Source organism: Eumetopias jubatus, unplaced genomic scaffold, assembly GCF_037043125.1.
Source record: "Eumetopias jubatus isolate StellerSeaLion01/CBP00866 unplaced genomic scaffold, mEumJub1_p1.0 scaffold_9, whole genome shotgun sequence".
Classification (NCBI taxonomy): Eukaryota; Metazoa; Chordata; class Mammalia; order Carnivora; family Otariidae; genus Eumetopias; species Eumetopias jubatus.
The window spans coordinates 73627702-73771880 of NW_028274815.1; the positions used below are offsets into that span (position 1 = coordinate 73627702).

Here is a 144179-nt window from a genome sequence, read left to right on the forward strand (position 1 = left end):
TTGGCCTCATAAATGAGTTCAAAGTGTTCCCTCTTTTTCTACTTGCTAAATGTGTTTGAGAAAGAGTGATTGTCCTCAAACATTTGGGAGAATTAATTAATTTATTTATTTGAAAGATTTTATTTATGTGAGAGAGAGCGAGAGGGAACACTTGAGTGGGGGGAGGGGCAGAGGGAGAAGGAGAAACAGACTCCCCTGCTATGCAGGGAGCCCAAGTGGGAGAATTTAATAATGAAGCAATTCTTCATTAAGAAGAACTTATTCTTCTTAATTTGTTCACTTATTCTTCATAAACTGAAGTTTTCTTAGTGGGAAAGTTTTATTTAAGGATTCATTTTCTTTAATATGGAATTATTCATATTTGCTATTCTTGTGTCAGTCTTAGTTTGGTTTTTCAAGAAGTTAGTCTATTGCATCTAGTTTAATGGCATAAAGTTGTTTCTAATATTATTTTATAATATATTATTGGATATTAGTATTTTGTACACTACCTCCTGATACATTTTGCTAGGTGTTTATCAGTTTTATTCTTTTCAAAGAACTAACTTTAGCTTTGTTGATTTTTCTCTATTTTACATTTGTTTTCTATTTCATTGTTTTCTTATATTCTCTCTGTTTTCTGTTAGGTTTACTTTGCTATTTGTTTTCTAACTTCTTTATAAATACTTATATCACTGGTTTTCATCCTTTATTTTTTTCTAGTATATCCATTTGAGGCTATAAATTTCCCTTTAAGCATGCATTTAACTGAATCGCAGAAGTTTTGATACACTGTTTTCATTAATACTTAATGTATGTTCTAATTTCCAGTGGGATCTTTTGTGAACCATGAACAATTTAGAAGTACTGTATAATCCTTACATTCAAGACTTTGTAATTCTTAAACTTCCATTTGGTTACTGACTTCTAGTTTAATTTCACCGTGGTCAGGGAATATGCTCTGCATCATTTTAAACCCTTGAAATGTATTAATATTTTCTTGGTACTAATACTGTGGCTTAGTACATGGCCAATTTTAGTAAATTCCCCATCTGCACTTAAAAGAACGTCTCTTTTGTAGTTACTGGGCACAAGGCTCTACATATGCCATTAGGTCTGTTTCTTAATTGTGTACTTCAATCTTTTATACCGTTGTCTATTTTTTATTGAGCTATATAATTCACATGCCATAATAGTCACCCTTTGAAGTGTACAATTCAGTAGTTTTTAGTATGTTAACAAAATTGTGCAACCATTGCCACTAATTTCAGGACATTTCATCACCCCAAAAAGAACCCATCCCCATTTCTCCCTTCCTCCATCCCTTGGCAACCACTTAATTTATTTTCTGTATCTATGGATTTAATTATTCAGGACATTTTATATAAGTGGAATCATATAATATGTGGCCTTTTGTGCCTGGCATCTTTTGCTCTGTATAAGGTCTTCATGGTTCACTTATGTTGTAGTATGTATCAGTATTTCATTACATTATATGGCTGAATAACATTCCTTTGTATAGTTATCCCACATCTTGTTCATGCTTTTATCACTTGCTAGACATTTAGGTTGTTTCTCCTTTTTGGCCTTTATGAATATTGCTGCTATAAACATTTGTGTATGAATGTTTGTGTGAACATAGGTTTTCAGTTCCCGTGTGTGTGTGCGCACGCGCGTAGGGATGGAATTTCAGGGTCATATGGTAATTCTATGTTTAACTTTTTGAGGAAATGCTGGACAGCTATCCAAAAAGCTATTCCATTGTACATTCCCACCAGGAATGGATGAGGGTTACAATTTCTCCACATCTTCACCAACACTCCTTATTGTCTATCTTTTAGCTATTAGCCATCCTAGTGGTGTGTAAAGTGGTATCTGATTATGGTTTTCATTTGAATTTCCCTAATGACTAAAGACACTGAGCATCTTTTTATATGATTGTTGGCCAGTTGTCTGTCTTCTTTGGAGAAATGTCTAAAATGTTCTGCCCATTTTAAACTGCATTATTTGCCTTTTAATTGTTGAGTTGTAAGTGTCCTTTATATATTCTGGATATTAGTCCTTATCAACTACAACTTTGTAAATATTTTCTCCCATTTATAAGGTCATCTTTCACTTCCTTGATTCTTGTTTATTATTTTCTGCTTGTTCTATCAGTCACTGAGAGAGGTATGTTAAAATCCCCAGCTAGGAGTATAGATTTTCTATTTTTTTCCTTGGCGTAGTATCTATTTCTAAGACTCATAAGGTGCATACAAACATAGAGTTATCATATCTTTCTGTTGCATTGACACATTTTATTATTATGAGATGTCCCTGTGTTCTAGTAATGCTTCTTCCTTAAAGTCTACCTATCTGATACGAGTATGCTACACCAGCTTTTTTGTGTGTTTGTATATCTTTTTTTGTCCTTTTGAAGTTCTTCTGTCTGTATTCTTATTTAGACATCATATATCCTGTAAGTAGCTTCTATTTATTTTTTAAACCCAGTCTGACATTTTTCATTTAATTGAAATATGTAACCTATTTGTATTTTATGTAATTACTGATAGATTTGGATTTAAAAGTAGCATCTTACTTGTTTTCAGTTTGTCCCACTTGTTTTATGTTCATTTTTCTCCCCTTTTTGGTCTTCTTTTGGAATAATCATCTATTTTTTTTAAAGATTCAATTTCCCTCCTTTATTAGCTTGTTAGCTACACACGATCTTACTATTCTTCTAGTGATTGCCCTCGTGATTACAACATGCATCCTTGACTTAGTAAAGTCTCATCTAAGTTAGTGCACTTGTCACTTCCTAGACCATGCAAAGACTGAAAGTCACTTACTCCATTTACCTCTTCCCACCTGTTATGCTATTGTTTGCATGTACATTAATTTCTGTTATTTAAAACCCCACAATATATTTTCATTATTACTGCGTTAACAGTCACTATTCACTTAGATTTACTCATTTACCTATCCTTTCCTTTGCTCTCCATTTCCGCCTGCATTTCTTTGTTTTTATCTGCCATCCTTTTTTTATTCAATACTTTTTTTTTCCTTTAAAGATAGTTTTGGACTTATGGAAAAATTGCAAAGACAGTACAGAGAATCACTACTTCCCTCGTGGGCACTTTCCCCGATTACTACCTTACATCAGTATGATCTACTTCTTAACAATTAATGAGCCAACTAATACACTTAGTATTAGCTAAAGTATATCCTCTATTCAAATTTCCTTCTTTTTTACCTAATGGTCATTTTTCCCTTCCAAGAAATCACATTATATTTTACTGTCATGTCTCCTTAGGCTCCCCTTGGCTGTGACAATTCCTCAAGCTTACTGATTTCTTGGAGACCATGCAGTATAAATCCGTATAAAGAAGACCATTTTAAAAATTCTAAATTCAAAAAATTTGCACTTTCTTCTGCCCAGACAGGAGATGAACACTTAAGGGGCAGTGAGAGTTTCCCTCTGCTTGTCCTGGGCTCCATGGGACCATCAATGTTCAGGCTGAGATCTGAGGAAAGCTTTGAAATCAGGTTTGTTTGTTTGTTTGTTTGTTTAATCTTGACCTGATATCCTTAGATGGCATCACTCTCTTTGGTGATCAGAGTAGAGACTTAATTTCCTTACTATACTGAGGGGGCAAACACAGACACATTAAGGGAGAAGGGAGGTTTACTCTTGAGTAGATTTGCACTGAGCTGAACTCTATCTGAACCTACAGCCCTGGTTGTATTATGTGGGGCCATCCGGAAAAACTATACACTATGCTTTCTCCAGATATTTGAAGGTGGCCTTTTGGGCTCCCCCAAATCTTATTTCCTCCAGGACAAACTGTCTCAACTTCTCCAGTCAACTGTGGTGATGTGGTTGCGAGCCCTGTCCACATTTTTGTCCTCCTTCTATGAACAAATTCCTGTTTATATCTCTATTAAGGTGTGGTGCTAGAGAGGGACATAATATATTGGCGTTGCTGCCTAGCCTGTAGTTTCGTGGAACTATAAGCTTCCAGGGTAGAGAGTGTTGGTATGTGGGGTGCTGGGCAGAACCGGCCTACATGGCAGAGGCCACCCTGGTCAGCATGTTTTAAGCAGCAGCAGGAGTGGAGGCATATACTCTGCATTTCCCACACCCATCTGGGCCAATTTACCCCAGTCTGAGTCCTCTGTCTCTCATCCAGAGTTGAATCTTTAGTTGGAGCTCTGCCTTGGCTTTTAAGCAAGGCCCCCAAATGATGTCAATGTTCATGCTCAGCTGCCCTCGCCTCAACCAGGCTAACGAGGGCAGGAGAACGTCCCTTTGTTTCAGGCCAATGGGTCCTCCAGCTACAGCTGTCTTCCTCTGTTTCTGCGAGTGCTGGTCCGACGCGCAGAGTGTAAAACCCAGGTCTCAACAGGCAGAGAGGGAGGGGGCGGCCTCCTGGCTACCCTCACACCTGCCTTAGAAGGCAACCACCCCACCTTACGTTCAGTGAGTATACTCCTATCCCTAGCTGCTGTGAGATCTAAGAAGGGCCTAGAAAGCTCTGTAGGCATGGTGGAGAAGCTGGTGTGCCTCCCTGCCATTCCATGCCTCTGCAGGCTGCAGGAAAGGTCAGCTCCCCACCCTTTGGCTTGAACCTCTAAGAGATGCTCAGGATGATACATCATCTCTTCACTCTCTTTGCCTCAGTCACCAGTGGCCCACCAAGGCTTCCAGGTCATCTGTTACCACCTGGCCCCTGGCCCCAGAAGGTTCTGCACATGCATCATTCTCTTCCATCTCCCATCCCTCCCGCCCCTGCTACCCTCTAGATCCTTCCACCACACTCTGGAACTCCATCTGACATCAGCCACTTCCTAGATCCTCTCCTCCTCTCTGAATGTGCCTTCCCCTTCCTCTTGAACTGGAGCCTGGCTCTCTTGCTGAGGGCCCTGCTCCCTGCAGTCATCAGGGAGGGGCTAGGTTCTCTCGTATAGGCAGGTATCAGGCAGGGCCTGAAGGCGGAGGGGGTCCTCCTAGTTTTGCGACACTCCCTTCATGTCCTAGGACTCTTCTTTCTCCTCATGGCTGTCAACCTTGGCCTCTGGTTACTCCCCCTTCAGTGATTGCAGTCCGCAGCTCATACCTCTCCTCCGCCTCTCTACTCAGCATCATCATGACACCCACAGTGTCAACCAGTCTTACTCACTTCCTCACACCTTCTCCATGTTATTTCAGCCACCTCAGAAATCTCACAATTCTTTTTTAAAGTTTTAAATTTACATAAAGTAAATTTTTTTCCAAAGTACAGTTGTATGATTTTGTACATGCAGATTTTCATAACTCCCACCACCGACAGGATATAGAATAATATAGACTAATACTCCAAAGAACTCTCCCATGCAGCCCCTCTATTCAAACTTCTCCCACCCCTGACCCCAGGCAACCAATGATCTGCTGTCTGTTCCTGTATTTTTTGCCTTTTTCAGAAGGTCACATACATAGTATTATATAGACTGTACTGTTTGCTGCTGGCTTCTTTCACTCAGCCTAATACCTTTGCACTTCCTCCATGGTGCTGTGTGAATCGAGTTAGTCAGCTTCAGTTGCTGAGCCGTGTTCCATTGTAGGGATGGATTACAGTTTGTTTTGTTGTTGTTTTTAAAGATTTTATTTATCTGTCAGAGCACAAGCAGGGGGAGCGTCAGGCAGAGGGAGAAGCAGATGCGGGACTCGATCCCAGGACCCTGGGATCATGACCTGAGCAGAAGGCAGGCGCTTAACCTACTGAGCCACCCAGGTGCCCCCAGTTTTGTTTTTTTTTTTAATCCATACCCCTGTTGAACGACATTTGGGTTATTTCTAGTTCTTGATCATTACAACAGCATTATTCATAGATGTTTGGGGGCAGATGTTATGTAAATCTAAAGTTTTCACTTAAGACAAATACCTATTTATTTATGGTGTTGCTGGGTCATATGTGAGTATAAGTGAAATTTCAATTTTCAGTTTCTTCTCCTCTGACGACGACTATCTGCATGGTTCGCTTTCTGCACACCTCTCTCTGCCCCTCCCTGACCTCATTAGGACCTCTCGTTCACTGAACCTACTGATTTTTCACTGGTCATCCTCCTCATTTTTTTTCTTTCCTTCTCACACAACTTAGTTTTCATGGTCCATCGTAATAGTCATTCTCCTGGAAACATTCCTAACTCCTTCTAACATGCTGTGCTGGCTGCCCCCCGCCAACCTGGCAACCTCAACTAACCATCCATTCGGCCTCCCTTAGGGTAGAAGAGTGTGGTCAGAGAAAAACATACAACTGTGCCAGGGGTCGATTTGTGACCAAAATCTCAGGTGAGCCTCTGATACCATCAGCCTGGCCTCCTAAAATGAGGAATCCACACGTCTCTCTCCTTAGAACTCTGACAGCCCCTCCCCTTCTCATCGCTAATGGTCTTGCCGCCTCCATCGCTGTGGAGATGGAAACAATTCGATTGGAGGTTGTTCATCATCTTCCCCTCACCAATTGCATCTGACAGGTTGCAACCTCACTCTACTCTTTGCCTTCCCTCCTTTAAGGTGGTGAACTGCCCACGTTTCTGTCCACGCTGCGGTAGATCCCATCTGTGCCCACCCCACCTCCTCAGTGACATTATCCTGGCAACGATCTCTTCTCTTGCCCGCCTTAATCAATTTCTCCCCCTGCCATCACTGTGCAAACACTCCATATGCTACAGCTCATCTTGAAATATAACTTCCCTGAGAAAAATCTGAAACTTCACGGGGGAGAAACCCAACAAATACCACCTCAGCCAACTGATGAAGGTTAACATCAACGGTGAGAAGTCACACTGATAGTATGTACCCTTGATACGATGGCGTGAGACTGGGTCTTTACGTCCGCTGTCATCCCCACCCCCCCCCCCCCCAAGCCCATGATCTCTAACCATGACAATAACCTGTGACAAATCCAAATTGAAGGATGATGTTATATAAGAATATCTGAACAGCACTCCTCAAGACTGTCAAGGTCATCAACAACGCGGGAAGTCTGAATGACTCCTGTTGATGGACCATGAAGCTATCACAGTCTAGAGAAGCCTGAGGACACATGACAATTACATGAAATGTGGTATCTTGGATAGGATCCTGGAACAGAAAAGGAATCCATTAGACAAAAACTAAGGAAGTTTAAATCAAGTACAAATCTTAGATAATAAGAATGTTATCAATATTGGTTTCTTAGTTTGACATATGTACCACAATAACGTTAGCAATGGAGGGAACTGCGTGTACGGGCTCTCTATAATATTCTCACAACTTGTCTGCCAATCTAAAATTATTCTAAAACAAAAGTTCATTAAATATTAGAAAGCAAAACAGCTGCTTCTTCCAGCTTTACTCCATTTCCCTGCTTCCCTTCGCAGGGAAACTTCCTGAAAGAGTTGTGTGTTGCTGTGGTCTCTATCCACTCTCTGCTCCAGCCAGCTCATTCTTCAACCACTCCCATCAAGCCGCTGTGCTGTGCTCTCTACCCAAAATGCATTGTGCAAGGTCAGTGAGGATCACCATGTTGCCAAACCCCAGAGCCAACTTTGTGTCCTTCTCTTACCTGATCTTTCAGCCGAGCGTGTGGCCCAGTTAACTGTTCCTTCTTCCTGGAACACTCCCTCCTCTTGGCTTTTGGGATGCAACACTCCTGGGTTTTTTCTACTTGCTGCTTCGGCTCAGCCTCTTGGCTGGCTCCTCCTCTGACTTTGACTAGCACTTACATGGCCTGGGGCTCTACCTTAGAACTGGACTGTCTGCCTCTGCTCTTACCTGCTGGGTAATTTAATCCAGTCTCATCGAGTTAAGTACAATTTACCTGCTGTTGATTCCCAAATTTATATCTCCAGCCTTCACCTCTGAGGCAGGGACTCTTAACCATGCCCAGTGCCCAGGGAGGCAGACACAGGCTCGCAGGCATTAAGGGGTTTCCCCAGTTTACGCAGCTAGAAGCCAGAGTGAGGGCCTGAGCCCAGGTCTGTCTGACTCCAGGCCTGTGCTGTGAGTGGCCAGGCTGCCGTCTCCCCAGCCCCAGTGTCCTGCCTGCTCCCCGGCGTCTCCTGCATGTGCTGTTCTGGCCTTATGCCTTTGTCCTGCTCATCTGCCCAGTATTTGAGACAGGGACTACCTAAAAAAATGATGGGCCCTGGGCCTCTATCACGGTATACCACCTCATACAGGAGAATTACTCAGAATTGCTTTTGTTTCTGCTCTTAGCTGGTAAGCTCTTGAAGAGATCATGACTTCACCAAATGAGTATCATTTTAAAAAACCGCGTGTGAGTGTGTGTGTGTGTGGGGGGGGTGGGTAGCATTAAAACTTTAAAAGTCTTGGCAAAGTCACAAGCAATCTGGATCCACCAGCACTTGGGCGTAATGGAAGGATCAGGGGTCTAAGGTGTAGAGAAGGGTCAGCTAGCTTTTTCTAAACATTTTCGGCTTTGGGGGCCCTCTGAGCTCCATCACAGAGCTCTGCTGGTATAGCAGGAAAGCAGCCATGGACAATATGGGAGCACATGGGCCTGGCTGCCTTCCAATACACTTGTGAATCCTGAAATTTGAATTTCATATCATTTTATTGTGCCACAAAAGGTTTTCCTTCTTGTAATTTTGTTCAATTATTAAAACATTTTAAAAGCCATTCTTAGTGTGAAAGTTGTACAAAAATAAGAGACTAGATAACCTGAAAAAAAGTCTTTTCTCCTGATTCTGCCTGGGTGGTCATGGAAGTGAAGGGATTGATTTCGATTTCACAAAGGCCACCGAGAGGCCAAGCAGTTCCCGCTGGGACCATGGAGTTCAAAGGAATATGCTGGAAAGGCTGGTTCTAAGACTGACGGTTGTGAGCAGAGGCTGCTGCTGGCTCTCTCCCCAGCCCCTGCATGACCCTATAGGGACAGCTGCCTGTTCATAAGCAGGGCACGACTTAGAAAAGTAAAATTTGAATTTGGGAACCATCATGCCCTGTCTCTGCCTGAGGCAGTCTTGGCCCTTCCCCTCCCCCCTTTACATTCTCCCTGGTAAGGCCCCACTGGAGCCCTGCCACCTCCACACTGAGGTCCTCCCTGACTGCCGGTACCCATGCTGCCCCTTCAAACCTTCATCTCGAAGTGCAGACTGTTACATGTAGACCAGCACAGCTCTCACGCTGTTTCTTGTAGCCTTCTGAAAGCTGACCGTGACTTCTTTCCTTGGGGAACTCCCCCCCCCCCCCCAGGATACAAGAAAGGGCCCAGTGGCAGGCAGAAAACTAGGCGGAAATATGGCTGATACAACATGGCGCCCAGTCTTGAGCAGGTTCCCAAGTGTTCATGTTGTCATCTCCTTCCTGTCGGCTGGCTCCATTGCCTCACAGAGATCGGGGTCGGCGTGCGTTGTCTGTAAACTATTGACTAGAGGCTTTGCTTTACATCGGTGTAGCCCGTGACAAAGCTCCACAAAACAAGAGCCACCAACAATGGTAGGATCAGAACACTTTAATAAGATATCAGTGTCAAAATACATTTCCTTATAAAGTTAAGCTCCTCTATAATAATGTTGTCAGTAGGAGTTTGACAATACAGTAACGTTCATGAACTCGTTATGTTGACAGGTAAGGTTAATATGAAGCTTGGAATATTTTTCAGAGTGTTTTAGTAAAACTGCAAGGGTAAAATGCCCTTAATGCTGAGGCAACACACACAGGAAATCAAACACCAGCGTTTACACGTCAGTAACCCTTCAAGTTCTGCCGCCGTGCGTGGGGCCAAGCAGTGGTGCTACAGTGTGATTTGGTCAAGGCAGTGACCAGGTCATTTTTTCTCCTAGATTTCTTTTGAACTTCAGTTTTTTGTTGTGTTTTCGGCAATAAGTCCATCCAGCTTTACCAAATTCTTGGCCTGCCGTGCTTTGTGTGTGTTTCTAGAAATTTCCTCATTGTACCCAGGACAGAAGAGCTCCATGTGATTGGTATTTAAAAACCAAAAGGTATTGTCCCTCTTAAACCAGTGGGTTATAAAGTGCTCTGAGAACACTTGATTTTCAGTGCTTCCTACCTGTGTAAGTCACTTCAGGTGACAGACCTTGGGGAAGGCCTGAGGCTAGGGGCCAACCAGGAAGTCTACCTGCTGCTCCTGGCGGGGCCACCTGACAGCAGGCTGAGGAAGGGGTGCGGGCCTGGTCAGGACCAGCTACAGCCCCTTTCCGCACCCTCTCTCAGGCCAGCTCCATGTGCTCCAGGCTGGTAAGCTGGGAGGACCGTGGGCTGGATCACTGCACCATTTCTGAATCCTCACTTTCTTTCCTGAATTCCCACTGAAACCATCTCATGGTAATTCTGGAAATATCCAAATGTGCCACGTGAAAGACCTTTAGAGTCCCATAGCTCAGTGCACTTGAAGGGCTAGCAACAAAATCTGAAGAAAAATTAAAGCACTTCCCCTCCCTTAGATTCGCCCCACCCTCACCCCATAACATGCCATCAGACCCTCTTGGCAGCAATAATAATATACATACATACATACATACATAATACATATAGAACATGAGAAGACAGCTCGCAATGCTCCCAACACTTCATGATTCCATGTCTTGGATTGTTTGTCACGCCCATGGCATATCCCCAGAGCCAAAAGCGAGAGACCTTGAGCAGAGCTAGGGCAGACCCAGGGGAGTGCCGAGCGATTGCAGTGTCGGCAACACCAGGAGAGAGAAAACCAACACCTTATGAAAAATATCTTAAAGTGATTTTGTGAGCAGGATTCCATTTGTTTCTAAGTTTTTAGATATTACAAAGTACCCATATATATGATAAACACATTAACCCAGGTTTAAGTTTTTTTTTTTTAAAAACTCAGTTATGTTTTTGAATAATAATTAACAAACAAATCCACCGAATGCAGGAGAACCCCAAACAGTGAGGGAAAAGCCACACTGCGCAACCTTCACAGACAACCGCATACGCTGGAGTTCACCCTTCACATTTCTTTTTCCCAAAAGTTGTGTCAAGATTAGAGCTAAGGTAGACTTAAGAAGAGAAAAAAGATGGAAATTTACCATAGGGTGATTAGTTTTAAGAAAGAAAGGAGAAGGGCTTTGAGAGGAACAGGCCACGAAAGTCCAGCTTGGATAGCAAAATTACTTTGTTTCTCTTTGGCAACAACAACAACAACAACAACAAAACCTTTTTTTAGTTAAATGAAGCCAAAGCTTTCCCGACAAGAGACCAGACTTAACACAGAACTTGTTAGTATGGATACTGTGTGTGTGAGAGAGCGAGACAAAGGGGCCCATGAATAATATAAATTAGAAGTAATCGAAGTTGGGAAAGAAAAATCTTACAAAATTTAAGAACATGTTCATTGACAGAATAAAACAGCAGGGAAAACGGTGTATTTAAAAATACAGCTACTAAAGTGAGCATCTTTAGAAAAAGGCCACTACTTGGTGACGTGGGCAGGTTTGCCAGGCCAGGTACATCTTGTAAAAAGTGTGTTGGTGTTAGAGATACCTAGTTGCAAAAGTAGACGTAGAGAGTGAAGCTGGCAGGGCGGTGTGGGCCGGCGGGGTGGGGGGGGTAGGGAGCCGCCCAAGGGGGAGCCCTGGCTCAGGTGGCCTGGTCCAGGGCTCTGAGGAGGTCCCCTCCTTGCAGGAGCGTGGAGCTTCCTGGCACCGGAACATTCACCTCACAGTCATATCTGGTCAATTCGGGCAGCAGGTAGGGCTCAAAGGAGGGCCCAAGCAGCCGACTGGCCATGCCTGAAAGAATGGTTGGTACCGTGTGTTTAAAGCTCTCAGTCAAACATTCCAAAAGGGTCTCTTCCATAAGAGGGCTTCTGGGATGTTTCCCCCAAGCCACCGATTATATTCATGTCAAATAGCAACCCTTCTGGGGTGGTATCTAGGATCTGTAAGATGGGAACAGACACAGGCAGTCCAGGGTAGAATGCGGGGTCGGGGGGGGGGTCTGGTGGCTAACCCTCCCAGAATTCTCCAGGCCACCCCGCGGCAGCGCGTTCTCTGTGCATGTCCTCAGCTCAGTCCTTGCCCGAAGGCAGAGCAATGCCCCTGCTGTGAAGGAGGCAGTAGGCAATATGGCACCCTGAAACCCTGAGCAGAAGACATGGGCTCGGGGACTCTTCGGTCCAAAGAGCCCTGGATGTCTCTTCTAGAACTCTGGGGGCAGACGGCATGCAGCCCCTGCTGTACTCCTTCTGGGAAAGGCAGCTGCCCTCCGGGGCGGCAGTCCCCTCCTCGTACTGAGCTGAGCCCCGCCGCCCAGAGGTTCCAGTTCCCGAACGCACTCACCTGACACCTTGTGAGCCGATGGCAGGCTGTAGTCCTGGTACGGAGGGGCGTAACACTGCGGGGGGAGCCCCCTCTTGGCGTTCTCCCCAGGGCTCCCGGCAGAGGGTGGTGGTGGCAGGTGTCTCAGGGGCTGTCCGAGGCCCCTCATGGGATTCTGGGTGAACTCGTCTGAAAGACCAATGCCAGCAAGTGAGGGCAGTGCCAGGCCCAGGCAGGGGAGAGACTGCAAAACCCCTCGCAGCCCCTTCCTTCACAAAAGGTGCTCAGAACGAGAGCCAGCTCCAGTGGCACCAGTGCCCAGCACGTCCTGACTGTATCATCTGAGCCTAGTGCGAAGGGGGAGGGGGTGTGCGCGGGGCGGCACGGGACCCTGGCCTGTTCCGCCAAGGCTCAGAGAGGCAGGTGCTGAGACCGTGGAGGAACGCAGAGGAGCCCCTGCAAATGCTGTCCTCACAGCCCCCCAGGAGGCCTGGGCCTGCCGCTTACCACTGGGGAGGTTTGCGCTCAGCAGTTTGTCGGGCATCAGAGGGCAGCTCACGTTGCCCCTGAGGCTCTTCATCCTTTTCCACACCTGATGCGAAGTGCTGCTGCTCGATGGGTCCCCCTGGATGTAGAGGTGAGAAGGCCAGAGAACCAGGTCCTCAAACTGAGTCGGCGGTACGGTGGGCCTGCACCGGGGCTGGTGTGCTCTCTGAGAGGCCACATCCACACCCCTCCCCGCTGCCCCTGGCAGGCTCTCTGGGCCCTCACAGCCAGTGCAAGAGTTTCCGGCCAGGCTGGACCTCCGCCCTGTCTCCACACACAGCCGCGCGCCCCCCCCCCCCGCCCCCGGGGCTGTGGAGGGAACCCAGAGGGCGCCAGGCAGGTGGCTCACCCCACTCATGTCTTGGAAGGCTTGTTCCTCATATTCTCGCTGTCGCTTCAGCTTCAGCTTGTTGGCCAGGGCTACCATGGCTGGGCTCAGCACATCTGGGCCTTGGGGCCCAAAGCCCTTTGCAGACCTGCCAAGCCCAAGAGAGAGAGCTGTGAAGGAGTTGGGAGCCCTACACCCCTCCTGTTGTCAGTGCCTTCAGAGGGCCCTTCCAGAACTAATACTTGCCCGTGCTGGCTCAGAGTCCCAGAGGAGGGGTTAGTGGGCTTGAGATGCGGATGGTTCAAGTTACCTGGACCTCCCTCCACATCTGCCTGCCGGCCCAGCTGTATCCAGGCAGCCTCATTTGTGGCTGCACAGTGGGTGACACTGGTCTTGAAAACCTCAGTCTTCTGTCCTCTCCCCAGCACTGCTGGGACAGCTCCCCAGTGAGGATGGGCAAGCGCCCCAGGGAGAGAGAAGCGGAGCGAGAAGCCACCGATCAACCACTGTGACTCGGCCCAGTGAGCGCCCCACTGGTTGACATGGGCCTTGCTGGGGAGATGGGAGGAGCCTGGAGAGGCTGCTGCGGTGGAACCAGGTACAGCCAATAGGCAGGGGAGAAGCAAGCGCCTCTTTTATGCTTTTCTCAGCCAGGGTTCCAGCAGAGAACTAAAAGGAGTCATTCAAATACTTGTGTGCATCTGTGCCTCGGCTGATGAGCCCTGGTCTGAAGGGAGAGACACTGGTGTTCAAGGCCCTCAGCAGGCCCCTTCTCTCTGCCTCGGCCCTGACAGAAATGTGTCCTCACATACCTCAGAGTGATTCCCCCAAGGCCTCCATCCTCAGAGCACAGGGAAGGCTGTGGCAAGGGAGGAACAGGGAACCTTTCTGGGACCCCAGAGCTCCACCCCACCCCCTGCCGTGGGAGCCTCTGCAGACGCAGCCAAGGGAAGCTCACCTTTTCTTGAACATGGAGAGATGAGGTGAGGTGATGGGGGCGCCCAACGGTGATGGCCCCAAGGACTCCGTGTGCTGATCTGCAGCAGGCCACTTAGTGGGCCCAAAATGTAATGGTGGGTCAGGGGGCCACTGGGTGTTGGATCTGCCTCCCATGGAGGAGAGAGGGGTGCTGGTTTGGCCACAGCACGGGGGCAGTGACACCTTACTCCCGCCATCAAAGAAGATGGAGGACATAGGCTGGTGCTCAGGCTCTATCTTCTTGCTTCCCAGCTGCTGCTGATATTTGTCCAGGAGGAAGGGCCCATGGGAGGCCATTGGCGCCAGTGGCTGGAAGATGTTCGTCATGGTGCTGAAGCAGTGCTGGGGGGTGGACTGCGGCTTCTCCGGCAGGAGCCTCTCTTCGGGGCAGATGGGACTGAGCTGGAAGTCTTCACCGTCCATGGGGATGTAAGGTGCCAGGGTCTCCAAGTCCAGCTCACTGAAGTCCGTCTGAGGAGAGCGCAGAGGCCAAGGCACGGTGAGGTGGGCATCACCTCGAGAATGCTATTCCAGCCCCTCCGTGCCTCACAGCCCTGCCCGTGTTCTCCCTCTCCTGCACCCCTTCCCCTAGCACAGCCTTTGATCCCTGTGGCCCACCACCAGAAAACTCAGATTTGTCTCCCGGCCTGGGATGCTAGCCTTTCCAGGGGTTTGTGCCCCCAATCTCCACGCTCCACTCGGTGGTCCCTGCACGTTCCCCATGGGTGAACCCTGCCTTACCCCTCCTCTCTCCCGTTTCCCTGTCCAAACCCCACCCTCTCTCCTGTGGCCCCGGTGAGGCTGCCCCTGAGGCCCGTGGTGTACATGTGGCTCGTGGGGAGCCAGAGACAGCTCTGTCCTCCTCTCCTGCACAGGCCTGAGCACAAAGTGCGTGCCCCGGCTTCATCTGTGGCCTGCTTGTAGAGTAAGAACACCCTGCTGGCAGAGAGACTTTCACAAAAGTTCTCGGGCATCGTGCTTAAGCTCCCAGTGTCCTGCCAGGCACCACGGGGTGTACCCAAAAGCCCACGGCAAAAATGATGCCCTTGCTGGTGGGGGGGGGGGGGGGCAGTGGTGTGCAGCTTAGTGATGATGTGCTGCATGGCACCATGGAAGAACAGAAGCAGACAGAATCAAGTCCTGAGTCACAGACCCCTCAGGAGTTCAGAGGAGAGAGCAGGAAGGGTTCAAGTAGGGAAGTTGTGCCGAATTGCGGGAGCTTGCACCAGGCAGGCCGAAGAGACCAGCTGAGCAGCAAGGGGATTCGTTAGAAGAACTGGAACTAAAACAAAAGGGTCCTTAAACATCCACCCACTTCGTCCCTGTTTTTATAATTTTTCAGGAAAACCAGTCCCTTTCAAGGACACTGCCCATGTGCATTCCTGAAAAGTTGTGTGTAAATGAAAATCTCTGTCAGAGGTCCTTCTAAGATGCATTTAAAATAAAAGTTGCTATTTCAGAATCCAAAGATGAATGTGTGTGTGAGGAGAGTAATTGTCCCTTGTGTTTTATAAGCCTCTCACAATTCTGAATCTACTCTTTAAACACAGGGCTTCTTTAAGAAAGGATTCAGGTAGTTTGCTTTCTTGGTGCAACATGAAAACCTGGCCTCAGTAAAGAGTGCACGAGCTGGATGGGGCCTGCAAAGCAGAGGACAGAGGTGGGAGAAGGGGCCTACCCCAGGCTCCCCTTCCCATGTAAGACCAGGGCCGTGGTCTCTGCAACAAAGGGATGCGGCTGCAAGAACGGGTGTGAGCCTTCACCACCCACCAGCGGGCAGGCACGGCCCGTCTACCTGGGTGCCGCCCTGGTCCTTTGCCTCTGTATCCATCGTGAAGAGCTTCTCGATCACTTCAATCTTCAGATCATCATTCAGGGATGTGTAATAGTCTCCGGGGCTGCTGGGCTGGGGGCCAGGAAGGAGAGCGACCAAGTCATGAGGAGGGCACTGCTCTCCCCAGAAGTCCAAGGTGAAAGGAGCAATACATGCCTACACTCCCAGATTCATCCCCAGTCCGCGGCACAAGTATGTGTAGAGGGACCCCTCCTTACAAGAAGGCCATGGCCGGCGGGGCTCTGGGAACTACAGCTCTGTGCCCCCAGCAGGACAGTGACGGCCCTGCCTGGGGCCTGAGCTATGGGCTCAAAGCTATGTGCCCCTCAGCCCCCAGCTTCAAGGAACTTGGCATTTAGATGGGGGTGCACACAGAGCACATGGCTGGAACAGCGGGCAGTAAGTGTCCCCATGCCCCTAGGGGAACTCCGGGCCGTATGCCTAGGTGGGCCATCTACTCGGCCATTCTGCAGCAGCCAAAAGGGGCAGCCCACCCTTTCCATGTCCGCACCCCAAGGCAGGGTGCTCACCGTGGAGCAGCTGCTGCTGCTGCTGCCACTTGGGGTGGCGCTGCCAGAGGCTGCCGCTTGGGGCACGGTGAAGGCGGGCAGGCTCCCCGGCTCGCTCTGGCTCCTCGGCTCTCTGGGCCACGGCTGGCTTGGGGGCAGCAGGGTGCTGCCGTAGGATGAGGCCTCCTCGAAGCTCTGGCTCCCTGTGGAGACATGGGCCCGGCTGGTTACCACCCACAACCCCTGGCCTTACCCCCGGGCACAGAAAGCCCAGGGGGTGCATGGAAGGTCCTCGGAGGGTCAGAAAGCATGTCTGGGGCTTTCAGCCTCCGAGGCCCCACTGCAACTACGGGCCCTGAACCGGGATTGTGAGGCAACGAACTGCCTCCCTTGGAAGGGAGGGCCCTTCGGGAGCGTTTCCTTGTCAGAGACTACAGGTAACTAGGGCCCGCCTCCTTGACAAGGGGTCGGGAATGTCCACGAGGAGGAGGTTGTAAGAGTTCCTCAGTCCTGCCACAACACAGGGCCACTGCGAGACCTCTCATCCCGGGGCCACTACCCTTTACAGTTTCTGAAGTCGCAATCCCTGCGTGGCCTCTCCAGAGCACTTCCAAAGAGGCCAAGCCAGGGTAGGGTGAGCAGGGGGAGGTGCTGCTAGCCCTCGGGCAGGCACGGGAGGCCGGGGAGGGTGATGGGGGTCACAACCTGGGAACAAGGGGCTTCCCAGGTACACATCGAAGGTGTTTCCAGAATGGGAGGGGGACAGGGCCGAAAACTCTGCCTGGGGCCACACATCGGGACATGCCAACATTTTAATTTTTAAGAACGGGTGCACAGGGTCGGGGGAAGGGCAGAGGGAGAGAGACTCTCCAACAGACTCCACGCCCAGCACCGAGCCCAACATGGGGCTTGATCTCACCACCCCTGAGATCATGACCTGAGCCGAAATCAAGAGTTGGATGCTTCACCGACTGAGTCGCCCAGGCGCCCCGTGCACAGGCCAGCATTTTAAAGAAATAGTGCATATAAGGACTTCATCCTGGGCCAGCATCTTTTCTCCCTCCACTTTTCCGGAATTATTTCTCCTACCATTTCAGCCTGGCCCTCTCCCTAAACGAGCAATCTGTCCTTTAAGGCCCAGGAGGAGCCACCCTCTCTGTGAAAACACAGCAGCAGCCTCAGAGCATCTCTCTCGTTGCCCCCTCCCTCATGTCAGACTCCACCCCCCACTTCCCACCCCCAACCCCCCACCCCCCGTGCTGGAGAATCTACTGGCTACTCAGGAGAGAGTCCCCAAAGCCTCCGCCCGTTCGGCACTTTGCAGAGTCCGAAGTAGGACCCTCTTACTCCGCACCAGATGCGCGCATCGGTCTCTGGCACTCAGCAGAGAGTCTGGCCTCCGACAGAGGATTCACAGGGCCAGGGAAGGGGCAGGGGTTGAGGAACCCCTAAGCCAGGGAGGCCTGTTACAGTTAGAACCTCCTCCCCACCCAGAGAGGGTTGAGCAGTCCCCTGTTCAGCTCAGAAGCACCCACCGAAATCCAGAGAAACGATGACATCTCCTGCAGTGGGCGCTAGCTGGGCTAGCTCCTCGGGCTCCTCCTTCAGCTTGGTGAACAGGTAGTTACTCTTGTCAGACACCGCCACCTCCCCACTGCTGTCAAAGATGCTGTTCATGGCCATCAGGTGGGGCTTGAACAGGGATTCCGTCTGGTCCATGGAGAACACCACGTCGTTCTTCTCGATCTCACTGATGGGACCAGAGGTGCTTCAGACCTTCCACATTTTCTAGCAAAATCCTGTTATACCCCCGGACATACGGAAAGCCAGATAGCTAACCCTCTCAGCCGAAAACACGGGTATGGATGCCGTGCCAGCATTTTGTAAAGAACCACACAGTGAAGTTTGGAATCATGGAGGCAGCAACCCTGAGCATGCCCTCCGGATATGGATGTCTCTGGGATGTTCTTTCATTACTGGGCATGCGCTGCACTGTTCACACGGGTGTGAGGGCTCTATTTCTGTTTTACTCTAGCGGTGACCATCTCCACCTTTCTCCCCAGGCACTATGGAGTGAAGCTGTTACATCTTCTCCCAGAAAGCCCAAGCAATATCTCCTTCCTTGCTCCCCATTCAGAAAATACTCATTAAGTGGCAACTATGCTATCTGCCTCCCCACGTGGGTCAGAGGCCTGACATAGATGACAGATGGGGGGAGGAAACACAGAAAAAAAAAAAATCACCGGGAAGGGGCAACCCCAGGTGTCCTACAGTTCCCGAGACAGCCATGAAAATCCTGTAGGTCCTAAGGATTGGCACAAAGAGCTTGCAAGAGGCAGTGCCCAGGTTCCGGCAGGTCTGCGTTCCCTCGGCCTGCTGCCCTCCGTCTGGGGAGCTCAGGCATCCTGCACACCCCGCCCTGCGGCCCTCACATGCTTACCTCAGGACGTAGTTCACGCACATGATGCACTGGGGCTGCAGGTTGCGAGGGTTGTAGATGACTGTCCCCTGGGTCTCCAGCCACACGTAGCCCCCGTGCTTTGCAAGCATCCGGTACTGGCTGCTCACCACCTGCCCTTTGGTGCACACTAGGGGAGGAGAAAAGGAGCCCAAGGTCAGGGAGGCTGGGGAGTGAGACCTCATGGGGAGGGCGGTCTACGGGGAAACAGACAAGACCGGGCACCAGGACACAAGGACCTCCTGACTTCTTTCCTCTTCCAGATTATTCTAAATGCTCATTTAACATTTCTTTTACTGTAAGAAAGCACTGGGAAGGTGTCCCACATTGCCCAGTCCAGAAGGCTTCATCTGCTCCCATTAAAAAGGAATCAATAAATCTCTTTAAATTAAAGTCTACTAATGTCAGAATTTCTGGTAGTTTTCCCAACCGTCCATCTACTTTCATTCCTTGGGCGTTCATTCTTCAGAATCTTAGCTCCGAACTCCTCAAATCACAGAGAACTGGAAGAGGCATGATGGAAGCATTAGGAAATCTTGCTAGCATGGGGACTCTGGGAAAAGCACAGTCCCTCTTAGTTTTGGTTTCCTCCTCTGCAAAATGAGGTGTGGATAAAAACAGTAGTAATGATGATAATGCTCCTTATTAGCTAGCCGGCATACGACAGCTGTTCACACTGAGGACCACATCTGCCTGGCTCGCTGATCAGGTGCAGAAACGCGGATTGAATGTCCTGGACAAATGCTGTATAGGAAAAGCCACCTCTTACCCGGGACTGTAGAGAACGTTGCGAGGGGCCCCACGGGAGACTATCCAGATTCTCGGTAAACGTGGAGAACTGCATTCCGTTCTCCCGGTAGGCTCGGGGGCCACCTCCCCATTCACCAGGCTTGCGAGGCTGAGGAGGGCAGCTTGGTTCCTACTAAGGCCGCTTGTGGTCCTTTACTTTTATGTTCTTCTGGGCACATTTTACCCACTTCAAAAATTGAACAAGCACCTACCTCCAAGGTGCAGGAAGTATTAACTTACTTGTATGCAGTGCTTTGCAGGGTTCAAAACTGCCTCAAGATGAACTCATTGCTGCAAAGCAATTAGAACTGCCTGGCACATAAGTCGTCTGTAAGGATCAGTGTTACCATCAGCTTGTGTAATTCGCAATGACACCATGAGGTGTCTATCACGATTCCATGTTTTACATCTGAAGACACTGAGGCTGAGAACTCCCGGGTAATTTGCTGAAAGGGCCCCTCAGTGGAAACAGTAGACAGGATCACAGTCTAAATGTGAGACTCCCAATCTAAGCTTCCGTGGTTTGGTTTTCATTTTTAAAATCAACTTCAGTGAGGTTTAGTTGACCTTCAATTTAAAAATACAACTACTTTAAGGACACAGTCCAACGAGTTTTGACAAATGTACATGAGACTGTCACCACAAAGGTAAACAACTTTCCCATCAGTCCGCCACCTCTGAATTCCTTAGGCCTCCTGCCAGGTCATCCCCATTGCCACCCCTGGTCCCAGGCTACCCCTGATCTGGTTTCTGTCACTATATGTTGCTCTTCTCTCCATCTGCATATAAGTGGACTCATACAAGAGTATGTACTCTTTTGTGTCTGGCTTCTTTTCACTCAGCATGTTTTCCAGATTCCTCAGGGTGATGCAGGTATTCAGGGTTTGTTCCTTTTTATTGCTGAGTTGTATTCCATTGTATGGAGGTACCATAATTGGTTTATCCATTCACCTGTAGATGGATGTTTAAGTTGTTTTCAGTTTTTTCGGTTATTACGAATAACGCTGCTATAAACATTGGTGTACGCATCTTTGTATGGACACATATCGTGAGTGTAGCTAGGGGGACGGTGGCGAGATCACCGGCTCAGTACATGCTTCCTTTGTAAGAAGCTGCCACGTTCTTTTCCAGAGTGGCGTATCACCCTAGTCTAGTCTTTCTGAACACAATACTGGGCCGCAGAGAGGATAGATGTCACCTGCTTTGGACGTGAAAGAGCTAAGGCCAGGGGGACTGTGACCTGCTTAACACGACGCAGGACAGGAGCGACGCACTCTGCGTGGGACAGTGGCACTCCCAGCCCCGCTGCACATGCACTCTCTGGCTACGACCCCCAGGCTGCCATTCACTGGGAAGCCTCGATTTGCTGTGTCTGTGGTCCTGCATCGTCATGGGCCCCTTGGCCAAAGAAATCACTGCTGTCCTCCCTGGGGGGAGGTGCCCCACTGAGGCCCCCTTGCTGCAGAAAAACCATTCTTGCACAATTTCAAGTGCCTGGAATTAACTTATTTAGACGGATCTTAATGCAGACAAAGTTCAGGGCTCCTATTCTTTTTGATTAAGCAGTACAGTGAGCAAAGGTCTTAACTGCATTTCTAGTGATTGCAGGCGAGGGCCTGCTCTGACAGTACAATATAATTACGTCTGCTTTCTAACCATCTGTTCATTAACGCCAGCCTTGGTGAGGGGCCTGCTCCTTGGTAGATAGGCCGTTTATGGCCTTTAATCTTGTTTTCCTAAGAGCACATAATGTCCTCACACAACAAAGAGAAACCGCCCCCCACCAACTCTCCCCAACCCCTACCCCTGACAGGAACGATGTATAAATTACTAATCCATTTGGAAATGATGGCTTTCAATTATCTAAATCTGGTTTGAGGACAGAGCTTCCCCACTCATTTCGACAGTAAACGTTCACAGGCTAAAACACACCTTCGTGTGGAAACTCAGGATGCTGGTGTATAAACCTGGACCAGCCTCCAAGTTGGGCCTCCAATTATCCCACCGCATTAGTGTGAGTCTGTGGTACAACTTTATTTGCACAAACCCGACACACACACACACACACACACACACACACACACAGGTGGAGAGACAGAAATAGATGCTTCTGTTTTAGCTGGCATTAACCCAATTTCCAACCCACACAGACTTCCCTTTGCTGGATTTGGGTTTGCTGGCTGGGTATGAGGCCGCTGAGCTCAGGGCAGCTTTACTTGGCTCCATCAGGGGAAGAAGAGAGCCTGTGACTTCTCTCCAGGTGTGAATTACCTTTAAGTGTGTCTAATGCTTCAATATATGGATTCAATAAAAAGCACCATATTTCCCCTGGAGTCAGCAGGAAACTGATATGACAAATTTTTATCCCAGCTCTGTTTTAAGGGTCAAAGATTTTTAAGAAGGAGGAGAAAATCCTTTTTCTATGCCCAGTGGGAAGTTATCATTTTTGTTCCTTTTGATAGCAGTTTCCTCAGCTCTTCTACCCCAGAAAACAAAGTATAATACTGTCCTCCAGGAATTCCCAGAAACTTTTACTATTGTCCCCTGCTTTGACTTCACCCTTGGCTGAGGAAAAAAGCTGGACTCTTCCCCAATTTTACATGTAAAGGAGGAAAGGCCCAGAAAGCCAGACCCTGGGAAATCCGTGGGTCAGCTGGGCCAGAGCCCAGGCCCCAGAGTCACAGTGTTGGGATGACTTTGGGAACAAGAACTACCGAGTAACGGAAAAGCATGGGGAATCCCAGCATGAAGGCTGAACCACATCCCACAATTTCAAAGCTGGGGCAGGCTAGGGCTGGGTCACATCCACATGAAGGCACTTCACCTCCCTCCCCCATTCTCTGGGTCCCCGAATGGGGCTGAATCTAGGCTGGTTGGTTGGTTGGCTTTTTGCCAGACAGCATAGTGAAACACTTCTCTGAGATATCATAAGGGGCCCTCTTGTACTGTCAGCTCAAACCCCAAAGCCGCGAGGAAAAAGCAGAGAAATTAGAAAGAGAAGATTCTCATTCCATCAGAGGATATGAACTGCGCTCACATACAGTTTATGGGGTTGCTAATCTGCTGGCTGCTCTGAACTCAGCTGTCCTAACCTTAAGACAGATGATGGATTGGAAACAATGGACAAATGGCAGCATCTCCATTTTCTCCACTGCCACCCCAAGCCACAGCTAATCCTGGGGGCCCAAGACCAGCAGGGCCACCGGCAAGCTTTAGACTTACCTTACCCATTTTTAATCCTCCTACAATCTTCTCGGCACCTCTGTCTGCACCACTGTCAGCACTTATTTTGAAGCATTCTTTCCCAAATTTGTGTGTTGCCTTTGGGTTTATTGCGGACTTAGTGCCTACATTTTATCAAATAGTATGCTAGATACTGAGGCTAAAGAGACGAGCCACCTGCTCCCACAGAGTTCACAACCCTCCTTCTCCTTCCGTTGGGGAGCAATCCTATAGATTTCTATGTCCCCCAGTGGGCCAAGTATAGGGGTATCAACCCAGAGTCCTTGCATGTTGATGGGCGGCATGGACTCAAGGATGTCTTGGATCACCTGCAAACAGGAAGGCTGCTTTGGGAATATGGCCAAGTGAAGGCACTAGAATTGCCCTGTCCTGTGGGGCAGCCACTAGTCAAGTGTGGCAATTTAAATTTAAGTAAAATTAAATTTTTAAAAATTCAATTCCTCAGGTGCACTAGACATTTCATGTGGACTATGCAGATGCAGAACATCTCCCTTGCAGAAAGTTCTATTGGACAGTGCTGTTCCAGGATCCTTTCATAACTCAGGTTTTCTTTCAAAAGTTGCAAAGCACTGGTTTGCCTGGACAGCCTCCGACTGAGTTCTCTAACCCAGCAAGTGAGCTGTTGGAGAACCAAGGCCTACCTCAACACACCTGTGAAGTTGCTGCCCTACTACTTTCACCTGTTGAGCCCCATCCTCCCCCCACCCCATGCTTCAAGGTCCAACTCAAGGGCTCTGTCCTTTCCTCTCCTCAACTCTCCCAGGTCTCCTCTTCTCGGGTGTACCTGCTTCTATAGCCCACAACCCAGGTGATTCTGTGTCCTCTTGTGTTGTTCTCTACAGGGCTGTCCCACAGGGTTGTGCCAACTGCTGGCCGCACAGGGCGCTGGGTGGAGATGGAACGTGGGGACTGAGATTCAGCCCACCTTCTACTCTCTGAGCTGTGGGCCGTGGTATGGGTGTGTCCCCTCAGAGGAAGGGGCCCTTTTCCTAATTTGCGCGAAGTTGTCATCTGGGCTGGTGGCTGCCTCGGATCTCTAACCATCCTGAGGGCACAGGTCTTGTCTGCCACACAAGATGGTGGCTCTGTGAAGGAGGGAAGCAGGTCTTCTCTGGTCTCACTGGTCACACCTCACTCAGGGCCATATTCCACAGATACAAGGGAGCCACAGATACAGCGTACTCCAGGAACTTACGGTTCTGGTGACTTTTGGTCATGTTCTCTGAGTCCAAAGCATGGTAAAACTCATAGGCTGAGCGGCCAAGCAATTCCTCAGGGTGGTAACCAACTAGTTCTGTGATTCTGAATTAAAAAAACAACAAAAAACAAAAAAAAACAACAAATAAACAAGAACAACAACAAAAAACAACCACGTGGGAAGAGAGACTATATGAACGTGGGCAGGGGCTCAAGAAGCTAAATCCAGAAGGTGTCCTCTTGTGCAGGAAGATTTACCAGAAGGTAAATCAAATGCACACATTCAGATGAAAACACTCCAGGCTTCCTGGTCATCCCATTCATCCAGGTTAAAAAAACATGGTGGTCAACCTGCAACTGTGGCTCCACCCCACCCCCACTCTTCCTGCACTTCCTGAAGTCGTGTTTGGAGAGTCAGGGGATTCCCTATCCCCCACCTCCAATATACACATACACCCAGGCTCCCAACAACCCCTGGAAGGGGCTCTCACACCCTCCACCCCCTGGTTTTTGCTGGAGAGAGAGATCCAGGGAGAGCAGACAATCTGCTTGATGTCTACACAAGTGTCCCAGGACGGAACAAGAATGAAAACCAGGCTTCTAGACGACCAGATCAAGCTTATGTTACTACTGGGGGATACAAATGAAAAGTGAAAATGGTGTCGCCTCTGTGGAGAGGACTGTGGAGACGACCTTTGTGTGGTAAGCAGTGAGTGAGGAGGAACCCAGGCAGGAGAGCCCGCCCTGGCTGTTTGATCTTCACTCCTCCGAGTACTTTTCCTCGGGTCCTGCCTGGTGACCTCAGGTACTTCTTGCACATTGGGCTTGCCTTCCATGGTATTTTACCTGCCCCTCCCCATTTCAAGGAAAGGGGGGGTGGGGAGGAAGTGCTGAGAGGAAGAAATATAAAATCAACGTATTAGAAATGTGCCTCCTCATTATACTCCTGAAAATGGGCAGCTCTGAAAATGATAGGGCCCGGCCGTCCCAAATGTCCCTTTCTTCTTCCTGTAACATGTCTAGGTTACATGGGAAGTGGCCAGAAAACAGACAAATGTGGAGAACCATGAAGGATCACTTAACACTTAGGACTCTGCTCTGTACCGAATCATTAAAATAAAGAAACCCCACCCAAGAACCACCAGATTAGCCACTTTCCAACATCACACCTAAATGTCTTGTAAGCTTTGCTGTCCCCTGTAGTTTTTCTAATGGGCTCATTGTCTTGTTTACTTGGCCTACCACAAGTCAGCAGTGTTGCTATACTCTTATGATTATGAGCTCTATTTCAGAATGTATGACTTCTGAGTCCAGCCCTGTCATTTATCCACGATGGAAATTAACAACACAGAAGGGAAAGCAAAAGCAGAGAGCAGAAGCAGGGGCTCCTTGGTTTCCTGTCCCTATTTTCTCTCTGCTCCAAAGGACCTCTGCATATGTCTGCCAGAATAAATCATCCTAAAATAGGATGGAAATCCTATTTCCCTATTGCCCCACCCCATTTAAACATCTACAGCTTTCCCTATTACCAGCTGCTATCGACCACTATCGTTACCATGATCCAGAGTAAATACAGTCCACCTAACTTCCAGGACCCTCCGGAATCTGGTCTCCAATTTCCACACAACATGATTTTGGCTAACCTGCAGCGTGTCTTACATCCCGTGCCCTGGCAGACCGCTCCCCTCGAAGTTTCCCACACCTGGCAAACCCATTCTTGCTGCAGAGCATTGAAATCGTCTCTTCACCCCTCGTCTCCAAGCCCCAATGACTGCCAGGCTAGCTCATGGCCTGACCCTCTCCACGGAGCCCTCTCTCATTCCATCAGCCCTCAGCGATGTCTCCTTCTCATGAAGCCCTAATAATCAAACCCACATCACAGAGAATTACCCACATCCTCAGCTGCCAACCCCTGAACTCAGGGACCACTTTCTTCTTTGGCCTTCCCTACAAGGGGTACTCAGTAAATACCTGAGTGGCTGACTGGTAGATCTATTCTCTCTTAGGACCCAAGGTACAACCAGAGCCCTGCCTCCCCCAGCACTGCTAAGGGATCTGGGCAATAAGACTTTACTCTCTCTCCTAGAACGTGATTAACTGTTAATGCATGTCAGTGCACGTGCACGCGCGCACGCACACACACACACACTCATGCACACAGCTCTCAGCGGGACCCCTCACGATACTCAATCCATCCTTTCTTCATCCTGGAAGTTATGCCTGGTGTTGCGTGGTCAGAGAAGAGAAAAATTCTCTGCCTCAGTGAGACTGAGGGGTGAAAGACTTTGTCAGACAAGGGGCAGCCCAAAGGGGCTGAGCTGCTTAGACCTCAGCTGATTCAGCCTGGCGGAGACTTCCAGCGAGATTCCAATAGTTTGCTTGCTCCAGGGGGCTGGGCTCAGACCAGGAGGATCTGTCCCCTCACCTGGCCTGGAGCAGAGAGGTCTCTGAACTCATGTTCCTTGGCAGCCTGATCCTGAGGCTGGTGCCCAATGGCACCTTAGCGAGGTGGAGACTGGGGCAGAGCAAGGAGATGGCAGAACAGTGCTGGCCCTTCCTTCTCTAAAACCAAATAGCTTTCCTGTGCAGTCCAGTGCCTTTTGAGCTTAAGCCTGGGAAGAGGAATTGTACCGGGGGCCCCGCTGACAGTGAGCTGACCATTAACAGGCTTGACGATTTGCCAGATACATTGCTTCTGTTCCTGGGCAGGGCTAGAATTTTCTAGAGACCCTCCAGAGTGAGGCTATTCTGGAAAAGATATAGTACCACTCCCTGAAGCAATGAACTTTTCTTTCAAGATTAGAATCTTTAAAATGTTCAAAGTAAATGTTTATTATAATCAGCCTCATAATAAAACATTTTTAAAATCTAGTTACTGTACCAAGCATTCAAAGGCACACAATGGGCATGTTTTGGAAGTGCACAAACAAACCTAGATTTCAGAATCGCCAGCTCGCTTCCCAGGAGTGGCCTTCATTTATCTTGTCAACTAAAATAAATATTTAATGTCTCCTTCTTCATTCCTTTAAACAGACTACTATAAAAACTGGGAAATACACATACCCCAAACACAATTGAAGAACGTCCGAGTTGTCAAACTTCACAAAGCCAGGAAACCCTAACTTGAAGCTAATGGTCATTCGCCTCCATCTGCAGGCATGCAGACGCCAGTTGGGAGGCTAATGAACCCGGCTTGTTTATAGGGTCAGCTCTACAGCACACAAGGGCCTTCCCTGCTAATTTCCCCGGGTCCCAGAGAAGCCTGCGGAGCTGGGCTGTGATAACAGTTTCATCTGCTCTTTCCATCAGGGGCAGGGAATTTTTTTCCTTTCTTTTTCTTTTTCTTTCTTTCTTTCTTTCTTTCTTTCTTTCTTTCTTTCTTTCTTTCTTTCTTTCTTTCTTTCTTTCTTTTTCTTTCTTTCTTTCTCTCTCTCTCTCCTTCCTTCCTTCCTTTCTTTCTTTTCTTTCCTTTCTCTTTCTTTCTTTTCTTTCTTTCTTTCTCTTTCTTTCTCTCTCTCTCTCTCTCCCTCCCTCCCCCCCCTAATTAAGAGCCCTGAGTCACTGGAAAAAAAAAAATCAGTCTGGGGTCACCCATAAATTTAAAGTCAACTCAGTCAGGCTGTTCTGTTTTCGAGAAGTGGGAAATGTAAAAGGGCTTCATTTACCAGATTTCAGAAGCAAGAATAGAGGTCACTCTTGAACAGTGAAGTGGAAGAAGAAAGAGATCAAGCACGAGGTGAGGAGAGAGATGTAGCCACCGACGTGCAGCCGTAGGAGGTAGAGAGGGACGAAAGAAGAAGAGAACAGAAGATATAGAGGAAAAGGGTCATTATACTCTGCAGTGTTACGCCGAGTAAATACGCGGGTCAGACCGCCCGGCTTTGGGCTTGAGAATTCGAGACGTCCTCCTAATGTAAAATGATAGTTACTTACCCTCCTGCAACTGTTCTTTACCGTTAGGTGCTCAGAGGCTCTTTTCAGCATGGATTCCCTGTGCCCGAATGCCAGGAAGGAAACGGTTCTCTTGGCTACAGCGTCCACGCCCTTGCCTCAAGCGGCAGAGGGGGTCCAGCAAAGGCCGAGCTAAGACGGCTCGCCGCTCTTCCCGGGAGAGCGCCAGGGCGCAGGTGCGCGCGGGCCCTGGCCACCACGTGCGCGGACTGCCGACACCACTGCCTACAGTAAAGCAAGGCCTGGCCGAGGTTTTTCCCCCTGCTCCCTACACCCGTAAAGGATTTGCTAAGTCAATTCATCACGTCAACAAGATGGCTAGAAGAGTACTTCAAAACTCTTTAAGAAGATACAAGTTTTAAGGACTTTGTAACCACCTCTTTGTTTTCCAAAGAATGCATTTACTAATACACTGTGCTTATATTAAAGTCTGCTTTCTTTCCTTCCACCCTTCTGGTGATGGTCTTTCCTGGGTGACAACCTGATGCACCTCATTTTGGTTTCTATAGGTGCTTATAAGCCTTGGCACAGCATCTCCTTAATCATATCCAGACTACTCACTCACTCAGATTTCAAGGCTTTCTGCTATAATACACTTTTACCCGGATTTTGCTTGCTTTAAACAACCGGACTTAAGCCCTGCGTTTTCTTCACATGTCATGTGGGTATGTGAAGTCTACAAAACCAGCTCTGCAGTTCAGGGGCAATCCATTTTCATCTTGTTGGGGTGATGTGTTACAGGTGTGTTGCAGGTGTCACAGGTACTTTATAACCAGGAAGACTGCCCTGGCTCAATCCGGGACTGACCCTGCTCTGAGTGCCACCAAATGCCACAGCTGCCTTCTATCACCTTGAGACCCACATGCAGGAAGCAGAAGGTTGCCCTGAAATGTAGCAAGAGAGGAGATCACGTAGAAGGCATAATTTTTGAATTATGATGTCGGTTAAACCTTGCAATAAATTGCAAAGAGAATTTGTAGAGCTGCCTCTTCCAGGAGTATTTGGAGCAGACTAGACAGGATATTATATAAGCATTTCTTATATATGTGCTCAAACTCTGGGTTGATTTCGGAACACTGGCATTTGGAGGAGACACAGATGCACAAGGAGAGCACTTAAAGTTTCTTCTAACTCAAGGATCTAGAGAAATTCACTATACCTTCTCATATAAGACGTGTGCAGAAAGGCTAATAACGTGTAGGTCTGCAAAAGTATTTCGAATATACTACATAGGAAACTAAAAAGTACATGTAATGTATTAGTCTGAAATATCACTCTGCATTTTAAAATGCCACCCATCCTCTACAAAAAGGTAAAATAAAAACAATTTATTAAATGTATCTCCTTATGCAATGAAAGTATATAATCTTTTACTATGAATTTGCCTGAAGTTAGCCTATCTTCTTCTCAGATTTCAAAACTCTTGCCTTCCAGGTGTTTTGATGTGTATTTATCCTACAACTCACGGCTCCTTATAATTTCCTTCACTGGACTTCTCTTTATGATCCCCAACTCTTCTCTCACTATTATCTGTCCCGATAATAAATCATAAATTTGAGCCACAGAATTTGAAACGCAAGCATCTTAACTTACCCGATTTATTAAACTTCTGGTATTAGTATGCCCTATGTGGCCTTAATCCAACGGCAAAACAGGGTTGCCTTCAGCTTCTCTAACTGTAAAGATTACATGATCCGCTTTGTTAATCTGAAATTTTCACTGTTAACCGTGATACCGTTTTCTCCCTATTGATACCGGTCCTCTCTACACAATCTGCATGGATATTTTATTTCTCAGAAACAGGGAGACTCCTACAACTGATAAAATCACGGTGGGGTTATGTGAATCACGCAGCCAGCCCCATCCTCCCTGATACCCGGCTGCCTTCACAGTGACTCTCTTTCGCCACTAGGTGGCACCTCCACATGAATTTAAGAACCAGCCCCATTTTAAACTATTGGGAATAACGTCTCTCCCCCTTTTCAGGGAAGGGAATGCTCTATTTTGTACCATTCACTGTGGTTCATTAGGTGGCTGGTGTCTCAATATCTAAACTCTTGGAAATCAGGAAAAAGCTCTTTTACTTCTTTGATAGAATGGTCTCCGGCACAGGATTAACTAGGCACAGAACACGCGCTCAGTAAATACCAGGTTGTTCACTGGTTGCTCAGTACTTTAGGAAAGGGAATAGAACAACTCTGTGTGAGTCATAAATGGAGACAGTTCATCATTGATCACAGTGATAATCAGGACATCCTCTTTTGGCCTTGCCACCACATTGCTCCCCTGGTCAAGAGCAGTCAACCACATACATGTAAATGTGACAGACATGAAGTGTCACAGAATTTACTTTTTAAAATGTTTACTATGTTGGGCGCCTGGGTGGCTCAGTTGGTTAAGCGACTGCCTTCGGCTCAGGTCATGATCCTGGAGTCCCAGGATCGAGTCCCGCATCGGGCTCCCTGCTCAGTGGGGAGTCTGCTTCTCCCTCTGACCCTCTTCCCTCTCATGCTGTCTATCTCTCATTCTCTCTCTCTCTCAAATAAATAAATAAAATCTTAAAAAAAAATGTTTACTATGTTTTAGATAATTATTAAGAGAGCTAATACGGTCCGCTGACCCTTTATTAAGAGGAGTGGGACAAATGCATTCTGAGTCACCTGCGTGCCTTTACTCAACTCCAGATGCTCCAGGGCTGGTTGTTTTAGCCTCCGGCACCTCTGGGAACCTGAGAGTTCAATGCAAGACCACAGCCTGCTTTTCTCTCTTCTGTTTTATTTCTCTCCCCTCTCCATTCTCCCTTCCCTTTTCTCCATGACCCTTTTCTTTTTTTTTAATTATGTCTGTGGTCTTCATACATTGAAGAAAAAGTGCTAAACTGGCTTTAAAAGTGATTTTGTGGATTCCAGTTGCCTTATATTTTCATCAAATTCTTCCAATTTTCCTTATGGGAGAGTAATCCCCTTGTAAGAAATCATCGCCCCTCAGTGTGTGTTAGATGTCATCAAATCTAGTGAATTCCTAGATTTAACAAAAATGGAAAGCACTCCCCTCTGATTAGCTATCGTGTGTAAGTGTTGGTTTTTGAAGCATTGATCTTGGAAGGGTATTAAGGAGACAGAGACAGAGAGAGAGGAAGAGAGGGAAGAGAGAGGGAGGGAGGGAGGGAGGGGGGGAGGGAGGGAGGGAGGGACGGACGGACAGTGGGCACATGTGTGCACACCTTGCCCCATTCTAATGAAAGCGAAAACAAAACAAGCTACCAAAACCAAAAAAAATCCCAGTCTTCATCAAAGCAATAGAGAAATAGCACTTAGGGATTAAGGACTTAAAATAGTCACTTTATAAACTGTCTAAGCCATGTCTGTGCCCTTGTTAACTAATCTGCTAATCGGTTAAACACAGCTTCCGCGAGGCACAGCATTCTGTGTATTTAAGCGCCTCTGCATTCACCCCTCCAGCACCACCGAACTCCGAGTTGGGGCCATGTAATTAGGTTTCTTGAAAGGCAAGATTTTGCTGAAAATGCAGTGTGTCCAGCAGCACTGAGACGCAGTATCGCCCTCCACACTCTGAGTCACAAAGCCCTAAATCACAGGTTCCTCCAAGCCAGTATCGACTGCCGACAAGCCCTGAGCCAGATGAGGCAAGCAGTCCGCGCAGGGGTCTCCCCATTCGGCGGCCGCTTCCTCTTCCCCCACTGTTGGGACAGTTCCTCCTGTCTTTGTCCCCTCTTCTATCCCAAGCAGCATTGCTTTCAGGAAATGACCTGAAACTCACTCAAAACAAGGTAATGAATGGAGGACAACCTCAGATTATGCTTTCCAGAGAATTTTTTTCTTCCTTTTAACAAGAATCAAAGTCTTAAGCTTAAAAAAAAAGAAAAATCCCGGTCTTCTATTAGCTAGAGATGGTAAGTCATTTTCTTGGACTGCAGGGTCTTCCCAGTGCTTGTGGGGCCACATGAGGGGTGAGCTTCACTCAGAGGTGCTCGCTCCATCCCCAGCACCACAGCCACTGCTTCAGGCTGGATGCAGGTGTCCACAGCGCCACCCCATCCTCGAGCCAGACCTGTGGGCTACACAGTGGGATTTCCCGCGGCACCTCGAGAGCCTAGAGAGGGGTGCACATTACAGGAGTGTGTATTCTGCCCACAACGTTCATTTGAACGCAAAGCCTCCATCGGAGGAATGACCTTACACACAGAATGGATTTCCCTAGTGCCTGCCTTTGGGACAATCTCTATCTCCAGTCTTCATCCTGAGCCCAATAACAACACTATTAAGCACTGTAATCCATGCTGTGTCAGTTCTAGGACAAAAGTCTTCATATGTGACATTTTCTCCCTCTGAGGTTAGAGCACTTCTTTCTACTTAGAGAATGACCTGCCGCCTGGGTCCTGGGTCCTGGGTCCTGGGTCCTGGCACCATGGTGGTCAAAACGAGGGGACAGGAATGACCCAAGGATCCTCAAAGTCCTTCGGCTTTGCCTCGAGTGGAAGCCAGTTCTAAGAAGGGGCATGTGCAATCTTAGGTACTCTTTCTACAACTTTATAATAAAGAACAACCTGCAGTAAGAATAACAGCTCACGCCAAACATTTTCTATTGAATTTGAACCTAGGTCATCTCGCCAGAGTTGATACTCTGAACCACATCACTCTCCCACAGGAGAATTTCCAGTGGGGCCGGTTTTGGGGGTTAGAATCTCGCTTAGTTTCCTTTATCAAAAAGCCTTCAAAATTAGGCTGAGCAGTGGCTGGAATGGAGGTGACACAGAAGCAGCAAAGGCTGAGGGAAGAGCTCATTAGTGGAAGAGAACAGTGGAAGTCGTGCAACTGTGGGGCAGTTTCCAGGCCAGACCCCGAAGCTCCCAGCTGGCCTCTGAATTGCGAGTGCTGAGGGAGATCGCTAGACTCCGGTCTCCTGGGAATGGAGACTGGCCTGGAAGTTTCCTCAGGAGCCTGACACATATGTGGAGAACTATGTACACACCACAACAATCAACAATGAGCTACACAGCAGAACCGCTCTGGCGTCAGCCCCTGAAGCTGCCTCAGTGGGGCACCACCATATATGGTACCAGGAGCCCCTCAGCTGCACTGATGGGATGACCGAGAGACACACGTCCACAGACTTGTACGCAGCAATGCCCGAGACCCATACCTTTCCCACAGGGGCATGCACGTGCACACACACACACACACACACACACAGAGGCAGGTGAGACAGTCCAGCCATGGCACACACACTCCCAGGCCCCCACCTGTCGTCACAGTAGGTGAACTTCATGTCCATGCTGTGGCGGCTGAGGAAGGTCTTGCTGTCCAGGGGGATGTCCATGTGTGATGGGTGCTGGATGGGTTCGCACATGATGATGAGGCAGGAGAGCAGGGGCTCCTTGTAGCTGCAGAGGCCACTGTGAGGGGGGCAGTTGTTGTACACCTTCACCTGGCCAGTGCAGTGCAAGACCTGGAGACCAGCCATGGAGGGTCAGACGCGGGGTCAAAGAGCATGGTCTTGGGGGAGGGGGTTGTGGATGTGGGGGGCGGGGAGGGGACTCCAACCCAGGCCTGATGTCATCCTACCTTCCAGGTGGCTGACTTGAGGTTGACAGTCCGGCCTCTGTTGGTGACTGTGCACTTCATCCTCATGAAGAAGTCCCGCTCTGTGGACATGTCTTTGCTTTTCTTCCCGAAACCAGAGCCTGGATGGGGAAGAGCAGAGGGCACCGGTTGACTGTTATGTTTATATTCAGAAGAGGCGCCCTGGTGCTATTTTTCTGGGTAATGCCTTGTTGATACTTCCCACTGATCTGCTCCCTTAGCACCCGTCGCCTGCCATGAATGCTAAGTCTCATCTTGGCCTGGGGACTAATGTTTTCTCATCTCCAGCTTGTCTCCCCAGCTGGAAGTCTGAGCTTCTGAGGGTTGTTACACTGTTTTGCTTCCCCCTGCACCTAGCATGCCGTCAGTGCTCACTTCACAGCGATGAGGCAACAAGGGACTGGGGGCTGTAATTTGGGCACGTCTCTCCTAGGGCAGGCCCATGCCCCCTAGCAGGAAGTCCCAGGGGCAGTCTGGGTGAGACCACCGTCTCCTGAAGGGGATAAACCTCTCCGATTAGAAAGGTCTCTCAGACACCCGTTTTGTCTTCAGCCCTGTCCCTCATGAACGTGAACCCTCCAGTGCCCTATTTTCAACCGGCCCCAGCTATATTCTGCACACTGCGCCATCAGCTTTCTCCCTAAAGTGACGTGTGTCAAGGCTCAAGAGAGACCACTGGCCCAAGCCTCCTGGGTTTGGTGAGCAAGTTCATTTTGAGGATGAACTCAACATGGATCAGATCCTTTCTCAGCCAGAATTAAATAAATCACCAAGATAAATGACACAGTCTCCTTCCTGGTGGTCTCCAAATGCCTGCTCACTCATAGCTCTTCCCACTTTCCATAAAACAGAGTGATGAATGCAGTAAGTGCCAGCTGAGTCCCCCACGTCCAAGCCGAAATTCTGCCTCCACCACCACCATCTCCAGCCTGGACCTGCCCAGGTACACTCAGGCCCCCTGGCCAGCACCACAGAACAAACCAGAGCCTTGTTTTCAAATAGTCACACCCCTCCATAAACCTCTAGAGGGCCAAGATTTATTTGATGGATGTATCCCCGGAAAGCTGTGTCAAATGAATTTTGACATCTCTGAATCTATCTTAAACATCCCTAGAGGAGAGCTTGCTAAATAAGAGCATGAAAGTGAGAAAGTGAATCTTTTTTTTAAAGAAAGAACATTCATCCATCGTGATTATTTATAAAACCATCTCTCCAAAACTTAATGATGTTCCTTCCGATTTTAATTTTCACAGGTGGGGTTTACAAATCCTGAGATATTCTTGTATCCTAGCGTCTGGATCTACCCTGAGGACTAGTTCGGGTGCTGGGAGTAAGTGGGCTGGTGAGACTTGTTTGTGGCTATGGCATGGGTTACTATTGTGGCCTAACTTGCTAACCTCTGGATTCTCCCCCATTCTGCCATTTGATTAGTCTTCCTAAACATAGCTCCAGTCAGATTACCCCACCCCTGCTCAAAACCTTTTCAAAAGCTCCCCTCTGTCTACAGGATAAAGTTCGAGGCCCTCCACCCGGCCTTCAAAGCCTTCCACAATCTGCCTCATGGTTTTATCTTCCTCTCAGTGTTCACACTAACCCTTTGCTTCCAGATCATGAGTCCACTCAGGCCGGCGCCTTCAATGAGAATTGGCTGATTCATAGAGTTTGATCTCGAGTCCTTGACACATGGACCAAGAGACCTAACGTTCTACTCAGATAAATGGAATAGAATCATGCTATGAATCATGGTACTTGAGAGCTGGAAGGTCCTAGACTTTGCCTGGTCCAATACCATTCATCTAAAAGGAGAGCTTCTGAGGAACAGGGCAATGCAGTGACCTTGTTCAGGTCTCACGGTCGGACTGAAACTAGGTCAGTGGCTGAACTCAGACTGAGAACCGAAGGGCCGAAGAGTTTCTGGAGTAGAGAAGAAGAGCCTTTTTGATTTTCGCAGGCTTCAAGCACGTGCTTTAGAAAGAGATTCAGAAAGTCTGACAGCCCCTGCCTCATGGAAGCAGACAAGATTTCTTAGCAGCACAGAGAAGACACTGAACAGCCCAGTGGAGTGCTCTCCAGCCTGTGTGCTCTAGGGGCCAGGTGGCCTGAGGCCTCGAGGTGGGAGAGCAGAGGGCCTGGGTGAGAGTTCCAGGCAGGGAGGGGGTTGTACTGCTGCTCTTTGTGGGCTCAGTCTGTCACAAGGGTGGAAGCAGCCTGCGGAGCACCTGTTTCTGCAGCGTGTGCGCTAACAAAAGCCCAACCTCGCAGGCTTGGTGCCACAGCCTTGGTCAGTCAGGCCGGACAAGCACACACCCCATGGTAGTGACAGGTGAGAGATGTTAAAGGGGAGGGACAGACATGGGCACAATCTGCCCAGAACAGTGCTGGAATTTCTGATTCAGAAGGGACCGTGAAAGTCACTGAGCCCCACTTCCACTTGCTCAAAGCTTCAGTCCTCTTGACAATATCCTCATCTGTGCCTTTGCCTGAAGGTCCCCAGTGGCAAGAGACGGAAGCAGAAGCTCCAACAGTCATTGCAAAGTGCTTTCTGCTTATGTGGGCCCTCCCATCCACGGGCATCTGCTGGATACCCCCACAGGTAGGGTATAGTATATGAGATCTTCTCAGTCTCTTCTCCATCAAAAACTACCTGTTGTGGGTCTTATTACCAGGGGACCAGATTCATTCTTTGGCTCCCAGGGTATCTAGGCTCCAAAGGTGGCCCCAATGAGTCACGCGTGCCTCCAAAGGGGCAGAGTGATGCTGGGCCAGTCTCAGGACTCGGCCTTCAGAAAGTCTGGCAGCTTCTACTTTTGCACTTCGGGAGCCCTGAGTGGATGTGTCAGAGGTCTGGAGAGGGAGGGGCTCTGGGACTCCATGGCGTGAGAGAGAGATCCAGCCCTGCCAGCAGCTGAGTCCCAGCCTCCAGCTACTGGCCGCAAGGTCCCAGAGGTGTGGGGGAGCCGTCCTGGTCATTCCACTTAGTATGGCCCCCAGACAACGGAAGCCCAGCTGATACCACATGGAGCAAAAGAACAGCCCACAGAACCCACAGAATCATGATGGGTAATAAAATGATCATTTAAGCCACCATGTTTTGGGTGGTATGTTACACAATGACAGACAAGAGCAATAGGTTTTGTGAACATGTGGGGACAGAGGAGTGTACTGATTTGGGTGGTGCCATTTGGCAGAGACCTGGCCTCTCAGGCAGTGAGACCTGCTGGAGACAGTGTCCTAACCCAGAGGACTGCCCTCCTAGCGTGGCATCAGGCACCATGAAGGGCCAGCTGGAGACAGTTCTGAGGACAAGTCCCTCCAGTGCCCTCCATCTATGCCACAAGCTCTACTGGATCTTTTATGGATGCCATTTTTTTTTTTTTTTTTCTGGATCATGCTGACCCTGATCCATCAACCCTACATTTGTAGACAAAGGGAATGCAGATCCCCTCCCAGGGGGGTGTAAGAAGGAAGGAAACACACAGCGAAGAATACTTTACCACTTTTGAGACTCAGGTTCTCACGAATCTCCTCATGGTCACAGGGATGAGTGAAGTCAAAGATACTGTGTCCTGTTAGCTCCACCTGTTTAAAAAACAAGGTTGGGCTTAATTATTCGTACTGTTGAAGAAGTCTCCAAGAGGCAGCTGAGCCACCTTGCAGGTCGGGAGACAGAGAGCAGACTGAAGTAGGTCTTTTTGTCCCAATCCAGTGCTGTCCACAGACATGCGGACATAACAAAGGACTGCCATTGATGACAGAGACTTGATTTCCAAGGGTTCATCGGTTAATCTAGTCAGCAGAGCTGTCCACCGGCAATGCCTACCCCAACACCAGGGGCTGGGACTGTGTTCCTGAGGCTTGTAACCTGAGGTGAGAGAGGAGCGGGGTGGGCACAAGCAGGGAGAGGTCAGGAGGAACGCGATCAGAACCCTCCACTCATTTCTACCCCCAAATGGAAACATTTTCCTTTTCTGAAAGAGCCAGCGGAGGATGTCACCTGTGTGAGTCCCATGAACTTGCTGATGTTTTCTGACAGAAAGATCATGTCGCCATCTTGCGTCACCACGGCAATGAAACCCTCCAACGCTTTTAGGTACAAGTTGTCCATCTGTTGGTTAGCCTCAGCTTCAGACTCATTTTCAGAGCAAACTGGAAAGAGAGGGGGGTCGGATGGCTTACATGAATGTGGTACTAAGACAGATGTGACTGGCATGGACAAACATCTGCCAGGGATGCCTCAAAGGCATTATGTGGACTTTTCCAGAAGCGCACACTGCCAACAATCTAAGTGTCTAGCACATGCCCAAGCAGTGGGTATCTGATAAGCACCACTACACAGAGGACACCCTGACAGGGCTTTGTAGGTCGTGAGGCTGTCGTGGCAGCGTATTATTGGGCTTAGGGGTAACGGCGGCAGGTGTCATGGATGTGACAGAAGTCACAGTGGTATAAGGAACCACAGCCTTCCCCACTAATGTACATTGAGCAATGACTGCACATCAGGTACTGCACTGAACATACTATATAATCTCTACAATGCCTGTGGGGTAGGTACTATTCTTTGTCTCGTCTTATAAGACGAGGCTCCGAGAGCGGCAGTCGGTCATTTGTCAGAGGCTGTAAAGACTGGTTAGCAGGCTCAGGCAGCTGAATCCCACAGATACACTCCTAACCATTTATGGACTATGGAGTCAAAGAGACACAGGTTCTATTCCCCTTATTAGGCTACGACTTTGGCTAATGACCTCTCTGAACATCAGTTTCCTCATCAGCCCAATGCAAATAATAATTTCTATCTTTTTGAGTCGTAAGGATTAAATAAGTATTTAAAATGCCCAAAACACCACCAATCACTGTGATTTTTCTTCCCTTCTGTTCCCTCCAGGATACTGTCGCTGCCTTAAAGTTGCTCAAGGCCTAGAGAGGGGATGTGTAGCACACAGAGATGCAAATCTAAGTAAAAACTCAGGGGCAACAGAGCTGGGTGACCAAAGAGGAATGTAGACAGTAAGTGCTCATGGGATCACTTTGAGGTGGTCAAAGACAACTGTTCCACAAAAGGGCATTTGAAGAGGCTCATGAAAAAAAGGCACTCACTCTGTAAAGCCAAAGAACTTTGTGGGCCAGGTTGGGTTGGACAGACACTGGGCAAACATGGAGGTGGTAGAGCCTGGAGCAAGCTCCCTCCCCGGGGACTAAGAAGATACCCATCTGGCCAAAGAGGAGGCTCCATTTCCCAGACTTAGTAACTGGGCTGCCAAGGTGGGTGCAGCATCCTGGAGCAGCGGCATCTTAGAGCACTGCTTTGGGGAGAATCACCTGGCAAAGGCACGTCTCTCTGCAAAGGTTTGCAGAGAGACAATGAAGACCAGAGGGGCAAGAACGGCACGAGGAGGCCATTGCACTCATGGCAGGCTGGAGAAGCAGTTGCTAGGGGCAAACTGGGGAGGCACCCACTCCCCAACCAACCACTGTGAGTAGCCCTAGCCTTTCAAGTACACTTCTGCTAGCTGCAACACAGCAAACAAAATGTAGGCTCCGCTCTTGTCCCAAACAAAGTTCTCAGGCCCCAGGCTCTTGGCTGTTGTCCCCAGGCTACAGACTTTATTTCAGCCCTGCTTTTCCTACCGTATTATTTAACTCCAAATATACCTTTACTTAACAAAAATTTGCCTTCATCCAGTACAAACATCACGCCAAGTAGACCTCATTTAATTTATAAAACAAGGGGATCAGAGAGTAGTTTGTCCCTTATAAAAGTTAATATTTACTTAACTAAAAGGCATCTTCCAACTTGAGACTGTTCTAGGGAATGTAAAATGTAATTCGATTTCTGGGCCACTTGGCAAGGAAGGCAGGGATACTATGAAATGAGGTCCAAGGGCCTCTCTGCGAGGGCACTGGGTTTATTTGGTTCTCTTTTCCCTTGAGCCCCTAAATTTAAGCTCTGGGCTATATGCTGTTACTGCTCGAGAAGAACAAATCCAAATTAGGAGAGGTTTCTACCAAGGGGCTTCAGTGGCAGCACTGGGGACCAGCCACCTTCCGGACACAAGATCAGCAAATGTGCCAGAGAACAGAAGAACAGAGCAGGCCCATCTGGGAATGGGCTTTTGCCTTTAGAGCCAAGAGTCGGGCTACAGGGAGTAGTGTCCTGGTGACTTCCCTTTGGTTTTGCTAAAGTGGTGGAACAAAGGAGGGAAATTCTTTCCTCTTCACACCCTAGCTAGCTTCTGGGAAGGGAGACCACCTGGGGATGGCCTTCTACCACACATATACCCACACTTGATCCCTGCTTAGGGTTTCTGCCAACTAACTAGTCAGCTGAACAGGGGATGACTAGCCCAAGTTCTAGGTGGGGGCGTGGCCACTGCCAATGCTGGTGCTCCAGCTAACACGGCCATATCTGAACAGGGGCTTTAGGAGAGACGGTGATGGAACTCAGTGCTTTCACAGCTGAGCGTGTACCAGCATCCCCTGCAGGGCTTGCTAAAGCAAGGATTTCAGGGCCTGGGGCTACTACATAACTTGTGGGCCCCAGTGCGGAAATGTGGGGCCTCTTGTTGAAAAATTTAACCAAGTCCAGGGCCCCTCTGAGCATGGAGCCCTGTGGGACTGCAGAGGTCACACACTCATGAAGATGGCCTTGGATGAGCCCTTCCCCAGAGTCCCTGATTCAGTAGGTCTCAGGTGGGGGCCGAGAATCTGCTTCTCTAACAAGTTCCCAGATGATGTGGACGCTGCTAGGACCACAGGTTGAGGATCACTGCCATAACTCAAGGCCCTAGGAGTGACCCTTAGTGCTGGGGAAACCCAACTGTTTTGGCAGGTGGTGACCTATTTTGGGGATGGGTGAGGAGAGGTTTCCAGCACCATTAAATCACACCAGAGACGTGACCACCTTCTCTAGACAGCAAAGGCCAGCCCTGTGAGTTCTGGCCTAGTGAGAAGATTTTTTTTCTCTTCAACTTCTTTGATCTCAGTGGCAACACTGACATCAAAATCTGGTGTAATCCCAAGACAACCCTATTTGGGTTAACTAGGCCCAGAGGAAATAGTTCTGCTTAAAATTTCCTGTTTTTAACAGTTCCAACCCAGCCAAACTGGTTTCCATCCGTGCCCAGTACACTTGCTTCCAGGAGGTGGTGAATTGGCAAGAGCAGCCGGCCAGCCCGGCCTCTGGGAGGAAGGGAGAGGGACGCTCAGGGACCACGAATGGAAACAGAACATCTTGGAACTGAAGTCACAATGGCTGGAGGACCAGGAAGCCAGCGGGCCGGCCCCAAGGGACCCCGGGGACAACCTGGCCTCTTTCCTCTGTGGAACTATTTGCTCCTGCAGCACCTGCTTTTCCTCCTGGGGGATTCTGAAAGAACCTGGCCGGCTCACGGTCAGCTTGGGGTTTGAGGGTGAAGCCTGCAGGGCTGGAGGCAGACCCTCACCCTAGGGGCCAGGGGCACATGCCTGTCGCCCTCTGCTGAAGACTGCTCCGCGTCCTCTCCTGCTCTTTCTTTGGAGTGTCAGATCTTCCCTACGGCATCGGCAATCTCCGACTCAGTGTCAGGCACGTAGAAGACTCACCTAGTCACTACGCTGTTACTATACCCCTATTTTATGTGTCTGCCCTATGCTGGGCACAAGGCAGGAAATCAGTCAGGCCATCTGTCAACAAGGGTCCCTGTGTATTCAGTCCTGTCCTAGGGATAATAATCAGGGATACGGAAGGGTGTAAGAGCCATCTTTGCACTCAAGCCATCTACAGACTGGTGGGGAAGACGAAGATAGACCACCATAAGACCATAAGGTTACACAACAATCCAGAAGAAACCCTTGGTGCCAAACAAAGAGGAGCCCACAGTAGGTGCTCGAGAAGCCCCCCATGGGGTCTCTAAATCGCCATGGGCTCTAGGTCTCAGTTACTTGCTTTCCCAGGACCCTTCAGGGTCTGACCCCTCTGAAGAGGGATCGGAATCAGAGGTGCTGTGCTAAGACCAAGCGTGCTCAGCCTGAGGAGCACAACAAGATTCTTTAATGCTAAAAATAGCCCCAGTAAACAGGCTTTGATGACGACTCCCCACAGCCAGGATATGCGCGGGCTGAGGTTTCGGAGCACTTTTTCCGGAGCACCGCTCATTTCCTTCAGGCAGCACCACCCATGTGGGGCGGGACCCCGTGGGCAGCAGGAGCCGGGCATCTGGGGTGAGCAGGCAGGGTGGCGGGGTGGCAGGGGAGATGCTACGGACCAGGTCTCTGAGACCAGACTGTGAGAAGGCCCTGCCGGTCAGGATCGGTCTTTATTCCAGCAGAGGGTCATCGTCCCTCTTTGTTTCCCCCTCTGACAAGTTCTTTGACCATTCTTAAAACCATGCTGATGTGATCTTCCTGGTTCAGACACCACTTAGGTATCATTACAGAGGCTTTCTTTTTGAAACCAATTCCTCACTCCAGCTTTCCCAGGCCCATAGACCCTCTGCGACCATTACCTGGTGGTAGGCTTGGGCGACCCTCCCATCTTTGGCAGAAGGCACTGTGTTTTACCTGATCTTGCTGGCCTCCCGGAGGGCCTGGAAAGTCCACCATTAGAGACTCATTCCTTTGTTCTTTACATAACTTATTATCCTGTCTTACCTCTGGCATACCCTTTATAAGACATAGCACAGGGCTGGGGTCAGCAAACACCTGCTGATTGACCAGACTTTTTTAAGTTAAGGGAGTGATCTGAACAAGGTCATTATCTCTGGAAGAGATTGTACATTAGCTGCTTTCAGTCGTTAACATCCTGGCATGAATTGGCTTCTCAGCTCCTCTCCAAAAAGGACCGAAAAAGGCCTTGATTTGGAAGGTGAGTGGGGCAAAGCATGAATGAATCGATTCATTCATGCCAATGCATCAATAATAAACCTGACATTTCTCTTTCGAAACCTTGCTATACAATGACCTCTAGCAATCGTGTAAAATCAATTTGATTTCACCACATCTGAGTGTGGGGAAGCCAAAAATCAATTTTGTAGTGAAAAACAAATTTTACATATTTACTGCTGTCTAATGCCCTCTGAATGCAGAAAGTGAGCCTCATTTGGTCATGGTTTGTGGCACTCATCTTGAAAGAGGATTTAAGACAATCAAGCGGTATTTCCACTGATGTTCCCGTCAGAGTGTGTTCTGTTCTCTGCCCAGCGTGGAAGCTAATATCATAAAGCTATTGTTTCAGTTTGCTTCCTGTGATACGAATCTCAATCGGCTGCCCCGACTCCCAGCCTGAATTTCTCAGTGCTGAGATTTCCTCTCCAACATTCCCACACAGAACAGCCTACTGTGAAAATCAAAGGGAAGCGTGTTACTAAGTAAAGAAGAAACTTTTCTAAAGCAAAACCTGGTCTTTTTTAGCCTTTTGAACTCTGAGGTATGCAACCAGCTATTTCCTATTTTAAAGTGAGCCAACCCTGGTGCTCACCTTTGTTAGAAATGCTTCAGTGATGAATCTGTGGTTTGTTTTGACTTGGAAAAACTTGGCTACTCTGCATTTTGATAGGCACTGCTGACCAGTGGGTAAGAAGACAGTATGAGTGTGGGTTTCCACTGGGTTCCCGCTGACATCATTTCTCCAGAAGCCTATACTTAGTATAAATCAATTTGCTTGTTCATCATAACTTTTATTTTTAAGCTATCACTTATGGAGAGCCTCAGATGTGGCAGACAAGAGGATAAGGGTTTTTCTAGCCACTTCTCCCCATCCTCAAATAGCACAGCAAGGCAAGTACTGGGATTGCCCTTGTGCAGATGAGAAAGTAAAACTCAAAGGTGGTGGAGAGATTCTCGCAAACTTGTAAAGAAGGCTGTGCAACTGAGGTTCCAGTGGGGGTCTATCTGCCCACAAGTCCTGAATTCCTTTCCACGGGAATCCACGTTTTGAAAGAGCAAAATGTGATTTAAGAAAGAAAGAAAAAAAAACAAACGACCCCATCTCACATGTAATTCCTGAAAATGATTTCCACGATTGGTCTAAAGAATGTGCGGCAGGACTGGAAGAGAAGGCAGAGAACAGGGGCCTTGAAAAGCCATCCACTTCCTACTCCTCCCCTGGATGATGCTGGTTTTATGAGAACGGCTCCGTCAAGGACACCAGGACCAGATGGCCAAATGTAGACACTTCTTATCCTTTTCTGTCATTTCACTCCGGGACAGAGAGGACCAGAGCGGACATGCTGAGGCTCTGGTCAGTCTGGGGCCAAGCCCAGCCAGAGGGCAGGCAGTTGGTGCCCACGACTTGCAACAGCTCCCAAGTAGGGGTGTGTTGCTGTCTCGCTGTAGTCCTATCTCCTGGGGTGGGGCTGGCATGCGGGGGGCTCACGCCGGCACACAGGAAAGGCAGCCGCGCTCCGGGGACCCAGCCTCTGATTCACGGCCCTCTCCAAGCCAACTTCTGAACCACTGAGAAGGATAATTATGTGGGGGAGAGCATGGAAATCAACACCGTACACCAAAAGAAAGGATAGAGACAACTCACGGACTGTGTGTGAGAACCATCTCTGCACCCCACTGCTCTGGGCTGGCCCCCAGGTGCCTCTGCTCAACTTTGATTCTCTTGTCAAGGAAGCAGCCCTCTCTGCCCCCCACACTGAGCCCTCGTCAACGTCTTTGCCTGACCAGGTCTGCGGAATGCTCCTACCCTCCCATTCCCCGCTTTCTCACAAGTGCAGATTTGAGAGGACTTGCATTCCAGGTGCACATTCACCACGTGCGAGGTGTGCGGCTTTGAGCCACCTTAACATTTTTGTACCTCACTTCTCATCATTCTCCAATGTTCTGCAAGTCCAAATTCAATCAGAGAGGCGTCCCGGGATGCATAAATTACTCCTTTTGGGGTCTCTGTTGGTGGAGGAACGGGCCTTGGGCTGGAAGGAAGCAATGATTCACCCAAAGGCATTCATGTCTAAGAGTAGAATTTCAAGTATCACCACAGGGAAGTTGAAGAGATGCTTCTGAGCGTGGGGAAAGGGTCTCTTGTCTGTCCTCCACTGCAGACTCTTGGTATATGTAAAGATGATTCCAACACTACCAGACACTGCCCTCACCTGTCCAGAAAGAGAAGCCTCTTGAAAGAAAGAGGAACACATGTGCCCTCTGATGGTGTCTCCAGGCCACTGTTCCTTCAGTCGCATCTATGACAAAGCCGCCGTTCCTTGGCATGGTTTCTTTTAAAGTATTTACGGAGTGTGTCTTTGCCCTTGGTTCTCCCCCTCCTGCCTGCTCTGTTCTGAGACTCTAGATGTGCAGTACAGGATTAGCCCGCCGACCCTTGGACCCACTGAGTGGTCATCCTATTTTCTGAAAGTCTTTCTTTCCCCATATCCTTCCTGTGCTCCAGGGCCCAGAATAGCACACGCTGGTCCGGCCTCCCCGCCTCGCGCTGGAGTCCCTCTGCTCTGGGTTTCTTTCCCAGAATAGCCATTCATAACAGGATGGCAGAGTCAACCAGCTCCAAGGCACCAGGCTCACTCAGGAAAACTGAAAACCAACCACAAAAGAACCTTCCCCCTCCCTGCCTGCCTCCCTCGGGCTCCCCGACTGGGGCGCCGCAACCTGCAGCGTCTCCACCACGTGGGAGAGGCACTACCTGCCAGTTTCCTTATGAAACCGACAGACCAGACGGGACTGTCACATAGGATCTGAAACTGGAAAACTCCCCAGGCTGCCTCTTTCTGGTCGGGATGAACAGGAAATGGTTTTCTGAAGACTGTGAACTCGAAGGGGGAAAAAAAAGTTTTGTGAACTTGAGAGTCGCCGTGATACCAGGGACAGTGAGAATTAGCTGGTTCTGTGGGGAGGCTGTTATCCGCCAAGGACTCTGCAGAGTGAAGGAATGTGGCCGGGTCAGGTGCGGTGCAGACTTCGCCTCCTCTCGTTCTCACAGATGCCCTGTGCGGTAAGTGCTTTTAACCCCTTCTTACAGGTGAGGACACCAAGAGTAGAGACACCACATGATTTGTCTGGCATGTTGGCTAGTGAGAGGGGAAAGAGCGCACGGGCACACGGCTGCCCTTCTGGAGAAGGTAGCTGGAAGATAAGCACGAAAGTGCTTCCTAAAGATACGCTCTGGAGTGGAGTGTGGGTCTGGTGGCAGGCCGGCCAAGTGGGAAGCTGGCGAAAGCGTTTCCTGCTCCCCGGGCCCTTGCTGCCCTCCTCAGCTTCTGGGTGCCCATGCGCTCCCTTGGTCCCACTCCTGCTTGGCGCCCCGTGGCCGTATTCACTGTAAGGGTCACTGCCGGAAAGGAGGGGTTCAGAGCGAAGGAACGGAGCCCCAGTGGTGGCCTCTGTGTGGGCGGAGGTTCAGCAGAGGCCTTCCCAGGGGCCTCCCCGCTCCCGCACGACGGGGGAGCTTCCGTCGGCACCAGCTCGGGGGGAGGCTGCCAGGCTCACCTGAGGACAGGAGCTTGTGTGTGCGCAGGAAGCTGATGGCCAGCCGCATGATGGAGGCTTTGTCCAGGTGGGAGCTCACGCTGTGCGGCAGGGGCAGCTCATGGGCCAGCTCGTAGAAGACCTCCGTCTCTTTGCTCCTCCGGCACCTGGCAGCATCCCGGGACTTCTCCTTCCTCCTCTCCGAGCTACTCCTGAATTCAGAGAGGAGAGGTTAGTTTCTGAAATGTCACTGTCATCCTCTCACGCCCCTGGTCAAGACCTCCCCCCGGGCCCCAAACTGCGGTACAGCCAGACCCTCCCGCTGAGCGGATGCGGCTCATACCGGGTCGTCCGAGCACACGAGGCCTCTGCCATACGTCGGCAGCCCCGCGTTCGTGTGTGTTCGTGCTTCTAACTGCCTCCCTCCTCTCGCACACCTGTGTCGCCCACACCAGGGCTTCGAGCACAGACTTGCCGACTCATCACCTGGCAATACCTGCGACTTCGTCCTGGGTTATCCGAGCATTGGGACGAGGACCCCGGGATGGCGAGGGAAGCGTGAGGAGGCTGGAGCCACGGGCGCAGGTGGCTGTGTCAAAGGCCCTGGAGAACACGCTGAAAAACTGCTTCGAGGCCCTCTTTCTGGAGAAAACGCACTTAGAAAACATGAAGCCCACGACTGGACCTCAGATCCCATTTTGTATCAGAGAGTGATCTCCACGGTAAAAATTGGAAATGCCATTAGAGCCCAAGCCCAAGAAGAAACAGCCAGCCAGACATCTGTCAGCCTGGTGTCCCAGAGCACACAGCTGTTAAAGGGTTAAAAAGGAGTGAGCACGAACACGTTTTCTCTCTCACTCTGTCAGCATAGGTTAGCAGCCTGTCTCACGCTCACTTTCCTGTTCTTTGCAGGACACAAGGACACACACCCAAACCTGCCTCTTGCAGGAAATCTTAAAGAAATCCTAAATCTTCTCATAAGATTAAGTTAAGTCCTAACAGGCAAATTCAAAAGCCAGCCTTCCTGGATTGAAATTCTAACTTCTCCGCTTGCCAGCTCTGTACACATCGACTGTTTAAACCGCTCAGACTCTATTTTCTCATCTGTATAATGGTAATAAAGTAATCATCCCATGGAGTTATTGTGAGGATTGGATATGATAATTTATGTAAAATCTTTACCACAGGTTTATCCCAACTGTAGGCAATCCATGTTAGCTAATACTAGTAACAAATCTGTCCCTGAAAAAAAATGATCATGGGAGTAAAAATGTTACAAGAGCATGGTATAACCTATTTTCATAGGACTATAGGTATTCTGCATAATACTTCTTATAGATTACATAGGAAAAAGTCTAGAAATAGAGTAAAATAAAAATATTATTCTCATAGCTATATAGAGTGTTTACTGTATTCCCGGAGCTGTTTTAAGTACTACCACATTAGGTTCCTGAAACTCTCACAACTGCCCTTGAAGTAGTATTATTTTATCTCTAATTTACAGATGAGGAAAACAGATGCACAGAGACGAGGTAATTCACCTGCAGCCCTCGGGCAGGTATGCGGGGAAGCGGCTTTACAAAAACCAGGCAGGTGGGTTCCAGAATCTAGGCTTTTTATCCATTAGTGAGGCTAGGGGGGATTATTATTGTTTTTTTAGTACTTGTCTATATTTTCTTATGTTTCTATAAATAACCTGTATTTCTTGTTTAATAAACAAGTTTTTTTTTTTTAAAAAAATGTATTTTTCAATAAACTTTCCAATGCAGTTCGTGGTTCTCAAGACCTCCTCCAACCAGCTCCGGCTCGCTCCCTCTGTCCTCCCTTTTGAGATTTCCAAAGCCAGCCAAGGCTTCTCCTTCTGTTTGGTTTTGCAGCCTATTATCTGGCCAGAGATCGGTATTTTGGGATTCACAGAATGTTGACATGCCTCTCAAACCCCTCAAGATTTGGGCAGAGGCACTGTTTCACTTTACAACATGCTTCATTGAAAAAAAAACAAAACAGAGCATCCAGCTCCCTGGATGGATTACGCATCATACATTCAGACTGTGGGAAGAATATCCAGCGGCTGTTGATGGGCAGGGAGAACCTCCAGAAAAATAGTGAAATGGGTGAAACTGTTTTTTCCTGTCCCCTCTGCCTTTGCTGTTTCCTTTCCCGAACTCCTGTTTCCTACGCTCCCCCCACGTCCATCCTCTGAACCCTCGCCCCCTACCTGTACCCCACCCTCTGCGCTCTCTGAGAGCCAGCCCTTAGGACTGGCTTGCTCCCACACCCCAGCTTGAACAGTAGTTTGTACAGGAGTCCCTCCCATTTGCATGTGAGTCTTGACCTCTGACCTTGGAGCAAAAGCACCTGTTCAAGGCTTGCAGATGTCCTGGCACAGGGAAGGAGGCTGGGAGGGGACAGGACACCAAAACCACACACTTCACATCTGTCTGTCGTGAGAGCAGGTAAGGGAGAGCCAGCGTCTTCAAGGTGCTGGATTCCATTCTCTAGCACCAACCTGTGCTCCCCGACAAAAGCATCACCAACACATGACCAGTCATTAGGACATCCAGAGAAGTGATCCTGGGCAGAAGGGATCCCCAGCACAGGCTGCGACATGAATACCAATGTCTGCAGGCACACAGTTTCCCTTTGCTACTGCCCCTTCCTTGGGGTGCAAGAACAGACAAGGCAGAGAGGAAGAGCCGGGGGTGGAAAGGCAGCCTGGAGTCGATGCTCTGTCTGGCAATGGCATTCGAGACCTGGGTCCTACCATGTTCCCTCGACCACACAGTTTATTCATACCTACTTTTGTGCTTCAACACCGCACCAAGGACCTGACATATATGACATTATAACCCTAATGACAATATGGCAGGTATTGAGGGCACAGTTTACACATGTGGAAAAAGAGGCTCAGACGTGAAGTGTAACTTGCCCAAGGTCACAAAGTCAATGCCTGCTTGCCTTGGAGAGCACGCAGTGAGCAGACACTTAGAAGTTCTGAGACACATGGGTGCTCCGTGTCTAATTCCATCTTCACGACCTGCATGGTGAGATGGGCAAGACACTCATTGCTCTTGCCCCCATTTCACAGATCTGGAAACTGAGGCCAGACCAGGCTAAGTTACTCACCTAGGGCAATCCAGCTAATCAGTGACAGAGCGAGGGCTAGAACCCATCACTTCCGAGGCTAATACTCTTTCCACTGCTTAACCCCAGGAGATGGCGGTGTTAGCAAGAAATAAAGAAACCGCAACATCTTAACATTTAGAAAAAGAAAGACTGAGAATCGCATGCAGCCTCTTGTTCTAAAAGCCATGAGCTCCATTTTAGCTACCTTGTTTTTACAGTTGCACTCTGGGGCTAGCATGACTTTAATTAGATTATCTGGTTAACCTTGACACAGCCCAGAGATATCTGTCTAATGTTGACTCCTGGAAGAACAAAAATGTGTAACACTGCTCTCATTTAATTAGCAACACTGAAGAACAAGCATAATTAACGCCAAGTGTGAAGGTAAGACCTTCCTAATTGATGCATACACAGCCTACTTCCTCACGCAATTTACCTCGGATTGAGCCTCTTAGCAAGTAGAAAAGGAGGCTGGAAGTCAGCAGGACTGGCGTTTTTAATATACTGGCCACAGACTATCTAACCATGTGATCTGGGCGAGAGAATACATTCTCAGTGCCCCTATATCCTTGTGTGTAAAATGGGAGAGACTCACATCTTATTTGTCAGGATCAAAGGAGATGAGTGTACAAGGGTTGGAAGTACTAGAAAGCTCTCCACAGATGAAAACTATCATGACACCTGGCAAATCTGAGTGTCACATTCAGAGTTTGGCCATAACAGCTCTTCTTCACTGCCAAATCAATGCGGTCCCAGGGCTGGAGGTGTAACTGGGGGTCAGGCTGATCTTGACGAGTTTGTGTTAGATTGCTGAACCTTCTCAGGTCAATGAGGCTTCATTTCCTAAAATACTTGCACTTTATTTTCTCTCCCTAGATAGGTCCTAGAACTACCTGCAACAGACCGGCATTTTTTTTTTTTCGACAATTCTAGACATGGCACTTTAGAATTCTCTGGTTTCTCATAAAACAGCGGTTTATCTTAAGTTTTCAAAATCATCAGAAAAGACTCAAATTTATTTCTTATTCCAAATTGCTCTATGAAGTGCCTACTCCTGTCTTTCTTGGTGGCTCTCCTGCAACCACAGGGTGGTCCTTGGGTGCACAATACTTGGTGTACAGGACACACAACACAAATGTGGCCCTGGCTAACGGTAACCTCCTGCAGACCCAGAAGTATTTACCGAACTCCGTGCTGGGCCTCGTGCAACTGCACTGCAGATAAGGTGCACCCTGCTTTGTGAGGAGCATGTGGTCTTGTTAGGGAGCCAACAACCTGAAACACCTCCATTAACCACGGAAATAGGTATGGGCAATAAACAGCGTACACGGATGAGATAAGAAACGAGAGTCAGTCTGAGCAAGGTCACGGAAACCTACCCAGGGAGGCAGGATTTCAGCTGATCCCAGGACATGGAATACCACCCTTACATCGCTTGAGGGTCAGAATCCACTTTCTCCCCCTGTATGTGCTATCTCATTTGTTTCTCATAACAACCCCGAGGGAGAGGAACTAGTATACCCACTTAATAGATGAAGAGGCAGAGATTTAGAGAGATTCAGTAACTTGATAAAAGACATTGTCTCCCACTGAATACTTCCGGGTCCAAGAGCAAAGATTTTCCCACAGGCAGCAAGGAAACTGCCGCTGACCGCACACCTCTGACTTGCTACATGCTGTGTTAGACACTTGCCCACCAATTGGATGCTCACGGACACCACGGGGAGAAGGAGGGGGTGAAGTTTTGAAAAGGACACAGTGACATAAAGATTCTCTGTCCTTAAGTGAGCACCCACTCAGATTGGAAAAAGACCTGGCGACTCAGCAGTAGGATGAAGAGGCACTGAGTTTGCATGGGGTCGGGGAGGAGGGAGGTGTCAGTGTTGTGGGCCTGAGAGGGGTGCAGCCTCCATCACTGAGGGGCTGGGGTGTGGAGACGGGGGTACGTTTGAGGTGACTCCCTGAAGGCTGCAGGTCCAGCCTGTAGGAATGTTCCTCTCCACACTGCAGGTGGGGAATACATTTCTGTCCTTTTCCTTGACATGTTAATACCTACAAGTTTATACTTACCCTCCCCAAAGTGGAAACTCACACTCTGAAACATGTGATCCTAAGGGAAGCAACCACTTAAGGACCAGGCAGCTGGTCAGAAGAGAAAGCAAAACTGACTTCAAGCTCCCGTGGGTATATGCCACATCTCAGCCAGGAAAGACCTCTGTGTCCAGAGCTCTGTTATCTTATAAATGTCTCCTTCACTTCTGGGTCTTGGCTCCAGGCTTGGCTTAAGTCAATAATTGAACCATTATCAGCTCTTGGTCAAGATGATCCTGGCTGCCGACTTCCAGGTGAACACGGCCTGGTGTGGGGGCTCCCAAGATGTCTCCGGCTGCACCAGTGGGGCTGGTTCCTTAATTAGCTATTCTCTCCTGACCTTCAGCAGGAGCAGGACTCCTGCCTAACGCCTGTGGGCCACCAGGGTACCATAACACTAGGCCTGTTAACCCTATAAGGTTAGCTGGCCTAGAAGCAGAATGGATTTCACCAGAGAGGGAGGGAGACTGAAGCTACTTAAGCCAGACTGAACCAGTCTATGGGTTGGTGGTGAAATTCTAAGCTGGTGCCAATTCGCAGGAGGGTGTGAGTGGAGGAAATGAAGGTCAAATGCCAAGGGGAGGGGGTCTCGTGACTCTTCCGTGAGGCTGCGTGCACAAGGGCTGCCCGAAGGGAGGAGCTTTGGGTCCCGGAGATCAGGAGGAACGGCTGGGCTCCCACACCCAAGGGTTGATAGCTGGCTGGATGGTATCAGAGCAGAGCCAACGCGGGTGCTTCTCAATCCTGGCTGCTCACTTGAGTCACCAGAGGAGCCCTAAAGACCGATGCCTGGGTCACACCCCTACCCCCAGAGTCTGATTTAATAAGGCTGGGGTGCAGCTGGGGCATCGGGGGTCTCCAAGCTTGCCATGTGATTCCCATGCGCACCCAGGGCTGGGAAACAGTATTGCAAAGCAGTCAGCTCAAAATGAAAAGGTTTGTTTTCTGTTCTTTGGTTTTGGTGGAAGGGAAAGGAAACTGGTATTTATGGGCACTGGGGCGAGGTGCATTTTCATGGACCATCTCATCTGATCCTCAGCTAAACTCTGTGGCAGCACTGGTCCTGTTTTGGTAGAGCAGTGATTCTCAACTTTGGCCTCCAACAGAATCACCTGGAGGGCTTACTAAACCACAGGCTCCTATGCCTGTGATCACGTGTCTTCAGAGGCCTGACACCCAGGTCTGTTTCTGAAACTAACCGGTGCTCTAAGTGTTTTGGGAGGCCTTTTAGAATGAATTTCAGAGCCACACAAGAAAATCAGTCATCACACTTCATAGAACACACTTCATTTTCAACCCCAAACAATATTATCGTGTTCGCCCACCTCCTTTAGTCACCAGACTTGGCTGTGGATGGATGTTGGTTGTTTGAAAGAATGAAATGTGCCCTCAGAGATAAGGCCTTGCCACAATTGAAGGTACTCCAAAGAATGGTCTTTGGCTCTACAGGCAATTCCAAAGGAGTGGCAAAAATGTGTAGAACTGGGTGGTACTCTGGTGGCCAACTTTCTGGGTGAATTCTGACATTTGTCCAAAGGCAGTAGTGATTAGCATATGAATCTATTACAGAGGGGAGTAAAGGCATCAATGTTAACCAGTCAAAATAGAAGACATTCAGGAGGAATTGGGCAGATCAGACAGACCTCCACGAGGGGAAAAAAAAGCATCCATCTGCTTCAACATGCACACCTCTGGTGAGGGGCATGGGCTCTGCTCTGAAGGAGAGCCCCCAAGCCCCACTGGGAGATAAGACATACTATAGACTAGTATATCAACAGTCCTAAAAGAGGGGATACAAAGAGGGGATGAGGGGCCCGGTGGCTACGACAGGAGTGGGTGTCTCCACTCATCCCTTCCCTGAAGGAGGAATCCCAGAAAGTGTCTCATACCTCAGCTTCCCAACCTCGCCTCTGCTGGGGCCGAGCTCCTGCCTCCCTGACCCACTCAGATGGTCTGTATCCCCAGAGAGCGGGCCTGGACTGCATTCAGAGCTGACAGTAATGTCTGGGGCCCACCCAACATGGCCCTCTAATGGTCAATTCTGCTTGGGGCCCACTGGAGATGCTTATCTGGTGGGCTTCTGGGCTCCAGGCAGCCTCCGAGAAGAGCGCACACCCAATTACCAAGCAGCCCCATAGCTACAGCCCATGTGGGGCTCCAGATGACCCAGCTCCTTATATAATCTGAGGACAGGTGCAGTCCCTAGCCCAGCTGGGAAAAGCCAGGCGGGTATAAAGGAGTGACCGTGGTGAACTGGGGCCACGCTTAGCCTCACTGAGCCCAAGCCTTAGCAGGGTTTTCTTTATTCGACGTGTTAGGAGTAATACCACTTTGGAACTGTACCAATCACTACACTTTATAAAGCACTTTATGAGCTAATCTGTAAATCTCACCCAGCAGGACAGAAAAGAGCAAGTACCATCATCCCCGTTTTGGAGATGAGGAAAAGTGAAGCTCAGAAAGGCAATGGGAATGCGTGGAGCTGGGACAAAAGCCCCGAGTTCTGACTTTTTCAAGGACACATGATCGGGGAGCCCACTGCCAACCAGCACCAGATATGTCACACAGTTGCAAACAGCCCTTCGTTATTCATTACCCTCCTATAACCCTGCTTATCTTAAATCATTTCCTTTTTAAAAAATGCTTTGGTGAAGATAAGGGTAATACGCATTTAGTGTAGGCAATTTTAAAAGTACAGAAAGGTATAAATAAAACAAATTGAGATTTCATTAGATTTATGGCTTCTTAATATTTTATCACATTTTAAAGAATTCTTTAAAGTTTTCATGAGAGCCATCCAAATCCTATTGTGTGGGCACATCACAATGCACCATACTCTTGCTCAGTCATAGTTTCTGGTTTCTAGGTGTTATAAACAACACTATGGTCACTGTGTACCAGATGTTGCTCCCTAATTTATTTTTTATGATAAAAGAGGACACGCATGCTGCTGGCTGCCCGCTCCCCACAGCTGCCTCTCAGTGACTACCCCTTGAAAGCTGGGGATTGAACAACATCAGCGTTTCCAGGACCATGGCCGATGACCACCACTACGGAGCGTGGGGCTGCAGAGGGAGGTATGGGGGTCGGGGTGGGAGTGGGGAAGGAAAGCAGGATGTGCACACCTTCTCAGTAACTTTCCCTCTTTCCCTGCCCAGACACCTAGGCTCTCCTAGGCTTCCTCTTTCCCTCATGCCATATCCATGTTAACACACCCGAAGAGAGATGATGGAATTGGAAATTCCAGGTCTGCAAAGACGGCCACTCTTGTTGGTCAGCAGGACTCTTCCCCCACCGTGAAAGTAAAGTGTCTGTCCATCTCCCCCGATCTTACCACATCCAGTGCACGCACAGAGCAGGCTCAGTGGCATCTGCACCCGTGAAAAGGGGAGCAAAGCAAGCAGCTGCAGGGGGCCCCTGCCTGGCCCTCCACTGCTCTCCCTGGCCTCTGAGGCCTGTTCCTGCCCGACCCCTCCACCGTGCAGACTCCAGCCAAGAGCCTAACTGACCTTAGCAAGCTGACATCCTATTGCCACAGTGAGGCAGGGGCCACACGTGGTACCTGCCATGGTATAGGACTCTCATCATCCTGCCTCTGATTTCATCCTGAAACAATCCTATAAAGTAGGTATTCTGCACAGAAGGAAACAGATCCCGAGGACGTTAAGTGACATGCCTAGTATCACCCAGGGATGGAGCCAGCACTCAAGCCTGTCATTTGACCGTAAGTCCTATCCCCTTGATTGCATTGCAGCCTTCTGGGAAATGCCCTGAGCAGATTCCTCTTGTAGGTTCAAGAAGTTTAGCTGACTGGGTGTATTGGGGGTGAAGCCCTCTAAGAATACTGAATTGGATGAATTCTTGCTCTGGGAAGCAGCAAAGGGGATATCCTGGTCACCCTCTTGCCCTAGGTCAGTCCCTCCATCGATAAACCAGGCCCAGTGGGATATACATTCTCTGCTTGGAGATGTCTGCCTTAAAAAAAAAAAAAAAAAAAAAATTCTTCCTTTGCCAGGAGAGTCTGCAGAGAGTTTCATCCCACCAGGCCAACTTTTTTAATTAAAAAAATTTTTATTGAGGTGTAATTGACATATAAATTATATCTTTCAGGTACACAACACAGTGATTATTTGCATACACTGCAAAGCAATCACCACAACACGTCTAGTTCCCATGCTGTTTTCCTTGCCGCCACTTCTCTGGGTCTGGGACTCTTCCCCCCGCCTTGAGGGCTTTTCTCCAAAGCCCCTATCCATCCACAGCCTCCTTCCCCCGGGGTTCCACAGGCTTCCAACAGCACGATCTGTGGTGTGGCTCAAGCCATTCTGCATGTGCAGCCGCCCCGATCCTACACCACTGTGTTCAGCTAAGAAAACGGAAGAAACTGCACAGCAGAAAGACCAAGAAAAAAGTGCCTGAGAGGAGATGTAGAACAGATTCGCCAGCATTAAGCATGCACTTTCTCTGGAGGGAGGTAGGAGCAACCTACCCCAGTCCCCCCTAGCCTCTAAAGCCCCTGTCTTCCACATCCTACGTGCCCTTCATCCACCTGGCCTGGATAAAGGATCCCCATCCTTCAGGGCCTCCCACAGCCCCTCTTCTCCTGGAAGGCCTCACTTCTGCAGATTTCTGCATATCCGGCTTCAGCGATGCCACACTGCATGAGCCAGCCGTTATTTATTCTCTACTTATTTCACTTCCGGAGCATTTGTCTCTCCAGCTAGACCACACATTCCCGAGGGAAAGAAAACCACTTAAATGATTCCTGTTCTGTGAATTCCTCAAAATCTCTCACCATTCTAGGTGTTTCATAAGAATTCTAATCCAATTCTCAATCAGAATAAAAGGTTTCCATCAAGGAAGAGCCTTAGCGCAGAGAGACACTCAAAGATGTGTGTGTGTGTGTGTGTGTGTGTGTGTGTGTGTGTGTGTGTGTGTGTGTGTGTGTTTCCAACTCTTTGAATGAAATCTGGGCTCTGAACTAGAGCGGCACAGACCAGCACTTCTCAAACTTGACTTTGCGCACAAATCACCCCCGGATCTGATTAAAGTTTCTGACTCAGCAGGGGTGGTGGGCCGGGGCCTGAGAATCTGCATTTCCAATAACCTCCCAGATGGTGCAGATTCCACTGGTCTGTGACCACACCCAGGGACAGGATGGAGATGTCATCGTTGACAGGGTCAGTGCTACCCTGATGGCATCCTTAGCCAAAGCCACCTAAAGTCTAACAAGCCAGAACTTCTCTTCTGCCAGGGAGAATCTTCCTCTCTTTTTATATTTCCTTATGGGATTATTTCACTTAGCCCCACTTGGATGTCCCTGTCCTTCTTTGCGCCCTCCCTACCTGCATCATCTCATCCCCTTTTATTTTGTAAAACTCCTTCCCTCAGGGCAGTCCAAGCCCTGCTTCCCACAGCCACCCTCACTCCCTTCTCCACGGGCGCTTCCTGCCCACATTACTCACCGGCCCTCATTAAAGGCCTCCCTGTCTTGCTGGCTTTTCTAAGCCAACGTCCTGCTGCTATAACTGGTCTGTGAGTACCTTGGTGCTTTTGCGGGGAGAGGGGGCGCAGACACAACATTGACTTCTGTGCATCCTTCACGGGACCTTGGCCCACAGCAGACAAACTGGGTAAATATTTGCTAACTGATTGTAAGGACAATTCAAGCGTGCCCTTTACTCCTCTCTCCTTTCCCTCTCGGGGCAAAAGCAAAAGCGATCCCAGCTGCCCTGGCCTCCAGCCCCAGCCCCGGGGCCTTGCATCTCCCAGGAGCTGCAGCTGGGCCTGCTGAGATGCTAGTTAGTGCTCGGCAGCTCCTCTTCCCTTCAGTGAAGAGTTAAGGCACCAGGAAGGCTGCTTCCCACTTGGAAACCTCCATTTCCTCATGCAGCGTGAACAAGAGAACATCTATGGACAGGGGCTGAGAGAGCCAACTGCACAGGGAGTGAACTCACTCTGAATGGGGCTGTTCTAACGCCCGCCAAGTCGAGTCATTAAGATGCCATCCCCGAGGTGCAGCCCCCAGCGGCACCTCTAGATATCCCCTCGGCTCGCCGGCAAAGGGGATGAATGGTGAGCACAGAGCCTAGTCAAAGCAGGCTCTTTCATGAGCCGGAGAGAGGGGCTGGGGACCACAGGGGAGGCAAAGGCGACAGTCCTCTCTCCCACTCCCCCTCTTCACCGTGCTGAACCGAGTTAACCCCCGATTTGCACCTCGTGGCCCAAACAACCACTCCTCAAAAGGCAACCAAGGGGAGGGGGCGGGCTAGAACGTTAGAGAAAATATGTGCGATGCCAAAAATAATCCCTGTGTCATGAGAACACAGACCGGGGCCGCCTCCGGGGCCAGCGCTGGGTAGCTTCAGGAAAGAGGGGGCAGAATTTCCCTTGGCAGTGTCGTCACACATACTGGGTGAAAGCATTTAAAAAGCCCTAACTGGGGAGTAGATGGTTGTCATCGAGAACTCTTTCCTTGTACAGAATATGATTTTAAGGGTCAGTTCTCTCCTCTTCATTTCAGACACCTTAATTTCAAAGCAAGGAATGTTTGCTTAGTCTTTGAATCGGGACTGATGCTTGATCATATGCTAATAGTGAAGTACCCCAGGATCTGCCTTACTAATCCCAATTTGACGCCAGGACTTCTGGTGTCTGGTATTTAAAGTATTTCAAAACAGCAACGGGGGTGGGGGGACAGAATCTCTCCTTTCTACCCCCCATCCCATAACCCCTTCTCTCCTCCCTAAAGAAAGAAGCAAGCAAGAAGAGACAACGGAAAAAGGAAAGGAAAGAAAGGGGAACTCAAAGAAAATCTCAGAGACCCTTTCTGTTCTGGGTTTCCTCCAATTGTCAGTCAGTTCCATGGTCGCCTGTCCAGAGCTGTGGGATCTGATTCATGGCCAAGTGCCAGGCTTTGCTTTCTTCCCATTCTGCCTGTCCTAGTCATACTACCACGGGAAGGGAGATGTTCATGCACATTGCAGAAGCTACATTCCATTCCTTTGTGGAGAAGTCATCAAAAGCCACGGGAAATGCCAAAGTCTTCCCTAAGTTACTATCATGCTTTCAAAGGATGATCTTGAGCAATTTGGGAAATGGGGTTGTTCTTCTCCCCAGCAACAGCCTTTCCTCCCCACTCATTCAGCAAGTATTCATGAACCCCTCTTGGTGTGCTCAGGCTGGGAGCAGTAGCAGGAAGCCTGGAATGACGACTCCTGGCCTCGGGGAGCCTGCAGCGAAGGGCAGAGTCAAGTGCTGCAGGGCTGGCCTGGCCGTCAGCCGCTGCGATGTCAGTGTGCCAGGAGAAAGTCTACAGGGCTGAACAATCCAGGGAGAGCTGGGTGCTGGAGGCGGGGTGTGAAGGAGACTCAGGTGTGGGATGGGGTGGGGGGAGCAATCGGAGGGCAGGAGGAATGACAAGGACAAAGACACTGCTGGGAAAATGCGGGGTGGTGGCCAGGGGTCAGGAGACAGGCTGGAGCAGGGTACAAGGCTGGCAAAGTCAGAGTGGTGGGGATGCATTCATTCCACAAACACCGTCGAGTATCCACAAGGGGCCAAGCACAGAGGAGGGCTTTCAGCAACAAAAGGACTGGTAAATAAAGTCAGATGATCAGATAACTGCCTACCCCACTGGTAGCGTCCAAGGTGCCAGGTGACGGGCAGTGCAGAACCCAACCTGGATCCCTCTTCTGCTGCCTGTGGTTTTGCCGCCCTGGACAAGCAAGTATGAGAACCCGTCTTTCTCGGTAGTTACACCAGGGGAAACGAGTCCCTTTGGGCTCTAAATATGGCAGCAACTCGTGGGCCACCGCAGGCTGGAGCCTTGGCATTCCCGCTGAACAGTAACTCATAAACATGACCCCATGGGACAAAAAGCAAACTTCCCCGAGGGCGCACACCTCCTCTGGCTCCAGTGGTGTTTTGTTTATTTTCAAAGACTCTAGCCCCCATCCTCTAGCTGTTTCCCCTTGCTCGCTGATCAAGAAGCATACAATTCCAATCAGCCCTCAGGGCAAGGACCAGCTCACCAATCCACCCCTCTTGCCCCTGGGCCATTTCAGCATGTCACTGCCCTATTTAGAAGCGGAAGCGGCTCCCTACTGCCCTCACAGTGAAGCCCAAGCTCTAGATGCCCCTCAAGGGCTCTTCGTTCCTGAAAGCCAGCAGCGCCGTCCCTGCTCCAGCCAGACCACCCTTCACACCGACCTCGTAACTCAGCACCCCTATCTGCCACCCGGTTACCTTTTTCCACCCGAGATGTGATCTTTCCTCTCCTATATTCAGAACCACCACTTCCATAGAGGTTTTTCTGATCACTCTACGCAGCCCACACTGATCCCCCACTCCTGCCCTGAACACCTGGAGAAGTGATCGATACCACTTACCTGTAAGGTAGCATCACCTTATTGTTCCTTATCGTACGAGTCTTCTCTGAGGGCAGAGGCAAATGTCCAAGTTCTTATGCACACAGAGCCTGGCACTGGACCTTACCCCCAAAGTAACAGGTTCATCTCTTTCAGATACAGCATGGTGAGCTGGAGTGAAGGCCAAAGCAGCTGGGATTCCTCCAGCTATAGGGTTAGGACTGCAGAGTTAGAATGCTTTGGTGCTTTCTGAGTAGAAAGTGGGTTAATAAAGAGGAGTGACGGTGGCTGTCTTCCTCACTGGGTTACTTAACAATGATGACTCCTCACCATCCCAGGAAACAGGTTCCCATACCCTAGGGATGTTTTCATACAGAAGGTGCTGGCTGAGCCTGCTGTCCACATCACAGGGGGTGTTCAGTGAGCCAGATGCCACTCGGCTTTCACTTACGGTGAACAAGGCTAGACAGGGGCGGCCCCCTCTTCTCCCCACCAGAGGAGTGAGACTTGGCGGGGTTTCTACCTCTGATCCCAGCTGCTTGACACAACAAAACAATCTGCTGCCCAATACCACCCATCACCCAAAGCCTTCATGTCACATGGAGAGATGCCCTTCTTGGAGTCAGATTTCTAACAAGGAAGATGCCAGGGATTGGCCCGGTTTCCACCCCTTTAGTGATAGAAGTGAGATATAAGTGATGGAAGTGAGAAAATGGGCCAAGCACCCCCCCCCAAAAAAAGTTTCTAAAGGCAAAAATCCTAAGAGACAAACACCAAACAAATTAAAAACCCAATGACAACCCTAAAGGCCAGCAAGTAGGGTTCGAGAAAGACCCACACTTTGGAATAAACACTCTCCATTAGCCCAAATTTCAATGTTTAAAAATCCAGTTTCCAAACCTCAATCCCACCCCCTCAACACACACACCAGACCAGGAGGGGGTTAATAGAATCCAGCTGCTTCCCCTTATCTGGCTAAACTGCTAATGGCAAATCTCTGCTACTGATATTTTATCAGTGATTTCTGCAGATCACTTCTATTAGAGATAATGTCATTTTTACTTCATTATCCAGCCCAGCAGTCAAAGAGAAAACAATTTGATATTTTTTTTCTGTGAAACACCAGTTCTGTCCATTAACGCTGACAGGTGACAGCGAACTGAAACTCTTGGCCACACTTTTGGGCAAAAGACTGGGCAGTTAACCCTCTGTTTCCTGGGTGGAACACAGGTCCCCCAGCAGCCTCTTCCGCAGCGACTCTAAAAACCCAAGGCGCGGTTCCGTGTTTCTGATGCCCGTGGCCCTGAATGTGCAAGAAGGGCCCGTTGGCTACACAGCAGCTTGTCCCGCAGACTCCATTCCACCATGGCAGATAAAACAGTTGTATAACACCCAGGCCGGCGAGTGGTGTAGCACTGTTAATTCTACTTTGTGGAAAGCAATAATTAACATATGAGTCAGCAGCAGAGAAAGACTTTAAGCCCAGGGAAAAAAAACAGCCCCAGAGCCCCTGAACACTCAGAGGCCGTACAGTGTTCGATTAAACACTTTAGGAGATTAGCCCTAGAACGGGGAGACCAGAAAGGAGGGTGGCTGTGTGACCTCAGTGGCTCTCACGAGTGTCTCTCAGCCATGCCTGGGACACTCCCAACAGGGCTGCCAGTGTCTGGAAGGAAAAGGCCCCTTTCTCCAGAATCAACTAAGAGATGCTCTTTTCTGGTCTCCTGCTTCCTTGTTACCCCTAATTATTTTTTTTTAAACGTCAGATGCAGCTTTGCTTTCTTGGAGTGACTTCTGATTGCCCTAGAGATTGTGACAAACCCATTGGTCCTATACCCACCGCAGTCGGTCACCCCCCCACAACCCTGTAGCACCTCGAAGAAAGTTCTAAAGCAACCAGAGGACTTAGCTAAAAGGCAAGTACTCCTTTGTGTGTTTTAGCATTTTTGAAAGAAGTGTGGCTCTTTGGAATTTCAATCCCAGCTGGTGTTCATGTCTGGCGAGCTTTAGCTTTCATTAATTGAACATTTACTGAGTGTCCACCCTGTGTCAGGCACTGGGGATATGGAAGGAAAGACAGGTCCGTCTCTCTCTCTCTCTCTCTCTCTCTCAACAAGCTGGATAGCCTAGTGAGGGAGTCAGACAAGCAAACCAGGGCACGGCGCCAGAAGGACTGCCTGGGCTGTGGGGATCAGACACCCCCTCTGTGACCCGGCGAGAGCTCCTCAGGTTGTTCTAAACTTCACGTCCCTCACAGCAGTGACTCTAAAAGTCCCGGCCTCCTTGAGCTCTCGTGCAGACTAACACAACCACGTAGCTTAGAACCATGTGTGTGTCAGACACACACGTGCGCTCAGTCCTGAAGCCATCGCTGCAGAAATCAGTAGCCAGTGCTCTGGAAGCACAAAGGGTGCCATAACCCGCTCTGCAGGGAGAAAGGGAGCCTCCTGGAGGGCTTCGTCAGTGAGACTGTAAGGACAAATAGGAGCTGGCCACAACAAAGAAGCGGTGAAGGGGCCCCGAGAAGATGGAGCAGAATTAGGCACCGTGAGGTCTAATAAAGAGGCACTTGGCTCAGGAGCACGGGCCTTACCAATCGGGGCTGGCTTCCAGAATAATGGCTGGGACCGTCCCTCCCAAGGTGTCCCAAGGTGCCCTCAGCCAGAAGCAGAACCCTGGGTTAGCTGGACCATGGGGCAACCCTGTTGTGGCATTTCTTCTATTTTTGCATTCCTTGTGCTTTGACAATGAGATGATTGTGTGGATATTACAAGAGGTGATTATCTCCATGGGCACTGAGCCTGTTTTAGTGCAAAGATTTTGCCTTGCCGGAGCCAAGACTTCTGAGGTCACAGCTAAGTTGCCAATTCCAGAGAACCTCCAACAAACCCCACGGCCACCAGGGAACCTGCTCTTTGCAGGATGGCTTATTTGAAAAGACAAGCTGCCCTCCACAGGTATTGGATAGGAGACAGCCTGCATGTGGGACCGTGTCGGTTCAGGGTGGCCCACTAAACATCTCTGTGTGCTTCGCTTTGTGTGCGGGGATTTGAGGCAGTAACCGCTCAGAAATGGTCATCCATACTTCTGGATTCCGTGAAGCATCTCACCCCAGATTTCTGTGGGAACAGGAGTGCCCAGCGCAATTCACGTCAAAGGAGTGGGGAGCACAGAGCTTGTCTGATGCTCTCATGAGCAAAAGCATTAAGATGCAAACTTGAATGAACAGGTTCAAGAAAATGGAAACAAGGTACACAGTCCTGCTGTTTCTATGTGTTACAACAAACACAGGGCAGCACAAATGTTCTGGGACCTCAACCAAAATATGGTCAGTGGTTACACATTCTTAGTTGGATTTAAGTCATTCTGTGTAGGATTCATCTTGATGCCTCTAAGTAAACTTCTTGGCTATGAGGGGATGGTTGGAGAAATTAAAACGTGTAATATTCTGTAGGAGGCTACACAGATAGCCAGTGGTGCTTTTATCTTTAGGAAAAAAAATTTTTAACGAAAATCTTACTATTCTATTTCTTAGAGATAGAAATAGAGATGAGCACAGGCCAATGAACACGCAAATCTCCAGGGAAACAAACAAAAAAAACTTGCCATAGAGAGAGGGCTCCTCAGTCCTATTGCCTTTTAGCTTCCAGCTTCCCTTGAGCATCTTCCTGTTCTGCAGGCTAGCCTACACATTCCTCTCCTGCCTTGCAAGGGTCCAGAGAGTAGGGGCTGAGTCAGAAAGGAGGAGCATTCTAGAAACAGCACCTCCTGTCCTGTTGTTGCCTAGCACCCAGATGACGATCTCCAAACCAGCATCAGGGACCAACCAGAGGCCTCCACTTTTGGACATGGTCTAATCATCCAGGAAGGATTTCTGGAGCTGCCCTTATTAAGGAAAAGAACTGTAATATGTGACTTGACTTCAAAAATCCAGGAAGCTCCAACACTCTATCAAACTCTTTAAGACTTTTTCTTTCCTCTATAATCCTTGGCCAAGTTCAAAGGTGAGCACTTTCCGAGGCTCATTAGGAATAATGTTTATTTCATACATTTGGAGTTGCAAAGTTTGATTCCATCTTGCTTATTTGGGAAAAGAGAACTTTTTTTATGAAAGGAAGGAGGGGGGTGGATGAGCCAAGGGTAAAATTTGGGAGAGAAGAAAGGTGTTCAGCATACTGGCCTGGAGGGCAGGCTCAAGTTCTGAACATTTGTCATCTCTGATGTTCTCTGAAAGGTAGTAAGGCCAGGTCACCGTGCCTTTCCCTCTTATGAAGCCCCGCGACCCCATCTGTCTCCCTAGCTTTGCGGGTGCTTGTGTGGACGTGTGTTCTGATGGCAAATATGACCTATGGTTGTGCCTTCATAGAGGATGCTCCATAAATAAAATGTACTGACAGTTATCATCAAGATTACTAGGTTTTTACTGGGAAGGAAATTCGGCAGACAGCTGTGTGAGGGTTTGTGGTCTGCTCATCTGAAGCCAGGATGTCACGAACTGGCCTATCAAGCCACGCCGTCACTGACCGCTTGGTGCATAAGCAGGAATTCTCCGCGACTGGTTGAGACCAGGGAGTTCCTTCTTACGGCTCATCTGTCATTTCCACTCATATCCCTCCGCTAGGACAAAGCGCCAGATCTAAGCGGCCCTGCCTCCTCCCAGGTTCGGTTAGTGAGGAGGAAGCGTGGGGGTACAAGTAGGGGGGAATATAACTACTTGATGCCTCTACCCATCTGATCTGCTGGCCTGGCCTCCACACATCCTTCAAGGCCCAAACTCCCAGCTCACCCCTTCCAGGAGGTGTCCCCCATTCCCTGGCTGAGGTGATCTCGCTGTCTACACCGCTCACATGGCAGTCTCTGCCAAGTACTGTTAAGTCTCTTGTGACCTGCGGAGGCCAGGGTTGCTCATGGCCCAATCTGCGTGTCTACCTTGAGGAACTATGGGATAGTCAGGCTGCAGGAGAAATTTGAGGCTGCTGCCGAGTTTCCTCAAAACCTCAGTTCCAACGCCGCTGGGGAGAGAGGATGGGGAACTCTGATAGGTATGGCTCAAGAGGCCCGAACGGAGCTCTGGCAGAGCGGTGGCTGGAGGGCTCTGCAGGGCCGCCTGTGTGTGCCGCCCTCTAGAGGAGGGGCTGAGAACACCACCAGGACGCGCGGGGGGGGGGGGGGGGGGGGGTGCCGCTCCGCCCGGAGCTAGGGAGGGCAGAGCACTGGGCTCTCCCACGTGATTGTTTTGTGTCTGCTTTGGGCCAGGCGCTACGTTCTACTGGAATGATCATCCAGGAAGATCTGGAAAACCAGGGTGAACCTCCTGATAGTTTCCGTCCCTACCGGGGCTTCGTGCGAGGAGTTTTATAGACTTTGTCCTGTCTCCATCCTAAATGTGTAACTGTGGTTTTGCTGCAGTTCTGCTTTAAATATGAATGCCATGTTCCAAGTTGAAGAATCCTGGGGTCCGGTAAACAAGCCTGTCTACAGCTTCTGTGGTCCTCTCTGTTGGATTTATGGCTGCTACAAATCTCCTGACGGCTCTGGTCCCCTCTATACTCTGCTCCTATTTTCTTTCCACCCATAGCACCAAGATTTAAATCTTTAATGTTCTCTCTCTCTCTAATATTCTCCTGAATCTTAGTGTCCTCTCCTCACTTAGACTGTAGCTCCTTGAGGGCTGGGGCCAAAGATTCTACTTTTGCTCTTTGCCACCATGCTCAGCACAGCACTGGGAATAGCACACAGCCGGCACTAAATATATACTCAGTTACAGAACAATAGCATTTTAGAGTACACACAGTGTCAGCATTAATCCAGTCTGATCCGGTCCCTTCGATGTACAGATGGGGAAACTGAGGCCTAGAGGGTGTCATTCGCTGACTCAAGCGGCACAACCTCTGTTGGAGCTAAGACCAACTTTATGAGCCACTAAGACGATACCCTCTAACACAGGCACTACTAGAATGCCCCCCATCTTGCCGATGAGGAAACAGAGGTAGGGAGTACTTCAGCAACCTAGCCAAGATGCCTCCGCTAATGAGCGGCAGAGTCAGGACCAGAGAGCAGGCTATCTGGCTCTAGGGCCTACACTGTTACCGCCACTCCAGAGCCCTCCAGAAGCCCTCGAGCCACTCCCCCCACCTTCCCAGCATGGCATTTACCATCTCCTGCCCTGACTGTGACCGCCTGCACTAGACTGGAGCGAGCTCGAGTGGGCAGGAACAAAAATGTCTCCTTCTCCCCTAATCCTCCAGGGTCTCCAGGCCACCGCCTACCCTACAGAGGGTGTTTAAGGGGGGGGGGGTAAAAAAATAAAAAAAAAACCTCCAAGAAAATACAAAGTGTGTTAGGCTAGATAAGGTGACTGATTTCTCACTCCTAGAATGCTGTGCAGAACTTCTCATACCCGTCCTCCCCACGGAGGACCTAGGCATCTCTTAGAAGTGCAAACGCCTTTGCCGAGGCCTCTCCACCCTGGCCAAACGTTGCACAAGTCTTGCACAACTATGAAGTCCTATGGGAGGTTCATCCTCCAGGCAGGTGATCCAGCCACTCCTTTCCGCAGCTTATTCGTGGTTTTCATTCCCTTATTCTTTCACTCTGTGCAGAAGACGTCATGCTGGCCCACATCCTTAAGCTACTTGTTACTCTAAGATGTCTTATTTCCCTTAATATTAAGTAGGCAGCTGGGACGGGAGGCTTATGTGAAAGTGTTTTCCAGGAGCCTAAGTTGGTCCCCTGCAGGCGGGAGAGTCGGCAGTGACGATGGATTTGGGGGTTTCCCAAACCCACACAGGAGAGGGAACCAGGCTATCCCTGAGGCAACTGAGGCTGGAGGGAACTGCCCCAACCCCAGCAGCACAGGGTCATTCCCTTTCCCAGTGAACGCCACTCTTTTCTCAGATACTCAAAGCAGTGTCCATGCTACACCCAAGGCTGCCCCTTAGGAAGACTAACCGGGCCCCATAATTACAGTTTTCTTTGCAGGAAGGAAGCTCTACAGCTCAGCGCTATTTTCTCTGCTCAGGACGTAAATGGGGTAGGAGTGAGGGGTGTTCATTACCCTTGTATCTATACCCTTGTATCTATTTGCTTCTATATTTTGTATCCTTGTTTCAAAAGCAAAAAGCCCTAACACGAATTCTGCAAACCATCATGGTAATGGAATTTTAAGTTTTTCACCAAATTTCTCATCCATACAGCAGCCATGGATAAAGGTACATAAAACCTACTGGAAGTGAAGGTGCACATCCCAGTGGAGTTTTCCTGTATCTGATGGCAGGCACAGAGAAAATGGGGATGAACGCATCCTCTCTCACCTGCCCGATAGCACTGGCCAACTGGCCAACATCCTCCTGCCGAACAACGTGAAAGCTCAGCAGCTACCATACAAGTAACCTCCACTGACCTGATGCGGCTCGATTCTCAGCTGAACTGCCAGGAGGTCACCACAGACTGGTTCCTGGTCATTCTTACACTGAGACTATTAGGGATTTTACCATGAAGGACCCACACCCTTGGTGTCTCCCCCAGTCTCTCAGCCCCAAGGAAACACTCCCATTAACAGAGTTCTTCATACTCTTCTCCCATCCCCAGTGGATGGGACAAGATTGCTTTCCCTCCAAAAAATAACTACGTGAAAAATTTCAAAAGACACAAATATTCTTATATAACACAATAATGCCTTTTAAAACCTCTTCTCATCCAAGACTCCGACCTTGCACATCCCAAACCACTGCCCACTGGAGAGCGATGGGCCATCAGACCTCAGGGAGCCTTCTTCTTGGCACTTGAGTAGGGAGGGGGGCTCTTCCCAGGAGCCCGTCTTTAGCGGACTTTTCTGCTCCACCTGGGAAGTTCAGGTCCACCCAAAAGATAAACTGGATCTGTTTTCTTCTTTTTCAACGTTAAACGAGCTACAGACCATAGCTAAATATTAAACAATCTCTGTCGATTGGGAACTTCCCAACCCAGTACTGTAGCTGAAGTCTGTTCCCACACTGAGCAGGACAGAAGTAGGGCTCGTGCCGGCTGTGAGACTGGCTCCAGCCAAATCCACTTTCAGTGCAGAGCAGGAACATTCACTGGTTTTGAATTTCCCTACCCTTGACATTTAATGAAACAGGCTCCAAACAGAGGACTCTGCCTCTCCTGTTAAGCCCTTTTTAAGGTTCAGTCAGCTTCCCACTTACGTAGCTGCTTTTAATACGTGGCTTTAAAACTTACTGTGGAAAAACCTTGGCATCCAGGAGTTGCCCCAAGATGACCAGTCTTCATTCTAACCAGCCCCAGTCTTGCCCACCATGGAGCGTCATCATAGCCAAAATGGGCAGAGATGATGTCATTCCTTTTCTTGTGCTCCCAACATCTACATACTATTCCCAAACCAAGATGGACTGCTCAAAGCACATTACTATTAGCCAGGACAAGCGACATTATGAAGGAACCCCCCCCTTTTTTTATCCTTAGGATCCAATGTTCATATTTTTAACCATTAAATGACCTGTTCTTGCTGATCTATTTCATTTGACCTACATGGCCATGGCCAGTGGCTTTCAATGGCCAACTGAGTCACTGCTGTGTATTTGCATGAAACTGACTTCCAATCCCATATGGTTTCATTGAAGACCCATTCAGCATCTTGGAAAGCTTTCTTGTCTCCAGACATATTGTTGGAAGAAGTTTTCTTCCCCCTTTTGCCAGGAAGGCTACACATGAGGTCTTATTAAAAAAAAAAGATGGCATGACTACAAGCGTGTTCATATAGAAACACAGGCATTAGGAATGTGCAGAGAAATTTTTCATCTATAAAGGAGATCTCCAAGGTGGAGATGGTCAAGGACCACAAAGTCTTTCCTCTCAAAACAACCCAGAAGGAAGAACACAGGAAGGCCCTTCAAGGTAAGACACATAAATGCTCCCTGTAACTGCTTCCTGGTTTGGCCAGAGACAACCGTGCACCAGTCTGTTCTCAGCGTTATTTTCTCCACTTCCAACATACATACACCTTTCCTACTGGTGTTCTTTTCAACCCTGTACATGTGACCTCAGCTCCAATCTTCCCCTCAACCGCATCGTATGTCCAATTCGGATCTGAAATGCAAAGTCATCCATCACTTAAAAAGAATACATCCATGCAAACACACCCACAGATACCTATGCACTCTTGTGTCAGATATACAAGGTAGATGTATACATATCCACCTATCTTACACGTATGCTTATAGACATTACATTGGTTCTTTTTTCCAAATTTAAAAAAGATCTGTATTTTCAGATAATGAATTTTTATCAAGTATCTACTACACAAAGCCTTGCTAAATACTAGGGGGCACCCGAGAGGTATAAAATCATAATTCATCCTGCCCTTCCTTTTAGGCTGAGTATAAACAGCCAATGAAGCAAGAGAGCTCCCTATACACGTAATAGCAACAGATTAAATACTTGGTGGTGGTGGCAGTGAGGGCCACACATTGTGTTGGCTGGTGGAAACATGCAAGAGGTGGGTTATTTCAGAAGACAGGATAATCACACCTGATACAATCAGTTTACTTTGGGGATTTACAAATCTAGTTTAGAACACTCTTGACCTCTGTAAAACTCTGCTTTTATTTCCATTTACTCCCTTTGGAAAACACATAAGCAAGTGTCCAAGGAATGTAACAGTGGCAGTGCCTGATACAATTCACAATTTTTAGAGAAAAAAAATGAATTATTCTTCCTGATCTATCAGTGAGATCAATTTTCTATCAATCTCTCATTTCACAAGAACACAAGAGAAATCTGTGGATGACTTTGGGATTCAGAGATGCTACGTAAATTCAAGGTGTCATCACTGTTTAAGTATCTGTATTCCTTCTGCCCATTTGTTGAAAGACCTCATCAAGTGTGGACACAGTTGTGTCTGGCACCTACTCTATCTTTACCAGTCTTACTGTTTATCAAGCACTATTTTCTAGCCATCACTGAACTTAGTGCCAAATAATGGAATAACTAATTTTTCAGTAAAATATAGGAGAGATGAATTAAATAAATTATGGTGGCTTTTAAAAAAAATCTCCTTATTAATGTCATCTAAGTTTAAAACTTTTTAAGGGTCCAGGCCCCTAGCCAAGATCTTGCCTTTGCCTGGGTGCTAAATGAAGATTCTCGGTGGTGACCCATCAGGTCCCAGCACAGTTTGCAGGGGGCTGTGCTTCTCACAGCTCCAAACCCACCAACCACTTTCCTCCTAAGTAGTGGAGACTGCAGCTCAGGCTAGGGCTCTTTTCAGATGTTAACAGATTGCTCTTTGGTAATGTGTCTATTTTAGGGAGGCTGAATTCATTGGTACAGGTATAACTAATTTCAGCCCCCACTGCTGGGTAGCTATGGTTGTCGGGAGCAGCGTGTGAAGGATTCTAAGGCCACCTGTGTGCTCAGAGGTGCAGTGCTTGATTGATACTGCCTGTCCTGGGGGTGGACTGTATGAGGGATGCTCAAGGGCTGTGCATCTGTAACACTCCAGATACAGTGGAAACAACAGGGGCTTTGGGGTGAGGGCCTCGCCTTCAAATCCAGGTTTGGGCACTCTGACTGGATGACCTGGGGCAAGTCATTTTGCCTCTCTAAAACTCAGCTCATCTATAAATGGAAATAAGACCTATTTCACAGGGTTGATACAAAGTAGTGGTTCTCAAAGCGTGGCCCCTAGACCAGCAGCAGCAGCATCTACCTGGGAAGTTGTTAGATAAATTCTCAGGCCCCACCCCGGACCTCCTGAATTAGAAACTCCGGGGATGAGGCCCAGGATTGTGAATTCTGGTTCTGATGCATGCTAAAGTTTGGAACCCCTGTCGTAAAAAGAGTCATGTATTAAGTTGAAGTCATGTTTTCCATCTGCTACAAAGTGACCAGCAAAGTGCCAAGCTTACCCTGGGTGCTTTAATTCCAACTTCTTTTCCTTTCCTGCCAAAACACAAGCTGCCCACTTGAGAACTTAGAGGGTGGATATGAGGAGGGGCTGTCTATACGGTTCCAGGTGGAGAAATTAGATAGCAGGTCAGTTCAAAGACCTCCACAACCCCCTGGGCAAGATGTCTGGGGGATTTCCTCCCCGAGGAGAGGGAAGAAGATGGGCTCAGGCTTCTGTAGCCAGTGCCAACAGTGCTTATTTTCAGGGAAGAGAGATACTTATGTCCACACATCCTGCTAAAGCAGGAAGGATTACAGAGCAGAGGTCCAGCCCACAGAGGGCTTGCCTTCGTTAAACCTCATCCAAAGATTTGCTGTTATTCAGTCCCAAAGGTCTCTCCAGTTTCACCTAGTTTCACTTGCTCCACGGTACGAACTTTGAGAACAGGTGGTCTACTGACATGCCCGCACCTCCCTCCCTTTCACCTCTTAGGCCAACAAGCATCACTGCAAGGAGAGTCCCAGCGGCCTCACAGGGATAACCCACGGGTGCGATTTCCACTCCCGTACAGGCCATCCTGCATGGGCCAATATATTCATTAGGACAAATAAACTAATTGTTACGGAAATGCAACTTAGAACCATAATGAAATACCACTTCCCATCCCCTAGGATGGCTTTTAAAAACAAAAACAAAAACAAAAAAAACAGGAAACAACAAGTGTTGGTGAGGATGTGGGGAAATTGGAACCCTTGTGCGCTGTTGGTGGGAAGGTGCAGTGGTGCAGCGGTTACGGAAAACACTTGGTGGTTCCTCGAAAATTTAAACATAGGTGGCGCCTGGGGCACCTGGGTGGCTCAGTCCGTTAAGCGTCTGCCTTCCACTCAGGTCATGATCCCAGGTGGGACTGAGTTCCATGTCAGGCTCCCTGCTCAGTGGGGAGTCTGCTTCTCCCTCTCCTCCCCACCTGTGCTTTCTCTTGCTATCTCTCTCTCTCTCTCTGTCAAATAAGTAAATAAAATCTAAACAAAAAAACATAGGGGGCGCCTGGGTGGCTCAGCTGGTTGAGCATCTGACCCTTGGTCTCAGCTCAGGTCTTGATCTCAGGGTTGTGAGTTCAAGCCCCGCATTGGGAAATTTAAACACAGATCCAGCAAATCCACTCCTAGGTCTATACCCCAAAGAACTGAAAGCAGGGACTCACACAGGTATTTGTTCACCCATGTTCCTAGCAGCATTATTCATAACAGCCAAAGGTAGACACAACTCAAATGCCCATTTAGGGAAGAATAGCAGAATGCAGTATAAGCAACAATGGAATATTATTCAGCCTTTAAAAGGAATGAGATTCTGACATGTGCTACAACATGAATGAAACTTGAACACATTCTGCTAAGTGAAATCAGCCAGACACAAAAGGACGAATATCATATGATTCCACTTGCATCAGGCTCCTAGAGTAGTCACATTCACAGAGAAGGTAGAAGAGTGGTTACTGGGGGCTTGGAGGAGGGAGGAATGGGAAGTTATTGTTTAGTGGACTTTTCAATCTGGGAAGATGAAAAAGTTCTTGAGAGGGATGGTGCCGATGGCTGCACAACAGTGTGAATGTACTTAATGCCAAATGAAGTATACACTTAAAAATGCTATAAATGATAAATTTTATGTTATATATTTTTTTAACCACAGTAAAAAAAAAAAGTCATTAACCACCTTCACTCCACCACCGTCAGCAAAGGAAAAGACACCACAATGTCAACTTTCTATAGTAGTCCTAAGTCTCAAAGTAAATGTCTTGAATAAAAAGGACTCCAAAACATGTCCATGTTCGAAATCTGAAATGATAATGACAGCTACACCTTTTCAAGACAAACAGCACTCCCAAATTTCTTCGGTTTGCCAAGCTCTAAGCATATCTGATGTGAAAAAGCGACACTCAGCTGAAACTGGAGATTTGGCTGGGGCTCTGCAGCGTGTTCACTCGGTGGCTTCAAAATCCCCATCCTTCTTCCCGTTCATGAAGGTTTGCTTCGACCTTTCCATTAGCCCAGAAACTACTATTAAAAAAGCCATTTATCAGATTAACACTGAGTACTGCAGAAGTCATCTGCAAGCAGCGTGCACTTTTCCACGTAGGGGTTGCCATGCCAACAGCGGCTCCATGTTCATTGTACAGAAGTATCAATTTCAACAAAGTCCTGCTGCATAGCTCTGAGGACCGATTCAGTCTTCTCGTCCCTCCCCATTTCCCAAATGTGCCCACATGGCAAAGACCCCACCAAAATCAGGTAAGGACGAGGAAAGGAAGCAATGACAAAATTAACTTGCTACATGTCTACATACTGCAAACGCTATAAAGCAGGCAACATATTATTTTCTCTCACTCTTACCCCCCTCCTAATTCTTCAGGAGTACAGTCAGGGAATTTGATGTAATAACAGTCTCACCAGTAATTCTAGAAAAAGGAGATGATGAAGGGAAATGATGAAGAAATTGAAGGAGAGACTCTAATTACGCAAATTTGTAGTAATAGATTATTTGCCCAGACAGCAGACAACTGTAAACAAAATGGGGTAAGATACTTGGATTCTATCGGTGCTAATTTTGGTTAAAGTTTTTTTTAAACGATGCCTGAGAGGTTTTAAATAAATGTGTTTAAATTGACTAGCATTATCGTGCTTTAGGAGGTTTAGATTTAGAAGAAACGTCTGAAACAGAAAACACTAGGAAACAATTTGTCTTGACTCAAGAGTAAACCTAACAAGCAATTTCCAACCACAAGCAATGAACCCCAGCCTCAAACTAAAACTCCTGATTAAATCAAAGAAATTTTCAATCCAGTTTAAAAATGATTCAAAGAAAATTAAGCAAATGCTGTAGACACCTGGCCCTCAAAAGAACAGGCATCATCTTTACATTGAAGTGAACTAAAATCTACACCACACTTCCAACAGCCATCAGCAGTGGAAGAGAAATAGCTGGTCACAACCCTTGAAAATATTCAGCTTTCAGGGTTGGGATAGAAACATTGCATTGATACCATTTATTTTAGCTGAGTTTTAAAAATCTTCTAACTGTAACAAATCTGAATGACACTGTATACACATTAACATTTTTAATATCACAAATACACTACTGTGTAAAGAAGAAAGGGTACCTTTTACAAGATATGGATTGTGTCACAAAATTTCAGAAGGGCAAAACCAATTAAAATTTTAAATGGAGCTTATTTGAAGTCTTGGGCACAGGAACACCGCTGAAGAAAAACTTGTTCTCCCAGCTAGTGGCTCCTTGCTCAAAGCAGATATATGGGCCACACTGGGAGATCATCTTATCCAAAGTGAGACCCAGCCCTGACAGCCCTATGGTCCCAGTCTCATCTATGCAACCATGTGAATTAGTCTAAGCCTAGAGAAAACCCCATATGGGTTAAAAAAAAAAAAAAAAAAGAAAAAGAAAAAAAAACACCTTTTAATTTGTAGTTATTTCTGGGATACCAGAGCTAACACACTGGTCAGGAATATGGGAGAGATGCTGCTTTTCAGGTTTGAGAATAATCTTTGGGCTGGTTATAGCTTGTTTTCTGGGCCTAGACACGTCAGTGAATAGGGGTTGCATTATGATACATCTGTAAGTGGAACTTAATACAGCTACTTAGTAAATCTATGTACCATGATAGCTACAAGATAATTCTGATATATTGCTGTATAGAAAATGCATTTTTCACAAGATATAATATAATAGCATTCTGGATTACACATCCATATTTATTATGTAGAAGTAGGTTCAAGAAAATGTTAACAGTGGTTACCTCTGGGTGGTAAAATTTTGCTGATTTTTAATCTTGATACCCTCCTATAGGGAGGGTCTTTTTACAGGGAACATGTATAGTTTTTATAATTAAAAAAAAACTTAGCTACTTTAAAAATAATTTTACAGGAGAGACGTGTAGGGACTGGTGTGTGTGTGTGTGTGTGTGTGTGTGTGTGTGTGTGTGTGTGTGTTACACATACCTGAACAGTCTCCCTAAATAGCCTTATGCTAAAATCTTCCACCAACCACTGTGGGGAGCACCGTCCCTCCTGCCCTTGACCCACAGGGCCCAGAGCACCCCTGGGTGACGTCCATGCATGCCCATCCTCCCTCCTCCCTCCATATCCTGCCCTCCAGCCAGCAGCGTCAGTCAGTGAGCTGCCCCCGCACTGGGGGCAGCCATTCAAGAAGCAAGGAAATATTATGCAAGAGCACAGGAAGTCAGAGGAGACAGGATTCTGGGCAGGCCTGGCAAGGAGTCTGTGTGAACTCCAGTGAACAAGCGGACTTTGCTCAGCGGGGCTGAAGCCAGCAGAAAGCCTTCCCAGGGCGGCAAGGCAGAGCTGTCCACCCCAGGTCTCTGGCCAGTGGGCGGCCATCCAGAACTTGATGTACCTGATTAAAGGCAGATAAACCCAAATCCCAATATTTCTACTTTTTTGGCCCAAGTTCAAGGTGACTCCCCAACACTCACGCATGGTGACTCACCTCTGTCCCACAGTGTGATCCCCTCCCCCCAGTACAACCCAGCTCCATTCAGCAATGTTTGAGCCTGCTCCTCTCCAGGCCCCCCTTTCCTAAGTCAGGCTTGCTGCTCACTGCCCCAGATTAGGGGGCTTGTGTCCATTGTCCCATGTCTCTAACAAGCCTGAGCACTCCAGATTTGTTCATTTATACACACACATCTATAAATATCTATTCCTGCATATAGGAGTCGTGGCAGTAATGACCCCAAACCACAGCAGCAATTTCTATTTTCCCAGCCCAATCCAATCAGCAGGCAGAGACAATAGCAGACTTCTAACAGTGTGGAAACAGAGGCTCAGAGGGGGTCCGCGACAGACTGCAGCGTGGTTGCGGCAGGTGGGAGCCAGTTCTCTTAGCAGCCTGCCTCCCTCTCCTCGGTCATTAGGAGACAGCCACTGCTCCTCCTGATAACACAGCTGTTCCCTCGGTAGAAACCACTGGGCAGTGTGCATTCTGTCACACCTCAACCCCCTTCCTTCTCAAGGGCGGTCCTGCTGCTATTGTGGAAGTGGACCCAGCCCTCTTCTCGAGCATCACTCCATACCCAATAGTGACTGCCACATCTCGGCCCCTGTCCACTTTAACAGAACCTCCTCTTGGAGTTGGGGGGGAGGCTGTTCAAGGAAATTGGAGAGGCTTCCTCCAGGCTTCCACTGATCACCTCTAACAGCTCATCCTCCTTCCCTAAGGAAGCACTGGAAACCAGGCTCCCCTTGGACTTCACTTCACAATGGAATTAGAACCCTAAAAGGGATCTTGGTGTCTGCTTCCCACCTACTGGCCCATTTTAAAGGTGGAGAAACTGATGCTCAGAGGTCCCTGAGCCAGTTAGCACTCCTCTTTCCTCTCCACCAGACCCCAGAAATTCCACTAGATACCCAAACAGGACGTTCCCCAAGCAGAAAGGGACTAGATGTGAGAGTTGGGGTAGACGGGACCAGACAGAAACGGGACTGTGGTCCAAGGATTCTCACTCCCCTTTGCCTCTGTCAGGAGCAGGCAGAACCAGCCACATAGGGAGTGACACCCACCCAGTCACTGCCCCTGGCCTGACAAATTGCTAATTGTGCGTAAGAACCAACAGTGGTGTTCTCCTGGGACTCTCTTGTGTATTTCCAGATGCCACCAACACACAATGGCCCCTACTCCTCAGGTGTAAACATTGCCAAACAGGACAAACAATATCACCACAGCACAAAAATCGGGTGCCCAGAGAAACGGTAGAAAGAGGCTAGGCCTGGGGGTTTGTTAACATGGGCTCCACCACTTTCTGGCTTTGTGATCACATTTTTATGTCACAATGGTTTCATCTACATGATGCGAATGACAACTACTTCGATCTACATCATCAGCTTTGGGGGGAAGAAAATTAAGCACCAAACACATGTAAGAAACAGAAGTGTAGAGTTGAGGACAAAGACCCAGCAATCCTAGATTAATTATTTCACTTAGCAATTATTTTCAGGAGCATCTGATATGTGCCTGGCACTCCCTGAACACTATGGATACAGTGGTGAGCAAATCAGCACAGTCCCTGCCCTCTAGGATCTTAAAACTAGAGAGGGGAGCAACAGATAATAAGCAGACCAAAATAATAATAATAACAACAACAACAGCAGCATGTGGGAAGTCTTGTTACAAAAAATAAACAGGAGAACAGGAATGGAGGGAAGGAAGTTAACCAAGGAAGGTCGGGAAAGGCTTCCCAAGGAGGTGATACTGAAGCTGAGACCTCAGGCTCAAGTCTCTGGCTGGATGCGCGCGGGAATGCAGGAAGGGCACGTTGAGGCACAACAGGTAGCAGGAATGCTGCGGATCTGAGGCCAAGTATCATGGTCCCTGTGTGGCAGAGCCAGGTCCTCACACCCAAAGCCTCTTCCCACTTCCAGTAACACCGGGAGGCCCAGGTTATCGTCACGGCACTCGTATGCCCCCCATTTCTGGATCTTGCAATAAGTTGCCTGACCTTTATTTTGAAGACCTTGGGCCAGGCACTCTGTCCCTTCAAGAGTCCACGATGAGATCTTACTCATAAGATGCAAAGCAGCAGGCGGGACCTGAGCAGATGGGGTGTGCGTACAGCCCTTTAGGTCAAGAGATCTGGGAGTGCCAAGTCAAAGGGAAATTCCCACTTTTCACAAGATGGCAGCTGGTACGGACCCTCTATCTCCACAGGTGAGGGGAGAGCAGGCCAGGCATGGAAAGGGACACGTCCCAAGTCAGACCATTTTTCAAGAGTCTTGGAAGTTTCCTTGGTCTCTTGGTGTTATCAGATTTCCTCTCATCTCAGAGTATGGGAAAAATATAACTCATAACCCAAAATCACTGTTGGTAAGAGCCCATAATTCTGAAAAGCATCTCCTTTCAGATTCTCCTGAGACTCCCTTCCAACTACAGTCAAATCACTCCAACAGGTAACGATGTGCCGAATGATTAGACCGCTGTGCTTGTTAATAATGATGCCTTCACAGACTGCACTTTATCCTTTCAAAGGTTTTGTAGTGAGATAATGGTTGCAAAAATGATTTTTGAAGTGTAATATGCTTTTTAAATGCATGGTTTTACTGAAACTGTAGCTCATTTCAACCTCCTGACAGTACTCTTAGAAAGCAGTCAGTGTGTCTAATCCCCCTTTTGGAATGTGAAACATGCAGAGAGGTTAAATTACCTGTTTTAGGTCACACAAGTCAGAAAGGGATCTAGAACAGTCTTTCCGACTCCTAGGGACTTTTGAGAGCTCCTGTGACCTTCATGTGGAGGCAAGCTTGGCCAGGGACACAAAACAAGTGAAGATTTACAATCTGTTTTGCTAAACAGATTGTAAATACCCTGGAGCATTTACAATCTGGTTGGCAAAACAAAGGCTAAGAAATATGGAACTCTTGTGGTCATCCCTTGACACTGATTTTGGAGGCAAAGAAATTCAGGTGGGTAAAAGTTTGTCCCTTTCCAATATAAACATGTGCCCTGCTGAGGCCCAGAAGATCTAAGTCAAGGAGAGTTACAGCTGTGGTCATTAATCCTGTAATAGTGGAATCCATATAAGGAACTACAGGTGGTGCAGAATCACAAGGCTTATGTTAATCTGAATATGGAAAATAGTTTCAAGTGTGCTCAAATGAATGGCTCAGGAGAGAAGGGATCAATGTTCACAGTCAGCTCAGAGCTCCTTTCTGCCTGCATGCTCTGGTCACCAGTATATCCCAAGGCCCGGAGCTGGCCAGAGGCTCTGGTGACCACACCACCAACAAATGTGCCCGGGGTCCCCTCCCCACTCTGATCTAAGTGGGGAGAACAGTTTGCTAGGAGTTCAGCAGAGGCAACGTCGAAATTTTTTTAAAAGGAATCTTTACTTTGGAAGGGAAGCAAGAAAAAAAAAAACACAAAGGAACAGATATGGTATATTCACAGACTCCAGACCCCAATGGTGTAGTCACAGATTAGCTTGGTCAGGACACCTGTCTTCTCCTTCCTGAGGCCTACCTGGAGCTGTGGTTAGGTAGATGCCAAACTCAAACTTCTGGCTCTGGCCAGACTGGAGTAAACACCACTGTCTGGCCAGTGGGGTTTCTTAGGATGTCCCCAAGGCAGCTTCCTGGGGATTGCTCAAGGCACAGACAGCCCTATGTCTGGGCTGCACTGGGCTCTGCAGCTTTAGGTCACCTGCAAACCCAGATGAGGAAGGCTCCTTGCGCCCGCCTCCAGAGACCCTTCTCTGGGTTCAGACCCAATGTTCAGCGGCCTGCACAGAGTAGGTATTTTGATGACTGAGCATATACCACTGAATAAAGCTAGCATGCCAGCACTAGGTGGCAGTTTCCCACTTCAACAACCAGTTGCTGATTACTGAGGGGACGGAGAAGGAATAAGAGATGGAGGCATACTGATGTCACGATAAGATTAAATCCCAAGCCAAGCACATTCAGGAGCTACGGCCTCCCTCAAAGTACCATTGGACAGCATGCACTGAAGGGACTCTGCTGGTCCCCGGTGTAAGAGGCTCTCCAGTGCTTCTTGGGATTTCTGGCCAGGGCCCTGCTCACAAGTGTCCAAGTGCTTCTGACTACCTCTGGGGCAAAGGTTATACTTGCTGGGGGAAGGGAAAGGCCCTACCCTGGTGACTCCACAAAGACAACTCCTTTTCTTTCTCTTCTGGCAGCATCTGCCCAAGACCAGCAGAGCTCAGGCTTTAGGGAATGGGGTAGCCATGTAACAGGAAGGAGAGGGGCCAGGAACAGCCTGGTTGCGGTGCTCTGCTCAAGGGATGCTCTTAACAGTCATCGGTAGAGACTGACAAAAGGGGTGACCTGACTCGGATGTGGCTGTCTCCCTCCCTGTAAAGAGTGCTGTGTTGAAGGGACTTCCCTATCTTTCTACAATGATCAGATTCAGAGCCCTAGAATCTGGAATGAGAAAGAGCAAGCGGGGGATAGAATGACAAGTTTACCAAAGTATTAAGGGGACAGAGACTTTATCATCAAAATGAGAATGCAGGATAAGGGTGGTTGCACCCCTCCTCAGAGCCTGAAGGAAGAAATTTTAGCATACGGTAAGCTGTGCTCTTCCAGCTCTGGTTTTGTACACTGGGAGGTATTTATTGCCTGAGGGACGGTACAGTCCAAATATACATATTCCAGAGTGATTCAGGCTCATTGGCAATGACTGATTTCCTAAGCAATATGGGGGGACATTTTTAGTCTTTGAGGTCATTCTTATGGAGAATAATCACAGGCCCCTCCAGGTACCCTGTGGTGTTCACACGAGAGCCAGGTTCCTGGTTGGCAGGTAACAGAGGTGCCCTGAGCAGCTCTCCCATGTCTCACTTATTCTGGAGAGAAGCAGGCATGCTCTCATGGCCCCAAGACAGCCCAAAGATTCCATCACAATATGACTCAGGAAGGACTATTCCTACTTCCCCCATACCAGCCCAGGCCTGGTCCTCACCTCCTGTCCGTTAACAGTGCTCTGGACTCGGCTGTGGAAGGAGCCAGCTCACCAGTCCGGGCGTGCCCAACCTGTTTATTCCTGCCTCTTCATTTGACTTAAGCTGTTCACCCCAACTGGAATGTCCCATACCCACATGCTTATTTAAGTTCTACCCAATGTTGAAGACCTAGATCTTAATGCTCCTCTGTTAAATGGCCCTCTAATCAATGCCGACCTAATTATTCACAACACACTAGATCTATTTCCCCTTATTCACATTCACTTAATTACTCATATTCCTCTGTTTGCTCCATCATTTATCTGAGCTAGTTTCAACTACCCAAGAAGACAGTGACATCTTAAAGAGGGGCCTAGGCTCCCCATCAACGTACCATCTTGCAATGTTTTAAACAAACAATTTTAGGGATTCTTTAACTCAAAACTAGACTATAATCCCTGAGGGCAGGGTCCATCTAATGATTCTTTGTAACTTCATTGCATGGCATGACACCTGAACGTGGCAGGTAACCTATAAATGTTTACACACAGACCTCACTGCATGCCTGTTGGGTGGTCAAGGAGAATGAGTAAGTTGATCGGAGCAAAGCTTTCTTCCTGTCCCTCTAACCCTCTGTACTAAGCATCCCAAATTCTGCACACAGAATTACTGAGTCTACAAAGAACTACCAGGCGCCCAAATGTGGGCTTGTGTTCTGGGTGCCATATATGGGAAAAAAGAACAGAAAAAGAGGACCGCCCCTTGTTCCCCTTGGCCCTTTACCCCAAGCCCCACCCCACAGACTGGGGACCAGCCCCCGCCCCTGCCTTTGTCTCTTCTCAAATCCCCGTAGCTGGGGAGGGAAGAGGAGAGGGGAGGGGAGGGGACCTGCCTTCTCCTCGGGCATCAGTGAGCTCCACCCTTTCCTGTGGGCTTTCTTTCGTTAAACATTTGTTAAAATCAAACCTGAATAAAACTACATGTTTAATATGAAAAAAAAGAAAAGAAAAAGATGACTGGTCCCTGCTCATGAAGGGCTTACCCCCTAAATGTTTTCAGGGACAGACACACACACACACACACACACACACACACACACACACAAACACACACACTCAAAAGCAAGTTATAAAAGCATTATACAAATAATACAGACCGAAGACTACATAAATAAGGGGCAACCAGTGTGTGGCTGCTCAGGGAAGTCTCCCCAGGGAAGATGATTTCTGAGCTGAGAGCTGTGTACTCTGCCTGCATACACTTTCCCCTGTGGCCTTTTAAACTCTGAGACAAAGCTGGAGTACTTTGTTGTTTGGCTGACACTTGCCTTGGTGTGTGGAACATTAACATAATACTAGCCTGATGTTTGCATTTTATGTAAAATCCTGTATCAACAAGACCTGCCTGGGTTCCCCCCAGTTTTTCTTTCTTTTCAAAGGAAAATGAGTAAAGGGCTCAAATCCACACGAATGAGAAAAGCAGAACCCAAGAGGCAGGCTTTCCAAGTAACCCAACGGATGGCAAAACAAAAAAAAAAAAAGCAATTCTATGATTTTTAAAAATGAAGTATGATTCTAGGGACTCAAAATGTGGAAAGTATGACAGAGCACAGCAGAAAATGAGACATCCTAGCCCTTAAGCAGCACGCAGTCTAGTTGGAAAGACAAGAACACGTACAATGTCGTTAGATCACAAGGAAACAAAATCAGGCAGGCTCCTTGGCAAACCTAAGGAAGAGCAACGCAGGGGTGGAGGGGAGGTGCCAGCATGCGAATTACTAGGAAGGCTTTGCTGGAGTGGGAGCCCTTGGGGTCGCCCTAGAAAGTGGGGGATATTTGAGTAGAAGGAGAGGAGCGTCCAAGGTGGAAGGCGGAGGTTGAGGGGATCCGGATGAGAGTCCTGTGACCTGGGGGGAAATAAGCTGTTAGGGCTGAGGGAGGGGGCCTGCATAGCTGGAGTTCAGAAGGCATGTCCGGGGATGGCAGATGAGGGGAGAGCTGGGGTGGGGTCCCTTACTGTCAGTGAGATGAACTTGCACTGCCATGCAGGCTGCCCTTGGGAAGGAAATTGGGCCAGGGATCCATGTCTTCGTTCAGGCTCTGAGCAAAGCTAACCCTCAGAGATCTTTAGGAGAAACATTCAAATCCACAACAAAAGAAACCCCTTTGCCATCCTGAAGACTCTCTGTGCTCCAAGGACATGACAACCCTGCCTAAAATAGGGGCAATATCAGCACCACGCAAACCTCTTCTGAGAGGCTAGGAAAGCTATTTTAGTAGCCAGCCAGCTTCCCAGCCACTCAGATAGCAGAGAAATGCACGGGGCACCAATTTCCATGGAGCACCACAAGACTCCAGAGAGTGGGGCCACACAGTGGACTACAATTTCCTCTGACTTCTCGACTAACCCAAAGGGCCTCACCTAATGGGAGGGGTACATCAGCTGAGCCAGGACCTGCAGGGAGCAGGCAAGGAAGCCAAAAGACTGAGAAGGGCCTGGTTCCCATGCCCCACCCACCATTAATTCTCCTAAGTCCCCGGTATAGAATAAAAGACAGCCTCCTGCTGCATAGTGATATGATTACATTTATAGAAGCTCCCCTCTTACCAGCGAAATGTGACCTTCATACTTTTCTTATCTTAATATCTGAGTAAACATTTGTTGTGCAAGCGCACAAATAAGGGTTCTAAAGGTGAACCGTGGTGTGTCTACTAATACCACGCTGCTCCAACCCCAAGCACCAGAAAGCCCTTTTGGCTCTGTAGAGGACTTCTTTCTCTCTCCCTTAACTCCGGGCACCAAAATTAGCTTCGTCAACCTTAGCCAGTACTGGAGTGAATACTGCCATTCGAAAATAGCATCTGAGGACTCTTGGAAACACAGGAGAGAAATAGAAGGGTACAGTGGTTTAGATACTGAAGAAAGCAATTTCACTGGAGTGCTCTTTAAACCAAGTGTATAGGAAATGAGCATTATCAGGATTTACTCTGGAATCTTTATTAAGTGAATGGTAGTCTTCTAGCTCCCTGTGGTACCCACATGGCGTATTTTATATATACTGGTTGACTCCATTATGCACAACTGTCTTCATTCAGAAAAATATTGTAGAGATTATGTCCATAAAAGAGCCTTGACCAAATGACCGGTGCTTGAACTCAAAAATTCTACTTTGCAGTCTTATTTCTAGAATAATCTGTAAAAACATCTTGGGTCCCGTTTTCCCAGATATTCGATCATCCAGAATTGATTTTTTTAAAAATTTGTTTTAAAGTTCCTAGGAATGGATCCTCAAACAGCCCCTCAGGAGCATAATTCTCTGTTGTTTCCTCTGTGGAATTCATAAACAGAGCAAAGCAACCAATTTTTCTGGTGTGTGCTTAAAGCCACTCTTTCCTGCAACTATGTATGACGTCTTTTTCCAGGACAATCTTTCTCAATACTCCAAAGTGCTTCAGCAACAGGAAGTTGTAAAGGTAGGAAAGAGGCCTGTAAATATTTGCTGTAATTACTCATTAGTAATGAGAATAGTTACTACTGAAGTTTGAGTCACCCCTTTTGTGCTCTTGGTTCTTTATTACCTTGTAACAGGAGTCCCAGGGGATGCCTAAGGGGCCTAACCTCACCGAGGACACCTGGGTCCAGTGGTAGGTTTCACTGCAGACAGTGTGGTTTGCTTCTGTCAGCAGCTCAATTTCCCAAGTATAAAATTAGGATAATGTTTTGCCCTTCCTTCCCCCTGCCCCCAACCCAGGGCAGTCAGGACAAATATTATACACAGTAGTTACAATATGAAAAAAACTTTTTTGAAAATTTTGTATCAAAGTACATGTATCTGTTAATACAACATCAAGACACAGAGGAAAAAAACAATGTATGGCTAGACACACAGCACAGTGACTTAAAGGATTACCGCCACCAATAACCATATGCCTTAACTGATGTATTTTAAAGGATTTACAAAAGGCTTCTGAATGGTCTCAGATTGAGCCCACGTGTCTCTTATTCATAGCAAACCACTGACTCCCCACAAGAGCAGGGAGTCTCAGACTGAAAATGAGCCTGAGAGAACCAACTAAAGTCACAACCAAACAACTAAAGTCACAGAGTTGATTAACTTCTACAAAAACTATAATATTGGCTGTACCCCCAGCATTTGCAGGAAGCCGACACAGTGATGGGGGGCTACCCTCCAGCAGCACCATCACGAATATAGCATAATGGAGTCATTTTCCTTGCTCATGTGTTTTATTACACAGCCTAACTCAGTAAAACCACTAAGCTGCTAAGATTCCTTGAACTAACCTCTTAGGGTTTTTTTTGTTTTTTGTTTTTTGTTTTATCGGAGGGTGCCATGAAAAGGGGATGCAGGAAGTCACCGGAGGCATATAAGAAGAGAGTTCTAACAATCCACTTCCAAGGCTTTGGAGAACTGGGGAAATGATGAGTGTGTGACAGATAAATACTCTTTTCTTAATGGGTCATTCTCCTTACTAACGAACCACCCTTTCTGAAGTATCTTCCCACATGAGAAAAGGAACGGCTTCCCAGAGTCATTATCTTGCACACAAGTGACTTATAACGTTAAAACTGAAGACTTTTTCCAAAGTGGGGGGGGAAGTGTGTGCCTCCTGGGAACATGCGAAGCTTCTGGTGGTCATACCATGTAAGAGTTTTTGCTGATGTACAAGTGGCACCTGGAAACAGCCTGAGGCCGTCAAGCAAACCAGTATTTCTAGAGAAACTAGGAAAACAAAAGGCCCCTTCCAAGTAGATAACATTCTAACCCATTCTGCACCTGTCTCCTTAGATCCAGAGATCTCAAAGGGCCCCGCCACTCTTCTTGACTTCATACTTGCAGGCCAGTCTGTGGCTTTCAATACACAGGACCAGACAACTGGCAACAAAGTACACCCAAACTCTGCCTGGAAACCACAGAGGCTGTGAGGGGCACATACCAATGCATAACTACCACATATATGATGATATGCAACTGCCCAGAGGACTTGCTTCTCTCTCGGTTATGATATCTGTTGGTGCAATTACATTTTACAGCACGGGGAAAGCTCAGAAAACCCTCCTAGGCTCACAGTGCTGAAGCCAGTGTTGGGATGGCTGTGAAGGCTCAGGGCTTCTCAGAGAGAGGAGTATATAAAAATGCAACATATTATTATTGCAACAGTTTTGGCTATTCTTTATTCCTCCATCCATTCTTTCCTTCCTGTCCTTGCAATTTCAAAAGATCAAAAGAGCCAGAGGAAGTCTTGTGCATCTTGATTTGGAGATGGTTCTTCAGAAGCCACAGAGGAAGACTTCTAACAGGTTCTCCTGCACAATGGAGTCTGAAGGCTAAAGTAATTATTGAAGTCTTGCCACCAGTGAAGGGCGGGAGGTGGAAAGCTTTGAACTTCTTGGGGGCAGTAGAGAACCACCTCCGGTCAGAGTTGAGGGAAACCCATGAAAAATAAGAATTTCCAGGACTTCCAAGTCCACCCTTCAGATCTTCAATCCCTGTGTGTGAGGTTCAATACAGGGATGAGTCACAAAAAAGTAATTATAATAATTATAACTACAACAGCAAAAGCAGTTATCATTTATAGAGTACTTACCACGGTCAGGCATGGTATTAAATACTTCATAGACAGCTTAGAAAAGGTAAGGGGGAATGGACCTCCGGTTAAATGTACAGACTCTAGAGACACTTGGCCCAAATCAAATCCCACTCCCACTGATCGCCCTTTGGCAGTTACCTTTCTATACCTCAGCTTTCCCATCAGTGAAATGGGGATAATAACAGGGCTTATGCAACAAGGTTGTTAGGAGGATTAAAAGAGTTAACCCATGTAACGTTCTGAGAATAGAGCCTACACAAATGAGACTAAAATGTTCAGGTCTTATGGTTTTGTCCTACTGCATATATTATTTCTCTTAAGGACACACACATTCTTAGTGCATAAAAGGGCCTCCAAATAATTGTTTGAGGATGATGGAAAGTGTGAGGACAAATGTTCATGGCTGCTTTAAGAGCATTAAGAAAATGAATCACATCATCCTGAGGGGCTCAGTCGGTTAAGTGGGTGACTCTTGAATTCAGCTCGGGTCATGATCTCCAGGTTGGGGGACTGGAGCCCAACATTGGGCTCATGCTGGCTGTGGAGCCTGCTTAAGATTCTCTCTCTGCTCCCCCCCCCAAAAAAAAGAAAGAAAAGAAAAAGGAAATGAATCACACCAGAACTAACCCTGTGCTGTGCGCTCACTCCCCTTCCTTCCATTACTGAAGGCAGCTGTGTGGGTGGGTAGACAGGCCAGCCAGGTACAGGTAAGCTTAAAACGCACCACAAAATCTTTACTAGATACACACACACCAAACCCCTCCCCCATCTCCAAAACAGGGAGAGACACTGGAAGTGAAATGTGGGAACTGTCTGGGACCAGAACAGAAAGATCCTGAAATGTAAGGCAGTCACCGAATCAGACACTGAAGAACAAGGGCTTGTCTTTTTCAGATCACAGAAGCTCTGAAAGGCTACTGAGAGCTGGGCAGACTTCCCTCGGGGAAAAAAAAAAAAAGGCTTATATACACAATATCTTGCACCCAATTTCAGAAGCTCACAGACCACCCCCTGAAGCCTACTCACAAAGCCCAGGTTAAGCTCCCTCTCTCTTCTTGGCCTTCTTGAAGTCATAGCTGTCTGCACTGTTATCCTCAGAGGGACCACAACCTCTACCCTATCACTCCCAGAACCCTACTGGACACCTCCTCTCGTGCCCCTCACCCAAAAGTTCTAAAGAACAGCAAACATTCATCTTCGGGGCCTTTCTGTCCATAATATGGAAGTACACAAGAAGGAACACTCCTGAACCCTCTGCCTTTTCTTTACTCTCATTACCCCCAACCCTGACTACCCCCATTTGACCCTACCAGAGTCAGTCTCCATGCTGGTGGTCAGCATCTGCCCTGTATGATTCCAGGGAAAACTATGGATCAACTCTCCCACCCACCAACCCACACAATATTTTTCAATAACTGTTACAGCCTGAAGTGCTACTAAGAGCTTCTCATCTTTAGCTTCAAAAGATTTGATTCCAACAAAAAAGCTACATGTAAGCTGCTACTATCTATGGATTTAGGTAAGCTTCCTTATGTGTGCTCCTCTCCCCACCAATCAAACTAAGCAACTGAAAGCGCCATATCTCCTATTTCTTAGTCTCTTCTTTAGCATTTTATCCAGAGTAGGAGCAAGTATTCAACACACATTTGTTGTCTTACTGATTTATATCAGGGTGTGAACAGCAGAGCTGGTTTTCATCATGAAAACAGACATCATGGGCCTGGGGGCTCCGTGAGGAAACATCGCTAACTTGACACCATTGGCAAAAACCCTACCAGGTGAACTATCAGTGGTGAACTATCAGTGATGGGCAGTACTAGAAGCAAAAGGGAAGCTTCATTAGGTTAAAATGAAAAGTCATGTTGGTATGAAACAAAACTGGGGAAAATACATAAAAAGCAAATGCTATTGGATAGATTTCTTGAAAAGGAGAAACGCCTAAATCTTGAGATAAGACATGACAGCAGGTGTTTTCAAATGTATGGGGCTGGAATCCTGGAGAATTAATCCTGAGAATTAATCTAACTGGTTCCTTCTATCTGTAAACATTTTATACCATAAATTCCTAGAGAGAGTTGAGGATCACCCTACACACACATATGCAAACACATACACACACACACACACACACACTGACTGACTTACATTCTAAGTGAATTAAATAGTTTGAGTCTCACAGTTCTCACTCTTAGAGAAAATGCCAACTCAGGACAGGAATCAATCTAGCAACTGCTTGAATGTCTCCGCTGACATGGGGCTCTCTACTTCACAATCTGCTCTGCTGTGCAACAGTTTCGGTTTTCTTTAATGAGGTCCACAGATACGTAAATTTTTTTTCTGAGTGAAATAAAGGGAGAGCACTAAGACAATTGAATTCAAACTTCCCGAAGTTTATAGACAATGGAACCCGCGCCAACTCTGCTTCCTATTTTGCAAAAAGCAAACAGAGCCACTGCTCCTGCAGCTTGAAGTCTTTTATAATTATCTAGAAGAGCAAATCTCCTTTCTACAAGGTTCAGTGATTTGGCTGGGGTGCAGGAGAGGGCACTGTAATCCTTTGGAAATCATTTTCACTGTTTAGAGGCATTTCAGGGCTGGGGATACTATTTTGTCAACAATTGGAAAATACGTAATTAATTGAAAGCAATGAACCAGGGTTCTTCTGATTCTTACCAGCACTAACTTTCCTTGCGACTAGAAAAGTCACTGAACCTCTCTGGGCCTCAAACTAGATGATTTCCATGAGCCCTTATAAAATGATTGTTAAGCTCCTCATCAGCAACACGGAAAAAAACCCTGAAACCACAGCATTCTTTTTGAATTTCGTGAAAGCTGTAATGAATTAAATAAGAAATGCCTGAACCTAGAAGGTGTTAAACCAACTCCTTATCATCCCTGCATTCTGCTGATTTCTGGTAATGCAGTGGACAGAGAAATCAAATGATAAAGGAATATTTATAGAAAATACACCTACATTGAGAAAAACTGCCTCGCAATAGTTTTCCCATCAGAATTGGGAAAAGGTGGGCTTTGATTTTATTTTAGCAGAGGAACAACTAAGTCCAGCTGGTGAGGATGGGGGGGTGGGTTGGCGGGGAGAGTAGTTTGAAAACTTCTGGTCCATGTCTCCAACTCCCCTTCCACCGCTGGCCCTGCATTAAGTGATCTAAGCATTCCAGAAAGGTGCTCTGAGCTGGGTCTGACTTTGGAGTGGACTTTGCTCCTGGATTATCCAAAGATCTCATTTACATTTACCTGAACCACTCTCCAATCCCCACACACCTAAGAACATCCAAACCCTTCTCTCCCAGGGAAAGGACTCAGAAGTTGTTCTATCAGGAAGTGAGACACTTTCCAGCTCTTTTTAAGTAGGATCCACACTCAGCATGGAGCCCAATGGCCTGCTGAGCTTGAGCTTGAACTCAGATCCTTGAGATCAAGACCTGAGCTGAAATCAAGTCAGATGCTCAACCAACTGAGCCAACCAGGCGCGCCACTTTCTAGCTCTTCACGGAAGAGAACCTTAATTAACAAGACACCCCCAGACTACTTCCACCTGACAGATTGATACAGAAAGGTAAGTGTGTGCAGTACCCTTAGCAAGCTTCCGTTTCTGTCTCTGAGATCAGTAGGAATGCCCACTACCACCAAAATGCACTTTGATATTCACCATGGAAGCCTGCCAGCCAGCCAACATTTAGAAAGTAAACTCTTTATTATTAAACATTAACATATGCCATCAAGGCATGAAGGTTTTGGAACAAAATAATCCCGCCCACTTCTTGAGGGCTGCTGTTGAACCAGAAGAATGACAAATCTTAAGAACCAATGTTGCAGAATCATCATCATGAGAGCCCCTTCAGCAGGCATCACACTGCACTTGGTACTTCTGGAAAGCTAAGGACACTTAGATGACACACTAACTTTGAATGTATTGGTTCACATGCTTTAATTACACCTTGGTCCCGCAAGGAGCCTGCTGCGAACAAACAGCCAGACGCGAAAAGTAAATACAGATTTCAAAACAATTAGCCAGAGAGGAATTGGACAACCCTTCACGGGACTCTGGAAGGCGAGGGACACGCTGTTTGTCCGGCCAGTTTGCAACCCAAACATCCAAGCAAGTCGCCGAGGGCGGACACACTCGGCGCGGTCACCAGCCCCGCGCAGCGGCCCCGCAGCGGCCTTCAAGGCGGCTCACCAGGCGATCGCCGCGGCGGTTCTTTAAACCCGCCGCTCTGGAGAGTAATTCGGAGTCTGATTACCCAATTTTTTTCCTTCTCCTATTCCAGCTCCCTCCCTCTCCAACGAAGGAGGCATTACAGAGGGTCCAAGTAATTATCTCCCCTGCTCCCAAGTTTCTGGCGACGATTAATATACATAACACAAGGACCCGGCGCTGAAGCCGCAGGGAGAAGCTAACACTTCACACAACTGTCAAGATTGCCATCAGTCCCCACCTCCGCGATTGCAACAGTCACTGATAGGCATCACAGTTGTATACTGTACCATAAATTCCCTCGCCTGCTCCAGAGCCCAAAGTGCGCTCAGAAGAGCTGACTATAATTTTGTTTTTTGGTTGTTCAGTCATTACTATTGGCATCAGGATGCAGGCTATGTTGGTTTTACAAAATGCGTTGGGATCTTAAGCTCTCTTCCTTGCTTTGCCGCCCTCAAAAGTCACAGGCCCCCAAGGGAGCTGCGAGGCCCCGGGGGCCCACGCTCCCTCACCCAGCTCAGGTCCGGGGCCGCCACCGTGACGCGGGAGGGGGAGCTGCGGCCGGGAAGGGGGACCCGGGTCCCCCAGAGACCCAGGAGCAAGGGCCCCGGCGCCTGGCCAGAACGCGCGCGATTCGCTCCCGTTTATCAAATCCTTTTCCGCGCACCGAGGTGGGAACCGCTGCTTTCCACCAGAAGATACACGGTTTCTGGCGCAGGTCCCACAGTGGCAGTCCGAACAAGAGCAAATCAACCCAGGCACTGAGCTCTCGGGGCCAGTCATCCCCTCCCTTCGCGTCTCGGTGCCCCATCCCCGCACAACCGCCCCGCAGCCCTGCGGCTGATCCGCCCCGGCTCAGGCAACAAGTTCATTCCATTAATCCACAACCCCCTTCCCCTCGCGAAACCCAGCCCCGCCAAGCGGCCGCCGAGGGCGGGGCTGAAAACGCCAGCCCACCGGGGCAGCCCCAGCGGAGACCAGAGGAGTAGGGGGCCAGGCCGCCAGCCTCGCACGCTCGCAGGAGGCGAGGCCGTACCCACGCTTGCGTGGCCGCACGGTGCGTTCACACCCGCGCTGGGAGAGGATCCGGCGGGGAGAAGCCGGGCGGGGGCGGGAAGGCAGTGAGAGTTGGCCGGAGTTGCCTCTCACCCAGTGCCGAGAGGCTCGCGAGGGCAGACGGGCGGATCGTGGCTGCCCTTCTCTGTCCTCTTGAGAGAGAGACACTGGGACCTCCCAGGGGCACCCAGTGTCTCCATTCCCTCCCCGCACACCAACGCATCTGCCCTCGCGAGGCAACCCTGCCCACCACACAACTCTCCTCCCGAGTCAAGGTGCGGGATCAGGAAGGGGGCTTCTCCAAGCTTCAGTGGGATCTGCAAACCCGGAGTAGGGCCCTTTGCTGCGTTCTGGCCCCTCCGCGGAGGCGCGTCCCAGCGCGGCGCTCCGCCTCCGGCCCCTGGCCAGATTGGGGCGCAGTGCGAGCACAGTAGCTCCTTTGGAAGGACCCGTGGGGTCCCAAGGAAAAGAGACTAGTGGATGGTGCCCCACATGCGAAAGCTGAGAAAGTCCAAAGTTGACCTGGGTCAAGTCAACCCAGAAACATTTCAACATGTGGGCCTCATGAATTTGGAGCGGGGGGCTGGAGCGGCGGCGATCTGGGAAGGTTCCGCGCGCCACAGCCTCTCCGACCTCCAGGGCCATCTCCCTGGGCCTCCTGGCCTCATCGCGCGCGCAGATTCGCGACTTCTTCGGGCCACAGAACCCTCCACTGCGAAGCCGAAGCGCCGCGTCCACAGACGGGGCACCTGCTCTGCCCCCTCGAAGCGCTCCACACCGACCCTCGGGCCTCAAAGACCCCTGCGGACTCCTCTTCTAGCCGCTCTCGGTCGCTCCGACCCCGTGCGGCGTGGCCATCCCCCTCAGACCAGCTTCCTGGCCGGCTCAGACGCCCGCTTACCTTTTCTTCTCCTTGTCAGCTGTCATTGTCACCGTGGCGCTCTCAAACGCGACACCTGAGCTCCCCGGCCGGTGGGGATTGCAGTCGCCCCCTTCGATGTGGCCCTCGCCTACTCCTTGTGGCCCGGGCCGGTGTTAAAGGTCCTAGGTGCTCGCAGGTCCCGAGCGCCCCGCACCGTCAGGTGGAAGTTCTCGAGCTGCTGGCTAGGTGCGGGGAGGAGGGCGGAGAGAGGTGCCGGGGAGGAACCTGCACGGGGAGGCGGGGTCGGGGAAAGGAGTGGGAGGAGGCTGTCAAACCCAAAAAGAGGGCCGCGAGAGCGGGACCTTAGTTCCTTTTTCCCACGAAGAGGAGTCACTTTTCTGGGTTTTCAAAAATAAAAATAAAAATAAGAAGTGGCTGCAACAACTGGAGTTGGAAGAGTCCAAGGCCGGGCGGGCGCGACCGCGGAGATGACCATACAGTCTCAGGACACTGCCGAGGATTGTACAGCCGCCTCAGGCTAGCGCTGTGTTGGGTGCAGGGGCTGTGTCGTGGACGGCTCTCAAATGTCCGGCTCTCGGGGCCGCCAGCCCACTTTAAAAACTCCTGCGGCCGGGAGGGGGAGGGAGGGGGAAGGCGCGGGGGGCGCGGGCGCAGGGGGCGGGGGCGGGCGTGCGCCGGCAGGCCCCGCCCCCTGCCCACCCCGCCCGCGCCGCGCCGCGCCGCGCGCCCGGGCAGCCCACTGCGTCCCGGCCAATGGGGAGGCGCGGCCGCAGCCTCTGCCCTGACCCCGGCCCGCCCCCTGCCCCCGCGCTCGGCTCCGCCGCGGCCCGCCCGCCCCGCCTCCTCCCTTTGCAGTTCAGAAGTTGTTTATGAGGTCGGCGGGGTGGCTTGTGGCAAGGTGGGACTCCGTACCGGGCAAGCGCAACCCAAGTGAGGCTAGCCGGCAGCGAGAAAGTCGGTCTCCGGGAGTGCTACGGACAGCGGGAGTGCCCCTTTGCACTGGCGTCCTTTCTCCTCTGCCGTACCTTTGGGACCGGGGCAGGACTGCGAGCCCCGAGCGTCCCGCGCTCTGTCACGCCACGCGGAGCCGCTCCGCAGTGCCGCTCCTGCGTCCCTCGCTCTGCTGCCTCGGCCCCGGGCCCTCTGGGGATAATTCCGAGGGCCCAGCAGCCGCGCTCCGAGCCCAGGCGTTGCGCTTTTCCCGGCAGAACGCGGCTGACTTTGCCGTCTGAAAGAAGAGGCAGGGAGATGGATCACCTGCTCCTGTGGGGTCTGGGGAAAACAGTGCAGTGAAATAGAGCTAGGGCTTTACCTGCTCTTCCCTTCCCTCAACTGGTAGACCTGTTTGCTTGCGGGGTCGTGTTGGACTGTGTGGTTTCGGTGAGGATGCGGGAGAGGCGGGCCCTCGCTTAGGGCGAGGGCCTGCTGCACCCTGCTCCCAACACCTGACCACCACCGCGTGGGACCGGGCCAATTCAGAGTTGGACAAGTCAGTCTGGCTTCCTAGTGTGATTTTGGGGATAAGAATTGACAGCGTGTCCTCAAATCACAGGATTTCAGACCTGCCCTATGTGTCTCCAGTGTTTTATTGAAGCGCTAGGAACAATCAAGTCTGCAGGTGTTGAGTGTAGAGAGATCAGTGATCTAAGGGGCAGGCCATTAGAGCTCCTGGATTTTCCAGCTGCGCTTTAAACTCTGCTTTCAACCCATGCTGGCCCGGGCATCTACGCTCCACGTGCCTCTGCCCCGACCCGATCGACCCGATCGATCTGCTCTCCCAAGAATCCCAGCCCATTTACTACCTACATTATGTGGATCCAGATCTCAGGATGGGACGGGGAAGGCTCAATCTTCCAAGATTTGTGAAAAGTTTCATAGGTGTGAGTGGAAGAGAAGAGAAAGCAAGGGCCACGGGACTGGTAGCCCTCGCACTGAGAGCCTTGCTGTACGTTTTCCCCATAAGCCTTGTCAGATTTTATATTAAATAATCTACATAATGAAACTCCAGGACTTTATGCAAAGTGAGCAGAGCCAGTCACAAAAGGACAAATACTTTATGATTCAGCTATTATGATGTATCTGAAGTAACGAAATTCATAGGAACCAAGTAGAAAGGTGGTTGGGGGGGGGATGGGATGGGAATTAGTGTGTAATGGGTATACAGTTTTGCTTCTACAAGATGAAAAAATTCTAGAATCTTGTACAAAATGTGAATATATTTAACTCTACTGTACACTTTAACATGATTAGGGTGGTAAATTTAATGCTAGCTTTTCTTTCTACCACAATACAAAATAAAAATCAAGAAAAAATAGTCGTAAATGGAACTTTTTTTGGTATAGGTTTGTGTTATCACCAAAATACAAAGTAAACATTTTTCCCTCGCACGCCAGGAGGGGTGGGGCTACTTTTCAGGGGCCTTTGGAAGGCACTGGACAGCAGAATAGAGAGAGGAGAAAACTTGCCGAGAACTGGGGAACCAGGCACATTTTCTCATTTTCCTAGAGCCATGAGCACTGTGTACACAGACTTTGAAATCAAACATCATGCCTGACAGCAAGGGATTCAAACAAAGATTGCGAATCTCTCTAGGGAGCCATTTCTTGAGACTGGTAGGTTTCAGAAATGGAGTGATTTCATACTGGGCTTCTTCAGCCACTCAGTCCTAGTGGACACACTTATTTATCTTAATAAAGAGATTGGTAAGACACAGTGCTTCCTTAATCGACAATAAGCTTACTTATCTCACTTGGTGCTGGAGTGGGAGAAGAAACAGGTGCTTTGGTGGCTTCCAGGTGCTCAGATGGTTCACTGTCTGAGGAAGGAGAAAATTCCTGAGTCCTGGGCTATGCTTAAAAGTCACAAAGCAACACCTCCAATGTACACAGAACATTTCAGCAATGCTGAGCTTATGAAATTCGATTTTTTGATATAAAAAAAAAAGGAAAGGTGAAGTGTCACTCAACACATCTACCGCATTAATATTGCTCCTTCCCCATGGCCAGCCTGCCCAACTTTCTAATTGGGATTTTGCCCTCTAAGTGAAAGGTCCCCAAGCTCCGATAAACAACTGGATGGATATTATGAAAATCCTAGGGAGTAACTTTGAAGAGTCTGGGATTTTGGCAGTGTCTGAGAGATTCACCAAAAGCCCTATATGGAAGGATTGGACCCAGCCTTGCTTAGAGCAGAGCTGAGCAGCCCAATGACCTCTTAAGATTTCTTCCAGGATGCAGTTAAACAACCTCTGCAGGAAGGAGCTGAGAGTGTAAACCCAACACAGGCCTGTGGCTAGAGTGTCCCATTTTACTTTTTAATGCCCACGGAGCACTGCAGCAGAAAAGCTTTAAAAGATGATGGCGGAAAGAGATGGATTCCGGGATTTAGAGGAGTGTCTCTAGAGACAATGATCTTTTGGCCACAGAGGGCAGCAGAGGGCATCACTAGGCAAAACTCCCAAGCTGCTTCAAATGGGAGCAGCTGCCCATTTCCCAGCAAATCTCTCTACCTGTCCCCCAACCCTAGACTGGACAGCTTGGCAACACAGTCTGTGACCCCGGGAGAATACTGACTTGTTTTAATGTGGGACGAGACTGGGTCTCTAGCTTCCTCTCTTCTCTGTAGAGCAGACACACCCTTAGGAGGATGGGATAGATGGAGACAAATTGTTAACTTACAGATTTGGTAGAGAGCAGACACCTGGGCTGCTGTGGGCAGGTGGAAGACAGAAGGTCTTGATAATCCTGTTAAAGTAACAGTACGACCCAGGATGTGGTTGGAAATTAGGTTGGGATGGGTGGGATCTAACAGGAGAGGAGATCTTGGAGGTCTGGGCTATTTCTTTAGTATTTTACAACTTTCATTGTATTGTCACATGTCAGGGCGGGGGTGCAAAATTTCAGGGGGCATTCACTCTCTGGTGGTAGTAGCCCTGGCCCTGCACATGTGTTATCTAATGGAATAACCATCAGGCCCTAGTCCCGCCATTTATTGGGTTGGAAGGGAAGTCACCCATTCCCTCACATTTGCCTGTTAGTCCTCCAAGCAAAACCAGCTCTTAAATTGTGACTTTAGGAGTCTATCCTCACACTCACCAATGAACTCTATGACCAGAAAACCATACCTCCTGTGTTTGGCTTCAGGCCAAAGTCGGAACATATGCTATATCTATAGTTAAACATGACTTTTGACCCTACAAATCCAGATTTTGCCATCTTTCAAAAAGAATTCGGGATTCTTATTGAGGAAAGGGTTGAACATTTGTTTCTACTTGAATTCTTAGTGCTTACTAAGAAGAAGGACCCAGTTTTAAAGAAACCAGTTTTCCCACCCACATATCTGGATTATCGGTGACTTAGAGACTAATGTCTTTGCCCAGGAAAGGTCTTGTGTGTTTGTCATTTGGTCATTCACCAAATAGTGAAGGAGTCATTGGTCCATGGCCACTGTGTTATGTGGATTCAAGAAGAATGGAAGAAATCAATCTGGAGGGAGAGAGAGACGGTGGTTCCCTTCCCTCCAGGAGAAGACAATCCAGTTGTGCACCCACTGCATTTCCCAGATAATGAGATACACATTTACTTATTTTTCAAGGCTTTTGAAATCAGTGAGCATCAATACATAATGACTCCTTTCTTCCTCTCCAGAACTACTTTTAAATGAATATATATATATATATATATAATTTATATATTCTTAAAACGTTTTAAATATAAAAGTTGAGCCCAAGATCATATGCTCTAAACAATAGGTGTTGTAAGGATTTGGTGGTGGTGGGTGGGAGGGTGGAGAGAGTGAATAAGAAGGAAGATAAAGCTAGAGTCCCAGCCATCTTCACTGCTAGGAGTAAGAGATGCCTCGCCCAGACTGGCCCGTCTGCTAGGCTGGTGGGTGCCATCTCTGTGGGAGGAATGGCCTATAGGAAGGATGTGCCAGCCCCACCTTAGAGCAGAAAGGGCACAAGCAGAAATGAAGGTGCTACTATCAAGAGAGATGATGACATTAGGCCTCAAGCAGCACTGCTCTGAAATCTGGTAACTAAGAATGGCACAAATTGGGGGTCAGAGACACCCTCCTCACCCCTATAGTGTGGCTTTGGCCTGTAAGCGGTGTCAAAATGGGACTTTCTCTAGCTCAGTATCAAAATACAGAAATACAGAACTAGCAAAAGAGCTTTTGAAATGGTTTTGCATGCTTCAGTCAATGCCCACCTCAAGGGAGTGTATGGACCAATATAGACAAGGACTAGAAGTTGGACTTCTAGGATGGCGTTGTCAGCATCATGGAATTTCCCCTCCCCACACCGTGGACAAAGTTTTGCCTTTCAGCTATCTCCAAGTCCAGTGACTAGGGCTTACTGGAGACCACAGGAAAGCCTGATGCTCGTCCCCTGCAGCTTGAGGGACTCAGGAGACTGGCCCCCCACCCCCCCCGCCCCCGTTCCTGGTGAGAGTCTGGCTAAAGTGGCTGTTGGAGCCATGTGGAGGGCTGGGTTTGAGGCTTACTCCCACTCACCTAGTCATGGCAGTGGTGTGTTTGCAGGTTGGATTCCCCAGGAAATCAACAAGAGGGGGAGATCAGCATTCAGCAGGTTTATGAGGGAGCGCCCTGGGGATCAGCACCTGTGGGAGGAAAGGGACAGAAGAAGGACTGGGCAGAGGGCAGAGCAGAGCCTCCACAAAGGTCTCATCCAACCCCTAGGGCGTCCGAAGCTGGAACGGCTCTTCGGAGTTGTCCCAAAGTAGAGTAAAGGGGTCAGGCCTTTCTACCTCTGCCTTGATCAGTCAAGGCCTGTGGCCTTCGGCAACAGCACCCAGGGGGAGAAAGGCCTTCATTCCTGAAGGGGTATCTGGGCAATGATTAGAAGGTCCAACACAGAGCATGATGTTTACAGACCAGATGTGGAATTCACAGGAGGAATACCCACTGAGGATTTTTAAGACGATCCTGCCACGTGCATCTCTTCAAAAAGGTCTCAACAGAAAGAGATAGAGGTACCATTGGAGGCAGAAGCTGAGGAAGACCACAAATGACCCGCTGGAGGAGGGCCCTTCTGGAACCATGAGGGGTTGCTGTTGGAGGAGACCATCCAAGGAATCTACAAAGATACCAAAGAGGCAAATAGCTGCTATGGCCAGGGAAAACCAAAGAGAAATTACACCCATGCTAGTAAAATGAAGGCGAAGAAGGAGGAGGGGGGACGAGGAAGAAGATGAGAAAGAAGAAGACGGCGACATTCCTATTCTCTTTTCCCCTCTCCTGGCCTAGAGGGGCCAGTGTAGGCCAGGGGAGGGATTAGGTGTAGAGGTGCTAGGTAAGGAAATATCTTAGTCTCCTCAGTGCCCGACAGGGCATCTGGCACAAAAGGGGCACTCAGGAAAGCTGACCAAACAAATATACAAATGTATAAATGAACAAATTAATGTATCAGCCGAAATCCTAGGGTGCAAGCAACAGATAGCATCTTCCCTCCTGTCCGCTCAGGTTTCCAGGTTGAAGCAAGTCTGAGTTGGGGAGGACAGAGCTTTAAGTAGGGGTGAAGCTGAGGATTTTCATTACCTACCAGACCCCAATGTTTATTTAGTATGAGCAAAGGAATTTCTATTTTTACTACTAAAGAGTGACTTTAAAAGTCTTGGGACCTCACTGAGATTTTATTTGAAGTGGGAACTAAATAATCCATCAAATGGACCACTTGAAAGTTTAATGAAAGAAAATAATAATGTTGCCTTCTGAGCGCATCATACAGATCCCATTTGTTCAACCTAACTCTTTCAGGGGGCTTGAGGCCCCTTTCAGGGCTTTGCATGTGGCTGATGTCAGAAGCCACAGTGCTGGTGATCCATTGGAAGGGCTTCAAGAGGTGACCAGAAGAAAAATTGGGCCCAAGTGGCAAATGTACTGACTCATTGTGGAGAGGGCCTTAACTATGGAAATCACAGGAAGTGCTGTAGAAGGCGAGGGAAAAAATGGCAGCTACAGATAGACCCCGTGAAAAATGCTCCAGGGACTCCCAGAAATAAGTAATGCGGAGACTGAGGAGCAAGAGGGAGGGACATCCTGTGGCAAGAGTCAGCCAAAGGGGGGCAAATAGAGGCAACAGTCAGCCAAATGCACAATGTATTTACATCTTGCACCACCATTGTCTTAATTTATTTGTGGCAAGGGACATCTTTCTCCTTAGCTCCTTAGCATCCAAACCTGAGCACCTTTCTATGTTTGGGGAGTTCCTCACTCACCTTATGAAGCAAGGCTTCACTAAAGAAAAGCCTTTCACTAAAGAAAGTAAAAATGCCAGACAATCTCAGCTTCTCTAGAACCCGTGGTGTGGACATGTGACTGGGGTTCTTTGAATCAGACACATCTACCCAGACTTTGAATCTCACTAAATCCAGGGAAAGCAGGCACCTTGTAAAGCAGTTGCCACCTTGCTGACCGTATCTTGGTGCCAGAAGTTCTAGCATCAGCATCCAGAGTCGTGAGTTGGTGGCTTGGCCATGTGAACTACAGTCACCTGCAGCGAGGCTCCGGTGTGGGGCTTTATTCCTGATTGCCTCAACCTCGGAGCCTGGCTCTCCAGTTACACCCCTCTCAGAGATTTTGTGAGGTAACCAGAACCTTTCTAATAAATCATTTCTTCTCAAATTGCTGGAGATAATCTCTGTTACTTGCAGGTAAGAATCTTGGCTGATATATTCATTCATTCATTCACTCATTCATTTGTAGGCAGTATTTACTTGATCAGCACCCGGTGAATGTTCACTATATGCCAGCTATCCTACTAGGCACTGGTGATACCAAGATAAATGAGACACGCGCCATTCCTCAAGGAACTTCTAGTCAGATAAGAAATCTTTGACGGGGGCACCTGGGTGGCTAAGTCAGTTAAGCACCTGCCTTCGGCTCAGGTCTTGATCCCAGAGTCCCAGGATCAAGACCTGTATCGGGCTCTCTGCTCAGCAGAGAGTGTGCTTCTCCCTCTGACCCTCCCCCTTCTCATGCTCTCTCATTCTCCCACTCTCTCTCTCTCTCTCTCAAATTAAAAAAAATAAGTCCTTGACAACTAATTTTCTATCTCTGGCCCTCAGTTTCCTGTTCTTTAAAGTGAGAGGGCTGGGTCTTAGAGCCTTTAGGCTCTGATGTTTGGATTGGCTATGCATCGTTCAGTTAAGTGGTGGTCTTTGCCCCAGAAGCCTCAGCTGGCAGAGATGTGAGGCCCTCTGTGGACTACTGAGGTCAGGGCATAAACTGCTTCTGTAGGGCCTCCATTTCCTACATGGAAAACTAATTACTCTGGGCATCTTACCTAGGCAGGTGCTTGGCTAAAGTTTGATTCGGCAGGAGCTGGTTTCCAGCACCTTCTCGCCTCCCCTTCCCTGGATCTCATTTAGAACAGTTCTCTTGACATCCTGAAACCCTAGGGCAGACCACAGAGCACCCAGCAATGTCTGCGAGGGAGCATAGCTGCGGAGAGAAGTTCATAGGGTTGGCTGGCCCACTCTCCGGGTTTAGATTTCAGATTTAGGCTAATAGAAGCACAAAGGAAAAATGGGAGGAAAAAGCCTCACAACCCCAGAAATGGCTTGACCCGCAACTCATTGTTATGTCTCCCCAGCAAAGTGCCTGCTGATTCAAGAAATGGTCAGAGATAGCAGGAGGCAATTGAGACTTCGGATCTATGTTAAGTGAGAAGGATGGTTACATGACATTTAGGGCATCTGGATACTACATGAGTTGGTTTCGAAACTTATTAATATACAAGGAATGAGGGAACAGTTTGCCCCTTTATGATTTCCATGGCTACGTAAAGGTTTTTCCCGTCTGCATTGTTCTGGAACTGCAGCTGGGTCCTTCTGTAAGCACTGAGGTTAGAGGGGACAGCGTCAGGGGCACACACTAACACGGCCCCAAATGGCTATGCATTCACATACATACATGCACATGGAGCACAGGTGCCAAGCCCAGAAATATGTTCCTGCACAAACCCCATTTAAAATGCTTCATTTTTCTGAGTGCATACCTCTGTCTTTGCCCTTTGAAGAAAACCAGGGATGCAATGCTGAGAATGTGCCTGTAAATACTTAAGATTTTAAACTCTGAGGCTTTTCTCTCGGTCTGCCTCTGAGGACTGCAGTCTCTGGTGCATGGATGCTGGGGGTCACAAGCCCGGCTGAGACCAGTGTGCTCAGTGACCCACCCCAGGGCCAGCGGAGGCACAGACGTTTCAAAGCCTTGAGACAATGCCTTACCTTAATCGTTAATTTTACGTTACAGCAGATAAGCCCTCCTAATCATTCTGTTTTGGGCTAAATTAAAGTGGGCCTTCATCAAACAGTCATTTATGGTAGAGAGATGCCTTGGGACATAAAAACATGCCAGTGGCAAAGTTCTAGGAAGATGACGCCAAGGCAGGGAGCCCAGAGTTCACTGTGTATGAAAGTGAAACTCATAATGCCCAAGGTTCAAAAGTAAGGCCATATTTAGAAGAGTTCTGGAAAGACCCATAGACGACTCCACAGTAATTTTACCTGTTAAGAATAGAAAGCACAGGGGCGCCTAGGTGGCTCAGTCGGTTAAGCGTCTGCCTTCGGCTCAGGTCATGATCTCAGGGTCCTGGGATCAAGCCCCGAGTCGGGCTCCCTGCTCAACGGAGAGTCGGCTTCTCCCTTTCCCTCTGCTCCGCCCCCCCACTCATGCTCACTCTCTCTCTCTTTCTCAAATGAATAAATAAAAAATCCTTAAAAGAAAGAATAGAAAGCACATTTTAAGAGTAATAAAACAACAGCACTTAAAAGTGTACCTTTCCGGGGCACCTGGGAGGCTCAGTGGGTTAAGGAGCTGCCTTCAGCTCAGGTCATGACCCCAGGGTCCTGGGATCGAGCCCCGCATCGGGCTCCCTGCTCAGCGGGGAGCCTGCTTCTCCCTCTCCCTCTGCCTGCCGCTCTGCCTGCTTGTGCTCTCTCTCCCTCTCTCTGTCAAATAAATAAATAAATAAAATCTTAAAAAAATAGATAAAAATAAAAATGAACCTTTCCAAATTCTCTCTCCAAATTTCATTGCACTCGAAGCCTCATCCCCTTTGTACGTATTCCAATCTTTGTTTAATTAATTAAATTTATTCTTTCATCCTTCCCTTCTTAAGCATTTATCAAATGTCCTGCTCTTACTCATCAGTGTGGTTGAAATTCAGCTTAGAAAGATGAATAAGACACAGCCCTACCCTCTAAACTCAAGAGTCCACTGTTGGAGACAAACTTGCAAACAGACAAAAATCCACACGTAAGAAGCTTAAAACCCTGTTCTTCTGGGAGTTCAGAATGGAGAATGATTCTGTCAGCCTGGTTGTGGGTGGGGATGTTAGGGAAAGTCTGCAGAAAAGGTGGCGTTGTGGCTGGGTCTCCAAGGGTGACCTGGAGTTTTCTAGTCAGAGAAGTGGCAGAAAAGCATTTCGGTCTGGGAGGAGGGACTGAATCCTCTCTTGCCACTCTCAAAGCAAAGGGCAGGGCATAGAGAAGCAACACAAAAGACCCTTCGAGGAGGTTTAGTTACTACGGTCATCTGAGATTATCAGCTCGTCTTGGCTCTATGGAACACTTAGAACACTTGTATTACTAATGCTTGATGGGGCCTTTGGAGGATGACCATGACACCCGAGCTGGTTAGAAAAGGAATATGACCCTTCTCTTCTAGCCATGACATTCCAGCTTTCCCACCATGAATTTGCTCCCAATAATTACATGGCCATTGTAGCAGTAATGACACCAATATACAGTGGTGAGTATTTCTCTGCAAACTCTGGGAGCATATGTGGAATGGAGCATGGATGTCCTTGACCTGGGTGGCCCTTAGCTCAGGTCACCAGGTAGCTTTTCCCAGGCCTTCATAAGAACAGTTTGTCTTTCTTGTTCAGTTCAATTTTTTACAAAACCTTCATGCTCCATTTATACTAGAATTTTGCACAATAGGTATTATTAACATCAGAGCAAAATTCCGTGGGTTCTAGAATCTCCTTGGGTATACCCGCTCTAAGCAAGGAGCCAATTATTACAGCCCCGAAGTTTGAGGGGTTGCTGGTCTGTATGCATGACCCTGGGAGTATAGATGGGTGACTGTGGAGGCCTTAGTATCTTGGGGGTGTTAAGTAGGTTCAAAGGCAACTGAAATTCTCCCCACAGTCCAGATGAGGGGATATTTAGGGGTAAGCAGCATGGAGGAAGCCCAGAGCTGTGACGAGTGGACCCAGAGGGACCCAGGCCCTGCAAGTTTCTACTGCATGTCTTGCCCTAGGCAATCCCACCCCCTACGGGCCCCCTGTGCTTATTGCTTCTCTTCTTCTCTACACTTCTTCCTTTCTCTCTCCCCAGTCCTCTCTCCTAGTAAATACTCCTTTTTTTTTTCTTCAGAAGTTTCCACGGAGTTTGAGGCTTTCAACGACCACACTTTGCCCAGCCATGATGATCACAGAGATAAGGAGGCCACTTCCATTAGTATCTGCATAAGAGAGAGCAGAGGTGAGGAGGCCTCTCTCCGCCGGCCTGCCTGGACTGTTTATGATGAACCAGTGGGAAAGACACATGTGAGGTGACGGTCCAGCCAGTTTCTGTGGCTTGAAGTCACTCAGGCCAGTGCTGAGGAACCCAGCACGGGGCTGGGCATGGGGATGACAGATGCTGGAGAGGTCTGGCCAAGAGAGTTCAGGAGAAGGCATGAGGAACAAACACATCCCATTTCCCGTTTGTTCCGACATCTTTCTTCCAAGTTAAGAGAAAGGTGAAGACATTAATGAACCATGGATTGGGGAAAGTCTAAAGCTCTATATAAGCGTAAGGACACAATCTGACTGACCCAGGTCTGTGTGAGCTCAGTGCTCTGGGCTGGGGCGGAGCTAGAAGAGCAGGCAGGTTAAACATTGCCCTTTTCTCCTTTGGGTCCAGAGGTTGTGCACAGGAAGGTGCTGCGGAGCCCACTGGTGGACCTGGAGTCTCAAGCCTGAGCCCAGATTCTGGTCTCCACTTCTTAGGTGGTCACAGACGCATTCAACATCTCTGAGTCCCAGCACCCTCATCTGCAAGATGGGGATACTAGCGATTCCTACCTCACAGACTTAGGGACAGGGTCAGGTGCAACACTGTGCCCAGAAGCACCTTAGAAACCATGCTACAAATGTGATGATTAATGTCCTATCAATGTCATAGTTTCTTATACTGTTATGGGTTTCCAAAGGGAAAGCATTAGCAAGATGGAATAATCTCAGAATAGACTAAAAAAAAAACTAAATCTTGCACGCTAATATAAATTTCATATATTTAAAGCTTAGTATGTGATATAATTTTAAATCAATTTAAGATTAAGAGGCCTTTTTTTTTTTTAAGAGTTAGTAAAGACCCATCTCTTCTGCTCTTTGCCGTTTCTAAATGAGCCTAATGCTGGAAGGGAGGCCCCACTTTCCCCCCTCCCCACCAACTAGGGTAGGGCTATATAGCTGAACTCCCTCCCCTTCTCCCTGAGCAGATGGGTGGGGACCAGGTAAGCCTCTAGTTACAGTTTTAAAATAGTGTTGAGAGAGAGGGAGGGAGGGAGGCAGGCAGGGAGGCCCACATGGCAGGAAGGGCAGGTTTTTCTGCCCTTTCTCCCTGCCTGAGGTCCTGAAGCAGGCCAAGCAGGTGAGCCCACGCCCTGTTACCTTGTCACCCCAGAGGAGCTGTGGGCCCAACTGCACACATTAGAGGGCACTACACTGGCCCCACACAGACTTTCCCACTGATTTTCCCTTTTCCCCAGCGACTTCCCCCTACATAGGAAGAAATCCCTTTTCCTAGCTCAACTCCTGCATCCAGGCTCTGGGCAGCCTCAACCACTCAGCCAGTCATCAGCTAGTTGCTGGCAGTGCTGAGAGGGAAAATGGACAGTGGGGTCAGGGTCTGTGCCTGGGGCTAGCCCGAGGTGGGCATGCAGTCTGTGCTTGGCACTCCCAGTGGCCTTGGGTCGGCCTTCTGCTATACTCCAGGGAGATCTAGGACCCGAGTCCCAGGCGCCAGAAAGGGAAGCAGTCAAGCCCTCTAGCTTTCCCATGGTGGCAGCGGAGCCCATAGCATCAGCCTTTTGCACCTGTCTGCATTTCATTGACCCTGACTCACTGTTAGCCCCTGGTCAGCTTCTTCCTCAGTGGCCAGCACTGTCTCTCCTCTGGGCATAGACATGGCTACATCTTGCTCTCAAAATTATTCTTGGATCTGCGCACCTCCTGCCTGCCTGCCGGCTAGACCTGTTGCCCAGCCCCCTAATGAATATTTGCTGGCTGATTGAGTATTTGTCTTTTGATGGAGTAAATGACAAACCAGCCCCAAGAGGTCTGACTTTGTCCTCAATCATCTCTGGCCTGAGGGATTCCCGGAATATCTGGAGTGCTGGCCTTCACAAAAAGAACAATGGAGAGGCACCCTGAATGCTCTAGGGCTGTAAGCCTAAGCCCTGGGGTGCACGCGGCTTTGGAATCAGGCTGACCGGGGCTGACTCCCAGCTCTGCAGCCCTCTGGTAGCCTTGGACAATTCCATTACTTTCTCTGAATACCAGTTTTTCCCAGGCTGTAAAAATGAGGATGATGATATCTACTCCGAGGGATGCTGTGAGGGCGAAGTGAGCTTTAATGCACACGCGGTGCAGAGGCCCAAAAATCACCTCCATGTTGCCCAAAGGGTATGTGTGCCTAGAGTCTGGCTTCTTGTGGTTTTTTGTTTGTTTGGTTTTTGCCTTGCGCACGTGTTTCACAAAATGGTCTTCCGCCGGAATCCAGCCTGCAGGGCTGGAGGAACACAGAAATCTTTCTGGATGTGTCACAGGCTTTCTTTCCCAATCCAGTGACAACAGAGGTAGTTCCCTTGGCAGCAGCAACAACATGGCTATCACGCCAACCCCTCCCCAGGGGTTTCTGTGGAGCCCACAGGCCCCTGTGAGAAGCCGGGGCAAGGCTCCCCATTATGAAGAGGCCATCGCCTCTGCGGGGGCGAAGCAGCTCAGCGGTGGGGCTGGTTTGAAGCTGATCTTCAGCCCCGGGGCAGGGGGGTGCACTCATTCCCGTGCATGGGGGGCTGCCTCAGCGGTGGGGGGCGGCCACTGGTTCGGTGGGGCCGGTGTGACCAGTGATATCCAGTTAGGAGCTGTCTGATGAGCTGTGACCCGGGAATGGAGGGGAAGAATCTGGCTGGCACCGGAGTTGAGTTTGGCCTCATTCACCAAATGAGCTAACCAGCCCCTGTTTGAGGGAAGTCTCAGATGCCGCCATGATGTTCATGGAGGAAACGAACTCAAGTGATGATTACACAGACCCCATTTCATCCCCGGAATTTAGCGTGCCCAATATCCCAAGGGACAAGGAGATGCCACCGTCTTTGTTTTGTACAGCCCTTTGTCCTTTAAAGTTACTATTTTAAATCACCGCCGGCTCCTCTGTCTCCATGACGTAAATAGCCTAGATCCTACTCTTGGCATTTGACAGACAGATAACACAGGAGCGAGGCTAAGTGACGCACCCAAGATCACACACAGCACACTGAGGAATCCAGCACTCCTATCTCGCTGCCCATTGTTCTCCTTTGTTTGGTTTTCTCTGGTCGCTGCTCCAGGCTATTCTCCTCAGAGCAACGGAGTCATCTTTAAATCTCAGATGAGACCATGTCACTCCCTTCCTTACAGCCTCACGTGGCTTCTCTCCAGAGTGGAGGACAGTCCCTTCCTGGCACAGCTGCAGCTCCTTCTCCGAGCTCCGGTCCTGCCCACCTCCCAGGCCGCCCTGCTGCCCTCAAGGTGCCGGGCTCCAGGCCTCCTGTGCTCGCTGCCCCTCCTCCCACCCTGGCCCTTCACCACGCTCGCTGGGCAGGCACGGGGTCTTCTCCATTTCCACCCACCGGCCTGGTTTTGCTCCCCGGAATCACATTTGCTTCCGTCTCCCACCGTCAGAACACCAGTGGGGTTGGGCTCAGGGACTTTGTCTTGCTCCTGCAGCATCCCCAGTACCTACAGTAGCACCTGGCGGGTGATCAGGTAACATCAGGTCATCAGTAAAGGTTTTTGAATGAATGGCTATCACACTGCATTGTTAGGAGAGAGAGAGAAAAGTCCTGGGAGAGAGAGGTTATGAAGCATGGGAAACACAGACCTACCTTCCTCAAGTAGCTGCTATGAGAAGCCACAGGAGCTCTGCTGGGTCAGCCCAGCCCCAGCCAACCTCCCCTTCCTGAGCCCGGCTTCTTTCAGCCCACGGAGCTCGCCAGTGAAGCCAAATCCAGCAGCGAACTTCAAGCAGATGGGCTCTAATCCGGGCCTGCACCCTGGGCCTGACGGGCAGCTTCTCTGACTCTAACTCTGCCCCGCATCATCACCTCAACTTGCTACACTAATCGCAAGGGCAGACCCATAATTACAGTCTCAAGGGGCCAATCACAGCCCTTCGAACCAGCAGACCCATTCTCCTCCCAATTCTGCCATAACTCGTCTTCATAAACTCGCCTCTGAGCCATTAGTAGGCACTGTCACTGGGGTGTGGGCCAAAATCAGAGACACCAGAAGCTGGAAAAGGCCTTAGAGATCATCTCATTTCTTCCCTTCATGGATGATAGTATAATTAATAGGTGCTATCATTTATGTTCTGTTTGCTTTCTCATTGGTTCTTTGCTCATTTGTCTTGTGCTCTTTCAGATCGGTCTTGGGTTTTAATTTAGTATTCTATTTTACCTTCTCTCTGGGATTTGCAGCTAAGCCTCTTTGTTTGATTTTTTAACTTTTTGTTCTAAGGATTACATATGCATCCTCAATTTAGCACAGTTGACCTGGAATTTGCATATGAGAACTGAAACACTTTACCATCCGCCCCCCCCGCCCCCCCCACCCCCGTCCTTTGTTCTGTTGTCACATATGTTATTCCTTGAATATAAGCCCAGGACACATTGTTGTTGTTATTGCTACAGACCATGGCCTTTTAAAGAAATTAAGAATGGAGAAATTGTTCTCTTAGGGTCACCCATATCATAATTTCTGATGCTCCTTATTCTTCTCTGTGAATCATGCTTCCATGTGCTATCATTTCCCTTCAACCTGCAGAACACGACAATTCTCTTCCCACCTCCACGGACACTATAGCCTCTCTGGCCTTCCATCCCTGCTTCCACCAAGGCTCCAAAATCTGCAAGTTTCCATCCATTTCCCATACTGCAGTTAACTGCCAAGATAAAATGTTAGGCATTTCCAAACTCCTTGAGGATGGGTCCAGTTGGCGCCATGAAAGAGAAGAGGGCAAGTAACAAGGGGCCTCCCCTCTTTCCCCTTCCAACGCCACCTCCCCCTTCTCTGCCTTCTCTCTAAAGGGCATCTGCCTGACCCCAGAATGAAAAATCAAACTGCTACATTTATTTGCTGTTTTTACATCCGGTCCTTCCTGGAGGAGGGGGGAGAGCCGACAGCCTTTCCGCAGTAGGCTGCATCCCCTGTCAGTCATTTGCAGGCATTTACTGAGCCCAGTCTCAGTGCAGGCCCTGTGCTAGGGGCAGGAAGGGCAGAGGTGGAGAGGGCTGCAGGGACGTCAGGGAGCTTCTACGCTAGGTGGGAGACCGTGTGCACCCGTCGTGAGGAAATCGACAATCCAGTCTTCTGCCTTCTTCCTCTTTCTTTCCCTGGCAATTAGCAAGCATCCATGGAAATGAGGGTTAGAAGAAATGTAACTGGGTAAGAAAAGGTGATCAAAGACCTCTGATTCTGGACCCTGCTGAGGATGTTGCCTCCAGGGCCACTCCCATCCCTAAATATCAGTGCAAGAGGTAACAAGGGGCCTCTCAAAGCCTCAGGAACATATAGGTGAGGACAAACGGAAGGCTGTGGGTGAGCACACAGATCTGGAGAGGATGTGGGTAATTGCTGGAGGCAGTCCTCTGAAGGGTCATGAAGGTACCAGGGATGCCAGAAGCGTGTCCCTAAGCTTGGAGGCAATGAGCAGAAAGATGCACAGCTGGCGCCAGGCCAGGCCCCTTCCTGGCTTCCAGGCCCCCAGCGCTGTGTTCCTCCCCCAACTTCATAAACATCCCCCACCCTTCCAGCAGCTGACTTCTACTCATCCTACAGAACAGGCTCAAGTTCCACCACCGAGGCTTCCACAGCTACCATTATTTCCTCTCCTCTTCTTATTTTTTTCTGATCAAGAGTTCTACAGCCAGTAAGACATGGGTTCAAATCCCAGCTAGACCACTTGCCAGTTGGGTGACCTTGGATAATTCACTTCCTCACTGAGTCTTGGTTTACTCATTTATAAAAATGGAGATCTTTTCTTCTTTACTTGGAAAATTCTTCAAGAACGAATATGGGGGCGCCTGCGTGGCTCAGACGGTTAAGCGTCTGCCTTCGGCTCAGGTCATGATCCCAGGGTCCTGGGATCGAGTCCCGCATCAGGCTCCCTGCTCCTTGGGAGCCTGCTTCTCCCTCTGCCTCTCTCTCTCTCTGTCTCTCATGAATAAATAAATAAAATCTTTAAAAAAAAAAGAATGAATATGATAAGCATAGGGTTAATATCTTTAAAACACAAAGAGCTCATCTAAAACATCAAGAAATACACTAAAGACAAAAACAGTAAGGTGTTTAATATCTTTAAAACACAAAGAGCTCATCTAAAACATCAAGAAATACACTAAAGACAAAAACAGTAAGGACTCATGAACATTCCTAAAAAATGGAGTACACGTAGGTGATAAACATTTCAAAACATGATCATTAATGAAAAAAGTGAAAATTAAAGACACGAATAATAATCAGTTTTGCAATGGTGTGGTAAGACAAACGATCTCTGGTTATAAGGATGCTTTTTGGAGCACACTTAAGCAGTATGTACCAATGGCTCTGACAACACTCGGACACTTTGACCTAGTAACTTCGCTTCTAGGAGTGCGCATGAAGGGATATGATCAGAGATGAGGCCACAGATTAATATTCACAGATGTTCAAGATGTTCACATATTCATAACAGAGTGACTAATAGGAAAGTTTTGGAAACAAAACTCTAAATGGCCCTGAGTAAAAGAATGCTTCAATTTATGTGGTGTATTCTTAAAGTGGAATTGTGCAGCTATTAAAAGTAATATTGTCAAAGATAATCAATAATATAATGATCACAATACAATGCTTGCTGATAAGCAGGCTGCAGCATGGGATATACCATGTAATACCAAATTTTTGCAGCTACATTTATTTATACTTACACAAAGGACTGAGGACTGAGAAATAAACACTCCAAAATGTTAATAATAGCCACTTGAAAAGTTAGGAATGTTGTTTTCTTTTTTAAGTGTTCCAAATTTTTCACAATAAACAACTCTCACTTTTGAAGTTAGAAAACAGAACTACTATTTAAAATCGCAATTACACTGTTTGACCCCTAACTGTTCTTCAAATCTATCCTTAAAAAAAAAAAAATCAGAAACTCATAGAAAGATGTCAGTACCAAGATGTTACTGAATCATTATTTATAATTTCAAATGATAGAAAAACAGATGCCTAGCAGTTGGGAAACAGGAAAATTAGTTGTGTATCCACAGAACGGGGCCCCATGAAGGCACTACAGATGCTGTTTTAGAATTTTTAATGACATGAAAATATTTTTGGGATAAAAGTTAGTAAAAAAAAAAAGAATAGAAAATTGTGTGTACAAGGTAATATCACATATATTTAAGATGAATTTTAAAAACTGGAGTACGCACATATAAGTGCTAATAATGGCTCTATCTTCGTTGTGGGTTTAGAGACGACTTTCCTTCTCTTCCTTGTACTTTTATATTATTTTCATATACCATGTCCATAATGAACACTAATTACTTTATGACCAGAAAAGGAAAAAAAAAAAAAAAACAGGAAAAAGAACAATGGAGAAAGGGTGTGAGAGGAAATAAACTGTGTTGGGGGAATGCAGCTAATGACAATTATCTCACAAGATTGGGGGAGAAATTAGAGGAGGTAACAGACATAAATGTGATCAGCACAGTGCCTGGCACACCATAGGTGCTCAATAAATGCAAGCTCATCCCTCCTTCCCTCTGCATCCCCACACCCGGCTTTCCCATCCTGAATCTTCTGTGCCCTTGGCGGTCTGGACCACTCTCCTACAGTCAAGTAACGTTTGTGTCCCCAGTGGGTCCGCGGGTCCAAGGGGACTGAGTCGGCTCCTTCCCACAGCGCTTCCTCAGGGCAAGGTGCTGGCAGGACCTCTGGGCAGCCTTGCTGACCAGGGACAGAGGGGTAGGGATGACACCGGCTCGCCTCTTCCCAGACAACCCAGCCACAAGGTTTCTTCTCACATCTAGGGAAGTAAGGTTTCCATGGAGTAAAGGACCTAGAGGTGGGTTTCCTTTGTAAATGGACAGTTCCTTTCTCCTCTTTCTAGCCTGTTCCCCACCAGCCCCCCAGGCCCGTGCCCCATGCCCTGTCTAGAACGGTGTTCTGGGGGTCTAAGCAGAGTATGAGTGAATGGTTCCAAGAAAGGTTTCCATGCCAACCATTCCTCCCTTGCTGATAACTGGCATTCCACTATGGAAGCTCAATGGTGGTGTCTTCACGCTCTCTCTTCCCCGGCACCTCTGGCGAGGCAGATTCCCTTTGGCGGACAAATGTATGAAATCTCCGATCCCTCAATATGCATGCATTTCTCAGCTCCCCTTCAGAAGCATGTGTGTGGCAGTCCCAGCATATGAGGGCTGAGCAGGGAACTACTGAAGACAGGAATATCTGGGGGTGGGGTCTGGAAACTTCCCATCAGCAAAGCCACACCGAGTCTGCGACTGCGTGCCAGGCTTTGCTCTAGCATAGAACATGCCCACTGACAAAGGCAAGGTCTGGTCCTTAAGACTCTTACTCTGTGAATGGAGAAGTAAACTTGTAAAAAATGACAGCAAAAACACCTGGTCAGAATAGAACCGCAGGACTGAAGGGATCTTAAAAGCTCTCAAGGTCAACTGTCTAGGTATTAAAGGACTGCCATAGGTAGTAAGCATACGTGATCCAGGGCTCAGAGACGAGTGACCCAGGGCTACCTAGACAGGTTTGTACGCAGAAGCATTTGGGAGGACTGGGTAGGTGGGGAGGCACAGGGAAGGCATCCAGGACAGGTGACGCTCAGAGCTGGGACAGTACTTGAGAGGCTAAAAGGTAGACTGTTGCAAGGAGGCTGGTGACAGGGGAGAGTAAAGACAAAAAGTGCACCCAGGGGAGTTCAGGTTCAATTTTCAGAGGACCCAGGACACCAGGTTTGGGTGTCCAGATTTTTACTTTTGACACTAAGAGCCACCTCTCTGCTGGGAGACTAGGAAAACAGAAGTGTCTGAAGATGATTCTCACACTGGCGGGAGAAGGTAGGAACTGATAGGGGATGGAGACAAGGCGGTGAGCCAGAAAACCTTCTGGGCCATCCACGTGCGAGGACAGGGGGATGGATTAGGACTGTGGATGTCCGAATGGGAAGAAAAGGACAATGACTTTCAAGGGAAGGCAGGCAGGCCTTGGGGGGCTGAGGGGTGGCCGGCCAGCCGGTCCACTGCACTCTTCGTCAGTGCCGCTGCCCTAGGAGTGCTCAGAGTCCTGGTGGGAGGGAGAGGAAGCCCATTTCTGACCAGGGTTTCCAGGAGTTGTGTGGCCAGCCACAGCCTGGCACCCAGGGCTAGGGTGGAGTCAGGCAGGGGGGCAGCCTCTTCTATTCTCCCGGACAACAATGCCCCTTGAGCCAGCCATTTTCTGTGGTTAAAATGAAGACATTTTCCCCCCAGCCAGTCCCTCACCCACAGGAAATCTGTGACCCGGGAGTCCACAGCTGTGAATATAGTCTGTTAAATATCCAAGAGCAAGCCATGGACTGGTTGCTTCAGCCCGAGAGTGCTCAGGAAGCCAAAACAGCCAAGTAGTGTTCACTCACTCAGTCGAGTTGCCTTTACGGAGCACCTACTCCGTGCAGGCAGGTGCCGGATGCTGAGGTCATAGAGGGAAGGGAGAGAGGGCCATGGCCCACTGGGGCCACCAACAAGTCAACACATAACTGCCATGCGGCCAGACACTTGCCTGTCGAGGTCTGGCCAGGCATCACATAAGCAGAGGACGGGATGGAACGTTCAAGGGGAAGTGAAAAGGGGCTTCATGGAGGATGCGATGTGGAACAGACTCTTGAAGGAAGAAGAGGGGCTTGTCAGGTGGACGCGGGTTCAGGAATGTGTACGGCATTCCAGGAGATGCTGTGTGCCAAGGCCTGAGGCAGCATGGTGGCCCTGGGGAACCACGACTCACTCGTCAAGCTGCAGGGCAAGCAGCAAGTGGAGAGGGGTCGGACATGGGACTGGAGACAGAAAGCAAGCCCGGATAATGAGGATACCTCCGCATCCCAAGGTGAAGAAATGTGATTCTGCGGACCAAGGGGAGCCACTGGGAACAGATGGCGGCCACTCACCGTGGGCTCTGTCGCAGGGGGATTTTTTTTTTCCTTCAGCTGAGTTCTGGGGGTCTAGGTGAGGCACAGGTGGTTGAGGGGAAAACCCATCTCTGTATAAGTCACATTCTGCCAGGCAAGCTCCCACTTCAGAGCTTTCCACTGCTTGTTTCCTCTACCTAGAATGTTCTTCCCTCACAGAGCTGTTTGGCAACTCGGTCCCCCACTCCCATGACTGGTTTCCCCACTCCCTCCTCTTTCTTTCCTTCCACAGCACTTACCCTGGGCAGTGTGGTATATTTACTTATTACATCTGTGGCTCGTGGTCTAGCTCTCTGCTAGAATGAAAGCTTCAGGGGCAAGGACCCGTGGCGGTATCCCCAGCGCCTAGAACACTGCCTGGCCCACGCAGAGCTCAGCAAGGACTCGTGGAACGAATGCATGAGCGAATGAATGAAGCAGAAACCAGGCTTTGTAATGCCAGCAGCCAAGACAGAGCTTGGCAGTCCGAAGTACTATACCGATTCGGAGAAGGAAGGAAGGAAGGACCAGGCCAAGAAGTGAGCGCACCCGGCTGCCCCTGCAAACCCCAGGGCCTGGTTTGGACCCCAGCATGGCGCCGCCCCCTCACCTCCGCCCAGCGGGGCATTTGGCAGGGCCCGAGGCGAACGTGCCACTCGGAGAATCGAGCGCTTCCTCGGCCGGGGCCGCCCTGCCAGGCTGCCCGGCCGCGCGTCCCGGAAACGGCTCCCCCCGGCCCGCGGCGCGGTCCCCAGGCGCGCGCACAATGGCTCGCCGCGGGAAGGCCAAGGCCGCGGAAGCCTGGGCGGGCTTTTCTAGGAAGCCCCCCACCCCCCTCGCCGGTAGCTCCCGCCCACCCCGAGAGGGGCCGAGAGAACCAACCTGGGCTCGGCCGACCCCAGAGGGCCCCACCCCCCGCAGGGCCCCAAGCGCAGAAAATATCATGGGGGCCCAGCCCCGCTTGTAATTTTAGAATTCCATTATTTTTACTTAAATAAACAGAAAGCTCCACAAACACACGGAAATGTAAGACTAGGATTGGGGCATGAATACAAGGGCGCTCAGCTCTACCTGAAATTTTGAATGACTGAAAGCCAAGGGGAAAAACATCTTAGCTTAAATTTTGGGTGGTGAAACTCCAGGTGCTGGGTACGTCATTCTTTCCGCTTTTCCGTAACTTTTAAAATATGTCAAGATTTAAAATAAAATCAGCACAAGGAAGAGCGACCAGATTCCTATTTTCTTTTCCATGATGACTGCGTGGAGGTTGGCTGAGTGAGTGAACGTCCTGGATTCCTGCCTTGGCGCTGCTCTTTCAGCCTTCGGGGGACCAAGGCCCCAGGACCGTTCTGTGGGTAGAAGAGATTTGCAGGGGTTCAGGTGTGGACGGGAGGGGGTGGGAGGCAGAGACATTCTCTAAGGGTCTCTCAAGGCTCACCTGCTCTCCCCACATAAAGAGCGACCTACTTCCCTGGTTTCCTGCACGTTTTATTTTCTGCTTCTGAGCTAGACCTCCATTGTCACTGAATGAATGAGAGGGTGGGGGAGGTAGAAGGATAGAAAAGGGCACCTGAGAGGTAGTCTCTGGCAAGAGGGGTCCAGCCGCTGTCACTTCCACGTAACCCAGGTCCACATCCATCCTTGCAATCTTCAAGTGAGCGGGGCATTTAGAAGACACAGTGAAGCCCAGCACCTCTAAATAGCACCCTCCGGATCCCAGGAAAACACATGGAAGCTTTGCAGATTTCCTGTTTATCCACAATCCAATGAAAGTATGAACCGCAGGTTTTTCTGCTTATGTAAGGGGACAAAGGAGGCACCTTTGCTTTCATTTTTACAATGTTACTAGGCATCTCATAAGGTTGGTGTAGACTCCACCTCATCTCCTGAATTTCCATGAAATCAATGACTCTGCTGGTGTCTTAGCTGGGGCCGCTATATTAAATACCATGGACTGGGTGGCTAACAGTTCTAGAGTCTGGGAAGTCCAAGATCAGGGTGCTGGATGATTCAGTTCTTGGTGAGGGCCTGCTTCCTGACTTGTAGACAAGTACCTTCTCACTTCATGGCAGAGAGAAGCAGTTCTGGTGTCTGTTCCTCTTCTTTTAAGAGCACTAATCCTATCATGGGGGCTCCACCCTCATGATTTCATCTAAATCTAATTACCCCCTAAATTGACCCACCTCCTAATACTACTACGTTGGGAGTTAGGGCTTCAATAGATGCATTTTGGGGGACACAAACATTCAGTCCCGTAACAGGTGGGAAGCATCTTGGGGGCCAGCCCTGATGGGTACCACAAATAGCCCCTCTGACTGATGCACACGGAGTCTCCCTTTAACTTTCCTAGTGGCAGAACACTCACTACCTCCATCCACTGAAAACAGTTCTGTTCTCTGGGCCGTACTAAACATGCCTGACCCATATCCACAAGGCACCCTTCCCATATTAGTAGACTGAGTATTCCTTTCTCTAGGCTAAATGCCCTCCCTGGCTCCTCCCATAGGTCTCCCACTCTATGATTAAACAGGTCCCGTGCAATGTCAAAGATGCTCCCAAGAGTACTGGGAAATCCCTGAAGATTGAAAAGTGATCAATGCACTAGCGACGGACATGACAGCTTGGGATTCACCCTGCTATCAAATCACCCAGAGCTGTTCACTTCCGGGTTGGCTAAGTCATAGAGTTGGTCAAAGATAGAGTGGTCTTCTAAAGTGTTTAATTTGGGCTCACACTGGGCTCAGAAATTTCAAGACTTCTTTACAGGAATATTCATCCAATTACTGCTCTGTCAAAGTTGTCAAGTGTCAACTCCTCAGGGAATCCTCCACAATTAATTCAGAAAATAGACAGTGTAGCTTAGCCTAAAATCCTTTTAAAAACATGTTTTCTCTAGGTTCACAAGGCCCTCCATAGGTCACCATTTCGGGGGTTGGGCACAGAATTCAGCTACAGCACATGCTTCTTGTGAACAGGAGGTATTGGCCAGTACTTCTGATCTCCAGGGAATCAGACTGGGGCAGAGAGCTGTGGGGAGTGGGGTGTGGCTGGGGGGTGGGGGGTTCTAATTACAAAGGAAGAATGGGTGCTGGAGGGTCCTGACTTCCTTCCTGAGACACTTCATCATCCTTCCTGCCTCACCCAGAATCTAGTCTAGCTCCCTGGTGGCTCCTCATTATCTCTCTCCGCCCCGCCCCCCTCCCACCCCGATTTCCTTCAGAAATTTCCTTCAGCAGACTCTGGGTACTGTGAGTGTGGGCCTGAGTCAGGAGCCACAGTTTTTAATCTGGGTTGTCTGCTGACTCATTTTGACTCTGGGTAATTACACAGGGCTGGGCACAGTGTCTAATTCAACACTCTGCAGCTTCTGGGACCCAGCCAGGCATCTGTACATGTTAGGAGGCTCTACAGAGATAGAGCAACATTGAACGGGTTTAGAGACACAAAAGGGTACTTGGTAACATGGGGTGCCAGGCCTTGGGCACCCAGCTTACCATATGCCTCTGGGGCATAAGCCAGCTCTTGAAAATGTCTCTGCGGTTTCTGTCTGGGTCTGCTGGGGCTTGAGGAGGTCAATATATAACACCCATGTTTTCCCCACAAAATTTCCAAAATAGAGAAACAGCAGATAGAAGTAAAAATGTCAGCTCAGTTTCCTGGCAGGACATTGCTCCCCTCCCTAACTGTTCACTCAGTTAACCAGGCTCTCCTCTGTGGGGAGGGGTTTTGGGTGGAGCAGGGGGCCAGGAGGGTACAGAGAATTCCTTCCTATAAAAACCACAAGAGCAGGGAAGAAGCCAATTTATGTCTAGTAATTTATTTCTAAGGAAAAAAAAATTTGAGATGGGGTTAAAGAATTTTGGTTAGGAACTGGCAGGGAAAGTTGGAAAGGAGTCACGAAGGGAGGCCAGTAAGTCTCTTGGGCGGGGCACAGATGAAGGCTTCAACTCAATTCCATAACAGTCTGAGACTCCACTTGCAACAGCAGGGTCTGAGCCCACGTCGAGAATGGCAGCTTCCTGCCTTCTACGTTGTCCACTACAGCTGGGTCACACCGTGTGGTCTGGGACTGATGGAAGAACCAAGTGCAGAAAGAGAGGGGAAGCAATGTTCCTACAGGGGTACATTCTACTTCTTCTTTTTTTTTTAAATTCAATTAGCCAACATACAGTACATCATTAGTTTCAGATATAGAGTTCAATAATTCATCAGTCGCTTATAACATCCATTGCTCACCACATCATGTGCCCTTTTAATACCCATCACCCAATTACCCCATCCCCCCCCACCTCCCCTCCAGCAACTGGTTTGTTTCCTATAGTTAAGAATCTCCCATGGTTTGTCTCTCTCTCTCTCTAATTTCTTCCCATTCAGTTTTCCCTCCCTTCCCCTATGATCCTCTCTGCTGTTTCTTATATTCCACATATGAGTGGAACCACATGATAATTATCTTTCTCTGATTGACTTATTTTGCTCAGCATAATACCCTCCAGTTCCATCCATGTCAATGTAAATGGTAAGTATTCATCCTTTTTGATGGCTGAGTAATATTCCATCACATATATATGTGTGTATATATATATATATATACCACATCTGAGCTCTTGCCATAGTTTGGCTATTGTGGACATTGCTGCTATAAACATTGGGGTGCAGGTGCCCCTTCGGATCACTACATTTGTATCTTTGGGGTAAATACCCAGTAGTGCAATTGCTGGGTCATAGGGTAGCTCTATTTTCAACTTTTTGAGGAACCTCCATACTGTTTTCCAGAGTGGCTGCACCAGCTCGCATTCCCACCAACAGTGTAGGAGGTTTCCCCTTTCTCCGCATCCCCGCCAACATCTGTCGTTTCCTGACTTGTTAATTTTAGCCATTCTGACTGGTGTGAGGTGTTATCTCATTGAGGTTTTGATTTGTATTTCCTACAGGGGCACATTCTGAAGAAGGTGAGCAGATTTAGGGTAGCCCTGAGGAGAGGAAGAGCATGGAAACTTCGAAGGAAGCCTAAATGACATCCTCCTGTCTGGAGGCAGACGATGGTGCTAGTCAGATCACCTCTTAAAATCCCACCCTGGAACTAACTGCAGGATGTTTGTGTGTACAGCAATAGTCTCCCAGGGAGAGAAACAACAGTCCGACAGGAGCCCCAGTCAGTCAGTCTGCTTTAGGCAACACCTCTGCACGGGCCCCAAGGGTCTCTTCGGGGCCGCACCCTGCCCTGCCCTGCTCTCACAGGCTTTCTGGGATGATCTTCTCCCCAGATGTCATAGACCTCCCTCAGGTCAGCCTCTGAGGAGCCTAGGTCATCTTCCTAACCCCCCTGGAACACTGTCCCACATCTGAGGCCTTGTGACCGAACAGCAGGTCGGGAGAAGTTTCTCAATGTGGTAGTGTCCCCCCACTCCATGAATATTAGAATTAACTGCCCTTTTGGGGCAACAAGTGCTTTCACCTTGGAGAAGGGACCAACCTTTTCCAGAGGCCTGTCTCCATCACACAGTCCCATCTGCCTGATACTGCGACTGACCAGGTTTCCCAGGTCCTGGCGAAGAGGAAGCGCTCCGGGCCGCACCACCACCACCGGTCCCACACAAACCTGCGAACCTCGGTGGCTGGCTTCTGAGCCCACACTGGCTTCTGCCCCGCTCTGGGAAGCCCTTAACTATACCGGCACCTACAGGCCAATTACGCTCGGCCCTGGTGTAGTAAGATGCTAATGCCCAACAATAACCAAGAATTAAGCAAAAAGAGAAGCCAAGTTTCGAGGCTCCCTGTGTCAGAGGGATTTGCCTTCTTTGGGGCCAGGGCGGGGTCCTGGGAGGCCACCGGGCTGGGGGAGGGAGTTGTGTGTGCCAAGAACGGCTACTGAGGGGACGTGTGCCAGGGAGGGGAGGGTAGGGAAGAGGTCTTGGCTGGGGGCTGTGTGGGACGGGGCCAGAGGCCAGAGGCCAGACCAGGCCAGGGGTCAGTTTCCCCATCTGGTCTCCAGGCGGGAAGCTACCTTTGGAGGATGGCATGCAAATGAAAGACAATCACACAGCCACACTGTGAACTCTAAGCAGGGTGGAATGGGTGCTAATCTTTCCTTGCATCTTCTGCACTACTTATCAGAGTATTCAGCTCTTAGAAGCCACTCAGCAAAACAAATATTTGTTGAATTAATGAATAAATCTGTTTCCTCCCTGCCAGAAATCCCCCATCCCAAAAGGGAAGCAAGTTTTGGGTGAGTCACGAATATTACAATTGTTATATCCAGGACCTTCCATTTCCATATTGTCTATAGTTCTAGGAATTTGCTGAGAAACATCAGCAAAGGCTTTGCTTTATAAAGGAACAATGCTCCCGAAAAGTTGGGTGTAAATCAGAGTTTTGTGAAAACAATTTAGTATTTTAAATGCACAATGGGAACTGGCTATTTTAAGAACGCTGTGAATTGGTACAGAAAGTGAGTAATTTGTTGAATTAGCATAAGGTGAAATCTGACTAAATCACACACACAGATACACACTCACTGAACCCTCCTACATCTTTATCTGTTGCTAAGGGACCAATCTTATATAAAGATTACATTATATTATCAAAGAGAAAAAAAAGAAAAGAAACTCAGTAACACTATTGCTCTTAAAAATGTAAATAAGTGATAGGGATTCTCCTAATCTTCCAGGATTGCAGTCACTGATTCCCAGTAGGAACAGAGGGGAAAATAGGCTGGTGCATCACTAATCACCAGTTGGTTGATTAGCTTCTGGGAAGCCAAATGAGTCACACAGTGGCCCCTGTGAGCCGCCCATATGTGCTCCTCGAGAATGACCATGAATCTTCTCTCACAAGGAGCAGGGTGGGACCCTTGCGGCCATTTGGGCAGACCCAGCCTGGAGTGTGGGAATGGGACAGGAAACGAACAGACATGGAGAGGACCAACAAATCCCCCCAACTGGGCTTTGAGTCCTCAACTGCAGGAGGTAGAGGCATTAAGAGTTCTTTCAGTGGGGCAGAGTGTGTGGGGTGGGGGTGGGGTGGGAATGGAGCTCTCCCCAGCCCCAGATTTCTTCCCGCAGGGGTGAGGGAGGTGTTGGGGAGCTGGGCCAGTGCGGTGCACTGTACAACTGTCCTCCAACAGTCAGTGAGCTCCCTGCAGGAGGATTGTCATTTCCCACCTATTTTAAGTCATGCTGGGCCATATGACATGCTTTAGGCAATGAAATGTGAGCAGAAGTGACCTGGGCCATTTCCAGGCAAAGGCTGGAGCCCCCAACCACAGTTACCTCTGTGTTCCCAATAATGGCCATGGCATTATGCTGGAGCCCAGAGGGAGCCCCGGCTAACCTGTGGTGGGTGTGCAGAATGAGCAAGAAACAAACTGATGTTTCCAACCACTGAAAGTTGGGGATTGTTTATTACCACAACAGAACCTTGCCTATACAGACAGGTTTGTGCATAAATACACATAGAGTGAGCATAAATCCCAAAGGGAAATCCCACCGAGCCAAGGAACACACACAACCTCCTCCTCAAGGAGGCGGAGAAGGGGGACAGAAGGCAGGCAGCATCTCCCCGGTCACCCCTGGAGCCTTGAGTCACCAGGACTCAGAGATCTGAGGGAAGGCGCATCTTGTCTCTGGGAGATTAAGATAACCTTCAATGAAACCTTTTCATAGCTCCCCCCAAGAGAATTTGCCTTTCTGCCCTCTGAGCCTCCGCATCTCCTGTCGAGTCCTATCGGTGGATTAAGCATGAACTGATACTCGGGCTTGAAGAACAAGTGGGCTTCCAGACCGAGCTCTCATGAAGCCATGTTGGGAAGACACGTCTAACCCGTGAGAAAGATGCAGAAGCAAGATAGCGTAGGGCTGACCATAAACCCTGCAGTCCTTGTTTTGTTTTTAAATGTGGTAAAATACACATACTGTAAAATTTACCATCAGAACTATTTTGAAGCAAACAGTTCAGTGGCATTAAGTACATTCACACTGCTGTGCAGCCCACACCACGGTCCATTTCTGAACTTTTTTATCTTGCAAAACTGAAACTGTACCCATTAAACGCTAACCCCCCACCTCCCTCCCCCCCCCCCCCCCCCCCGCCCCAGCCCCTGGCAACCACCTTCTTCTACTTTCTGTCTCGGTGAGTTTGACGCCTCTCAGTAGCTGCAGGACTTTCTGCTCAGGCTGAAAGGCAGTGGTCTCCAGATCTTTCGGACTGTGAACTCCCACTAGTCAGACAAGTTTAGACTTCCAGAAAAGTTGCAAAAATAGCACAGAGAGTTCCCACACACCCTTCTCCCGGTTTCTCCCAATGTTAATGTCTTACATAATCATAGGACAATTATCAAAACAAAGATAGTAACATGGGTACAATACTATTAACCAAATGACAGACTTTATTTGGATTTTCACTAATTTTCCCACTAATATACATTTTCTATTCTGGGAGCTAGTCCAGAATCCCACACTGCATTTACTTGTCATATTGCCTTCGTCCCCTGGTCCACCCTGTGATGGCTTCTGCCTTTCAGTGTCTCTCCTGACTTCGTCACTTTATAGATTTTTCCTCAGTCTGGATTTGCCTGATGTTTTCTGATGCTTAGATTGTGGCTCTATATTTTCGGCAAGAACACCACAGAGCCCTTGCGCTCTTTCCAGCGTGTCACCTCAGGGGCTCACTTCTGGTCATGTCTACTTGGAGCCTTGCTTGAGAGAGTGTCTGCTGGGTTCCTCCACTGTCGAGCTACAGTGTGCCCCTGTGTCAATGATAAATACCTTCGGAGAGGTGCTCTGAGACTATGCAAATATCTACTTTCTCCTTAGACTTCTGCCCGCTAATCTTAGCATCTGCGCGGATTAGCCTGTAACAATGATTACTGTGGTGTTCTAATGGTGGTTTTCCCATTTCCTTCATTCTTTCCACATTTCTATACTCTTTCGACGTTTATTAGTTGAAATTCTTCTGAAAGGAGGAGCTGTTCTTTCACTTCCATTTATTTATTTATTCAATTATTTGTATTGGTATGAATTCATGGATGTGGTTATAATCTAAGGTTATTATTTATTTCATTCCTTCAATTGTTCTGGCTTTGGCTACCAAGAGCTCCTTCAACATTAGCTCCTGCGCCTTTTTACATGCTCATGACCTTTTAAAAGCATTTCCTAACTCTCTGGGTTCACAAGATGCTTCAGACTCATCTCACATTTTCCCTGCCCCAGGCCTGCACTCAACCGCTTCTCCAAAGAGCCCTGGTTCCTTTTACTGAAGAATGGTATTAAGCATCTGCCTTCGGCTCAGGTCATGGTCCCAGGGTCCTGGGATCGAGCGCTGCACCGGGCTCCCTGCTCCGCGGGAAGCCTGCTTCTCCCTCTCCCACTCCCCCTGCTTGCGTTCCCCCTCTCACTGTGTCTCTCTCTGCCAAATAAATAAATAAAATCTTAAAAAAAAAAAGAATAGTATTCATAAACCAAGATCTGGGTGCTAGGTGTGCTCATTACCCCTGGAGAATAGTTGCTTCTTGGCCCTCTCAGGAGACAGAGACAGGAAAATATGTCTGCATACTAATACATGGACACTCGTGTCTCCATATTTATATATGTATATAAATATGAATTTAATAAAACATGAGTGTTCATCCACGAATGAATGGATAAATAAATAAAACATGGCATAGACATTATGGTATACAGTGGAATATCATTCAGCCTTAAAAAGGGATGGAATTCTGATACATGCTATAAGACGGATGAACCTAGAAAGTAGTTTGCTAAGTGAAATAAAGCAAGACACAGAAGAACAAATATTGCATGATTCCACTTACATGAGGTATCTATAACAGACATATCTATAGAGACAGATAATACGACAGAGCTTAACGGGGACTGGAGGCACAGAGGAATGGAGAATTATTATTTCATGCTTACAGGGTTTCTGTTTGGAATAAAAAAGTTCTGGAAATGGATAGTAGATATGGTTGCCCAGCATTATGAATGTACTTAATGCCAATGAATTTTACACTTAAAAATGGTTAAAATGGGAAATGTTATGTATAATGTGTCATGCAAACAAAGAAACATGATTTCATGCTGATACCTCTGATTCCGATCCAACACCACAGAGTTCATTCTGGCCTTCCCCTTTTCCTTTTTTGTAACTTCTTGCTCTGATCGTGAGAAATTGGGCTGTCCTTATCTATAATATGTTTACTTATTTGTCCAATATAATTATATCCATTTTCAGAATTGCTAATGCATATCCCTGCGAGAAACTAATTTATTAACCACATTATTTTTGTATACAGTCTATTTTTCCTTTAACCTGACAACATCCAGTCAAAATACCAGTTTCCAGAATTACATAGCTTAGGTCTTTCCTTCTTCACCCCCTTGAGTATAGTGACGTTATCCACTTATAATACACGGAAGTTCATTTATTACAATTTGTATTCTATTTTGAGTTCATCCCATATCCTGGTTGGTTTTTTCTTAATTTACATATTGTAAAATTCAGTTTTTATTATGTTCACTTCTATGGGTTTTGGAAAATGCACAGTGTATCCACCATGACAAACACGTGATGCAGAACATCCCATCACTCCCGAGTCCCCCCATTCTGGCTCTCTATCACCAACTCCTCCCAACCTCCAACCACCGCTGGTCTGTTCTCTGCCTTTTTGGAATGTCATATAAACAGAATCACACAACATGGCAGCCTCAAGGCTCTTAAATGTATAAAATACATTTAAGATTCGTCCATGTTGTTTGAATCAATTCTTTGTTCCTTTTTATTGCTAAGCAGTTTTCCATCCATTATATGGATGTACCATCATTTGTTCATCACTAGTTGAGGGCATCTGGGTTGTTTCCAGTCTGGGGCAATTATGAATAAAGCCGCTATAAGCGTCTGCATACGGGTATTTGCGTGACACGAGTTTTTGTTTCTCTTCAGTAAATCCCAAGGAGAAGGATTACTGGATCATACGGGAGGCGTATATTTGACTTTATATGAGATGGCCAAACTATCTTCCATGATGTCTGTGCCATTTGCATTCCCACCAGCAGCATATCAGACTTCTGGTTGCTCCAAATCCTTACCTGCACTTGCTGTTAGCAGGGTCATGGGGATTTATGTTTTTGGTTTTGTTTTGTTTTTATTCCAATGTGTGTGCAGTGGTATCTCATTATGGTTTCAATTTGCATTCCCTAATGACTGATGTTGACAATCTTTTATTTATTCATTCTTTAAGGTAAAAAAATAAATCTGAGTAAATACTCCAGTATTTCCCAGCTTTACCCAAATAGGAGATAAATTGTTGGTACTTTGGAGGCCATTTGCTATAGGAGGTGAGGAGGGAGAGCTCAGTCTGGCCTGAGGTGGTCCAGAAAATTCCCTGGGCAGTGAGAGTGTGGGCTGGGCTGGGCTGGGGGTAATGGTGTTAAACTCACGCTTTAGGGGTGAGGAGTATCTGGCCAGGGAGGGACCACCCTGCTGCATTCTGAATCCCAGCTTCTAGGGTTTCTACTCAAAGTCTTTCAGGTGAACAAGAAGGTAGCGATAAGCCTGAAGAGCAGAACTGTGTCTTTACCAGCCCTGCCTGGTTCTCTTAGCTAATTCCCATCTGTCAGGTGCTTGTACATTTCACACTCATGGACTCCTTAAATCCTAGCTATTGAAATTGCTCCCACTCTACACATGAGGAAACCGGCTTGGAGATGTTAAGTTACTTGGCCAAGACTACCTTGTTAGAAGCAGAAGAATGAGGACTCATGTCTGGATCAGTTCATTCCAGATCTTGGGCTTTTGCCATTATCTGTGCAGGATGGAAGGGGGGGGGGGTGCCACTGTTTTCACATCTCCATTAATCTTGGCTTTATTTTCACAGACAAATGCATCCAGGTGTTTTATAAATATTTACTAGATCTCTACTATGGGTAGGCAAATCACTCCTAAGTTAAGTGGGGGTTCAACGAATAATAAGACATGGTTTTTGTCCCAATGGACCTACCCAAACACAAATAACATAAATTTGATAACTCTTAAACTTAGGTCTTTGGCCTGAACCACTTCCCAAAATTATGCTCTCATATCCAACTGCCTACCTGACATCTCCACTTGGATTTCCAACAGACAACTCAAACTCAAAATGTCGAAAGCCAGCCTCCCGCTCTTCCCCAACCCCCCCACCCCTTCTCATCTTTCCCCTCTCTTAAGGGTGACCCCATTCTTTAGTTGCCCAGTCCCAAGATCTTGGAGTCAACCTTGACTTCATGCTTTCTTTTATACCCACATTCAATAATCAGCAAGGCCTATGGGCTTTACCTTGGAACAGATCCAGAAGCTGACCACGTCTCATCAGCTACGACACGACCACTTTGGTCCAAACTGCTGTCATCTTCCCCGGTGTTCCCTACAGTCTCTCTTCAATACGCTGGCCCCCGCTGTTCCCGCTCATACTCTCTTGCTTCAGGAGCTCTGCACTTGCAGTTGCCTTTGTCCGGACCACTCTTCCTCCAGATTGTCACGTGGCTCACTCCTCAATCTCCCCAGGGCTCTCTCAAACCCATCCTCAGTGAGGCTCCGGACGCATACCCCCATCTACCACACACACACATTCCCTGTTCCCCTTTTCTGCTTCCTGCTGCTCCACAGTACCTGTCACTGTCTGGCATATGTTATAAATATAGGACGTTTTATTTCTTGATTTATGTGTCCATCTGTTCCTATTAGAATATGAACCCTCTGATGCATTAATTTCCATCTGTTTTGCTCATGATGCACTCCAGCCTCTAGAACAGTGCCTGGGCACATAACAGGTCCTCAAAAACCAAACACTTGGTCGAGTGAAGGGAATAACTAGTACAAGAAGAAAGGGACTCGTGCCACAAGTGATGAGCAGAAGGGGTGCTAGGGGATTGCCTAACAGCAGTGACCATATTGGAGGGAGTCCGATGGAGGACGAGAACTGGAACTACGTAAGGAGAAGAGGACTTATTTGGTAATCCTGCATGCATACTTACACAGCTTGCATTTTTCTACTGTATTTTTCCATCTCTTTGCTTGTTTTGAAGCATTTCAGATTAGGATTTAGAAGTAACCACATGAAAGTAAACTGCTCTCGGGGCGCCTGGCTGGCTTAGTGGGCTAAGCGTCTGCCTTTGGCTCAGGTCATGATCCCAGGGCCGTGGGATCGAGTCCCGCGTTGGGCTCACTGCTTAGCAGAGAGCCTGCTTCTCCCTCTCCCTCTGCCTGCCACCCCTCCTGCTTTGTGCTCTCCCACTCTCTCTCAAATAAATAAGTAAATAAATAAATACCTTAAAAAAAAGTAAACTGCTCTCATTTCATGTGTGTGTGCTTATACACAAGCAAAACATGGTTTTTTAAAAAAGGCTTATTTCAAACAACCATCATCTAATGCCCTTCTCCACATTCCCTGGCTCTGGAAGCCTCCACGTTCCCGTGGGTGCTGGGCCAGGGTGCCTCCTCTGCATGCCCTTAGCCCCACACTGACTACCTTTTCCCTCAACCATTTCTTGCCTCTTTTCTTGCCACTGGAGTGCTTTGACGGCTTGGGAGTCTTTTCCTGTCCACAGCTTTCCACCCCAAAGAAATTTAAACAAATCCAAAGAGGAAAATTGGGCTGCTTTACTTTGAAGCTTTTTTCATGCCATCTGGTTCGTCGAAGTGGTGACTTTGGGGGGCCCTCCTATCAGGCCTCAGGTGAGGTGTGGGGTTTCTCAGCCCTTCCTGACTACAGCCCCTTATTAGGCCATTCTACGTGCCCAGCTGGCTCCCGGGTCACCCGGTGTGAGAGAAGGAGGCTGCCCAAACCACCTGCATGCAACATAGTGGAAGACCTTTCTCTCCTCTGGCCACAAGCCCAGACACTTCCTCTCTGCCTTCTGTGTCATCCTGCTGTACAGAATTTGGCTGCTGGTTCCCATCCTGCCTCCTTCCTTCCCCAACTCAGGCAGGGCCCACCCACATCGCTGAGGCACTCACTCATTCAATCAACAAACATGTCCTGTCTTCCTACTTGGTGACAGCTCCAGGGTAGAGTCCTGGGCTACAGAGACAGGTAAGGCCCATCCCTGCTCCTGCAGAAGTCTTGAGGCTCAAGTATCCATGCCTCATCTGTATGAGTTTTGGGGCCAGAGTTTTCAAGCCAAGCCATCCCTGAAAATTTTAGGAAACTCCAGGATGGGATAAAGGAAAGTTTGGAGTAAGGAGAGATAATGGGGGAAGGGGGTGGAGAAGGAAGGACTAGATGAATTTGGAGTGGGGAAGGTGTCTTAAGGGGGAAAAAATTACAGTACACTTCCCGAATAGTAAATCAATAGCGTCTCAGTCCTTAATATTTTTTAAAACCTTCCTATGTTCCTTACTACAAACTTTCCTTTACCCCATCCCGGAGTTCCTAAAACTTTCAGGGATGGCTTCCCTTGAAAACTCTGGCCCCAAAACATACAGATGAGGTGGATACTTGAACCTCAAGACTTTTGCTGGAGCAGGGATGGGCCTTACCTGTCTCTGTAGCCATGACTCTACCCTGGACCTGTCACCAAGTAGGAAGGCAGGACATGTTTGTTGATTGAATGAGTGACTGCCTCAGAGATATGGGTGGGAGATATGGACCCTCAACTCTATGGTCAAATAATCTTCGAGAAAGCAGGAAAAAACATGCAATGGAAAAAAAAAGTCTCTTCAATAAATGGTGCTGGGAACATCGGACAGCTATATGCAGAAGAATGAAACTCGACCATTCTCTAACACCATACACAAAGATAGACTCAAAATGGATGAAAGACCTCAATGTGAGACAGGAATCCATCAAAATCCTAGAGGAGAACATAGGCAGTAACCTTTCTAACGTCGGCCACAGCAACTTCCTTCAAGATACATCTCCGAAGGCTAGTGGAACAAAAGCAAAAATGAACTTTTGGGACTTCATCAAGATAAAAAGCTTCTGCACAACAAAGGAAACAGTCTACAAAACAAAGAGGTAACCCGCAGAATGGGAGAAGATATCTGCAAATGACATTACCAGATAAAGGGCTGGTATCCAAGGTCTATAAAGAACTTCTCAAACTCAACACCCAAAGAAACAAATAATCAAGTCAAAAAATGTTCAGAAGACATGAACAGACACTTCTCCAAAGAAGACATACAAATGGCTAACAGACACATGAAAAAATGTTCATCATCATTAGCCATCAGGGAAATTCAAATCAAAACCACATTGAGATACCACCTTACACCAGTTAGAATGGCAAAAATTGACAAGGCAAGCAAAAACAAATGTTGGAGAGGTTGTGGAGAAAGGGGAACCCTCTTACACTGTTGGTGGGAATGCAAGTTGGTACAGCCACTTTGGAAAACAGTGCGGAGGTGCCTCAAAAAGTTAAAAATAGAGCTATCCTATGACCCAGCAATTGCACTACTGGGCATTTACCCCAAAGACACAGATGTAGTGAAAAGAAGGGCCATATGCACCCCAACGTTCCTAGCAGCAATGTCCGCAATAGCCAAACTGTGGAAAGAGGCGAGATGCCCTTCAACAGACGAATGGATAAAGAAGATGTGGTCCATATTATACAATGGAATCTTACTCAGCCCTCAGAAAGGATGAATACCCAACTTTTACATCAACACGGATGGGACTGGAGGAGATGATGCTAAGTGAAATAAGTCAAGCAGAGAAAGTCAATGATCATATGGTCTCACTTATTTGTGGAACATAAGGAACAGCATGGAGGACATTAGGAGAAGGAAGGGAAAAATGAAGGGGGGGAATCGGAGGGGGAGACGAACCATGAGAGACTATGGACTCTGGGAAACAAACTGACGGTTCTAGAGGGGAGGGGGGTGGGGGGATGGGTTAGCCTGGTGATGGGTATTAAGGAGGGCACGTACTGCATGGAGCACTGGGTGTTATACAAAAACAGTGAATTGTGTATCACTACATCAAAAACTAATGATGTATTGTGTGGTGACTAACATAACATAATAAAATTAAATTAAAAAAAAAACCCTTCCTATGTCTCATGACAACATCCCTATGAAGTAGGCAAGGCAGGGACAATTATCTCCAATTGATTGATGAGGCATTTCAGGGTTCAGATGGGTTAAGTGCCTCACCCAAGATTGTAGAGTGAGTCAGTGGTGAAGCTGAGACCAGAATTGGGATTTTCTCTCTCCTCCACCAGTGTGAAGGACATTATCCTATTATGATGATGTCATGTGAGGCATGTATATGTGTCTCCTAATTAGATTCATTTTAGTCAATTAAGTGTCATAATCTTCTGTGAGGACATGAACTGTTGCTCTTGCCCCGACCTGCTTTGATCTGTGATTGGTCGGCCAAGATGATGGGCACCATGGTGACAGGTTGGCCACCAACAAATTCATAGGCTTCCAAGAAAAATATTTTGTTAGGAGTAGTCATTGTACATGTTGGTGTGGTTGAGATTCCTAAAATGTTGGTTGCCTGCTGTCAAGGCTGTGTGCCTTAGCAAACACCTTTCTCTGGCATGAACATAAAGGCAGAAACCTACAGGTTTCTGCTCTCACGGAAGCCCCTCACTTGGTGAGGATGGGACCCCTGAGGTTCCCCCAGGTGAAGTAGGAGGCTCAGCCCCCATCCTCGGTAAGGCTCAGTGAACCTCCCATCTGTCTGGGAGGAGTGCCATGGTTATGCTGTTAGGGGCCTCCAGGTTTGGTTGGCTCTGTTGGCAACCCAACCTGCTCTGTAGGTTTCTGAGTGCTTCTGGTCCAGAACCCACTCCTTCTCCATTTAAATTTTGGTGTGCAAATTTTTCATCATCAAGGTTTTCTTGGTCAATGCCAGTGAGTATAAGAGCCCAAGCATGCATCATTGGAGTGGGGGCAACCTTTTAAAGCAGAAAGAGACCACTCAACAACGCTGGTAGTTGAGTTGCCTTGTTGAAAATATGGGTTTAGTGTGGCCAAATTCGATAGTTTTCTAAGAAAACAAATTGGAAATTAGATTTTCAAGTGAAATTCCTCAATGTTTAAATATTGGCTTAAAATTTGTTAAGTGCTTGAACTTTCATTCAAGTAATATATTTCTTTGCACAAGATTCCATTTTTTTTTTAATTTTCCCTACCTTTATTATGTGGAAAAACTTCAAATCCAGGAAAGTTGAAAGAAGAGTAAGATGAACCCCTCCATTCCCACTTCATCTAGATGCACCTACTGTTAGCATTTTACCACATTTGCTTTATTTCTCTCTCTTTATATACGTGCACACTTTCTTTTTTGCTAAATGTTTGAGAATCAATTGTATACATCATGATCCTTCCCCCTAAACACTTAAGCATGTATCTCCTAGGAATAGGATATAGTTCTACCTAACTACAGTATGATCATCACATTGAAGAAACTAAACATATTCTCCTCCTCAGAAAAAAAAAAAGTTTTTGTAACTATGGATGGTGGAATGTTCCCTGGACATATTGTGGTGATCATTTCACAATATATACAAATACTGAATTATTACGTTATACACCTGAAACTAATATAATGTTATATGCCAATTATAAATCAATAAAAAAGAAAAAGAGAAAGAAACAAACTAAACATGATACAATATCATCTAATACACAGTTCATATTCAAACTTCCCCAATTATCATAATAATTTCCTTTGTCACTCTTTTTTTTCTTAATCAGCTACCTAATGTGGATGGACACACATCTGTAGTGTCCTTTACTCTTCACCAGGTCCTCTGTCTCCTTTGCTTTGCAGCAATAGTTTAGAAGAGCCCCAGGCCAGTCATTTGGAGACTGTCTCTGGATTTGTCTCTGGATCCTCAGGAGTGGAACGACAGACATTTTTGGCAAGAATACTACCTAGATGATATTGTGTCCTGAGGACGTGATGTCAGTTTGTCCCATTAGTGGGGATGTTAGGCTTCACCATGTAGCTAAGGTGGTTTCCGGTATGTGTCTCCCCTGCTGAGCTGCCTTTCCCCCTTTTTGATCAGGAAGCAATCTATGGAGTGATATTTTGCAACTGTCATCTTTGGTTTATTTCACACCTTTGCAGGTGTGTGTGCAAAAGGAGACGTCTCTACCAGCTGCTAACCTCCGGGTCCAAGGGCCGTGGGCAACCATTGGCAGTGACTGTATTTTTCACAAAACATGGAGCATTGTTAGTCCAAAATACACCTGCAAACCAGTGTAGACAGAAGCTCGAGCACAACGTTGGGAGGACCCTAGCTACTTTCTCCCGTGGGCTCTCAGTTTCCTCTTCTGTAGATTATAGTACATTATTTTCAAAAGTCCATCTCAGCTGTAATATTTTAATTAATTAATTAATTAATTAATTTCTTTATTTATTTTAGAGAGGGAGAGAGAGAGAGAGAGAGAATCTTAAACAAGCTCCACACTCAGCATGGAGCTCAATCTCACAACCCTGAAATCATGACTTGAGCCGACACCAAGAGTTGGTCGCTTAACTAACTGAGTCACCCAGGCGCCCCTCCGCTGTAGTATTTTTATTTTTAAAATGATCAAGCATCTACTCTGTGTCATGAGTTTCCCCATATTGTATCTCATTTAAGCTGCCAAGAACTCAGTTTGTTTACCTAAGATTCTGAGGCTGAAGAAGGCTAAGTAAACTTGCTATAGTCGCAAGCCTAGTCAGTAGGGGCATCAGGACTTGAACTGTGGTGTTCCTGAGTACAAGAACAGTGTGCTATAAGCCACAGAGGCAAAAAACAGATTAGTGGTTGCAGGGGGTGACAGGGGAAATGGGGAGTGAGAGTCTAATGGGTACAGGGTTTCTTCTCGGGGTTTTGAAAACATTCTGGATTTAGACCTTAGTGATGATTGCATAACACTGCGCATGTACTAAAAGCCACCGAATTACATACTTAAAAAGGATTAAAATGGTGGATTTTATGTTATGTGAATTTTACCTCAATGATACAAAAAAGTAAGAAGAAAAAAATAATGTGCTTTTTTTTTTCTATATTGAGTCAACTTTCTGGTCACAGATTAAACTAAAAATGAATCAGAAATGTGAGCAGATCTGTAGACGGATGCCAGTCTCATTATTCTTCATTAAAATGAAACCTTGGAAATAACCTAAATATCCAACAATAGGAAATCAGTGAAATAAATGGTGAGATAGCCAATGAGGGAACGTTCTGGAGCCATTCCAAATTACGTTAAAAAAAAAAAACAACTTTCAATTTCATAGCAATATGCTCATGATATAATGTTAAAAGAAAAAAGAACAGGATGCAACACTATGTATAATTATATACAGTGCTTGTGTGTGTGCTTAAAAAAGGTCTATATGGAAATACGCCAGACCATTAACATCAATGTCTCTGGGTTGTGGGATTACGGGTGATTGTTTTCTTCTCTATACTTTTGCATACTCCAAGTTTTCTCCAGCAATCAGTTATTACTTTTGTAATACAAAAATACAGTAAAAGTTATTAAAACAAATTTAGCAAAGTTTTCCCTGTACTTTCTCTGGCTCTGGGCATAGTTCCCAGGACCTCTCTTCTCCTCCGCACCCTGCCCAGATAAATAACAAGCAGATAAATATTTCAAAAGGTCTCGATCTCAGATACTGCCCAATTCCAGCAGCAAATTAAAGGGACACTGCCCTGCTTACAGGCTCAGAGCTGATTATGGGCCCTGGAATGCCCTATTTTTTTTATGGGTGGAACCCAAGAGTACGTCTTGGGAGTCCAGATGAGCCTTATGGGAGGCAGGCACTCACCCCCTAGATGGAGGCTAAAGGGGTGTGGATGCAGAAGACCCCAGGGCTCCTCATGTTCAGGGCAAGGGGTGTCCTATCAAAAGGCTAACTAACACATGACTGTTATCAGGCATTGACACCTCAGTGTGACTGAGCTTGTCAGTTTCCTGAGACTGGATTGATAAGAAGGAAGGGAAGTTACACCCCGAGAATAATGACAAAATCCAAGTTAAATTTCTTTAGCTCCTTGAATACTGACTCTGAGAAGTGACTTTTATAAATATACAAAATGAACAAAGATTGAGGTCATTTCAGGGCAGGGACTCTCAGCCCTAGCTGCACACAGAAACAGCAGGGAAGCCTTTAAAAAAGACCAATGCCCAGCACCACCCCCCAGAGATTTTGATGTGACTGCTCTCAGGTGGGACCCAGTCACTACTTTCCTAAATCCCCCTAATATTCCAGCCAGAGTTTAGAGGATTTATGTATCTTTTTCTGCCAACAGTTCTTTGCTGTTAAAAATAAAGTAATTTAAGGAGTGCTGCTAATAAAAGCATTCATAACACCTGACCACTGAATGATTCCCTCTTTTCTGATGAATAACTTAGGATGGGGGAAAAATACATAAGAAACCTTCCTTACACTTGGGCGCATCAGGATTCATAGCCCTAGAGACTCAACCGTTCTGCCATTTGGAAGAGAAAAAAAAAATGATCTGAGATGGAAAGAAAGACTTATTTTAAAAGCTGTTACTTGTAACATCAAACATTCTGAGACAGTATTATCACCAGTGGTTTTTGATTCCCTGAAACCTGGTACAAGTTGAGGTTGGTCAAGAAAATAAGCAGGTAAATAATCTTAAACATCATACTGAATTTTTAGATATAGCATGAGGATGGCTCTATTACCTCTCTGAGTTAGAGCCTTTTGTTGCATGGAGGAGACATGTTTAGGCTTTTCAAAAAAAACCTAATAGGAAACAACATTAAATGTACTAAGTAGCCAAGTCTCAGGGAGATGTTTACATTTAGTAATGTAATGATCTTCAGTAATGATCACTGTGTTTACATTTTAGTGAAGGAAGACAAGAAAAAGTTACACACCCGTCCAAGTCAAATGCCAGATGGTGCCACATGCAGAGAAAGAGAAAGCATCTTGAAGGAAGAGAGAGTGGGAGGAGATGCCGTGTTTCACTGAGCAGGAAGGGGGATTTCTCTGACAGGGTGAACTTCAAGGTGGGATCTGAACACAGCAAGCGGGGGAACTACGGAGATAGCAGGGCGGGGGTGGGAGGGAGGGAGAGCTTCTCAGGCAGTGGGGAGGCAGAGAAGCTTGCTTGCTGTGTTGAAGGAAGAGCGAGAGGCCACTGTGGCTGGAGCATGGCGAGGGGGGAAGGAGAGGCTGGGGGAAGAGATGGGAGGCCCCTCACCAAGTGGTCTTGTGGATCACTGTAGGGGCCTTTCCCCTCTGCCCAAAGCCAGGTGGAAGCCCCGGAGGGTTTAGAGATGTGCTGCCATCTACTTTTCTCCCCACATTAATAGATGATATTTTTTAGAGCAGTCTCAGTTTATAGAAAAATCAACCGTACAAGACAGAGTTCCGACGCACCCCCCGAAGCTTCCTCTGTTATTTGCATCTTACATTAGTGTGACACGTCTGTCATAATTGCTAAGCTGATACTGACACATTATAACCAGAGTCCATAACTCATGGTAGGGCTCACCCTTCCTGGTGCATATCCTCTGGGTTTTGACATGTATAACAGGACCTACTTTTGTGTTATAAAAGGATCACCCTGGCAGCTATGAGTAAGCACAGGCACTGGGGATGGGGATGGAGTGAGGGGAGCAGATGGGAGCCCATGGCAGCTCTCTCGCTGAGGTGAGGGTGATGCGGGCCAGGGTGCTGGCACAGAGTGGCCAGGTAGAACTGACACAGTTGCTGATGGACGATACAGAGAGAAGGAGAATGAGGAGAGTCAAGGATGACTTGATAGCTTGAGTAAGTGGGAAAAAAAGTTGCTGAGATAGGGAAATACTGCGGGTGGGTGGAGGGGGCCGGGAAGTGTCAGGAATTTGGTGTTGAACACATTTAGTTTGAGATCCAAGTGGACATTTTGGATAGGAATGGAATATATGAGTGGTACTTAAGGGAAAGATCTGGACTGAAGAGTACATTTGGAATCGCCCGCATTCCGTGGTTGAACCCAGGACTGCATGAGCCCATCTAGAGGTAAGCATGGATGGTGAAGACAAGAGCTGAGGATTGAGTCCTGGGATCCCTCAGCATTCACAAATCAAGAAAATGAAGTGGATCCTGCAAAAGAGATCAAGAAGGAGCTGCTAGCAACCGTGGAGGAGAACCAAGAGAGAGTGGCCTTGGACATCAAAAGAAGAAAGACCTCAAGGAAGAGAAGAGTGAGCAACCAGATGTGGGGGGAGATGAGGACTGAGAATTGACCATCAGCTTTGCAAGCGGAAGGCCACGGATAGCTCCTTCAAGAGTGGAAGGCTAGGGGAAAGAAGTCTAACTAGAATGAATTTAAAAAATAAGGCGAGGTAAAGAATTTCTCCTTGCAGGAGACAACAAGTGTAGACAACTCTCTTGAGGAATTGTGAAACACAGTGGAGCCAAAGAATGAGGCCTTGGCTGCGCAAGGTTGTGGGGTGGCAGGAAGGTGTCAGGGATGGGGGATGGACCTACATATGTTGTGGATTGCTCAGTCAGCATCCAGTGGAGCACACTCCTGGGTGGAGGGGGCAGAGATTTCACACCTACTATCTTGCCTGACGAGGGTTGCTCACTCTTGTCCTGTTGGCTGTAGCCAAAATGGGTGTCATATGACGCCAAGCCTGATGACTACGTAGATGAGAATCTCTCGGGGCAGCGGGGGTGGGGGGCGGTCACAGCAGCATCCAGACTTCCCAGTAGGGGACAGTGTTTCTGGCTAGCACCTTGTATGGCCAGTTTGGAATAATCCCTTTCTTTAAGGGAAATGATATATTTTTAAATTAATCCCAGGAAAGCATTTCTTCATCCATACAATTAAGGGTTTGTTTTTCTGAAGAGTCTCCTCTTCACAGTTGTATAGTAATGTCAGTATTGGTCACACTAGTGCTCTGCAGGAGAACTTTATATTCTTCTAAGCACCTACATGGTCATGCCATTCAGAGCTCTCAACTCCGTGGACAGAAGGATAAGCATTATTTTCCTCATTTTATAGTTGAATCCCAGAAACATCAGAGACTTGACTAAGAACCTGATATTAGGGCCTGGTCTTAGGGTCCAGGTGTCCTGATCTAAGGTCAATAATCTTGATTTTATCAGGCTGCCTGAGGGGCCAGCCTGCTCCAAGCTCTGAGGCATGTCAGGAAATGTTTTGCATACACTGAGATTCAGGGCAGAGTGTGGGTCTCAAGAACACTGCACGTGATCCATTCATGGTGGTGTGACGGATGCCCATAGGGATCAAGTTGGTGGTCATGGTCCAGAGAGCATCATCAGGAAGCTTCGACCCAGGCAGAAGACCCTACCTCACTTAAAGAACCCAACAGAGCCATTAGATTAACACCTCCATTTGATAAATGGGAACTTTGGGTCCAGAGAGCAGAGTGACAGCCAGCATCTCAGTGTCTTAGTTCCCAGTCTAGTTACTTCTCCTTCTCAAAAATTCTCCTAACTCATACTTTGGAGTTTACCAAAGTCTTGATCGTAGTGGTAGTAAGACCATGGCCATTTTTTGGTTGTCTGGGCCCTGTCACCATGTCAGGACTTGAATCCCATGGAGGGAGGCTTTCTTCCTCACAGGGGCCCAGTCTCCTCCACACTCTGTTCTGGATGAAATGTGGCTTCTGGTATTACCTCCAACCTCCCTGTCTTTCTAGACCCTTCCAACTTTCTCCCAGGCCTCTGGAAACATAGGATCTGTCTTCTGCCCTGAGGCCCTCCTGCTGCCCCCTTTAAAGAGCAGCTGTGTTTTTCTTTGGGGGGAAATCAGCACTTCAAAGGGAATGGCTCAGAAAGGGCAGACTTTCTATGAACTCCAAGGGCTCTTGGGAGCTGAGGTCTTTCACCACAGGCTTCAGGTACCCTCTCTACCTCCATGCCTCCTTTCCAGCTACCCAGGCCGCCTTTGTTACAGCATTCTCTGTCTCCAGGTCTCTCTCCTCTCCCGATCTTCCCCCAGCATACCATCCATCAAACAAACTGAGTCACTCAGAAAATGTGGGAAATCACTTAATAAAAGACTGCCCTGGGGAAATGGACAGGTAAAAGGCTTTAAATAAATGATTTCATCTCATGCTTAATTTAATAAGAACTATGCCCACAGTATCTCGGCTAGTAAGGAAGATAGACAGCAGATAAGTGGACAAGAAGAGCAAGCCGTCAGCTCTGGGGCATGGTAATCACCATGAGCCCAAATTTCTCTCTCCTGATGAAAATGGCGCCATGCCAGGGAAGCAGCTCTCTGCCTGGCCCTGTGGAGAGGAGAAGGCGCTGGGAATCAGACCAATCTGATGTCAGTCCCAGATCTGTGTAACTCTGGGTAAAGGACTTAGCTTCTCTGAGCTATAGCCAGGAAATGGAGGAATGATACTTAACTTTATCCATTACACACACACGCACACACACACACACACGCACGTGCGCCAAGTGCTAGGCCCCACGCCAAATGTTGGGAACACTCAGTAAGGACCAGTGTGTCAGGGTCCCTACAGGCTGAGGTGAAGTGGCAAGAAGACTGTCATGACAGGGCAGGAACAGAGGGGCTGCTCAACCTTTCCCATCCAGAACAAAGAGGAGCTATTGGTATTTGATGACTTTGTGGTCAGGAATCCTGGAAAGTCAGAATCCTGCCCTGTGTGTCATTTCTTCTCTCTTCCTCTCAGCCCCAGAAAGTTCCCATTGGAAGGAACAGGAGCCAAAAGGGAATCAAAATTATACTTAGATGCTGCACAGACGCAGATCTTGAACAAAAGCTGGGTTGAAGCACGAAGCTGAGACTGTAAGCTGACTAAGACTTCCTACTTCCTCCTAGGCCCACTTCCAAAGTTTGTGAGCTCACCAATTTCTGTCTGGGCTGTATGGAGGAAGTCAAGGAGAGACGGGAGTTATAGGGCCGGGTTTTTAGAGTAAGACACGGCCTAATTTCCTAAATCAACTTGCCTATCTATCCGGATGGGGAAAGAGAAGTGAATGCATGTGACCCATTCATCCACAGCATTTACGCCCACCTCTCTTAGGAGCCAAACCAGCAATTCTCAACTTAGAGCATTCAGGTTAGTAACTCCCCTTGGAGGAGAGCTAGGAAGAGGCTCAGAGTGGAGGTTATAATGAATTCTCCTTTCTGCTAAAGGAGTTCAGCTAAGAACCTGGAAACCCAATGGGAAACCCCTGAGTGCTCTTCAGCCAGGCCAGTGACAGAGTAAGATTTGCATCTTTAAGGAGCGCAAGTGCTGGCTTTCTTCCTCCAAGATCAACCCACAGGATCTGTGAGATAGAAAACTGTGGGAACCCCCAGGGATGACAGGAGCTATTTTGATTTGTTTGTGTGGGGGTGGTGACTTTGGCCTGGGGCCACAGGCACTCCAGCTTCTAGCGCTCCCTGGGAGGATCAAATAGAAAGAGCTGTTGGCGGTCCACCATCGCTTTTCCACCAGCAGTTCCTTGAGTCAAACCCCATATTTAGGGTGCCTCAGAGGTGAATTAGGGCAGTGCCGGAGCCGTGGCCTCAAGAGGAACTGACAAAACCAGGTGGGGACCAACCGGCTTCTTTGCTTATTCCATCTCCTTCCAACCCCCAGGGGTGGTGAATTACATTCTAAGGAGTGTCTCCTCCTAAAGCACTCCCGTGTCTGGGGCGTGGAGGGGAGGGTGAGGACCAGACCTGACCTGAGGCTTGTTTTGGAGAGTGAGCAGTGATGTTTTATGGGGCATGGGGACTGGACAGAGCTCACCTTAAAGGATCTGGGGGAACTTTCCTTTTTAAAATATATTAAAAATTGTATTTTAGGATTGTGTTAATATAAAGATTAATATAATCCAGGCTGGACTCATGATTACATATACATTGTTATTATGTTCATTTTTTCTTCTTATATTGAATTAGAAATCACACATTTTTTATGGGTCCTTGAAAGAATCGTGGACCCCAGGCACCACGCCTGCTGGGGCGGATGGATAGAGAACTATGGTTTTCTGCTGCCTGAGGCTCTCTCCACCTCAGGCTTTATTCACTGGCCATCCCTTGAGTTGTTGGAATCTTCCTGGCCCAGCCACCATAATTATTGCCTAACAAAGTAGCCAATACACATAGGAGAAGACTAGCCCCCAGCCAAATTAGCTGGCCACTTGAAGAGCTCATAAGAAAGGAACCAAGTAGAAATACTGGTTATGAACACATACTGTTTCAAACAAAATACACAATAGGTGGTTAAACAGCTAGACGGTCACAACTGAGAAATGAATTGATAAACCAGAAGATGAAATGGAAAAAAACTCTCCAACAGCAAGGGGAAACAAATGGAACCAGGCAAAGAAAGTTAAGGAGATAAGGATTTTCGAGGTAGGAATGCTAGTATCTGGATTAGGTGTTACCAGAAAGAGGCAGAAATAAAAAGGGAGAAGAGTAAACATCTTATGAAGTAGCAGAGATGTGTTTCCTGAAATTAAAGAATAAACGAGAATTGAACAGTCTCAGATCGAGAGGACCTCTAGAGTATCGAAGAGGAAGAACATGGAAAGGCTCACACCTATCTGCAGACAAAGACAAAAATCCTCAAAACCTAGAAAGTTCATCAAGCTGCCTGTATATGAAATCAATCCTCAAAAGTCCATTGCATTTCTCTATGCCAGTGCAAATAAGGGGAAAACGCAATCGAAGAGAAGGTAACATAGAAAATAGCATTAAAGAATAGAAAATACTCAGGAATCAATGTAACAAAAGATAGTAAAGACCAGAGGAATGGTATTAAGAAATATTTTTAAAACACAAATAATAGAAAAAATACTATACCTACAGACAGGAAAACTGATTATCATAGAGTTGTCAATTCTTTCTAATCTGATCTATAGATTAAAGGTAATTCCATTGAAAATCCATTAGGAGATTATTTATTTATTTATTTAGAACTTGAGAAAACAATTCTAAAATTTATTTGGGAAAGTGTAGGGCCAAGAATAGCCAGAGCACTTCTGAAGATGATCAGTAAGGAGAATTACCTTAGGGATGTCAGGACTTATTTTGTGGTTTTTGTGGTTCAGGCCACGTGGCACACCCACACTGTTCAGGGATGGACAGGCTGACCGATGCATTACAACAGAGAGCTCAGAAACAGATTCGTGCAGCGAATCTCGGGCATGTGATAGATGGCACACATTCAGCCAATGGGGAAAGAGGATTCATTCCTATATGAAAACTGGAAAAAAGTGCTTACCCAGAGGGACTAGGTTAAATCAGATCCCTTCTTCATGACTACATGTGGATTAAAGACTTAAAATGTCAAAAACAAAACTTTAATATGCTTGGCAAAAAATATATGTGAATATCTTTTATACCTTGGGGTAGAGAAGGATGCTTGAACACACTAAAAGCATTGGCTAAAATATAAAAGATGAACAAATTTGACTCTATTAAAAATAAAAGAGTTTTTGTTTTTCAAGAGACAACCTGAACAGGGTTTGAAAAACAAGTTATGCACTGGGAGAAGATATTTGCAATATACACAACTGACTGGGATTAGTATCGGAATATATATATATACATGTACATATATAAGCAAATATTTTTTTAAAGATTTATTTATTTATATTAGAGAAAGAGAGTGGGAGGAGGGGCAGAGGGAGAGGGAGAGAGGGAATCCTGAAGCCGACTTCCCACTGATCATGGAGCCCCAGGCAGAGCTGGATCCCAGGACCGCCAGACCATGACCCGAGCCAAAATCAAGAGTCAGCCACTCATCTGACTGAGCTACCCAGGTGCTCCTATCAACAAACATTTTAAATAAGATAGGTCCAATCAAGCCAACAGAAAGGTGGACACGAACAGGGATTTCACAGAAAGGAAGCACGTACGGCCACTAAACATGTAGAGATGTGCAGCATCACTGGTGATCGGGAAAACACAAATCAAGACCAAAGTGAAACACTATTTCATACCCATTCAATTAGCAAACAATTTTTAAAAGGCTGACGGTACAAAGTTTTGGAATGTGTGCATCCACAGCCACACGATCTCTTGTACGCTGCCCGTGAGAGTATACGTGGGTGGAACGATTTTGAAAAAATAGATTTGTGTTATTTCCTTAAGTTTCCAACGTAACCTATGCCCCAGATTTTCACTCACGCACATGTACTCAGGAAACATGTGCAACAGTATTCAGAACAACACTGTTCACAACAGCAAAAGCCTGGAAACAATCCAAGTGTCCATCTAGACAGAGTGAACAATTATAGTGTGGTATATTCTTGCATATGGGTTAAAATAAATAGACAACAATATGAATAAAACTCAGCAAATCAATATCAAGTGAATAAAATAAGTCCCCCCCCCCACCTTTTCACATAGCATGACATTGTTTTTATGAAGGTACAAATAGGTAAAATTTTAAAAATAACATTTTAGGAATTATATAGCTATAGCATGATTCATAAAAAGGAGGACAAGAATGTGGGATTCAGGATTATTATTACATAATGTGAGGAGCAGGGAGGAGAGGTTAGTTGTGAGGAGTGACCATAACATTAGATGTAAATTCATGGAGACAGAAGTAGATCAGCTGTTGTTAGGGGCCTGAGGGGGTCGGGGTGGGATTGCTAATATGTACAGAGTTTCTTTTTGGGGTGATGAAAATGTTCTAGAATTAGATAATGGCGATGGTTGCACAACTTGGTGAATATACGAAACCCATTGAACTGTATACTTTAAAAGTGAGTATTATTATCTATGAACTATATCTCAATCAAAAAACAAAAAAAACTTATTATAAAACTACAGTAATTAATATAGTGTATATTGGTTTAAAAATAAACAAGTCAATCAGTGGAACACTGAAGACTCCAGAAATAAATCCACAGATATATGGTCAATTGATCTTCAACACAAGCGGAGAAGGGACAGTCTTTTCAACAAACGGTACTTGAGAAACTGGATATATGTATACAAAAAAAGAAAAGAAAAGAAAGAAAAGAGCTTTAACCCTACCTTGAACCATACCAAAAATTTAATTCTAAATGGATCATAGACCTCAGTGTAAAATCTGAAATTATTACAAAAGTTCTAGAAGAAAACACAGGAGAAAATCTTTATGACCTTGAGTTGGGCAAAGATTTTTTTAGACGCAATACCAAAAGCATGATTTCTTTTTTTTATAAAAAGGGATTTTTTTTTTTTAAAGGCAAAGGGATAAATTGTACTTCATCAAAATCAAGAACTTCTCTTTAAAAGACATGTAAGAACATGAAAAGACAAGTCACAGACTGGGAGAAAATATTCACAAATCACATTTCCAAAACAGAACTTTAATCCAGGATATGTGCGGAACTCTCAAAAATCTGTAAGAAGCAAACAAACAACCCAATTTAAAAAATGGGCAAAAAACTTCAACTGCCACTTTACCAAAGACAATATGTAAATGGAAAATAAGCACATGAAAAGAGGTCAAACTTCGTTAGTCCTTAGAGAAATGCAAATTAAAACCACAATGAAATGCCGCTACTAATTTTAGGAGGCCTAAAATTAAAAAGACTGATCATATCAAGTATCAGTGATGATGTGGAACAAGCAATTCTCATGTACTGCTTGTGGGAAGGTAAAATAGTACAACCACTTCGCAAGTGAGTTGGACGGTTTCCTAAAAAGTTAAACATACCCTACTATATCACTCAGTCATTCCACTGCTAGATATTTGCCCAAAGGGAAAAAAATCAGATGTGTACATAAAGACTTGTACGTGAATGTTCACAGCAGCTTTATTTGTCATAACACCAAACCGGAAACAATGCAGACGTCCATCAACAGGTGGATGGATAAGCAAATCATAATATATCCGTCCAATGGAATACTACTCAGCAGTAAAAAGGAATGAACTGTTGATACACACAACAACATAGATGCATCCCAAAATAATGAGGCTGAGTGAAAGAATCCAACAAAAAAAAAGGCACATGCTGCATGATCTCATTTATATACTATTCTAGTTGATCTAAACTCTGTCACAATGATAGGAAGCAACTCAGTGGTTGCCTGAGGATGGAGCTGGGGTGGTCAGGGAGGTAAGGATCGATTACAAAGGGGTACAAGGACACTTTTGGTGGCCATGGATATGCTCAGTACGTTGATTGTGGGGATGGTTCCATGGGTGTAAGCATATTCAAAACTTAATGAATTGTCCACTTGAAATATATGTAATTTATCATGTGTTGTTTATCCCTCAGATAAAGATATTGGCCTGTATTCATCCCTGGAAACTAGATGATGAGTACATGAGGGTTCATTATACTATTCTCTCTGCTTTTGCATATGTTTAAAATTTTGCCTGTTAAAAAGAAAAAAAAATGTCCATGACGGTGATGGTTTTAAAATATTTTCACAAATTCCTTGATCCTCCTCCCTTCCATAGGTGAAGCCCACCCTCCACCCTTTAAGCGTGTGCGCTCTACTTAGGGACTGGCTTCTAATACACGGGAACTGGGAGCAATGGCGTGTGACCTCAGAAACTAGGTCATAAACAACGGTGCAGCTTCCTCCTTGCTCTCTCCTTCTTGGATGGCTCACTCTGGGGGAAGCCAAGTACCTTATTGTGAGAATACTCAGGCAGCACTCATGGCAAGGAACCAAGGCCTCAGGCTAACCATCAGCTCAGAACTGAGTCCTCCTGCCAATAGTCATGGCATGAATGTAGAAGTGAGTCCTCCAGCCCAGTCAAGCCTTCAGACTACAGTGCAGCCCAGCCAAAATTTTGACTGTGACTTCATGAGAGACCCAAGACCAGAACAACCCAGCTCAGCCATTCCAGAATTCCCAGCCCATAGTAACGTTGTGAAAACCAGTGTTTGTTGTTTCAAGCAACTATGTTTGGCCACAGTTTGTTAGGCAGCAGTGACTAATATACTAACATTAAAAAAAAAAAATCAAAAGACAGGCAGAAAAATTACCCATATGAAACATGATTGGGCATCCTAACCAAGTCAAAAGT

General features: G+C 47.8%; 1 protein-coding gene across 1 annotated transcript; it reads right to left on the reverse strand.

The window, feature by feature from the left end:
• Positions 1 to 9440: 9440 nt before the first annotated feature.
• On the reverse strand, positions 9441 to 92343 carry EPAS1 (endothelial PAS domain protein 1). Its single transcript, XM_028103997.2, has 16 exons — positions 91819 to 92343; positions 46097 to 46287; positions 37674 to 37825; positions 37174 to 37258; positions 33662 to 33780; positions 33340 to 33545; positions 24124 to 24230; positions 18879 to 19026; positions 17974 to 18188; positions 16460 to 16641; positions 15891 to 16001; positions 14076 to 14566; positions 13139 to 13265; positions 12751 to 12868; positions 12265 to 12432; positions 9441 to 11715 (listed from the first exon to the last, which is right to left on the reverse strand). Exons 1-16 carry the CDS (start codon positions 91842 to 91844, stop codon positions 11564 to 11566), a joined length of 2598 nt encoding a protein of 865 aa, XP_027959798.1. The 5' UTR covers positions 91845 to 92343; the 3' UTR covers positions 9441 to 11563.
• Positions 92344 to 144179: the final 51836 nt, after the last annotated feature.

Bases quoted from the DNA above. Each gene is read 5' to 3' on its own strand.
- EPAS1 (XM_028103997.2), bottom strand. From the start codon at position 91,844: ATGACAGCTGACAAGGAGAAGAAAAG. The intron at 24,231-33,339 runs GTGGGGGCCTGG...TTTTTAATTCAG, and splicing joins TTCACCTACTGTGACGACAG to AATCACAGAACTAGTTGGTT. The intron at 13,266-14,075 runs GTGAGCTTCCCT...TGGGCTTGGCAG, and splicing joins CTCTCCATGTTCAAGAAAAG to GTCTGCAAAGGGCTTTGGGC.